This window comes from Primulina tabacum, chromosome 15 (genome assembly GCF_025594145.1).
Source record: "Primulina tabacum isolate GXHZ01 chromosome 15, ASM2559414v2, whole genome shotgun sequence".
Lineage (NCBI taxonomy): Eukaryota > Viridiplantae > Streptophyta > Magnoliopsida > Lamiales > Gesneriaceae > Primulina > Primulina tabacum.
In genome coordinates this window covers 27,587,722-27,703,097 of record NC_134564.1, presented here as the reverse complement: position 1 = coordinate 27,703,097, position 115,376 = coordinate 27,587,722, and the positions used below count along the sequence as shown (strand labels likewise).

The 115,376-nt window shown below is 33.2% G+C and overlaps 3 protein-coding genes, 2 long non-coding RNA genes and 1 pseudogene across 11 annotated transcripts; 2 read left to right on the top strand and 4 right to left on the bottom strand.

Annotated features, from left to right (window-relative positions):
- The first annotated feature begins 9,088 nt into the window (after nucleotides 1-9,088).
- Nucleotides 9,089-21,485, top strand: LOC142526769 (tobamovirus multiplication protein 2A-like). Of its 2 annotated transcripts, none has more exons than XM_075631346.1 (7): nucleotides 9,089-9,175; nucleotides 9,524-9,852; nucleotides 10,164-10,263; nucleotides 10,725-10,805; nucleotides 10,882-10,986; nucleotides 11,392-11,604; nucleotides 21,145-21,485. In XM_075631346.1, the coding sequence occupies exons 2-7, from the start codon at nucleotides 9,614-9,616 to the stop codon at nucleotides 21,250-21,252; spliced, it is 846 nt and encodes a 281-aa protein (XP_075487461.1). In that variant the 5' UTR covers nucleotides 9,089-9,175; nucleotides 9,524-9,613; the 3' UTR covers nucleotides 21,253-21,485. The 2 variants fall into 2 exon arrangements, with proteins under 2 accessions (XP_075487461.1, XP_075487462.1); XM_075631347.1 differs by lacking the exon at nucleotides 21,145-21,485 and adding an exon at nucleotides 11,753-12,148.
- On the bottom strand, nucleotides 20,386-21,137 carry LOC142526770 (uncharacterized). The gene is made up of 2 exons (XR_012815349.1): nucleotides 20,827-21,137; nucleotides 20,386-20,654 (listed from the first exon to the last, which is right to left on the bottom strand). It is a non-coding gene; the product is annotated as an uncharacterized LOC142526770 (long non-coding RNA).
- Nucleotides 21,486-29,057: 7,572 nt separating the features above from the next.
- Nucleotides 29,058-52,664, bottom strand: LOC142526886 (RNA polymerase I-specific transcription initiation factor rrn3-like). Of its 5 annotated transcripts, none has more exons than XM_075631534.1 (16): nucleotides 52,576-52,664; nucleotides 38,579-38,679; nucleotides 38,390-38,473; nucleotides 38,236-38,307; nucleotides 38,077-38,148; nucleotides 37,725-37,982; nucleotides 36,806-36,922; nucleotides 36,609-36,722; nucleotides 35,252-35,374; nucleotides 35,111-35,179; nucleotides 34,881-34,984; nucleotides 31,649-31,732; nucleotides 31,456-31,543; nucleotides 30,266-30,385; nucleotides 29,916-30,100; nucleotides 29,058-29,609 (listed from the first exon to the last, which is right to left on the bottom strand). In XM_075631534.1, the coding sequence occupies exons 2-16, from the start codon at nucleotides 38,663-38,665 to the stop codon at nucleotides 29,303-29,305; spliced, it is 1,884 nt and encodes a 627-aa protein (XP_075487649.1). In that variant the 5' UTR covers nucleotides 38,666-38,679; nucleotides 52,576-52,664; the 3' UTR covers nucleotides 29,058-29,302. The 5 variants fall into 5 exon arrangements, with proteins under 5 accessions (XP_075487649.1, XP_075487650.1, XP_075487648.1 ...); XM_075631535.1 differs by having other exon boundaries at nucleotides 52,571-52,594; XM_075631533.1 differs by lacking the exon at nucleotides 52,576-52,664 and adding an exon at nucleotides 39,348-39,493 and having other exon boundaries at nucleotides 38,579-38,692.
- On the bottom strand, nucleotides 33,357-34,874 carry LOC142526887 (large ribosomal subunit protein uL29-like; annotated as a pseudogene).
- LOC142526888 (uncharacterized) lies at nucleotides 51,246-69,095 on the top strand. 2 transcript variants are annotated; one of them, XR_012815358.1, is made up of 4 exons: nucleotides 51,246-51,569; nucleotides 68,387-68,572; nucleotides 68,684-68,786; nucleotides 69,043-69,095. It is a non-coding gene; the product is annotated as an uncharacterized LOC142526888 (long non-coding RNA). The 2 variants fall into 2 exon arrangements; XR_012815359.1 differs by having other exon boundaries at nucleotides 69,027-69,045.
- A 22,018-nt stretch (nucleotides 69,096-91,113) lies between these two features.
- LOC142526245 (transcription factor MYC2-like) lies at nucleotides 91,114-93,670 on the bottom strand. Its single transcript, XM_075630508.1, has one exon. The coding sequence runs from the start codon at nucleotides 93,428-93,430 to the stop codon at nucleotides 91,472-91,474; it is 1,959 nt and encodes a 652-aa protein (XP_075486623.1). The 5' UTR covers nucleotides 93,431-93,670; the 3' UTR covers nucleotides 91,114-91,471.
- Nucleotides 93,671-115,376: the final 21,706 nt, after the last annotated feature.

Below are 115,376 nucleotides of genomic sequence, written 5' to 3'. Positions count from 1 at the left end.
CGTTTGAGTTGTTGTGCGATTCAAAATATTTAAATTGTACAATTATCATCAGCTATAATTTTTAGTAAAATGACAAGCGTTCAATCCCACAAATAGTATAAAATAATTGTACGTTTCGTTATTTTATTTTATTTTTGAGAAATCTTGCATCATTGTTACATATTTTTATGTGAGCAACAAGAAACTTTTAATTTTTTTATGATTTTTTTCTGACAATAGTAGTCGGCATATCGTGGATTTCAAATATTTATTGAGGCATATTGTGGATTTCAATATTTATTGAGTCGTGTATGCAGAAGATGAGAATTTTAGTAGTACTATTTTATATTTAAATCAATATATTTTTTATTTGTAACATAATAAATCAAATGACATTTCTTTTATTTATACTCAGTTTAAAATAATTACAAAAATTTATGTAAGACAGTCTCACGAGTAAATTTTGCAAGACATATATTTAATTTGGGTTACCTATAAAAAATATATATTACTTTTTATGCTAAAAGTATTATATTTTACTGTAATAATGTGTTGGGTTGGGTTGACCCGTCTCACGAATAAAAATTAATGAGATCGTCTCACAAGAAATTTACTCATGAATAATAATGTATGTGACCCAAATAATGGTGACACTAAATGTATAATATTGAATTGAGAGAAACAGATAATTTAGGAATTGATAATAAATTTTATTTCATTTTTTTTACTTATCCATTGAAAAGATTAGATTGTTTTATTTTTATGTATCAAATAAACAAAATAATTTGTAATTCAGAAATTTTTTTTACCAAAATTAAAAACAAATAACTGTCCAAAAATTGTGCTTTAAAATTATTAATTTTTATAGTAGAATTTAAAAATAAACACTGAATGTGATTTTGTCCATTTTTAAATGCAATGCAAATAATCAAAATATAGTATATTTAATAATTTGTAAAGTCCCATAAATTTAAGCAATTTACTATTATAACTTTTCATTAAATTATTAAACATTTAAAATATGTTTTAATTCGGTCACATCATGCTTATATTTCATTTCTTAAATTACATTATATTGTTTTGGAACCGGAATTATATTTATTTGTAAAGAAATGCTGAAATGTACTCAGGTGTTAATTCTGCAATTAATTTTTTTTCCATCGTTCACATATATTTTAAGGCCAAAAACTGTATATATCAAGGAAATAAGATATATTTTTCCACTATAGATACACACATATAATATCAAAGAATTCGGAGAACAACGCTAGAGTCGTGAGTTCACATCTTAACGTTAAATAAATAAGAAAAAGCGAAAATATATATCATTCGAGAAAGTGAATACATTAATTATATTATATTATAATTACTAAATATCCATACCTATCCAACATTTCTCCGTCTATTCAGAATCTTTCGACCATCGTTCAGACATATCCTGTAAACTAAGCTCGTCGTTTCTTGATCAAGTTATCCTTCGATCTTTTTCATTTTTTTCCTTCTCATGCAACTGTTTATCTGTTTCTGTAGTTCAATTCTTGGCTGAATTTGATTCTATTGAAGTGAAATCTTCATGTGTGGATCACATAAATAAATTTGGCATTATTTTTGTTCTGAAGTTTTCGATTTAAAGTAGAAGATTTTGATTAATACAAAAAATTTGAAAAAATTCACTTCAGCAAGACATGCTCCACCGGAAAAACCCGAAACATGGATGAAGATCCCCGATTTTTTCGGGTTTGGATTCGGGTTCCCGATATAGTTCGGACGGGTATGAGATTACTATCCACATCTCCGAACCCGCCCCGAAATTAAAATCAATAATAAAATAATAGTATTATTAGTATTAATAATATAATAATAATTTTATTTTTTAAAATATTAATAATATTATTATTATTAATATAAATATTATCACAATAATATTAAATAATAATAAGTTTTGGTTTGAGAAAATTTTCGAATTCGTCATCGTTTTGCCATATTAATATTTTTTAAACGGGATAGAGGTGGGGATGAGAAGTTGATTCCCGAATTTCGAGTTTGAGGATTTCCCGAATCCGAAAAAACGAGGATCGGAACGGTTATGAGAGTGAGGATGAAATTATAAGACGGAGATGAGGGTGAGATGACAAACCTCCGTCCCGCCCCATTGTCATCCCTAAACCGAATTATAGTTAAGAGATTTATGTACAAAAAGAATCTTTTTAACAGTCACAAAATTCACTCACACTTTATAAATAAAAACTTTGAATATACACCGAGGACTAAGTAGCACAATTGATTTTTGAAGAGATGATATAATCTTGAAATTATGTATGTTTGATATCTTTCAAAATGGTAGCAACAAGGCTTTCTTAAATACCCAAAAAGAATGATCATTTTATACTTAATCTCTAATGTTGAAATTTGAATGACTATATTCTGATAGTACAGAGAAGCCTGGGCAAAAATTAGTTTGTCCTATTCTTGAAATATTACATAGCAATAAATGTTCTGGTACTGTGACAATTTGAAACTTGTCTTTTTCCTTAAACATTCTTTGAACTTTGAGAACTGCAGAAAGATATAATTTATCTTTTTAAGTGTAATTATGACTCAAGTCTTAGTCCTATTGACAAACAAGATCTGCTGGGGTTCTTTAATATAGAGCAGCCGGATTATTAACGACCAATTTAGTGACTCCCCTTGAATAAAGACTTGCTGAAATTTGTTATCTTTTAACTCTAGTTATTATGTTGCTACTTTGTTAGAATAGATGTTCTACAAGTCTACTGTAGGTTAAGATATTTTATTGGCTATATATAAAAATGATATTTTTTATAATATAATCTACATTCTTTTAGGAAAAAAAATTATCCGCTGACTCATGAAATATTCATAGATAAAAATCTTGAATATACTTAAATTACATAAAAGATGATATCATACATTTGATGTACTGCCATGAAACACGTCTTTAACTACTGTATATTCTAAACATGTTACTAATTTATTAGACAAAAGAGGATAAAGGTCGTGAGAGCACGATACTAACATTTATGATGATGTGTACCACATTCATAGGTGTTGGTTGAATTGTAGGCCAAAAATTATGGAAATTGATGAAAACTAATGAAGATGGAATAAAGAGGTCATGCTAGGGAGATCATTCTCGACCTCTCCAGTGCGCCCGGACAAAGCCCCAGCAGGACTCAGTACGGAAAGAATTATTTGTACGATTTTTTTTCTTTCCATGATTGATTTTTGGAGACAATAAAAGGTTATAACCTTAATATACGGGGAAAAAAATCAATGATGTGTCAGAACTATCCAGAAGTATGATTGATATATTTAGTTGTCTAGAAGAAATCAAAAAGTCATAGACAATCACTATTACTCATCTTGATAGGCAAATTCAAGCCAATAACTTTCAACGTTGTACCAAGATAGAGAACGTTCAAGCTAATTTCAACGAAAATATTGATGGTGTTAGTTCTCGGTTAGCATATATTCTCGCCTTCATGAAGCCACCATCTGGTGTTGACAAAAAATGGTGAAGGGAAGAAGTCAACTAGTTCTAATCAGCCTAGATCATCTACTGAGTCATAGAAGAAATATATCAGTCAGTTTAGAAGATAATCAGTGTCGATTAAGTTAGTCAGCTAGTTTAATTGTACATATTGTTGAAAATCAATTAATTCAATATTATGGCATAATTTTGTTAAAAACCAAAAAAGGAGAAAGTATTGGAACATTTTAGTTTTTGTGATTGGAAAAATAAACATTACCAAACTGAATTCTAGAGGCAAACTGAACTCGGAAATCTGGCTAGTTACAAACACCACCGTTAGAACATTTCATGTCTGCAATCTTGATTTTAATGATAACAAAACTTGTTATTTTGTTTCTAATGATTTACCTAAGCGCGCAGGAAGCTGGAACTGATCAGGCTTCGAACTGATCAGTTAAACGAGCCAAAACTGAAGCTAACAGATGCGAACTGAAATTTTCAGCTGATTGTCCAAACTGAATCAGCTCAATTGATATATCAAATAACAGTTCAACCGATTGTCCAGCTGATAGGCAGTTCAACAGAAGACCTTCAAAAGCCCGACCAGCTGATGAAGTGCCCAATTGATGAAGAGCTCAGCTGACCAGTTCAACTAAAAGAGTGAAATCAGTTCCACTGACGAGTCAACTGATTTCACCAGTCCAACTGAATATCAGTTCAGATGACCAGTTAGGTGCATCAGTTAGGATTCAATCAGTTGCAGATAAAGACAAGCTTACCTAAGTGGATTCCAGCTACGCCCAACGATACAAAAGCTATTGTACGATCAAGGTACAATAATAGACGTTGCAGCAACACTTAAAGACAAAAGTTCCATCATAGATGTCGGAAAAGTCGAGACACGAATATCAAGAAACGCATTCAATTTGCAACAGATACAATTATTGAGTCTCACTGTACGATCACGTTCCCGCCTATAAATAGAAGATCAGTGAAGAACAATATATAACGAGAGATGAAAAACAAGTGTGTGAAGATAGAGAGAAAAAGGTGCACACATATTGCAAATTAGCTTACAAGAAGCAATCAGCTCAGGGGGAACACTTCATCGTGTTATCAGCTTAGATTAGAAGCACAATTCCCTCAGTGTGTGAGAACACTTTCACGTTGTAATCAGATATTAGTTCATACACACACACACACACCATCACTCAAATATAGTCTTGCACAAAGACAATAAACTTGTGTATGTAATTTTTGACACGCAGACGTTAAACAAGTGTTGACTGAAAGGTGTTGCCTTCAGTCTAGTCTAGGAGTTCAGTTATGCAGTTGGGTAAGTTCTAAGATGAGTGGGTTTGTACAAATCAGTTGTATAAATCAAAATCTTCTAGTGGATCCTACACGAGGTGGTAGAAAGGTTGACGTAGGAGCAGTTGAAGTCTCCGAACATCCATAAACATATCTTGTGTATTTAATTGTTTAACTACTTTTTTCAAACTGATTTGATCAGTTAGAGCATCCGTCAATTCAATTTTCATCATAACTAAACTGATATACGTCACAATTGATTCCCTTTATTATCAGTTATTCAGTTACACAAGATATAAAATATATATTTCTTAACGAATGATTACTTCGAGTGTTTTTCATTTGATTTAATATCAAACTCGATCTAATTCATCAGTGTAAATATTCTTAGAACACGAGCTATTGTAGCTCCTGGAGAATATTGTGTTTGAAGTACCTCAAGATGCCCAGCACACGATCCTTCAATAACTGATAAATCAAGTGTGAAAGATAATGTTAGCTAAACTGATTCTGAGTCAATTGATTTAGATCCATTGATAGTTTATCAATCAAAATAAAATATTTTAACTTTCTGGTAAATCAGTCTGATCAATGATTAAAATATTTAAGATTTACTATCGAATATAATAATATTCTAATTGTATTACAAATAGAGTCAACTGATAAAGCTCTCCACATTTACCAATCAAGTGATTAAGGTTCAAAGCTGCAGTCAGAATTTTTCATATATCAGAAAGGACGATGATCTAACAACAAGAACATCTATATTCATCAATAGATATATTTTGAACAGGTTATTGTTGCCAATTGTAGGTAAAATAGATCAGTTCACTTCAATAAAAAATACTTCTGACTTTCGATCATATAAAGAAAATTGATACTCTCTTTATAAAGCTTTCAAAGTCCAACTCAAAAATCAGCACACCCCGATAAATCATTATCATATCAGTTCAATGATCAAATTTTTCCTTCGAAGTTTTCAGTACTATTCGTAATTGAAACTAAGAATATTTCTTCTAGAAAGTCTTTAGATCAGAGTTTTTACTAAGAGTTTCAGTCAGACAATGTTTAAGTCCTGCATAAGTAGGTGATTTAAAACTACTTGTAATTACCAAAGTCTTTTAGTGCAAGCATTCCGCGAGTAAGAAAAGGTGACGTAGGAGTATTGAAATCTTTTAACATCCATAAACAATTTCGCATTCAAATTAATTTGTCTTTTCTTCACTCATTTCTATTGAGTCACTTGTTGAAAAAATTTCAGTAAGCTTACTTCCGCGCATGTCAATTGTTTGACTTACTAAAAACTTTACTAACAATAATCAATTTCAGTATTGCTAACCCAACTAAAATATATATATTTTTGGCTAAATTTATTAACCTCTTTCTAAATTTTGGCTTCAATCCTAACAATTAGTATCAAAGTCAAGGTCATGTGTTCAATTCTCATTGATTAACAATAAGTGCAATTATTGTGAGATACATTGTTGAGGTGAAATAATTGTCACTACTGAGTAGATCGATCGAACCATAGTGCTTAGACTGCTGTGTTGTTTAAAAAATTTAAGTTGTATCATTACCACCAACTATAACTTTTAATAAAGAGACAAACGTTCAATCTCACAAATAATTTAAAATATCTGCACGTTTCATTATCATTTTTTTTTTGAGAAATCTTTCATCATTGTTACATATTCTTTATGCGACCAACATGAAACTTAAAATATTTTTAACTCTTGTTTTCATCTTTCTTTGTCTGTTTCTTTTATTTTTGTGACAACAGTAGTCGGCATATTGTGGATTTCGAATATTTATTTTGAGTCATGTAGGCAGAAGATGAGAATTTTAGTAGTATTATTTTTTATATTTAAATCAATGTATTTTTTCTTTGTAAGGTAATAAATCAAATGACATTTCTTTTACTTATATTCAGCTTAAAATAATTACAAAAATTTATGTGAGACAGTCTCACGAGTAAATTTTATAAGATAGATATTTAATTTGGGTTACATATAAAAATATTATTTTTATGTTAAAAGTATTACACTTTAATAACGGGTTGGGTTGGGTTGATTCGTCTCACGAATAAAAATTAATGAGATCATATCACTAAAGATCTACATATAAATAATAATGTATGGGATCAGGATAATGGTGACACTAAGGGTGTGTTTGGTTGATGTGATTAAATAAGGATAAATGAATAATCACATACTTATCTAATGTTTGGTTAAAATTTTAAGATATATTAATAATCATTTTGACCCGGTTTAAGACCTAATTTTATGATTAATTATTTGATTATTAATCTAACAAATTAAGTGGGATAAGTTATCAACACACCACAAATTACATTTTTATGCTCTTATCTCTTATGAAGATAAATATTTATTAAATTCTAATTTATTGTGTTTAATGATTACCGTAATATTTTCAAATATATTTATATTAAATATATTTAAATTAATTTTAATAAACATAAATTTTAGTTATAAATATTTAATTATCTATTTAATTATTGTAAGAATATTTATAATTATTTAAAAAAACAATAATATTATAATATTACTAAACTTTATTTAACACTAAAATTAATATTCAAAATATTACAACTATTTTAATTATTAATTATAAATATTTAATTATCTATCAAATTATTTTAAAAAAAACAATAATATTGTAATTATTACTAAAATTTTATTTAACATTAACATTCAAAATATTATTGCTATTTTAATTATTAAAGTAAATACATATTTACAAATTTATTTCTAATAAATATATTTAAATTAATTTTAATAAATGTAAATTATAATTATAAATATTTAATTATCTATCCAATTATGTTAAAAATATATATTTAATTAGTATTTGGGGCATTTTGGTCATTACAATAAAATTTACAAAATTAATCCATCATTTTAAAATCATACCAAACACCATGTTATTTATCCCACTATACTATTAATCCATATATCTCATTTTTTAATCACTCTAATTATTAATCATTTACTTATCCTATCACACGTACCAAATGCAGCCTAAATGTATAATATTGAATTGATAGAAACAGATAATTTATGAATTGATTATGTAAGATTTACTGAGCAAATATATAAATTTGAACAATTTACTATCATAACTTTTTATTAAATTATTAAATACTAGAATTGAGAGAATCAAATGATTTAGGAATAGATTATGTAAGATTTATTAAGAAAATAAATACGCTTAATTTATGAACTAAATGAATAATCTTCAAACCATTCTCAATTTTTATAATTGTTATATGCAGAGTTTGAATATTTATTTTTTATATATTCTTTCTAAATCAAACATTTTAGTTGCAAACAAAAGTGCGAAAATTAGATATTTTGAAAACTATTTTATTTTTAAAATATATCAAAATATTTTTAGTTCTCTAATATTACACTTTGTTGTCTATAAAAGAGTGAGATTAAATTTATTAGGTTGAATAATTTATATGACATATAATAATAAATTTCTACACATTATTTCAATTTTTTTTAACTTATCTATTTAAAATGATTAGCTTGTTTTATTTTATGTATCAAATAAACAAAATAGTTTGTAATTCAAAAAAATTTTACCAAAATTAAAAATAAATAACTATGTAAAAATTGTGCTTTAAAATTATTAATTTTTAAGGTGGAATTTAACAAAAACACTGAATGTAATTTTGTCCATTTTAAATGCAAAGAATCAAAATATAGTATATTTAATAATATGTGAAGTCCCATAAATTTAAGCAATTTACTATTATAACATTCATTAAATTATTAAAAGGGCATGAACACAATTAAAATATTTTTAAATTCGGTCACATCATGCTTATATTTCATTTCTTAAATTACATAATATTGTTTTGGAACCGATATTATATTTATTTGTAAAAAAATGCTGAAATGTACTCAAATGTCAATTCCGCTATTAATTTTTTTGCCATCGTTCACATATATTTTAAGGCCAAAAACAGTATATATAAGGGAAATAAGATATATTTTTCCACTGTAGATACACATATAATATCAAAGAATTTGGAGAACAACGCGAGAGTCGTGAGTTCACATCTTAACGTTAAATAAATAAAAAAGTTCGTTCAAGTTTACATGAACTACGGTTACACCGGATTTTATTTAGAACATAAATTCAAGTTTATATAAGCTACGATTGCATCCGGATTTATCTGAAATACGAATTAGGATAATGTCTTCCATTTTTAATATTAATTCAATATTAATATCTGTTTTTTGATGAATATATTAGTTATATTTATATTACATTATAATTATATCATAATTACTAAATATCCATACCTATCCAGCATTTCTCTCGGCCATTCGGAATCTTTCGACCATCATTCAGACATATCCTGTAAGCTAAGCTCGCCGCTCTCGCCTTCGATCTTTTTCATTTTTTTCCTTCTCATGTAACTGTTTATCTGTTTCTGTAGTTCAATTCTTGGCTGAATTTGATTCTATTGAAGTGAAATCCTCATGTGTGGATCACATAAATAAATTTGGCATTATTTTTGTTATGAAACTTTCGATGGATTCCGCTCCACTTTCTTTATTTTAGATATTAAATTCTAATTCGATATCTTGATACTTTTTCTGGTACTGTGTTGAGTGTTCACGGTTTTTCTGGTTGGAGTTTTTTGGGAGTAAATTCTGATTAATTTGTGATATTTCTGAAGAAATGGTTGGTGGATTTTCCTTGCAGGAAGCAGAGAGAGTTGGTTGATGTGTATGAATATACATCTTATAATAAAGGGCATATATATAAAGTTACTTTTTCGAAGTTGCCATAGGAATGGGGTGTAAGACTTTCTGGGAATGCCTGCTGAAGGTTCTAAACTCCTTGTTAATCCTCGTGGGTCTTGGCATGATTGGCTATGGAGTATACCTCTTCGTTGAGTATAAAACTGACGCTTCCACTGTCAATGATTCTACCAATGCGTCTTCTAATATGGAGCTCGTCCAGCTTGGCCGACCCATGCTATTGGTGGTCCCTGTAGCTGATAGCATCTTTGATAAGCTGCCTAAGGCGTGGTATGAAGAACAACTGTTGTTCAAGTTTGTTTTTGTGTTCCGTGCCACCATGCATGTATAAGTTATGTCTTCGTGATTTTCTTTGTATGCATCTAGATGGGCTTTGGAGTATGAAAGTATGTTTTGTGAGAGTGATGGCTAATTTTGTGTTCCATGCTATCATGAGCACAAATGGAGCGGCTAAGTTATGCGTGTTCTATATTATTCATAATGGCTCTCTCAACCCAATATATTACTTTCATCTGTCTCTTTTATCTGGATGCTTGTTCTCATGCAGTGATAGTGCTAATGGTCAAACAATCTGTTGGTAGGTTTATATATCTTTTCATTGGCATTGGTGTCGTACTTGTTGTCATTGCTTGTTGTGGATGCATTGGAACTGCTGCACGGAATGGGTGCTGCCTCATCTGTGTATCCTTCCTAGTGATGTGATCTTTTATATTTAATCGCATATGCTAACTGTATTATCCCCTTTTATTTTTTATATGGCTACAATGATTAATTGTGAGGTTGTGTATCCATATTTGACAATTTTTATCTAGTTGACCTAATCCTGAAGCTTTTGCTTTAGTGGAATTCTGAGGTTGCAAGAATTGAGGATTCAGTCATCATCTTTTACCAAAAATGACATTGATATGTCCTCTATAGCTCTTTGAAAACACATGTTAGAATCTAGTAACACTTTGACCATTGGCAAGAAGAATATTATCGACTATAATCTGTTTGCTCGGGATGAAGATGAATGAAATTGGACAGTAAAATCCTTGTATGTCATGATAGTTTTTACATTTTTTTGTCACATACTTTTATAGATGGGTATTGCATTTTAAATTTTTATCACGAGAATGATAGCTTTCCTTAAGGTAATAAAGTATTCAGTACTTGTGATCCTTTTGATACTGGTAGAGCTTGGGGCTGCTGCTTTTCTGTTTTTTGACAAAAGCTGGAAAGAGGTATGCTTTACCTTGCTTGGCCTCTGTCATTGCAAAACAATAATTTTGTGAGTCTGATAATGATCAAAATCAACAGGATATTCCAGTTGACCGAACAGGAAATTTTGATATGATATATCAATTTGTGGACCAGCACTGGAAAATAATCAGATGGGTCGCTCTGGGGATTGTTATATTCGAGGTAAGGCTAGAGGGGATTTTTTAATGACCGAATGCTTATGCATGTGACTCAGTGTGCTTAAAAGCATCATTGTATGTCCTTGTATATGCATAAAGTTAATATTGCTTGGAAAAATTGTAATCGTAGGATCAATTTCTGCCATTAAGTTTGCTATTATATATTTTATTTCACATCAAGCCCCTCATTTCAGATCAACTTTGGGGTCATGTTCCTCTGTGCCGATGATAATATCCTACTATAATCAGATTTATTTCTGAGGTTACTGTGGTTTTTATCTCCTGAATGTTGGATATTTTCGTTCTAACCCCAATTTTATGAGCATTAATGCTAAGAAGAAAATTCTAGTGAATATTTGTTGTTTGATCCCTTTACTTACCCCATTGTTTTAACTGTATGAAATCGCAGGCCCTTGTATTTTTGTTAGCACTTGTTGTAAGGGCTGCTAATAGACCAGCACAATATGGCAGTGATGATGAGTATGTTGGGGGGCCCAGGCAACAGATCCGTCAACCATTTATAAACAGGAATCCTGCTCCAGCCACGGGAGTCCCTGTTGCCGGTGCTCCTGATCAGCGTCCAAGTAGGAATGATGCTTGGAGTACCCGTATGCGGGAAAAGGTGCAACATTTCTTCTACATCTCTAGTTTTGAGTTTGTCCTTCTCTTCTTTCTTCCAAAGCATTAATATTTTGTTTAATGTGAAATGGTTTACATAAGTGATTGAAAATGACATGTGGTCATACAATATTTTGTTTGTTCACAACCAGTACGGTTTTGGAAGTGAATCATCCTGTTCTTGTGGTGTATGATGTACATTTGGTGATATTAGCTGCAAAAGAGTGGACAAGAAGCGCAATCTGAATGGAATGGAACTTAAGTGCAGCGCTGAGGAGCTGTTGCAAGTTGTTTAAGTTTTCCAACATTTTGCTGTCCTCTACATGCGCTAAGTGTTGAGATTTTAGGAGATGGAGTTTGTTTTACATGTGGAAGTCAGGACCATTGAAAATGGCACCCAAATGCTTGCTTTGAGCATGCATTAGATATAACTGGCCATTTTATGGTTCACAGTTGGTTCAATTATTGGAATTGAAACTGAGGGTGTTAGAACCATTGACCCATAACTGGTGTAAACCCATCTTAAATTTTAAGATATAATGTATACACAGACAACTGAACTTTATAACATAAATTATTTGATTTATATGATTAAACTGTAAGAAAAATAACACATATTAAAAGAAGTAGCGTGTAGGAATTGGCGACGGCCAAGAAGCCTACCATTTTTTACGAACACAGTACATGCAGCCTCAAATTTTTGACAATTGAGACGGCATGCGCCTCTTCTTTTGACATTCAGACTCTCAACTTTTCTCGTTGATGGTATATGAAGCGCCTATAAATAGATGTGACTGAGGTTCCTAAGCACACATCTCATAAGAAATATACACCATCTACAGAGAGCGTGAAGTGCTTAGAGGGCTTCAATCGGAGGAAAATCAGAAGAATTACAAATTATTCAATGGCCGGAGGTTAATGCTCGATCTATTTCCCCATATTGATTATCATGTTTATATATGTACAGAAATATGATTTTGAGAAAAAATATCTAAAATTTGGTATCAGAGCCGTGATACCACTACCTTGAAAATTTGTTTTCATTTTCTGAAAATACGAAATCATAAAAGAATTTTCTGAAGTTTTTGCGTAAGAAACTTGAAATTTGACGACGGACGTAATAATATTAAGAAACTTACTTGAGAATTTTGTTCTCGGTTGCACTTTGAAGTTCTTTCTTGAAGTCTTGAAGATGACAATATTCAGTTTTCTGATTTTTTAAAATAAATTTTGAGAACAAAAATTTTCATTACGAAAGTTTCTTAAAATTTTTATTTTTGCCGGAGGATGAAGAAGAAGAGTTCGAAAGTTTGCAATTTATGATTGCGGCAATTGAATTCAGCAGCTATAATTCAATTATTCAGACAAAGCATTCAGAATATTAAATTGAAAGAAGACCCACACGTCTTCAATTCTCTGCTTTCAGAATATTAAATTGAAAGAAGACCCACACGTCTTCAATTCTCCAATTTTTCAATTGTCGGTAAATGTGTTATTTTATTATTATTATTATTTTTTTTAAAATAATAATAATAATAATTTTAAAAAAAATTAGTGTGGGACTCACCAATTTGACAATTGCAAATCATTGTCGGTAACAATTTAGTTTTTTATTATTTTTTTAAAAATAAAAAAATAATAATAATAAATAAATAAATTATTTTAATGTGCTAACCAAATGCTATATGTATATCGAATTATACATATAGCTTAATAGTTAACCAAATGCTATATGTATACCGAATTATACATATAACTTAATAATTAACCAAATGCTATATGTATACCGAATTATACATATAACTTAATAGTTAACCAAATGCTATATGTATATCGAATTATAGATATAACTTAATGACACATTAAAATAGTTTATTATTTTTTTTATTTTTAAAAAAATAATAAAAAACTAAATTGTTACTGACAATGGCTTACAATTGTCAAATTGGTGTGAGTCACACATTAATTTTTTTATTTATTTTAATTATTATTATTTTTTTAAAAAATAATAATAATAAAATAACACATTTACCGACAATTGAAGAATTGGAGAATTAAAAAATTAAAGAAGTGTGGGTCTTCTTTCAATTTAATATTTTGAACGCTTTGTCTGAATAATTGAATTATAGCTGCTGAATTCAATTGCCACAATCATAAATTGCAAACTTTCGAACTCTTCTTCTTCATCCTCCGGCCAAAATAAAAATTTTCAGAAACTTTGATAATGAAAATTTCTGTTCTCAAAATTTATTTTAAAATTTAGAAAACTGAATATTGTCATCTTCAAGACTTCAAGGAAGAACTTCAAGGATATAGCATTTGGTTAAATAATTTGTACACATTATAATAATTCCAAGTTCTACGTAATTTCTAATACATGTTTAAAAATTAATTTGCATGTTAGATATAATGTCAAATATTATGGATAAGTGTTTGATGTGTACATGCAAATTTAATATTATGTTTGCATTTATTCTTAAAATTTAAAATGCAAATAATAGTAAAATAATAATAATAATTGGTACATCACTATTCACATTATGTTCATATTAAATTATATTAAGTTGTTTATAATCTGAAATGAACATTTCAAGTAAGATGTTAATATAATATTATAAAATAAAATATTTCAGATGTTCACAAATGAACAAATAATCCTTACTTTATCATTACTCTGATAAAAGAAAAACTGATGAGGAGCCCACATTTTCACGTAAATCTGATCCTCACTTTATCACTACTCTGATTGAAGAGAAAAACTGACGGGGAACGTATTTGTTCATATTAAGTGAATATAAAGTTATTTAATGAAAAATTTTGGCTTATAAAGATTAACAAAAATGTTGATAATTAAGTTTAATAATAATTATAAGGTGACATAAGAAAACATGATCTGAGGGAAATCTTCATAGATCAGTTTAAAATGCCTTGACTTGCCACTGGTCTCCCTGAGGAATGTTGCTCTGACTAAGAGTTAGGTATTTAAAAGGTCTTAGCACTACCTATATTGCCTGTGAGTACTCTTGGAAAATGTTGATTATGTTACTAAATAATTATTATATAAAGTATTAAAGTAAAGCCAAAATTTTGTCCCGTGAACCGTATAATTTTAAATAATTGAGGAATAGCCACATCTTCCTTAATTATGAAAAATTATGCATTAAGTGTATTTGGATCACATAATGGACATCAATTGTAATTAATTATATAAACATAATAAATTTTACCCCACAAGGATTTTTATTATATTTATATTAGTAATTAGGTTAAAATATCAAATTATATTTTTCTTAATTTACCACAGGAGTTAAGGAAAATACATTTTGATAGTTTTATCATAAAGTTACAGAAAAAAATCTTATTGAATTAGAATTTTAGCCCACAAGAAAATTTTATGTCACTAGATTTTTAAAACATTAATTACATTGGTAAAACATGATATTGTCTCAAAATTTTAAGCATATGATATTTTGTGCAGTTATGAACCTACGAGTTTTTCTGATATGAAATGTGACATTCCCGAACTAAAGGGCGATAAGTATAAAATATGGAAAGAAAGAATTCTTCTTCAGTTGGGGTGGATGGATATTGATTATGCTATACGGAAAGACGAACCATCTGCTATTACTGAAAACAGCATTCCGGATGATGTTGATCTTTATGAAACATGGGAGCGATCTAATCGACTCTGCGTAATGTTCATAAAGACCAAAATCTCTGCTGGTATGCATGGTTCTGTCGATCAGCATAATAATGTCAGAGAATTACTGAGGACTATTGATGAACAATTTCAGTCTTCAGATAAGGCACTTGCTAACACACTAATTATGGAATTCTCTTCATTAAGGCTCACCAGTGTGAAAGGTGTACGAGAGCACATCATGAAGATGCGGGACAGCGGTTCGGCTCAAGACACTTGAAGTGAAAATGTCTGAGACTTTTCTTGTGCACTACATTTTATGCAATCTTCCACAGCAATATGGACCCTTCAAAATTTCCTACAACACACATAAGGATAAATGGTCAATTAATGAATTAATGACCATGTTTGTTCAAGAGGAAGGAAGACTGTTGATGGAAACAAAGTGATAATGTCTTTATGACTACACAAGAAAAATTTAAGAAACAAGCCAAAGTCAAGGGAAAAGGGAAAGGAATAATTCCACCTCAACCTGACATCAAGAAAGAATCCAAGTGTTTCTTCTGTAAAAAGACGGGACACATGAAGAAGGATTGCAATAACTTTAAGGATTGGCTTGAAAAGAAAGGTATTCCTACTTCATTTGTCTGTAATGAATCTAATATGGTTGATATGATTTATTACATGGTGGATTGATTCTGATTCTACAATCCATGTTACAAATATCTTGCAGGGTATGCAAAACATAAGGAAGCCAATAGAAAATGAGTGGAGCATCTATTCAGGAAACAAGATGTCTTCGCATGTGGAGGCTATTGGGACTTGCTGATTAGTGTTGAATAGTGGTTATATTTTAAAATTGAAAAAGACCTTTTATGTTCCTAGTTTTTCTAGGAATTTAATTTCAGTTTCAAAACTTGTACCTCTTGGTTATTTCTTTCAGTTTTTGAATAAATCAATAAATTTGTTTTATAAATCAAATATTATTAATCAAATCTTATTGGAAATGGTATAATTGTTGATGGTCTTTTCTCTATTTTTTTATAAAATAATAACCACTATGCATGTTCAATGAAGTATTAAAAGATGTGTTATAAATGAAGATTCCTCTATACTATGTCACGGAGATTGGGACACATCTCCATAGAAAGAATTAAAAGATTAGTAAATGATGGAGTACTCAATACTTTAGATTTTACTGATTTTGAGATTTGTGTGTACTGCATTAATGGAAAGCAGACCAATAAGTCTAAAAAAAAGGTGCCAAGAAGAGTACAGAAATATTAGAAATCATACATTCAGATATTTGTTGTCCAGATATGGACATGCAAAGTCCGAATACTTCATCTCATTCGTTGATGATTATTCACGATACATGTATATCTACATGCTTCATAATAAAAACAAAGCACTTGAAGCCTTTAAGGTTTTTAAGGCTGAAGTGGAGAAGCAATGTCATAAACAAATTAAGATCGTGAGAACAGATAGAGGTGGAGAATATTATAGTAAATACACTGAGAATGGACAGGCACCTATTCCGTTTGCGAAGTTTATCCAGAAACATAGGATTGTTGCCCAATACACTATGCCTGGTTCTCCGGACCAAAATGGCATAGCTGAGAGGAGAAATCAAACATTATTTGTTTAGAGGAGCTTGTTTAGTAGCTCCAAACTTCCTAAATCATTGTGGACTGAAGCTCGTAAGACAGCTGTGTAAATATTAAATCGAGTGACAACTAAGACTTTCTCAAAGACGCCGTTTGGATTATTTAAAGGTGGGAAACCGAGTTTGCAACATATACGCATTTGGGGTTGTTCTTCAGAAATAAGAGTTTACAACCCACATGAAAAGAAACTGGACCCAATAACTATAATGGATTTTTCACCGGGTATGCCAAAAAATCCAAATGGTACATATTCCATTGTCCATCTCACAACATTAGAATTGTGGAATCAAGAAATGCAAAATTTCTTGAAAATGACTTGATTAATGGGAGTGATCATGACATAGTTTTTGAGAATGATCACATTAATGCACAACCCTCTTATTCAAATGACAGATTGGTCGTTTTTCACACCCCTCAAGACCAAATGGGTGTTAGACAACCAGTTACTGAAGTTTCACAAATCGCTTATGAAAATCCAGTAGATCAAGTTGTTAACGAAGAACAACAAGAAATTGTTGATCAACCAAACAAACTTAGAAGATCTACTAGAATAAGAAGATCGGCAATATCTAGTGATTATGTTGTGTATTTACGAGAATCGGACTTTAACATCGGAGCCGAAAACGATCCTGAAACGTTTTCACAAGCCTTGAGTTTTAATGAGTCAAAACTGTGGTTTGATGCTATGAAAGAAGAGATGAAATATATGGCAGTTAATGGATTATGGGATCTTGTTCAGTTGCCTAATGGTGTAAAAGCCATTGGATATAAATGAGTCTTCAAAACAAAGAAAGACTCATTAGGCAATATTGAAAGATATAAAGCAAGACTCGTTGCTAAAGGATTCACTTAGCAGGAAGGAATCGATTATAAGGAGACTAATTCCCCTGTATCTAAAAAGATTCTCCTTGTATCATTCTAGCATTGGTTGCTCATTTTGACTTAGATTTGCAACAAATGAATGTGAAAACAGCTTTTCCCAATTGAGAACTAGAGGAAGAGATTTATATGAAACAACCTGAAGGATTTTTCTCTAGTATTGGTGAGCAATTGGTTTGTAAGTTTAAGAAATATATATATGGATTGAAACAAGCTTTCCGTCAATGATATTTAAAATTTCATGATGTTATCTCTTCATTGGGATTCGTTGAGAACCCCATTGATCAATGTATATACCAGAAGATCAATGAGAGCAAGATTTGTTTTCTTATTCTATATGTGGATGATATATTACTTGCAACCAATGATAAGGGTCTGTTATATGAGGTGAAACAATTCCTCTCTAAACACTTTGATATGAAGGATATGGACGATGCATCTTATGTCATTGGCATTAAGATACATAGAGACATAATTCTAGGTATTCTAGGTCTGTCTCAAGAAACCTATATCAACAAAGTTTTAGAGAGATATCGGATGAAAAATTGAGCACGAAGTATAGCTCCCGTTGTGAAAGTGAAAGACGATAAATGCAATTTGAGCCAATGCCCAAAGAATGATTTAGAGCAGGAACAAATGAAAAACATTCCTTATGCTTCTGCTGTCGGAAGCTTAATGTATGCTCAGGTTTGCACTAGACCTGACATTGCATTTATTGTTGGGATGTGAGGAAGATATCAGAGTAATTCAGGTTTAGATCACTGGAAAGCTGCAAAAAAAGTCATGAGATACCTTCAAAGGACCAAAGATTATATGTTGCTTATGTTCAGACGAACTGAGAATTTGGAAGTAGTTGGCTACTCTTATTCAGACTACGCTGGCTGCATTGATTAACGAAAATCCGCTTCAAGATATATTTTCATGCTAGTTGCTGGAGCTGTAACTTGGAGAAGTGCAAAGCAGGCATTGACTGCTACTTCCACTATGGAAGCTGAGTTTGTATCTTGTTTTGAGGCAACCTCACATGGTATGGTCGAAGAGTTTCATTTCGAGGCTTGGAATTATGGATTCTATATCTAGGCCATTAAGAATATATTGTGACAATTCAGCTACTGTTTTTATGGCTAAAAATAACAAAAGTGGTAGTCGAAGCAAGCACATCGACAGTAAGTATTTAGTCATACGAGAACGTGTTAAAGATAATAAGAAGTTACTTATCGAACACATTGGCACTGAATTGATGATTGCAGATCATTTGATTAAAAGCATGTCACCATTGAAATTCAAGGATCATACAGAAAAAATGGGACTTGGTTCCTTTATATAATTTTGTTGTAAGAACAAAGTTAATGAAACTATGATGTGATATTTTCTCATATTTGTTGTTTACACGTTCATTGATTTGAGAAATATCAATAAAGTTGAACCTCGAATAAACATAGGGTTTATTTATTAAGTTATTTGAGAGATATAATACATTGTGATATATGGAAGATAATAATCGTTTTTAGATGACCTATCGCCATGATTCATGTATTTTATTTTCTCCTATGGTAAATAAGATATATGTGTCAAGTGGGAGAATGTAAGAAATATGACACATATTTAAAAAAGTAGCGTGTATGAATTGGCGACGACCAAGAAGCCTACCATTTTTTACGAATGGTACATGCAGCCTCAAATTTTTGACAATCGAGACATCATGCGCCTCTTCTTTTGACATTCAGACTCCCGACTTTTCTCGTTGATGGTATGAGAAACACATATAAATAGAGGTGATTGAGGTCCCTAAGCATACATCTCATAAGAAATATACATCATCTACAGAGGGCGTGAAGTACTTAGAAGGCTTCAATCGGTGGAAAATCAGTTGAGAAATTATTCATTGGTCGGAGGTATTGCTCGATCTATTTCCGCATATTGATTATCATGTTTATATATGTGCAAAAACATGATTTTGAGAAAAATAATATCCAACATAAACTTGAAGTTATATTTCATTTTTTTAATATAAAAAGGAATATTCGTAACATTTTGCACTACCCACAATACCACTTCTTAATAATTAAATTTTCTTGTTTGAATTATTTGTTGATCCTGTGAGCCGCACTGCAATTTTTTTCTTGATCCTTACAATTTAAAGCATTAAAACTTCGATTAAAATACAACCGAAATCAGAAATGATTCTGTTTTGGCTTTGTTCCGTTTCCTTGTTCCATTGGTTTTTTGAGACCTTGGTAAGTGTGTAATTCAGCTAATAACAAGTGTGTAATTCTAACCTCTTTACGCCATACAACCACCACATCATTACTTTTTATCATTGTTTATGTAGGCGGCTACATAGTATGGTAGGGGCAATTGCTACAACTCATTAATCTACATCCCAACAGTTGTCTCAACTTGGAACTCATATGAAGCGAACATTCGACCATAGATGTGATACCACTTAGAATATTGAGTGATATCCATTGCACCTAAAACTATAACTAATGGTGAAGGCATATTGCAGATTTTACCATGCAATTTCCAAAATATTACGTATTTGTCATCGGTCCCGTTTGCAGTCACGTGGAATAGAAGGAACAATTGCCGCTACCTGCCATAAGTTTTTGTTATTGACAATAAATATTATTTTGCATATAAAAATATGGAGCATTGGGATTAAGCAAGAAGATCATCTCTCTTGTGATTACTGGCAGAATTACGAGTAGGTGGTCTTTATGTTCTTACAACTGAAACATCTTTTACTGTTGCCAAGTCTTTTTCTCATTAAACTTCTTTCTTACATCTGATAATTTGCTGCTCTCCTTGTATTTCTCTGGTCTACCTTATAAGATGCACAACCTTATGTATGCTACCGATGAGCCCCTCTGTGAGTGGTGATAAACTTCATCTTATGTTTTGAGGAGAGTTTGAGATTTTTCCTTGGGCGATTTGCAGAACATATATGCCAATCATATGCCATTTTATGAAGGCATTTGCTTAAATGCTTATACCATCCTCAAGAGAGTGTTGATTCTTACAATTTTGCTTGTATAACTTTTGAACATCTCATGATTTTGTTTGAGTCGATTCCAAGGAAGTTTTTCAGTGAGGTTTTTCCAAAACTTAATGGGGCATAAAGGCTCCATTTTTAGTAGTTTCGTAACCATGACCAAATAGTTACCACCTTTGTTGGTGTAGTAATTTCGATATTGTGAGATACCTTGTGACTTTTTATACAACAGGGAAGTGCTATATTGCCACTAATGTTTGCTCTTTGTGGTGTTGCACTGAATATTTTTTTTCTATCGGACATCCATATTCATGGAGAATTATTCCCACATGCATAGTAACAGATTCAGTGCTTGTTTAACAGTATGGTCTCGATACCTCGGAATTTACATACAACCCATCCGAGTCCAACAGGAACCAACAAGCTACCACTCAACCATCTGAGGAAAGGAGACGCTGCATCATAATGTGATTGCTGCATCGCTTTTTGCTCAAAATGTAGTTGGTATTTAGGTGTCCATGTTGAGAAAGTAATTGCGTGGTACATATTCTGTAGCTAGGCCGAGTGTAGACGTCATGTTGTTGACGATAATGCAAACTTCACGATCCTGTTTATTTTGTAAATCTGATAGATACATCATCAGATTTTTATTTATAGCTTCATTGTGTTTTCAAATTGTATAATGTTCAACAGCTTAGTTCGTCCAAATTTTCTACGTTGCAATGGGTTCCAACTCCAGATTGTTTGTCTGAGCACGGACGGATCCAGAAGAGAGATTGGATGAATTTTTAAAAATTACCTATACAGTCTTTCCAAGGATAATAGTCCTTCATTTTTCAAGTGTCTCGAGTTAATCTTTCATTTTATACCAATGTCGTGTGTGGTAAAATAGGCCATTCTCTAGTCCTATGTAGATCTACAAATTAATTTTCCTAATCACTTTTCCAATGTCTAATAACATATCAAAGTATAGAAAGCGAAGCATCAAATGATAATCCATTAGGACAAAAAATTTAACCCCCCAATTTCCTGCTGCCAGCAAGAGCAACCCGTACAGATCTTCTAAAAGGATGGAGATAGTTTGACTAAAAGCCTCATTATAGAATTTATTTCGGTTAAAGAAATCGATAACATAATAATAAGAAGTTAATTAAAGTAAAAAGGAAAAACATAACAAATTTCAGAATAGACAAATAACTGAACTTTCACCAAATTACTTTGTGTCAACCAAAATCAGTGAGTTTTGAGAAGGATAGAGGGCATTTGTACCTGATATTACTGTGTCAACCAAAATTCCATGAAAATTAACACAAACTCAAATTTACCTGAAATATATTGTCAAGATAGGAAACCCATTTCTTAATAATTAAAATAACCACCGAAAAAAAAAATTGAAGTATGATTTTGCCACATGTTCTGCCTCTCATGCGTAGGATGAATACGAAAGAACTGAACAAGGAACCTTAAAACATCGCAATTGAGAAAGTGACAACGGGCAAAACTGGTTTTTTACCAGGAAAAAAAACTGATTAATTGTTGTGAAAAAGAAAAAATTTATGGTAAAAAGTAAAAATCTCAAACTCTCAAAATTTACCAAACAACACACTTTATAATATTTTTCTCTCTACTCAATTGTGAGCCTATTTATAGAATTTCTTTACAAATAATCCAAAAATAAAATACATCATTACCTACATCATCACACACAAATTTCTAATTTTTACAACTCTTATTTTCAACATTCAAATATTCAACATTCAAATATTCAATACACACATTTTAAATATTATTTTTCAACACTCCCCCTTGTGATGATGATTATAATGATTGTCTTCATTACGTGTTTTTATACTGCCTCGTTAAAAACCTTACTAGGAAAAACCCAATGGGATAAAAACCATAGTAAGAGAAAAAGAGTGTAGTCACGTAAACTCCCCCTCATGTTGACACGAACAATTCTTCACAAATTTCGTAGATTGCGCATCTCAATATTATATATGTGCTTTCTGAATATTGACGTAGGAAGTGCCTTTGTGAAGAGATCTGATGAGTTTTCACTTGATTGAATGTGACGAACATCAATACATTTATTCTTCTCAAGCTCATTGGTGAATGCAAAGAACTTAGGAGGAATATGTTTAGTTCTGTCGCTTTTTATGTATCATTCTTTCATTTGAGCAACACATGCAGCATTATCTTCATATAGTATCACAGGCTTCTCGTCGAATGATAATCCGCATGAGATTTGAATATGTTGGGTCATTGATTTTAACCACACACATTCACGACTTGCTTCATGTAGTGCAATAATCTCGGCATGATTTGATGAAGTTGTTACGAGCGTTTGTTTCTGTGAACACCAAGAAATTGCAGTGCATCCACGAGTAAATACATATCCAGTTTGGGAACGTACCTTGTGTGGATCAGATAAGTATACAGCATCGGCATAAGCAATTATACTTGGATTAGCATCTTTTGAATACAAAAGTCCCAAGTCTGTCGTTCCTCGTAGATAACGGAATATATGTTTAATTCCGTTCCAGTGTCTCTTTGTTGGATATGTGCTAAATCTTGCCAACAAATTTACGGCAAAAGATATATCAGGCCTTGTACAATTTGTAAGATACATAAGGGCACCGATAGCACTTAGATATGGTACTTCTGGACCAATAATAGCTTCATCATCTTCACATGGGCGGAATGGATCCTTTTCTATGTTTAATGATCTAACAATCATTGGAGTACTTAAAGGATTTGATTTATCCATATTAAAACGTTTAAGGATCTTTTCTGTATAATTTGTCTGCTGAACAAACATTCCACATTCTTTTTGTTCAATTTATAAACCCAGACAGTACTTGGTTTTTCCAAGATCCTTCATTTCAAATTCTTCCTTCAAGTATGACACAACTTCTTGAATTTCCTTATTCGTTCCAATGATGTTTAAATCATCAACATATACAGCAATAATTATGCATCTGGATGTTGTTTTCTTAATGAAAACACAAGGGCATATTGAATTATTTACATATCCCTTTTTCATCAAGTGATCACTTAATCAATTATGCCACATTCGACCGGATTGCTTTAACCCATATAATGATCTTTGTAATTTCACAGAATAACATTCTCTGGATTTTGAACTTTGTGCTTCAGGCATCTTAAATCCTTCAGGGATTTTCATATATATATTACTATCAAGTGATCCATATAAGTAAGCTGTAACAACATCCATAAGACGCATTTCTAAATTTTCAGATACCGCCAAGCTAATCAAATACCGAACACATAATTGCATCCATCACGGGAGAATACGTTTCTTCATAATCAATTCCAGGCCTTTGAGAAAAACCTTGTGCAACAAGTCGAGCTTTATATCTTACTATTTCATTTTTCTCATTTTGCTTTCGAATAAAAACCCATTTGTATCCAACAGGTTTTACACCTTCAGGTGTAAGGATTATAGGTCCAAAAACATTACGTTTATTTAGCGAATCCAATTCAACCTGGATGGCTTCTTTCCATTTTATCCAATCCAGCCGATTTTTATATTCACCAAAAGATTTTGGTTCATGATCTTCATTATCATTTATGATGTCGATTGCCACATTATAAGAAAATATATCATCAATTTCTTCTATATCTTTTCGGTTCCATATTTTTCCAGTATTAATGTAATTGATAGATATTCACGATTCTCGTCAGTTTGTGTTTCTGACAGAACATTTTCATCATCATGTGTTTCTTCAGGAACATCATTCTCTATTTTGTGATTATCATGTGTTTCTTCAGGAACATCATTTTCTCTTTTGTGATCATCGTGTTTCTCTATGAATTTTCTTTTTCGAGGATTTTTATCCTTGGAACCGACTGGCCTTCCACGCTTCAGGCGTTTAATGACATCATGAGTATCTTCAATTTGTTTCTTCGGAATTTCAATTCGAGCAGGGGCATTTGCAGCATGTATATATGATTTAGTTACCCCTTTTGTGTCAACCTGGATGGCTTCTTTCCATTTTATCAAATCCTGCCGATTTTTATATTCACCAAAAGATTTTGGTTCATGATATTCATTATCATTTATGATGTCGATTGCCACATTATAAGAAAATATATCATCCAATTTCTTCTATATCTTTTCGGTTCCATATTTTTCCAGTATTAATGTAATTGATAGATATTTCACGATTCTCGTCAGTTTGTGTTTCTGACAGAACATTTCATCATCATGTGTTTCTTCAGGAACATCATTCTCTATTTTGTGATTATCATGTGTTTCTTCAGGAACATCATTTTCCCTTTTGTGATCATCGTGTTTCTCTATGAATTTTCTTTTTCGAGGATTTTTATCCTTGGAACCGACTGGCCTTCCACGCTTCAGGCGTTTGATGACATCATGAGTATCTTCAATTTGTTTCTTCGGAATTTCAATTCGAGCATGGGCATTTGCAGCATGTATATGATTTAGTTACCCCTTTTGTGTCTGCAAATGCATCTGGTATTTGATTTGCTATTCTTTGCAAGTGCACAATTTTCTGTACATCTTTTTCACATTGTTTTGTTCTTGGATCCAGATGTAATAATGATGATACATACCATGTAATTTCCTTTTCGGTATGTTTCAGTTCTCCCCCTAACATTGGGAAGATTTCCTCATTAAAATAACAATCAGCAAAACGTGCTGTGAACACGTCGCCTATCTGAGGTTCAAGATATCGAATGATTGATGGGCTATCATAACCGATATAAATTCCAACCTTTCTTTGAGGTCCCATTTTCTTTCGTTGCGGTGGTGCAATAGGCACATACACCATACATCCAAAAATTCTCAGATGAGAAATGTCCGGTTCTTTACCAAATGCAAGCTGCAATGGGGAGTATTTATGATATGCACTTGGTCTGATACGAATTAATGCAGCAGCATGTAAAGTTGCATGTCCCCATATAGAAATAGGGAGCTTTGTTTTTATAATCATTGGTCTAAGCAATCATTTGCAGACGATTAATCAATGATTAAGTCAATCCATTCTGTGTATGTACATGAGCAACATGATGCTCAACAATGATTCCCATAGACATACAATAATCATTGAAAGTCTGGGAAGTAAATTCACCAGCATTATCAATTCTAATTTTCTTGATTGTATAATCGGGAAATTGATTCCTCAATTTTATTATTTGAGCAAGTAATCTTGCAAATGCAACATTTCGAGTTGACAATAAACATACATGTAATCATCTGCTGGAGGCATCAATCAATACCATAAAGTATCTGAATGGTCCACATGGTGGATGGATTGGTCCACAAATATCACCCTGAATACGTTCAAGAAATATTGGTGATTCAGTTTGGATTTTGGCCGGTGATGGTCTTATAATAAGTTTTCCAAGAGAACATGCTTTACATTGAAACTTATTATTCTGAAAGATCTTCTGGTCTTTCAATGGATGACCATGTGTATTTTCTATAATTCTTCGCATCATTGTTGAACCAGGATAGTCCTAATCGATCATGCCAATTGATCAGTATTGAAGAATTATCAACTACCATGTTTGATTCAATTGGACTTATATATGTATAATGCAATCCAGTAGGTAGCATTGGTAGTTTTTCAACTACATATTTCTTTCCTGATTTGTATGTGGTAAGACACATATATTTCTTATTCCCTTCATTCATTGTTTGAGTATCATATTCATGGGAATATATATCATTAAAACTCAACAAATTTCTTTTTGATTGTGGTGAATATAAAGCATCATTGATAAAAAATTTGTACCATTAGGTAACAAAAATTGTGCTTTACCACATCCTTTAATCAAGTCTACAGGACCTGATATTGTATTCATCGTTGTTTTTGTTGGTTTTAGTTCAAAGAAATATCTTTTATCTCGGAGGATAGTGTGCGTTGTACCACTATCGGGTATGCAAACTTCAGCTTTGCTCATAGCATTTCCATATTTGAACTTCAAAAAAATATGCAATAAAATAAAATTACTTGCAATACATATTTAAATATAACACATATCATAATTATACAATAAGACATTATTATATTAATACATGAAAAATAAATTATTGTACATTTATATTCTACCAATATATTGTTCATTTTCAGAGAAATCATTGAGAAAATCTGTAGCATCAATATTTTTCATTTCTATCCCACCAACATATTGATCATTTCCAGAGAAATCATTCAGAAATCATTCAGAAAATCAGCAGCATCAAAATGAGTTGAATCACTCAAACGGTCACTGCGTTCAGTGAAATTGGTCTTTTTTTCTTTCCCCTTTATAGATTCTTTATAGAGCTTGCAAAGGTGCTCAGGGGCTCGACAAATACGAGACCAATGTCCTGGAGTGCCGCATCTGAAACAAGAACTTTCAAATCTTTTCGAGTGATTTTCATTAACACTCATGTTCTCATGATGCCTTTTCTGTGGGTGGTTCGTAACGCCCTTTTGAGATGAGTTATAAAAATAACTATCTCTATTGTTTTCAAAACCACGGTCCTCGACCACGACCACGACCAATTCCACGTCCACGTCCACGACCACGACCTCGACCTCGACCAAAACCTTGTCTTTGAATTTGATTTTGGTTTCCAGGTTTAAATTCATTTTTACTTACAACATTTACTTCTGGAAATGTTGTTGATCCAGTGGGTCGGGACTGATGATTTCTCATTAGCAGCTCATTGTTTTTTTCCGCCACAAGAAGACAAGCGATGAGTTCAGAATATCTCGCAAATCGACGCACTCTATATTGTTGCTGTAAAGTTATATTTGATGCATGAAACGTGGAAAATGTTTTTTCAAGAATTTTCCGATTCTGTAACCTCATGTCCACAAAATTTTAGCTGCGAGATTATTCGATACATCGCGGAATTATAATCACTGACTTTCTTAAAATCTTGGAATCTTAACATATTTCATTCATCACGGGCGGTCGGAAGTATAACTTCCCTTATATGTTCAAATCTTTCTTTCAATCCTTTCCACAGAGCCATGAGATCTTTTTCGATGAGATATTCACATTTTAAACCTTCATCGAGATGTCGACGCAAAAATATTATAGCTTTTGCATTTTCTTGTGATGAAGATATACCATTTTCTTTAATGGTCTCGCTTAGACCCAATGACTCAAGATGCATTTCTACATCGAGAGTCCATGGCATATAATTTTTTCCCGTGATGTCGAGCGCAACAAATTCGAGTTTTGTCAAATTTGACATGGTGGTACTAGAAAAAATTACGATGCATTTTATTAGTTAATGAATATTGCAATACAAAGTAATGGATAAACAACAAGTACAAGCATTTGTAAAAATAAAGAAAACACACGAGGAGGATATTCTCCGATAAATAAAAGACTCGTGAGTATGATAACCAAAATAATTAAAAATAACCTTGAGAAAGTCATCTTCTTTTTTCTTCGAAAATTTGATGAAGAATAATTTTTAGAGAATAGGAGAAAGTTGGAGTGATTGAAAGAGTTTGTGAGATCATATTTATAGGACAAAAACTAGACATTTTGTTACCGTTTATGACCTGTTGGTGTACAAAAAAATTAATGTATGTATTTGTATAATTTTATGGTAATAATATGGTGTATAATATTAGTCATGTTTAAATAATTATGTATATCATATCACATTATTATAATGAAGTGTCATAAGTTATTTTGTTTAAAAACCTTATAGGCTTTTATATTTGTCGTATCCCTTACCGGAAGTGTGGGATGTCGTCTTAACATCCTCCCAGGATTTATAACAAGTTTTTGAAAAATTTATTTTTATTATTTCTAATAATAACATTATATTATATATTAAATATATACACAATAAATAAATAACAGTAAAATAAATAGTATTACTTTTGTTACCTTTTTCTTCTGTTTGGAGCTTGGAAAAGTATGAAGGACTTTTAGAGCTTCGTGCTGATAACGTGTTGTGATAAAGTACAAATTTATGGTAAAAAATAAAAATCTCAAACTCTCAAAATTTACCAAACAACACACTTTATAATATTTTTCACTTTACTCAATTGTGAATTTCTTCACAAATGGTGAGCCTATTTATAGAATTTCTTTACAAATAATCCAAAAATAAAATACATCATTACCTACATCATCACACAACATTCAAATATTCAACATTCAAATATTCAATACACACATTTTAAATATTATTTTTCAACAATTATGAAAGTTAATTTTTATATTTTGAGATATTTCAGTTTCTATGATTAGTGAAGTTGGGGTACACGTGGATATGCATTTGGCTCTCAAGCACGTCATTTTATTAAAACTGCTGTCCACATAGAAAAATAGAGAATTTTTTGGGTTCGATTTGCAATTTGACGGCTTTTATATATCTGTCTTGCTTAATAAATAGAAAGAGATACTGATACAACACTTTAACTCAACAAATATTGTTCAACCAGAACTTGTTTTGCGGGACAAAATCGAGACCACCAACAGACCAACGAGACTGGCTTTTTCCTAAAGATTTGACAAATCACAGGGACTCGGGACTAGTCGACGGTCTGATTTTCGAGGGCATCTGCATAAATCTCTGCACACTACCTCCAAATTTACGGGATGTATCACCGGGCGTAATGGACATTTTGTCTAGTGAGACGTCAAATTCATCAAGTTCAAAAGCATCCTCGTCGGAACTCCTGGCACGGCCAGCGATTGGAATACCTACCCTGTCATAGTCAGCACAAGCCTCTGTGTCTTCTTCTTCGTCTTCATCACTCGTGCCTTCTTCGTCGTAAGTACTTCTCACCATCGACCAGGAAACATAATTTGGCCGAATATATCTTCAAGTAAAAGTGTCGAAGGAAATAAGAACAAACTTTAAAACAGACTCCACAGGGGATCAATAGCGCAGTCGTCCCTCAAAATATGTTTTGTGTAATTTCTAAAAATTTGCAAGTGTCATCAATCTATAGATGAAGGTATCATTCTCATTAAAATCCTCAAATTATTTTTTGTGAGTAATTTCTAAAAATTTGCAAGTGTCATCAATCTAGATGAAGGTATCATTGTCATCAAAATCCTAGATCCGACCCAGATTATAGAAGTAGATATATGGGAGAAATGAGTAACAAAGACAAAAACCAAACCTGTCACATTTCAACAATAAGCATGGATCAAAGGGAAAAAACACATCGAGTCTATCCATCCCACCAAATGCACGTGAATGTTCCGATTCTAGGAGGCCGTGGTCAGCAAAGATTTGAGGCAGTGAAAATATGTGGTTGTCCTTCGCCAACCGAAGAAATTCTTCTACTATTGATGGCAAGCATACCTGGACAGAAACCAAAACATGGAAGACCAGAATCAAGATCAACTAATATGGTTAACTTAATCAGAAATTCAGTCAAGGACAGAAGAAAATGACAAAAACAAAAAAAATGAAATATTACTATTGAGCAACTATCATACATACGACTCATGTGCTCAAATTTTTTACCTGTAATGGTTTCAATGGATGCCCAAGGATATCGTCAATATGCATATGAAGTAGTTGTAATTTCAGACGAGGTATCGCAAGCATTTGTCTCATGCGGAAGCACAGTATATACATAGTGGCCTACATAACAGAACAGTTGAAAATCATTTAGAAACAGATTCCTTGCACGTTCCTTGGAAAAATAAAAGCATAAGTTCACAAAGAACTGGTAACATAAGCTATCACCACAGCTACATTTGTACTGTGACGGTATAGGGGTTACAGGTACCTGTCCCCTTTAAGATCATAGAACCATATTTGAACAACACTCATCACTCTTGTCAATTTCACCACTTATCCGGATTCATACTCGAATAGGTTTCTATATCTCTAGGTTAGAATAGAAATCCAAACACATAGAAGCGAATTCAACAAAATCCTCGGTTTCTCTTTTGACTCGGTTCCCCAAGCCCCCAATTAATGGATGGCAAAGAAACTTAACATCGCCATTAAATATGTCACTGGCTGGTTGTTCCATTAGTTTGAAGAAAACATGTTAACATTATTTCCTTTATGGGGGTAAAAAATATCATCCTCGTCTCTACTTTAAGTTAAGGTTAGTTTTTTCCAACCATTCTCTTTGCCCAGCCTAGTATAATTAAAATAAAAAAATTTGCCTATAAGCGAATCCCTAGTTTTTCATTACTGAAGTTTTTCTCTCTCCATGTATTCTGTCACACTCACAAATCACAACCCATCTCTGAAAACTGGCCTTTCGCATTTATTCCTTCTGATAAATCTATCTCATCCTTACACCACTAAAATCCTTCATCGCCACAATTTTTATGTTCCTTCCAGTCTCATCAGAAAAGAATGTCACAAGATAGCTTTGCACCATCTACTTCAACCATAACCATAACCATAACCATAACAGTGCTAGGTGTAGTTTCAGATCAACAATGGCACAAACGATTTCTTTTCTACCTTATGTCTTTATAGCTCTACCAATGAACAGACCAAACAACAATTACAAGGCAGGTAACCCATCAACAGGACAAGAATATGAAGGAGATCTGCGTTAACAATAACTCGGACCAAGCAAAGCATACAACCTCTAAAATTCACAAAAGGGAAACTAAAAATAAAAGAAAGTAATCGAAACTTAAGCTTGTGATGATTGGGAATAGCTAAATAATCAGGGCATTACACACCTGGCATCCAGCATAAAAGACTTTATGAGCTTTTGGATTAATGTCACCAACCTGCTCCTTGCAGTACACATAACACCAGTTCACCACACTGCAATGTGAGAGAAATGGAGCAGTAAAAAATTTGCATCTTGTCCTTCAATCCTTATAATTCAAGAAGTAAAATGTCAGACGTAATAAGAGGTTGAGTATCAACCTTTCCAGTATCGTTGCAATAAGTGAGATGTCAACAAATTTTGCGCGAGCCAAATAACTAGCAAGATATGAAACAGCACTCATTCTGCATGTAACAATAAGCAGGTTACATATCTTGATAAGTCGAAACATAACAAGCTTAATGATAACACAGAACAATTAGAAAAGGTGAAAAAGATGTGTTATATGAGAAAATAATACACTGAGAAAGATGTAGATAAACCTAAACAAAATTATTTACAAATTGAAAAAAGAGCTAATCTGACTAGTGATAATCGATGCAACAAAATTTACATGGTAAAAAAAATTAGCACGATCCATTAGCAATTGGATCAGAGTAAAACATTAAGGCAATGAATATCTGGAAAAATAACTTATATGGCACCTAACATAGTTATTTGAGGCGCAAGTCTCACTAAACTGCTAGGGTGCCTTGGGGCCTGAGACGCAAGGTGGAAACACACGCTTTATCGAATTAAAACGCATTTAACATACATTTAAAAATTCCACACATTTAGTGCTTTATACTACAATATTATATAAATTAAATATATTTCACAAAGATATTAAATTATATAAATAACAAATCAATTAATAAATAATATTGCGTAGATCATAACCAAATAAAAGCTTCATCACCTCAACATTACCCCAAAAGATGTGCCAAAAAATCAATGTTGTAAGTGGTGTGAGGTGGGAGGCTGTTGCGTAAATCATAACCAAATTAAAACTTTGATCATCTCAACATTACCCCCAAATATGTGCCAAAAAATCAATGTTGTAAATGATGGAAGGCAGTGGTGGGGCAGTCAATGACCGCCTACCACCTCGATACCTTGTTAAAAGATGGAAAAGTATCCAGCAAGCACAATAACAACTATGATGTAGGAGCCCTCTGACCTAATACCTTCTACTAATTATTTCAAACAACACAGCTATAGAATTTCAGATCTACGAATAGCCGCGGACAAGCACCTTTAACAAGCAAGTAGCTAGCTTCCACCTTACTTAATAGTAAGGCGCGAAAGCTTTTGCAAGCAGATTAAATAGGATCTTCTAGGAGAACATTTCTAACAGCAGTTCTTCCTAGAGGCCATTGATCTTTTACCAATCCAATCATACAACTCAGAATGGAAGAGAAAAGATTGGAGGGCTCTCGTTTGCTCCTATTCACAACTTATCTGAAACAAGAGAGACGTTTTTTCCCTCTCCACATGGGTACAAATGGATAGTTCAATGTGCTCATTGGCGCCTAATGTGTTATTTATCTATCTCTTGACTCGAAATGGGAAGTATTCAAATTGGATCAGTGATCGATTTCTATGTTTCATCGTTAACCTAATTGGTTACATGCAATTTGCCCATTTAGAGAAGAGCGGATGAAAAGGAAAGAGAAGAAGTTTGGAACATAGGACAATTCCTTCTGTCGTGTATCCTCGATCACTGCAACCTCAGATGTTATGTTTCAATTTTCGATTATAGTATTGAGCGAAAGATTACATCTAGGTGACCGTCCGACACCGCCTATGCGGTTGAATTTTTCTTTTTAAATTTTTTATAAGCAATTATATATAATCATGCAATGTAATTATAAATAATCATATTTTTATGTAATATACGTAATTAAATAATGTTTATGCATAAAAAAGTTTAATACATATAATACAATCCAAACAACGTGCAAATAAATATATAAATTCAAACTAACAAGATAATTAAGGTGGTGGCAGATGGCGACGGCGGCTGGAGTGGTTTGAAGCAGTTGATGGCTTATGGTAGAGGATCCTTGAAAACAAAAGTAAATATAAAAGAAAGTGAGATGTTTTTATTATATCTAGGGCTTTTATAAATTAATTGATTTTGACTGGTTTTTAAATTATTTGACTTTAACTAGTTAACTAGGATTTTAAAATCACTAATCGCCTCCGCCGCCCGCTTTGCCCGCCAGATAGCCTCGGAACGCCTATAGAGACCGTCTTAGACAAAGGCGGGACAGTCGAGGAACACGAACACTGCAAAAAATACAAAAACACTCTCAAGAAGAAAGCTTCTTGAACTTTAATAGCGTATTTCCTCACACGAAAGTACATCTCTTACTTTTACTGCTTTTCTGTCTGCAAAGAAGCCTGGTGTTTAGTGAGATGGCGGTAAATGGCACGGGTCTTCTTGGGTTGGGATGGAGATCAAGGGGCAAATATTTCTTGTTCTTGTACACTCCCAGTAACAGCCTTCTGCTTCTGAGATACAACGGTCAGCACCTGGGCAATGGAAAATCTTACCACCTTAATCTTGGAAAGCTTGTTCGGAGTGCTGCCGGTGACCTCGCCACTCGCAGCAACCCCAGCTCCGCTTTCAGATCTTTCAACTGCGCCAAAAGAGCCGCCTTGCCTTTCTGCCTCAGCTCGTGCACCTTAGCCCGAGTCATGTCCCGGTTCCTCTTTATCTGGATGATTGTTTCAGTATGCGCAGAAGGGTCCAAATGCACGCAAGGTTTTCAGTTATTAAATTGTTATGGGCTTTACTAATTGGACTTCAAAATTGGTTGGGCTTGGCTTATTAATTGTTCCAAGCCTAGTACATTCATAAGGCGCGCTTTTTTGCGATTCACACAGGCCTTGCGCCAGGGCTAAGGCGCACACTTAAAGCGCGCTTGTCTTAAGCCCTACCCAGGTGGCATGGGCTGCGCCTGCCTTCTAGGTGCATGGGGTGTGCCTGGCTGCGCCTGTCGCCTCCTAGGCACAGCCAGGCGCTCGCTTAACAACTATGCACCTAAGTTACACACTTCTCCAGAACTCACTCCGAGGATCTAAGTCAAGTGTTAAACCCCTTTGGACCCTTCATTTTTTGCTACTAGATTATTTTCTGGTAGGAACTTGTTATATTATATGATGGACCAACACATAAAAATTGGACACATTTACAACAAAATCAAGATAATAAATGAAATTTTGACTTAATTTTGCAATGTTAAAATGAGTATAAAATATAATACGCTTTTTCTCAAAAGTAATAGGTTCTTTGCTATGGTAATTTCAGAAGTATCTACAATGGACTCGTAGCATGCCATTTGCAGATAAAAAAAATATACAAATACATAGGAGTTGAGCAAAGAACGTCAAAATTTCATTGACATGCTTCTCAACAAAAATAATATTTAATTTATACAGTATGAACATTAAAAATAAAGCTTCAAAGAAACATTAACCCCTACCTCAAAGAACCTTAAGCCTTACCTCAGTTCAGGATTGAGACCACTGACAAAGGTATTTACAAGCATGCTGACAAATTTTTTTCCACAACTTTCAGGATCCAGAGAGCAGGCGTAGAACATGACAAACTACAAAAGATACATAGCAAATATAGTCAAAAGTTAATGACAGCTTCCACAAAGTAAAAATGTAAATGAACAAAGAATTGATGATAAATTACAGTATTTTAAATGATCCCAAGAAATGGTAAATACCTGACAAAATTTTGATTTATAGGCAGTCAATATAGTTATCCGAAAAGATTGGAGAAGAGTCTCAAACACCTTAAACATCATTACAAGGTGAACAAGGTAAGAAATCTGCATCATTAAAATGGAAAACAACATAGTTTTTACCTGAACTAGATGATCACTCTCACTACTGGTTTTAAGATGTTCAAATACAAGTACCATTAGATTATCCAGCTTTCTAGCAACATCAACTCCACTAAACCTTTGTATCAGACTTTCCCAATCAAACTGGCATATAAATGAGTTTATATTAAATCAGAAAAAATAGTCCATATAAAATAACGTTATCAGAATTCTGGAACAACAGTTTAACGCGTCTATGTTTTGGTACAATGTTAAAGATTATCCAGAACCAGAAACTTCTTTCGCTTACAGTGACTTTGACCCAACAAGTCAAACTCAAGTTTCCTAAGTTTATTACTTCAAATTAATATAATTGTCTATAAAAATAAATGAAAGAAAAAATATGTTATCAATCAACATCTAGTAGACATTTATTATGAAACATCAAAAGTGTGGATCAAAATGAGGTAGCGTGGGACTAGATAAGCAATATCACCCCCACGATTAGATAAGTAATATCACCCCCACGGAGCCCATTACCAGGCAAATCTGAGCCTGGTGGAGGCCAGGTAATTTTTTTTCTTTGATTGCAGTAGTTTGTACTTTCGAACCAATTTTTTTTTCAACTAAAGTATTCATTGCAAACCCACAATATTCTTATTTTAATCTCAATTTTCGAATAAAACAATATATTTTTTTCAACTAACGTATTAATTACAAACCCACTCTATTGTTATTTTAGTGATCTAATTTATTATAACCATTTTCAATATAAGCTACTTAAAATCAATATTTGACTTGATTCGTTTTTTATTGTTTACTTATAGAAACCATTAATTTTAATATAAATATGTATTATTAATAACATCAAGAGACACGATAAATTTTCTAGTATAAATTTTAGTCATGCAATGCACACGACCAAAAAAAACTGTTGTTACAACTTCCTCAGATAGCCATTTCTGTTTTTACTTAAAACACTTCCTGAACAGAGACGCACCCTTTTATCCTTCAAAAATCAAAAAACAAAAACCAATTTTCTAAAACACAAAATGAAAATAAGAAAAAAAAATTAAAAAAAAAAGACATTACCTAACAAAAGGACTTAATTGAAGCCGAAAATCGTGAATCATCAATAATGTCTAATTGAGTTTATTCTGATAGTTTTTAGATAGAAAAGACATGCTCAAGCCTATAACTGTTACAAATAAAAATAAATGAAGAATAATAAAAAAGAATCTTCTTGTCAGTTCAGCGTAATAAAATCAGAAAAGAATCTGACTAACAAATGTAATGAATAAATGATAACCGGCAAACCAAAAATCATAGCAAAGGAGGTGTATGTAATCAATAAAAATATAAAGTCGTAGAACCAAAAGAAAAGGGAAGGAAAGAGCACCTCATTATAATCTTGTTGAATATGATCTATAGGCACTTCAAAGGTTTCAAGTTCCAAATCCGACTTACCCTTGTGAAAATCATCCCTCAAAATGTCACTCCAATCTATTTCGACCTACATTGAGGACCAGCGAATTACCTACTTCAGATCAGTGAAAAGTCTTCAAGAATTAATTTCATTCCTTTAAACAAACTTACATCCAAATCTCTAAGGCAATCCACAACTGCAAAAAGCAGCATTGAGCTTCCCACAAATTCACTAATCCTACCAGTCAGCAATCTCAACATATTCTCCACGTATGTCTCAATGAAAACCTAAAGGAATGAGATATCAAGTTACAATAACCATACAGTAAATAGAAAAGACAGCCACGCCAAGAAACACATCTGAAAACAGTTTCATGTTTTCATGTCTCCGCTCAATTGTAACGGAAATTAAGGTTGAGTAAACTACTATTCTAATGCACTCAGCTAAATGCTTTTGCAACATAAAGAGATTAAAATAAAGGCATCTGATCTTCTTAGTCAATTCCAATGCCCTAATAAACTATTAAATATCAACGAAATCTCGTGATCATTCTGGGAATTACGAAATGGGAAAAGAATGTCACTCGTCATAGTGCATGTATCAAGCACAAAGCTCAGTCTGAGGCACCTTTATCTCAACACATTCTTCAATTACAGGCCATGACAGGGGACAATAACTCTCACAATAAAAATTTCATACAGTGGCTGAACAACCATAGGCTCTAAAGACTAACACGGGCATACTGACGCACTAATATTGAATTCATCTGTCCGAACTTGACCAAGTGGTCACTCATGAAGCCAATCCTACCGGGCATACTTGCAAATAAAATTATGTTGACTCTACAGTTACTAGTAAGTGAGGCCAATGAAGTGTGAGAGAAGTACTGAAAGCCTGTTTGGGTAGTTACAGCTAAAAACTTTGGCTGATCAACACTGTCGCCTCCGAAATCATGCGACAGATAAATGTTAAGAAAAATAACAATCTTCAGTGAATTCTCAAAGTTATTGTGTTTAAATTTAGCTAGATCGCTAAATTAACGCAATAATAAAAAGTAACAATAGCCAGGAATTGTGTAAATGATCTTACATGTTCCTTCATCTTTATGTTTGGCATCCTATCTATGACTATCTTCTCAAGCTTCCTAGGTGAATGGACAGGACTCATCCTGGCAATATTTAGCAAAGTTGAATGGACACGATCAAGAACTTGGTTCTTCTTAGTAAGCCCACGTGATTGCTTTAATAAATCCACAAAATAAGAAGCAGAAGAGGGAGAAGTTGGTGGCATGAAATTGATGACAAGCATTTCCAAACATAAATCAACATATTCTCCTCTTGATGAAGCCTATTAGAAGGTGGAAAAACAGCCGAATGGTCAATAACAAAATATGTCAATAAAAAATTTCAGTAAATAGATAGGACACATACAACTAGCATACCAAGTGTGCGAGCAGCTCAACCAATGCATCCATAACATCAGTATCATAATCCCACAGGCTCATTCCAGATATCTGAAGTACCAAAAAATATTGAATAAATTACAAAGTAAGTCACAACAAGAGTGAAAAACAAAAGTTAATTCAACTGCATGAACTTACAGCAACAAGAAGAGACCGATGGTGGGTGATGTCTATGTAACGAACAGCTCCAGTCACAGCTTTCAAACATGTCTGCCAGTCGATAGAAAATATTAACTCATAGGATATTCTACGATGGATACCCACAAATTTACTTGGAAAAACAACAGCTTACCACAAGAAGGGCCACCTCCTCAGTAACAAGACGTCCTTTACGGTACATCACTGCAACAAGCTGGTTATAGTAGTCGAAGTCGCCCTAAATTAGGTAAAATTTAGCATCTATTAGTAGGATTTATAGTATAACTCGATAAGATTGATTGAATGATAACAAAAAAAACTCCAACAATCATTCTATGATTACCTCAATTGCAGCTTTAAGAGCACTCCTAATATGTTCATCCAACTCAGAATCTGTGAAACTTGGTTCACACATGACAGGTGCTCCCATTTGTATCTTGTAACCTCGACCGAACCACTGGCAGTCAAATTGATAAACAGAAAAAAAATTCAATAATCTACTCATTAAATCCCTCTTTGCCTTCCTACAAAAATATTGGATGAAAAATTGAAAAGGTCTTGAAATTAAATTTCAGTAAAAAACAGAGAGAAATGCTAATATATTTTAAGTGCCGCTAAAATAAAAGAAAGACGACAAATCAAAAATGATCCCTCTGCAAGTCCATCAATCTTAATGAAATTATGAAACTGATATGCATAGCGTAGGATCATCCAGCTAGAAATTTCATGTAAAAGATTTAGATTCCACAGAGACTAAGATCATTTAATGGCATTATTTAAAACAAGGACAAGCAATAAAGCAAATGATTGAAGCAGAAGCACAAGTTCGGCATTCAAAAAGTTTCCATTCCGATCTCCAACGCACACCAAAGATTACACGAAAATTTTCAATACTTTTTCATTCAATATATGGCTACTGGCCACTTGCTCCCACTGTTCAGTCCCTGCCTCTAGGTAAAATCTATGATTTTTGTAAATCTCAAATCATGCTTGGAAATATCCTGTACAAAAATTTGCATACAGAACACTAAAAAATATCCACCAACTAAGTCGAATCGTAAAATATTTGAGATATTCAAACACGAAAGCTCATGTTAAAAACTCGTACGTACCTCACAGGAAATAGGAGCAGCAAAACTACCAGGACCGTATGTCCATAAGCATCAGCTGGCAAACCCTAACAGCCGTGAAGCACCATCGTGTACGTCGGCGATCGGAGAATTGAAGCAGATTCCACTTGTGGGCTGGATACTCGAAAAACCGTACCCTTTTTATCTTCCAGAAATTCACTTTGGTCCCTTAAATATACAGCATTTACGATTTCCATCCACTGTGTATGTTTAAATAGGTAATTTACACTCACGTTATTATATTTAGTGCATGTATTCAATTCAGAGTTTTGATAACTTTTTCAAATGATAGATTTTCATGTATTTGATATATTTTTATTGATTTTTACAGAATCTCACAGATTTATGTGGATTATATAGATTTTTTTGCAAGATTTTTATAGACTTTTGTGGATTTTTTATATAGAATTTTATAAATTTTGTATTAATTATAATATATTATTTTTTATTAATTTCTTTGAACCAATAATTAATTGACATATATAACATATTCAGTTTGAAATTATGTTCAATATTTATATTAATAAATAAATTTACTTATTTAAAAGTTAAATCATTTAATCTTTACATGTTTATATAGGTGGTTTGTATGAATGTTTGTAAATTTTTTAAAATACATCAATTGATTAACATGTAACCTTGTTTTTAAATTGATAATATACATGTGAAAATAATATTATTTAGTATTGTGTGAATATAATTTTGTATAAAAATATCATAGCTTACATATTAATTGAAAATGCTGAAATGAATTTAAAAAAATCATAGTTGTTACGAGACTATTCAGTTATTAAGAATTAAACAACATTTTTTTGGATCATCTTTTATTATTATTGAATATTACATTAATTTGTATATATCATAAATTAAAAATCACAAAATCAATTCTAGAATTCAAAATTTCATGTGATATTAAAATAAAAAATTATTAAATGAACAATCAGCCAAAAAATAAAAAATTTGAAAAGAAAATATGAAAATATATATAGAGATATACTTCGAAAATTTGAGAGAGTGATAGAAATATATGATAGGAGAGAAGATAAGAAGAGAGGTGATGTGAAGCGACAAAAAGAAAAATAAATAGCTTGTGTATGAGTTAAAAGTTTTAAAAATCCATCCAAATATTTGGTTGAACCAAATACAATTTTTTACAACTTATAGTTGTACCTTAGGCTTTAATGTTTGTATGTTAATGAATTACAAGAAGTTATTAAAAGTCTATGGAAAATTTGAATACCTATAGACTTTTATAGAGTTTTTAAAAGTCAATTTTGAATACCACTTGACTTTTTAAAACTCTATGAAATTCTATTTTAAATACCACTAGACTTCTATAGAGTATGTAAAAGTCTTAATTGAATACATCTAGACTTTAAAATCTACCAAAGTAATTAAAAGTCTGTGGGGACCCGAACTTAATTCAGTTCTTAATCACTTTCTGGGAATAATTAATCAATTAAAATAAACAGGGTCTAAATTTTTTTTTTAAAATACGAGAGTACGCAGCATATGAAATAAGTCCTATCTCATTTGCAAGATCACTATTCAGATCTAAGTACAAGTCCTGTACAATCATAAATCATAATAACTATTGTTTCTTCACTACATCTCAGGTGATATAACAGATATACTCCTGAGTCCGGATCTCCACGCTAACTGTCTTCTCTCATCCTCTTCTTGACCCTGATCCAGCCCCACCTGTTGTCATGCACACATACAAAACAAGACAACAGCCGGATAATTCCGGTGAGAATAAATCCCAGTATAAACAATGTAAACATGCAATCATATAGAAACATATACAAAAGCATATAACAGTTATCATTAACATGTAGCAAATCAACAAACATGAATGATATAAAACTGTAAATCAACTAGTCATCACAGACTCGACTCAAACAACACGTCGTCTCAGACTCGACTCAACTCCAACCTAGGGATCCCAATGTCTCAGTCGATAGGAATGAATCAACCCTAAACGGCATCGATATAATTCATATATCCAGTGTCTAGGCGAAACAGCCGCAGAATTGACGAATCAGCCGGTGACTAGGCGAATCAGCCAATGACTAAACAATCATTAGTCAATACATGCAGTGGCTATAAATCAATAGACTACAAACATCAATCTCATCAATTACAAATATCAATGCAATAAACTAAGTATGTGATTTAGGGAAACTCGAGTCAAACCTCACTCGAGTTGTGCAATCTCAACTCAACATTAATTTATACCTTTCTTTCTGATACTCTGACTCTGTCGAAGTCTCGAACTCAAAGCTTGTCAATATTCAATCTGACAATAACAATATTGAGGGGACGGCATCAATACACCACTCAATCAATACTGGATATAATCAGAATTCAATCAAATTCTGTTTCAACAATATGATGTCATAATTTCAATATATCCAGCACTACCATATCAGTCAGATATCAATTCCAACACCTCACAATCGATAACGATTCAATTCTGATATCAAATCGATTCCAAAACTACTCCGAAAATCATAACAATTTCATATGGTATCTGTTCTCCAGTCCGGTTTCAATTATACGATGTCTAACATGACAAGAACATCATATATGAATCATATCAGATTTTGACAATACCATAATTTCAAATCATATCAAAACGTAGCAAAACTTACGTCCAGTTGTAGCCTACGTCGATAGGAACTCAATACCGAAGTCATATATATATATATATATACACCCACGCACATGCAAACGGATGAGTGGCTCAATGTGCATACTGCACGTCTCGCGCATATGCGCGACATCAACCGGCGCATATGCGCGAGACCCTAAGTCTCGGCGCGTGTCAGCACGGCAGCTCGCGCATATGCGCGCATCTCTTCCGCGCATATGCGCGAGGAATTCTTCACAACTCTCGGGTACCCTCGTGCATATGCGCGAATCCAAGCCGCGCATGTGCGTCCAACTCTCTGGACCTCTCGCGCATGTGCGCGTATACAAGTCGCGCATGTGCGCCCAGTGTTCCGTCCCGCATCATGGGCTTCCGCACTACTCGCGCATATGCGCGAGACCTTCGGCTCTCGCATCAACAATCTTACATGCAAACTTTCAATTCATGTCTCGATTAGCCCTTTTATAATCGTCTCGATTAACATCAATAATCGTAATTTAACACGATATAAAATCTCGGGCATTACAAAGTCAATAAACTTCATATATTGAATACACCCCCCTTAATGTTTTAGCATTCATATCCATTGTATGTAGAGATGGAATGGAACGGGAAAGGTCGGTGTAAGTTTATCGTCCCTATCTCCGTTTTAGAATTCATTCTCGCTCTCATACTCATCATGATCTCCATTTTTCGGGTTCAAATCATAATTTTCGTCCTTATCTCTGTTTCAAAAATATTAATGAAAAGGACACGACAGTTGTAATGCCCAAGATTTTTATCTGTTAATCTGCGAAATGATTTATTATGATTTGATATGATTATGAAGGGCTAACCGAGACACGATTTGAAGTAACGTGAGATATAGAATGTGCGAGGACAGTACACCTCGCGCATATGCGCGATCAGTATGCGCGCATATGCGCGGGATGGGCAGAGGGCCTCGCGCATATGCGCGGAGATGATGGCGTGCATATGCGCGAGCTGCTGAGAAGTGAAACGCGAAGACCAGTAGGTCTCGCCATATGCGTCGGTTGATGTCGCGCATATGCGTGAGACGTGTTAGACAAACATGAAGCCAACCCCGTACATGCATGATATATATATATATATATATATATATCAAGTTTAATTCCTCAGAAACCATCAGAAAAGAATCGAGAAAAGTTTCTGTGAATGTGTTGAAAATCCTTACGCCTTTTTGTGAAAGATTTGTTCGTCAGAATTTGAATCCAACTTCAGTACTTGTGTTCCTATCGACGCAGGCTACAACTGGACGTAAGTTTTGTTACGTTTTGTTAAGATTTGAAATTATTATATTGCTGGAATCGAATATGATTCATATATGGTGTTTCTGATATGTTAGACATCGTATAATCGCAGTCAAATTGAGAAACATATTGATTATGGAATTGTTCAGAATATATCGATTGATATTGGACAGATTTGGATTGTTGATTGACTACCGATTGTATTGGATATTGGTTATGGATTGTAATTAATATCGATTGAGATTGTATTGACGGGAATATCGAGATTATGCCGTTATGCCATTGATTTTGGGTTGAATCCAGATTGATCAGATTGGTATTGATTTGAGCAGTATATTGATATGGTATTATTGATATTGTCATTGCCAGGTTGAGGGTTGACAGACTTTGAATTCCGGACAGGGACGCCGTCATAACTGCAATAAAAGAAAGGTATAAGTCAATGTGGTATTGGGAGATCGACTCGAGTAGGATATACTTGAGTTTCCCTAAATCACATACTTATTATTATTATTTACATTGATTTGAATTGATATGCTTGTTCTATTGATTTATAGAAGCATGTATTAGACGAGTGATCTTGTGACATAAGTGCCGATCGTGATGGAATCGTCACTGGTACATTGCACCTTGTCACAAGATAGTGAATTGGCGACAGTGCCAAAGTCTGTGACGGATAGATCAAGACACCGGATGTTTGGTTATATCGAAGTGGATAGAATTGGAATTTCTTCTATTACTGATGTTCGATATAGGAATGCCAACGTCTGGAAACCGGGATCCCTAGACTAGGATTGAGTCTAGTATGAGACGTGGAGTCACGAGTCTGATTGACAGTCTTATATTGATTATGTTTTCAGATTTTGATACATATTCCTGATATCTGTTTATGCTTTTATATTGATTATATGATTGCATGTTTCGTTGATTTATACTGGGATATATATCTCACCGGAGTTATCCGGTTGTTGTCGTGTTTGTATGTGTGCATGGCAACAGGTGGGATAGGTTCAGGGTCGAGGAGATGAAGAGAGATCGTGATTAGAGTGGAGACTACGGACTTGCTTGAGATAGTGTTTGAACACTTGATTTGTAGTCGTTAAACCTTAGTTTGAATGATTGTATATAGTACAAGACTTGTACTTTAATACTGACATGTATATTATGATGTATTTCATTACGTTCCGCATGTAATACTGTATTTTAAAAAGAAAAAAATTTAGACCATGTTTATTATAATTGATTAAATTATCCCAAATGATGATTAAGAGAATGATTAGCGTCCGGGTCCCCACAACAGTTCCTGAACCAAAACTTATTATTATTTATTATTATTAGTGATAATATTAATAATATTATTTAAGGCGATCTCGGAGATTAGGATAGTATCTCCACATTTGTCCGAACTATTTAGGGAATTTTAAAAAATCATGAACCCGAAAAAATGGGGATTCTCGTCCTTGTTTCGGGTTTCCTCGTGTGTCCCCGAACCTGTGGAGAAAATTTTAATCTCTAATTGTATGTTATAATTTGAACAATTGATAAGGAATGTGGGATCAAATACATAAAATGTAAATTAGTAAAAGATGTATACACGTTGCATGTGTTATTATTATTTTTAATTTGATCAAATAACATTAAACAATTAACATGAAATTATTTCAATTTAGAAGAGTTGTTTGATTTAGAAATGAATTTTTGTTTAAATTTTTTTCTATTTTAATATGGAGTGACTTGATTAGTTTTTAGTAAGGTAAGAAGGATAATTATATAATTAATATTTTGGTGTCCTATACTACAAAAAAACGGATGAATTAGCGACAGTTTTACTAAATCCGACGCTATAATAGCGACGGTTTTTCTTCAACCGTCGCTATATAGCGACGATTTTTAAGAAAACCGTTTATCGTCAACCGTCGCTATTGTAGCGACGATTTTTAATAAATTGTCGCTAATATTGAGACGGTTTAACTAAACCGTCGCCGTTTTGTGCGACGGGTTTTTTAACCGTCGTATTTGGCGACGTATATATTGAAGTTCGTCGTCACTATTAACAACGGTTTTTATCAACCGTCGCTAAAAGCGACGGTTACGCATAAACCATCGCAGATATCGGCGACGGTTTTTTAAAGCCGGTTAAATTTCTTTCTGTCGCGAATAGCGACGATTTTTTCAAAGACCGTCGCTATGATTCTATATATACCGAGGTTCGCGAACATTTTTCTTAAGCGATTTTCGCCTATTTTTGGTTGTAGCGAAACTCTATAAATTTTTCGAAGTTTCGGTTTTTTATTTTGTACTAACATTTTTTCGTATTTATTTCATAGATTTGCTAGTCGGTGCTATCTTCCAGCGTTACGTGGAACTGCATATCTTCGCGCACATCAGGTTTTAAAGCTTTTTTTTTTTACACAAAATTTAATACTTGATTTTAATTTTTACGTAGTAGTTTATTTGTGAATTTTATGGCAGTGTTTATATACAAACCGTCGCTTCTTTAAACGACGGTTTTTTAAAAAAACCGCCGATTAATATAGCCACGGGTTTGTAAAAACCGTCGCTTAATAAAGCGACGGTTATGTAAAAAACATCGGTTAATATAGCGACGGTGTGTATATAACCGTCGCTTACATTAGCGACGGTTGACATATATACCGTCGCTAAATTAGCGACGGTTAAACTTAACCGTAGCTAATTATTCTTCAACAAAACCGTCGCTACGTGCGACGGGAGTTGAGAAACCGTCGTTTGTAGAAGACGACGCTATCTCCAGTTACGGACCGCCAAACCGTCGTTAAAACCGTTGTTTTACCCTTTTCGCGACGGTTTTAGCGACGGTTTGACCGTGGCTAATTTTTTTTTTGGTAGTGCTATAAGGTAGTTACTCTAAGAGTCTCACAATTAATAATATAATAATAATAATATAGATGAGATAAATGCACATAACCCATATTTAAATTTATAGTTCAAGATATTTAGATAATCATTATTAAAAATTATTAAAAAAAATTAGTTGGAACAAAACTTAAATGGTGAATATCAATTTATAGGATACAATTACATAACGCAGATATACAAATATTGAAAAATCTATTTTCTCAATCATCTATATAGGAAAATTCGATATTGCCCGTGCAAACAAACACATGTCAAAATCTTGCTCGGATAAATACTTGTACATATAGGACCAAACAAACCATATATAACAATCATACTTGTCATAACAATGATTATGTAATATGTGTATATATATCATCAATTGCTATCTAATAAACGAACAGGTGTTGAAAAATCGAATTTGGTATATTTTATTGATATTCCAAAATTAACACCAAGATAAAATAATAAGAGCAGGTCTCTTGTGAGACGGTCTCATGAATCTTTATATGTGAGACGGGTCAATCATACCGATATTCACAATAAAAAATAATATTTTTAGCATAAAAAGTAATACATTTTTATTAATGACCCAAATAATCTGTGGGACCGTCTCACAATGAGACTGTCTCACAAAATGCGATTCATGACATCGTGACACATATTTTTGTTAAATAATAATAATAGTAAAATAGTAATAAAATAAATTATATTACAATAGTCTACATTTTTTAAAACTTCACACGATTTCTCATAACTTCCATCTTATATCTTAAATCTTGCCAAAATTGTATGATAGAAACTTATTTTATATTTAAACACCAAAAATACAATGCATGTCCACTTCCGTTGATGTGTAATTGATTATATTTTTAGGTTGTACTTCGATTTGAAATGATGGTGATTTGTTAAGTTTGAACGAATTTTTTCCTCAAAGATACCTCATTAAATTCATTGCCAAAACAATTTTTTTTTTAAAAAAAGTAATCAAAACAAATAAATTTATAAGAAAATATTAAACTATTCATATAAATTAAATACATATTAATGTCTTTTGTCACTCGATACATGCATACATATTAAAACTAATGTCCCTTGGGATCGAGTGCAAGTGAATTTGATACGATTTATTGAATTTTAAAAAAAAATTGGACAAAATTGATATTTTATGAGAATATTATTGGATTTACCGTGGAATAAATTTTTAATAAAATTATAGATTTTTTCATAAAATAAATAATGAACAATTAGATTATTAATTATTTACGGTAAAATGGTTAATTAATAATGAATTAATTAAAATTAAATAAAAAATTTTATTTAACTTGTTAATTTATTTTTAATTATGACGATTACTAATAAATTTTAAAGATACATGATTCGTCGATAATATTTAATATTATGATTTTAATATATTATATGATATTATATGTAAAAAAGATTATCGAGAATCGTGTCCAAAGTGCTAGATATATATTATGATATTTTGCATTGTTGTTTTTATTACTTGATAATTATTTAAAGTGAGCCTCATTTATAGCTCATTATCATCTCTAAAATTTGTATCTTAGTGTGCTGTGAAAATTTGATGTAAATATTAGATTTAGTAGGAGATCAAGATTTGAAGATGGTGGAGCCCAGATAATCAAGAGATTTGATGAGTTCACAACTATTTATTTAGTAAATTTAGAATATACTGTTGAACATTTCATATTCGCAATCTTCCTTGATTTTGACGTTAACAAAAATTGTTATTTTGTTACTAATAAACTTACCTAAGTGTACAGTTAGCTTAACGTAACTGAAGCTATCGAAGAATGTAAACTGAAAGTACCAACTGATTAATCGAACCGAACCAGTTCAACTGATGAATCGTGAACCAGTTCGACTGATTGTCCGACTGATAGGTGGTTCAGCAGAAGAGCTTCAAAAGCATGGCCAGTTGATGAAGAGTTCAACTGATGAAGAGCACAACTGACCAGTTCAACTGAAAGAATGAAATCAGTTCAAGTGACGAGTCAACTGATTTCACCAGCCCAACTGAAGATCAGTTCAGATGACCAGTTCAGAGCATCATTTAGAACCAATCAGTTGCAGAACACGACAAGCTTATTCAATGGAATCCAGCTGTACACAAAGGTACAAAAGCAATTGTCAAGTCAAAGACAATAATACATGTTGCATCAATGCTTAAAGCCTATACGTTCCAGAATGGCTGTCGGAAAGTACATACATATTTCGAGGAACAGATTCAAAATGCAACATATACAATAATTGAGTCTCACTGTACGATCAAACTTCGCGCATATAAATAGAAGATGAAGATCAGTAAAGAACAACAACAAGAGTGTGTGAAGAAGAAGGCCACACTAAAAGCCTTATCAGCTTACAAGAAGTAATCATCCTAGTTGTGAATGAACACTTCAACGTGTTATCAGCTTAGTATAGAAGCTCTTTTCCCTCAGTGTGTGAGAACACTTTTCCTGTGTATTCATTGTTCAGTTCTCACACACACTCACACAATATCACTCACATATATCAGATAGTGGAGCTTAAAAGATCAATTGAATGAGTCTTGCACAAAGACGTAAAACTTTTGTATATAATATTTGACCCACATACGTTAAACAAGTGTTGGCTGGAAGTTGTTGCCTTCAGTCTAGACTAGGAGTTCAGTTAGGCAGTAGAGTAAGTCTTAATTAGCTGATTCTAGTGTATCCTACCTGATGAGGTAGAAGGGGTGACGTATGAGCAGTTGAAGTTTCCGAACATCCATAAACATATCTTAGGTGCTTAACTGTTTAACTATCGTTTTCAAACTGATTTGATCAGTTCGAGCTGTTATCAGTTCAGTTTCACCATAACTGAACTTGTATATGCAAGAACTGATCCTTCTTATACAAGTTAAAAGCTTTAAAACTGATTAGCTTCCTTAACAAATGATTATTTCGAGTATTTTTCGCTTGGTTTAAAACCAAACTTGATCTAATTTATCGGTGTATACATTATTAGAACACGAGCTATTGTAGCTCATTGAGAATATTGTGTTTGAAGCACCTTCAAATGTGTCCGAACCGATCCATCATATACTAATTAAATAGCAAATTAGTAGCAGTGACTATAAAATGCAAAATTCTAATAAAATATTCTATAAGAGTCTAGAATAGATTAATTAATTAACAATTAAATGAGTAATTGAATAAAAATTATTTAATTTAAAGCATAAATAAATATATATATGTGTGTGTCTGTGTGTGTAATGTATTATCAAAAGCTAGCTGATAATAATTTAATGATACATGCTATGTTCAAGATTGGAAAATACCTACATGAGAGTTTTTGAATAACGAAAATATTGTATATTGATTCAAGAAGAGTCATGATTAGATCAATAATTAAAATTTATTAATAATTCATTAAGGGTTATATGAAATAACATATTTATACACATAAATTTTGTCCACAAAAAATTCTCTCCCTTTCTCTTCTCACATGACCGAACCCCTTCATCCACAAGCACCCCCGTGACGCTGTACCACTGCTGAAACTTTTGAAATTTCAGTGATCAACTCTCGACACAAATTTCGTTAAGATTTCTATTGCGATATATACGAGAAATTCAGTTTCTGATCATGGACCTGATTCAGGATATTGAAGAAAGTGGTTGATTTCAGTAGGTCGTTCATAGATATTTACAAGAAGAACTAACTCCAGTAATCTCGGATTGGTTTGGTGTTCAGCATTCTTAAATGCAAAGGTAAATCAAATCTGAACTTCCTATGAATTGTTTAAATCATACAACGTCCAAGAAAATTTTGATCGTCAAAACACAAAATTTCTAAACTTTCGCTACTCATTGGGTACGAAAAAACAATACACCAACAATTGAAGAGTATAACATTGTTATTGAATTACATAAAGAGTAAAAATGTTATTTCTTATGTAACTGAACAAACATGAATCAACACTTCGTCATACGGAAAAAATAATTAGCCAAGAGATCAACAAACGCATAGTAGAAACTAGTGCACGAACTCACGTGTTGTATGCTTGTACAATATTTTTTATAATTAATTTAGTTTATATTTAAATTAGGATCAAAATATAATTATAAGAATTAGTGAGAGACTACAATATAATTTTGATATATGAAATTTACAAATAAACATAAAAAATAAAGGAATAAAAAAATACCTAAATTGAAATTGAACCTATAACTTGATGACTAAAAAACAAAGACTCTATTCGCTGAACTACATTTGGCTTGCATTAAAGTTTTAACACTTTATTGATATATATATATAATTATTAAAACAAATAATGACACCAAAAATTAATCACTCTAAGTATCTCAAACTTAATAAGATAATAATCGATGATAAAGAAGAAGGAAGAAGAAAAGGCATACAAGTATTTGGCTCAATTGAGAGGATATGAGATTGAAACGAGTCATTGGGAAAGAAAACTAGAGGAGACAGATAAGGAATCAAAGAAATTCAATTGATAATTCATTTTGCCTCAGATATAACCCACATTACATTCGTACATCGAGTGCAGAGTGAAAGCCTTAAAATCTTTATATACACTACGAGAGATTGAGAAATCATGAAGAAGAAGAGTTGATATGGTTGTTGCTAATATTGATAGGGTTTCGGTCATCTGGAGGGGTTCGGTTTTATAATATTATGCGTTGGATTTTTCTGTTTTGATAATTTAAATCGATTTTTCTAAGACTTTCATCTAATTTTTCGATATTAGAATTATATAATTTGATAACTGGGTCAGTTTAATTTTTTAGTAGAGTTGATTTATTCAAAATTTGTTTTTATAACTTTTCTAATTATTTGAGTTGTAAATTAAATTATTTAAAGTATATTCAATTTTTTTAAATCAACTATTTACTAAAATATATACAATTTTGATGAATAAAATATCTATTTTATAAAAATACGTTTTAAACGATCCGTTCAGTTTTAAATAATATAAAAAATAATCAAACTATAATAATTTTAAGTTAATTTGGTTTTCAATTTTTCTTCAAATTTTTTTGTATAGAGCATGAAAAGAAAAGACTTTTTTGTCGAAAAAATTAAATACCAAGCAAAACCCTCGCTCAATTGAACAAACCACCGCCGCATTCAACACTCTTCTTCGTGTACCAATCCAAATTCAGCGCCAAATCCCAAAACCACCTCAACTCCAGTTCCATCCACCCATCTCAGGCCGGCAGCTGGCCATCTACGCGGCGGAGCTGCTGCGTAAAGCGAGAGGAAACAACAACAGCCTGCGCAGAAAGAAAACCTAGAGGAAGGGGGCTGTTCAGTTTTCCTTCAGACCAACACACCGTGAAGACATCGTCGGACTTTTATAGGCTGTTTTCGATCAATCTCACGCATCGGGAGGGTATGAATTTTGGCCTAGTTTATCTTTTTTTTGTCCATTGTCTAGTTTGACAGATTTTGATAGTTCTTGTTTAAAAAATTATTCCATCCCTTTTGATCCATTTTATGGTGTATTGAATGCATGTATGGATGTTTTATGGTTGTATTATAATGTGCGAGTTTGGAAAGGGACGAGTTGGTCTGATTTTCATCCAATTATGCTACTGGGTTCGAAGGAACAACATGAAACAATTATGTGCAGCAAATAAGCTGCTGTCAAAACAGGTCTTTAGGTCCCCTAAAATTCACTTTTCTTAATGTTGTAAGAATCCCCAAAGCACTATCCGAGAGTCCGTGTGGAATCTTGGGTTTTCTATTCCGGAAGGAAAGGGGGATTTTTTCCCTCTTTGCAAGTTCACTTGTAGGGTTTGTATAGTGCTCCTTAATTATTGCAGCATTCTCTTTCGTTAATTTTTTTTTTCATTTTTGATTTGTCGTCTTTCTTTTATTTTAGCGGCACTTAAAATATATTAGCATTTCTCTCTGTTTTTTACTGAAATTTAATTTCAAGACCTTTCCAATTTTTCATCCAATATTTTTTTAGGAAGGCAAAGAGGGATTTAATGAGTAGATTATTAAATATCAATGAAATCTCGTGATCATTCTGGGAATTACGAAATGGGAAAAGAATGTCACTCGTCATAGTGCATGTATCAAGCACAAAGCTCAGTCTGAGGCACCTTTATCTCAACACATTCTTCAATTACAGGACATGATAGGGGACAATAACTCTCACAATAAAAATTTCATACAGTGGCTGAACAACCATAGGCTCTAAAGACTAACACGGGCATACTGACGCACTGATTTTGAATTCATCTGCCCGAACTTGACCAAGTGGTCACTCATGAAGCCAATCCTACCGGGCATACTTGCAATTAAAATTATGTTGACTCTACAGTTACTAGTAAGTGAGGCCAATGAAGTGTGAGAGAAGTACTGAAAGCCTGTTTGGGTAGTTACTATACCCTACAAGTGAACTTGCAAAGAGGGAAAAAATTATCGCTGTGCAAGTTGAGAAAGGTAGCTCTCTGTGTTTAGAGTTTTGTAGAAATAACCTCTCAAAAATATCTCATAACATAAATAGTGGGTTTAACTTTGTTCAGTCTGAAATAATAGGATGGGCCTGTGTTATCTAATGTGGGAAAAAAATAAATTGGCCCACAAAATTAACATAAACACGCTTTTTCTCGCCTCAACCAAACCTTCCCGGATACCTGATACCCGATCGGTGCCTAAAAAATATCCGACACCAACCCGATTTAAATTGTAAGGTTAAGGTAAAAATCTGAACCCGACATTTTCGAAAAACCGACCCAATCTGGTCTTTGGGTGCTGGAACTTTGTAAGATATTTTATTTTTTGGGAGCTTCAGAAAAATCAATAGGTTTTCGTTGTGTGAAAAAATCCCATTTTTCTTCCGGAATAGAAAACCCAAGATTCCACACGGACTCTCGAATAGTGCTTTGGGGATTCTTACTAAAATATATACGAATTCATCAAATTCGTATATATTTTAGTAAATAGTTGATTAAAAAAATTTCTATTTATATATTTTTTAATTCATCTAATTCGTATATATTTTAGTAAATAGTTGATTTAAAAAATTTGTATATACTTTAAAATAATTTAATTTACAACTCAAATAATTAGCAAAGTTATAAAAACAAATTTTAAATAAATCAACTCTACTAACAAATTTAACTGACCCAATTATCAAATTATATAATTCTAAACTCGGAAAATTAGACGAAAGTCATAGAAAACTCAATTTAAATTATTAGAAGAGAAAAATCCAACGCATAATATTATAAAACTGAACCATATCTTAATATAATGATTTGGTTATTTCATTGGCCATCTCTAAAATCGTAAACCAACAAACATAACTGTAATTTCATAAACTGAACTAGATCGACCATCACCCGCCAATAGACTTGATTATTAAAGCTTGCAATTTTTATTGCCAAATAATATTTGATCTCAAACTATAAAATATAAAAATAAAATAGTCTTCCAATTCTTATAATAGTAAACTGAGGTGAAAATTGCAAAACCTCTATACCCACATTCGACCTCCCTCCGTGCAGGTTATATCGGTTCAATGAAAGCTCAAGATAAAACCAAAGGGCCACATCCGGCGTCTTCTACCATGAGCATGATCACATGAAGACTATAAACAAGACCTTATCTTGTTTCCCAAAATATAGTTTGATTCTAATTTAAATATAAATCAAATGAATTATAAAAAATATTGTACAAACACGCAACACGTGCGTTCGTGCACTAGTTTCTACTATGCGTTTGTGGGTCTCTTGGCTAATTATTTTTTCCATATGACGAAGTGTTTATTAATGTTTGTTCAGCTACGTAAGAAATCACATTTTTCTTCTTCATGTAAATTCAATAACAGTGTTATACTCTTCAATTGTTGGTGTACTATTTTCTCGCACCCAAAGAGTAACGAAAGTTTAGAAATTTTGTGTTTTGACAATCAAAACTTTCTTGGACGTTGTATGATTTAAACAATTAATAGGACGTTCAGATTTGATTTACCTTTGCGTTTAAGTTATTCCAATTTTGAATTATTTATAAATTTTAATTATTGATCTATTCAGGACTATTCTTGAATCAGTATACAGTATTTTCATTATTCAAAAACTCTCATGTAGGTATTTCTGAATCTTGAATATAGCATGCATCAATAAATTATTATCAGCTTTTGATAATACAATACACACACATATATATGCTTTAAATTAAATAATTTTTATTTAATTACTCAATTATTTACTAGTTAATTAATTTATTATAGACTTGTATAGAATATTTTATGAGAATTTTGCATTTTTTAGTCACTGCTACTAATTTGCTATTTAATTAGTATATTCTAAATTTACTAAATAAATCATTGTGAACTTATTATAATCTTGATCGATCATCAGACAACGTCGACACATCGAGGGTACAAATCTCGTTCACATAATGAAAAATTAAAATTTCGAAAAATTAATTTTCCACTCATTCATTTTTGCAGCTGCAAGTTTTGATAACTTCTTTACTAAAACTAGCAGTTAAGTTGACTTCCACAACTTTCATTATATTAAATCAACTTATAAACTAAATAATCTGTTTGACCTCCAACAAACTACAATCATCAAATTCAACTATTTGAATTTGACTATCTCAACGGAAACATAGAATCCAATACTTGTGTGACCCTTAGTGGTTCAAGTATACAACTAGCCATGAGTTCACAACTTCATGTGATTCGGAACAACATTTGTTCATATTCGGTCTTACCCTAATTAGATTTATTCCTTTTTCATCAACCCCTTGATCAAGAACGTCATAACTCAAATCTGATTGCACCCATCGGATCATGATAAGAGCATCTAGTAATATCGTCTCATGATCTCTCAGATATCACTGATAGTGCTTACAAAAACCTTAAGTTGTGGTTATCATATAATATGGTCTCTTCAACTCATATATCCCTATCAAATCTGCAACCATATTGATATATCAAGAGTTGCAAGTGAATTATATAATGATGTGATGTATATTTGAGTAATAATACTGACATGATATGTGCAATCAAAGAAAGGTCTTCCCAAAACGCACATGTCTTACTCTGACCAGAGATTCGTTACACTATTACCTCATGAGATCACATAAGATATCTTTACTCATAGGTGAGCGGTGAATCACACGACTACAAGCATTGAATCATACATATTTTGAAACTATACCCAACCTCGCCACGTGATAACTCTCAACAGAGTCGGTAAAATGATCAAAGTGTATGCTAGTACATGGAGCCTCCACGTTGTCTCAGGTCAAAGGACTAATGATATACAAACATAACACAAACTTCTTCCACACGATAAATGATAACTACTTGGAAAATCAGAGGAAGGGTTGTTCGGTACATCATCAAATGATCACCCGGCTGTATGAATGAACATCTACATGCCTTATTAATGAAAGATGACATTTACATCACAGATGCCAGTCTCAAGCTCGAAATACCTTTATCCTTATTTTAGACGGCTGAATCGACTAGGAACTAGTTTATAATATACAACACACTTCTTAATGGGTTTCATGATTTTATGTTAAGAGGCAGACCTTATGATACCTATTGTATATTCAAAAAATTTATATGTGCAGCTGCATGAATATACAAATAAATCAAATACCATAACTAGATAAATCGTAAAATATTATTAAAATAAAAATTATTTTTACATAAGAGTCAATAAAGCTCAAGCAAGAAGTTGGATTGCTGATCACCTAATCTAACAATCTCACACTTGCCATATAACCAACTATCTATAGATCTCCAGCACATTGCTTCATGATCCGTGTCAAACAATGGTCCTGACAGGGGCTCATGGAGCGAGGGCCCTTCTTGCGAGCAGGATGTCACAAGCTCTTTGACAGTAGAATGTCTTAATGGATGTGTTTGTGCACCATACAACTCTTGCAAGAGATCGTAAATGTTAGCAATGTTTACAGCTTCATCAAACCGTCTCAACAATTCGTTTGAAATATAAGCTAGCATATAGCTCCTAGATTGCAAGACATGATCCCAAAATTTGTCAAGCTTATCTGATTTCTCAGTAAGGGCATTTGCAGCAGCCTCTTTTGGAGGCATCTTGTTGAGCACATATGTTATTTTCTCATAAATTGTTTTTTAAATTCCTCAACCAGTCTTGGTAATTCGGTCGAGTGAGCTTATTTTGATTGATTATACTAGATAGAGTATTTTGCGACGGCATCGTAAATATATTGAAATGGAAACAAAATAACCGTTACCAACTATTTTAAAATATTTTATAAGACATAAAATTTGGTATTTTGTTTTATTAATCGTCTCCCACTATTTTGATATTTTCACCACACTCTGATGAAAACGAAAAATCCGATTTTCTTAGTGAGCACGCAAGGCCCAATTGCAAAATTATAATCTCGAATAATATCACGTTTGATGATGGCCTATTAATATGATATCATTTCTCTGCACGCGTCGAGCCGGACACATCAATGTTGAAAGTATAGTTTTCCAGCGTCCATGCCTCCCTAATAATACGAGTCACACACTAATAGCAGATAGCGTATTCATTATGCAACCACTGTTGATAGAAGACAAGGAAATATTGAACTTTCTTTTAATTTTTATTTTAATAAGCTTGATATAAATTTTGGATCTTATCCAAAATCAAGAATTTTAATTTTGAAAATCGGTCTCATCATTAATTTTAAAATCTCATGCCATGTTTGTTTGTATGTTTTTCGGATCATGACTCTTGTTATTATATTAATAATAATGCATATACTTATTAGTTAGAATATATCATGCATTATAAATAATAAAAGATGATCGATAACCGAGAGCTAATTGATCCATATGAGCCAAATATAGACTCGAGCCAAAACCTAAGTAAATGCATGGATGTTAATACAATATACATTAGCTTCCAATATTTTACATGTCTTCGATCTTCAAAACTCTTGATGACATGGGTCTACCATTTTCAAATCTTGATCTTCAACTAAATCTAATAGTTACATTAAATTTTCACAGTACATTGAAATACAAATTTAGGAGATGAGAATGAGTCATAAATGAGGCCTATTTTAAATAATTATCAAATAATAAAAAAACAACAATGTAAAATATCATAACATATATCTAGCACTTTGGACATGACACTTGATAATCTTTTTTATCATATAATATCATATATTATATTAAAATCACAATATTAAATATTATCAACGAATCATGCATCTTTAAAATTTATTAGTAACCATCATAATTAAAAATAAATTAACAAGTTCAATAAATATTTTTATTTAATTTTAATTAATTCATTAATAATTAAATTTCTTGTAAAACAATTTTACCGTAAATAATTAATAATCTAATTGTTCATTATTTATTTTATAAAAAAATCTATAATTTTCCCAAAAATTTATTCCATAATAAATCTGATAATATTTTCATGAAATATCAATTTTTACCAATTTTTGAAAATTCAAAAAATCGTCTCAGGCCCACTTGCACTCGAGCCCAAGGGACATTAGTTTTAATATGTTGGATCTCGTTTTCTCGTGTCCAAAACGCAACGGAAGTTTAAAATTTTTTTATTAGATCTTGACATTCAAGATGTATTTGGACACTCGTATGATTTTATGATCAATCATTCATAGAGTGTTAGAATTATACACTTAGTGAATTAAATCACTTGGCTCCAACTAATCCGGTATACGCGGATATAGCTCTTGATGAATCCCTACGAACGATCTTGAAAAAACTCCTTCCTTCAATCTTCAAATCAGGTCCACGACTAGAAGATTTATTCCTCTTCTAAATTACACTAGAAATTTAGAAGATGTTTTCGTTGGATATTAAAATTAAAGGCGACACAAAAACTCCTAAAATCCTAGGAGTGGTGGCCGAAATTTTGAGAGGAGAAGAGTTGTGATTTTCGAAAAATCACAAAGGAGGAGGATGCTAGGTTTTTCAAAAATTATGAATGAATTATTTTTAACCCTAACCCTAATACTCATATTTATAAGCTTAGTGTCCATTAATTAAATTAAATGTTTAATGTGACATAATCAATTAATTATTCTAGTCCAACTAGTTTAATTAATTAATTCATCTTTTAAAGTCCAATTAAGAACCTAAATAATATGTATGTTGGTCTTGTACTCCTACAAGTCCATTATACATATACCCATTACATTTAATTTAAATCTCTTATAAATTAAACATTTAAATAAATTCAACTCCTTGAATTTATCACCTCCAAAATTTAATATTAAATAAACTCAACTTTTGATTTTAATAAATTAAATCCTCAAATTTTATAAATTCAATTACTTGAATTTATTCTCTTAAAATTTCATAAATTCAACTTCTTGAATTTACTATATCATAAATTCAACTCATTGAATTTAATTTCTCAAAACTTAATTATCATAAATTCAACTCCTTGAATTTAATTTCTCAAAACTTAATTATCATAAATTCAACTCTTTGGATTTACTATATCATAATATAAATTCAACTTCTTGAATTTATTCTCTCAAAGGGAACAAATGATTCAGTGCTTGTGTGACCCTCAATGGTTCAGGGATACAGCTAGCCGTTGGTTCACAACTCCTTGTGATTCAGAACATAATCCTTTATTCGGGCTTACCCTAATTTGTCTCATTCTATGTATCAACAATTGATCATGAGAATGTCATAAATCATATTCTGATTAAACCCATCGAATCATGGTAAGAGCGTCTAGTAGTATCGCCCCATGATTTCCTACGTATCATGGATAGTGCCTGTAAGAACCAGTCTATTATGATTAACGTACAGTACGGTCCTTTCATCTCATATATCCCGATCGAATCTGCAACCATTGGTTCATCGAGAGTTGCATAATAATTCGATAACTATGTGATACATATAATAGTGGCATCACATATACCATTGGAGAACTCATTCTCCAACATACATCTCATACTTGGACAGAGATTCAACGCACTATTATTTCATCAGATCACATAGGATATTCACACTCGTAGGTGAGCGGTGAATCCCTGACTACAATACACTGGCTCCTATATGTGTCGCAACTGTACCCAACCTCGCCATCTGATGACTCTCCTGGAGTCAGTAAACGAGTCAAAGTATAGCCCTAACATATAGAGCCTCAGTGTTGTCCCGGGTCGTAAGGACTAATGGTGTACAATCATAACCACAGATTTATCATCTCGATGAATGATAATCACTTGGAAAGTCCGAGGGAGGGTAGTTCGATACAATCATCATATGACTACTCATCTGCATGTTTGGACATCCTATGCCCTTACCAAGAAACGCGGTACACAATATCACAAATGCTAGTCTCGAGCTCAAGCGACCTTTATCCATGTTTTAGGCGGCTGAATCGACTAGGAACGAATTTAGATTATACAGTGTTTACAAATGAGTTTCAACATCGAATTACGATTCATTTGTATTAAAGTATAATCAATAACTTTATCTATGCTGATTGCATAGGTATACAGATAAAGTAAAACAAGATCATAAAAAGTTAAATTATATTAAAATAAAGATTGTTTATTACACTTGAGTCAATAAATTCCCTAGCCAACCGTTGGCTTGCAGGGCATCTACTCTAACAATTTCCCACTTGCCCTAGAGCCAACTACCCATAACTTTAATCCCATTGCTTCGCGATGATTCTCAAACAATGGTCCTGGCAAGGGCTTTGTAAGTGGATCAGCAATATTATCTACAGAGGTGACTCTTTCGACCGATATGTCTCCTCTTCCCACAATCTCCCGAATGATGTGGAACTTCCTCAGTATATGTTTGGATCGCTGATGAGACCTTGGTTCCTTTGCTTGCGCAATGACACCAGTGTTGTCGCAGTACACCGGGACTGGATCAACTCCATTAGGAATAATGCCCAACTCTTGGACAAAATTCCTCATCCAAACTGCCTCTTTTGCTGTAGTAGATGCAGCAATGTATTCAGCTTCAGTGGTGGAATCTGCAATGGTGTCTTGCTTGGAACTTTTCCAAGAGACAGCCGCACCATTTAGCATGAATACAAAACCAGAGGTCGATTTCGAATCATCTACGTCACATTGGAAGCTAGAATCAGTGAAGCCTTCCATTTTTAGTTCTCCACCCCCATAGACCATGAACAAGTTCTTAGTCCTTCTTAAGTACTTAAGAATATCTTTCACGGCCTTCCAATGCATTGGACCAGGGTTCGCCTGATATCTGTTTGTAACACTCAGAGCGTAAGCAACATCAGGACGTGTTGATATCATACCATATATGATACTACCAATGGCTGACGCATATGGAATACGTGTCATCATCTCTATCTCTTCATCAGTTTTGGGACACATAGCTTTAGATAGAGCAACACCATGACACATTGGTAAGTATCCTCTCTTGGACTCTTCCATAGAGAATTGCTTCAAAATGGTATCGATATAAGTGGCTTGGGTGAGCTCCATCATTCTCTTTAATCTATCTCTATAGATTTGTATTCCCAATACATAGGATGTTTCACCCATGTCTTTCATGGAGAATTTACTTGATAACCATACTTTAGTTGATTGCACTAATCCTACATCATTCTCAATTAGTAGGATGTCATCAACGTAAAGTACTAGGAATGTCACTGCACTCCCACTAACTTTCTTGTACATGCATGGTTCCTCAGGATTCTTAGCAAAACCAAACTCTTTAATACTGCTATCAAATCTGAGGTTCCAACTCCTTGCGCCTGCTTGAGACCATATATTGATCTCTGAAGTTTGCATACCTTATGCTCACTTCCTACTGATGTGTATCCCCCAGGTTGAGACATATAAATTTCTTTTTGATGTTTCCATTGAGGAATGCAGTCTTTATATCCATTTGCCATATCTCATAGTCATACCATGCTGCTATGGATAATATTATTCTAATGGACTTAAACATAGCAACTGGTGAAAAAGTTTCCTCATAGTCAATTCATTGTCTTTGAGTATAACCTTTTGCAACCAGTCTTGCTTTGAAGGTCACTACCTTCCCATCCGCCCCAAGTTTTCTTTTGTAGATTCATTTGTATTCTATGGGCACGATTCCCTCAGGTGGATCCACTAATGTCCAGACTTGGTTTGAATACATAGAGTCCATTTCTAACTGCATGGCTTCAAGCCATTTGGTTGAATTAGTGTCAGATATTGCTTCTTTGAAATTCATTGGATCACATCCAACACAAGGCTCATCATGGCCTTGTACATGAAGAAGCGTATATCTTGCAGGTGGTCTAATAACCCTATCAGACCTTCTAGGAGCTTGTACTTCAACTACTGGTTTTTGGGGATTAGATTCAACTTCTACAGTTGAGGGAGTATCTTGAATTTCTTCAAGTTTTATCATCTTGCCTTTTCTATCTAATAGAAATTCCTTTTCAAAAAGGTGGCATTTCTTGAAACAAACACTTTTGCTTCATTGGGATGATAGAAATAATATCCAACAGAATTTTTTGGATATCCTACAAAATAGCACAAAATGGATCTACTATCCAATTTATCTCTCATTGTCTGCTTCACGTAAGCAGGACATCCTCATATTCTCAAGTAAGAATATTTGAGAGTTTTTCCCATCCATATCTCATGTGGTGTTTTATCCACTGCTTTAGTATAGACATTATTCAACAACATTGCCGCAGTTTCAAGCGCAAAGCCCCAAAACGATGTAGGCAATTCAGTTAATCACATCATGGATCGAACCATGTCCATCAAGGTTCGATTACGACGTTCAGAACACCATTCAATTGTGGTGTTGCTGGTGGAGTTCACTGTGAGAGGATCTCATTCTCTTTTCGATAACCCAAAAATTCTGCACTTAAGCATTCTCCACCTCAATCAGATCGAAGTGCCTTAATACTTCTTTCTAGCTGGTTTTCTACTTCAGATCTGAATTCTTTGAACTTTTCAAATGCTTCAAATTTGTGTTTCATTAAATAAACGTACCTATACCTCGAATGGTCATCAGTAAAGGTAATGAAGTAGGAATGCCCAAATTTTGTGCTAATACTTAGCGGGCCACAAATGTCTGTGTGGATCAAATCCAGTAGACCGTGCGCACGTTCCACGTTTCCATTAAATAAGTCTTAGTCATTTTTCCTTTTAGACATGACTCACAAGTAGGTAGAGAATTTATGCCTGACAAGTCAAACATGCCTTCTCCCACTAGCTTGTGCATCATTCTTTGGGAAATATGACATAGTCTAGAGTGTCATATTTGTGCGGGATTTGGATCATCTAACTTTCTTTTGTTTGTTATTGAAATTCTGTTTACTTGGACATTCACTTATCATTTCCAGAATATTTCTAGCGTATATAATTTTTATGTCCGGACTTCTTACAGTGAAATAAATATATTTTGATTTAGCGGGCTTTGTAGGCCCTTTAAGTGTCCTTCAGAGTTTGCCTCTTATTGGGATTGCTTTTCTTGTGAGGGGCAGAACATATCTTTCCCTTACTTTGTGGTCTATTTTTCATCTGACAAGAGGCTCATTAGAAAAACAACAATTTCCTGTTATATAGTGATCTTATAAGTTATAAGCGTATTGACTAGCTCTTCAAGGCTATCATCTATCTTATTCAAATTGAAGTTCACCATAACGCCGTCAAATGAGGAAGAGAAAGACAACAATTTGATGTCATCAAGTAACTCGTTAGAAATTACATATTCCAGGCCCACCACATTCTCAATAAATCCAGTCATACGTACACCACGCTCATGGGCCAAAGGCCCATCTTGCATACGTGTAGTCATGAGCTCCTTGAAAGTAATGTGCGTCATTGTATGAGTTTCATGCACCATGCAACTATTGCACGTGCATTCGAATGTTAGCAGCATTCTACATTTCCTCAAACTGTTCCTACAGTTCATTTGACATAGAAGCGAACATGTTACACTTTAGCTTGCATACTATGGTCCTACCATCTTGCATGATTTGTCAGTTCAGCAGGACTGACAATAGTGTGTATGTCATTTTCTCCGAATTCAGAACAATTTTTCCAACCAGTCTTGAAAGTTAGGATCAGTTAGCTTGTTAATAGAGATGGATTACGTGACGAAATCGAAAATATACTGATATGGAAACATAATAATGGTTGCTGATTATTTTAGAATAATTTTAAGATATAAAATATGGATTTTATTTTATAAATCTCCCTCCCAATACTTTGACATTTCCATCACCCTCTGATGAAAAAGGGAAATCGTATTTCCTTAGTGGGCACGTAGAGTCTAATTAAACAATTATAATCTCGAATAATATCAGCCAATTATAATTTCTAAAAGGTAGAATTCAATTGCATCTCTATGCAACCTCCGCGTGCTTTGCTTCACGTTTAATAAGGACCCAATAATATGACGCCGTCTATTTTCACGTGTCAAACCGACCCATCAATATTGAACTGTAGTGGACAGTCGCCATGAGTTCCCCCAATAATATGAGCCGAAGTCATGGGAGTTCCACTCAATTCACATCATATGTCGGTGGAAGTCACAGCTTTCCAGCGTCCAGGCCTCCCCAATAATATGAGCTAGACACTGTCTGCGGGTAGCGAACAACATGCAACCACGGTTGATGGAAGGCAAGGAAAAATTAAACTCTTTTATTTTTTACTTTTGCTGTTTGATATAAATTTTGAATCTTATTCAAAATGAGGAATTTTAATTTTAAAATTGCCTCATTATTTTAATTTAAAATCGTGTGCCACGAGTTTGTATGTTTGCCGGATTCATGCAACTATATTATTTAATAATATATATACATGCATACTATTATATATCGCATATATCATAATATGACTTTCAACAATAAATAAGGATGATCGATCGCCAACACTATTAGATTCATGTGAGCCAGACATGGATCAAGGTCCAAAACCTAGGTGAATGCATGGATGCAAATGCAACTATTACAAGAGCTTCCAATATTTTACATGTCTTCATCTTGTGCATCGGGTCCACCATCTTCCAATCTTGATCTCCCACTATTTCTAATAATTACATTTAAATAGCCATGACACATAAGGGATACATTCACGGGGTGAGAACGAGCCATAAACCAGGCCCACTTTAATAATATCAAATATTAACAAAATGAATAATAACAGTAAAATATCCTAACATACATCTAACACATTGGTCAAGGCTCTCGATCATCCTTCATGCTTTTAATATCAAATATTAACATCAATTTAATTAAACAAATTTAATTAATTGATGAATTATGTATCTAATAATTTTATTACTAACCACCACAATTATTAAAGAATTTAATAAATTAAATAAACACATTTATTAATTTACAATTAAATCAATAATAATTGATTTCTTGTAAAACTCATTTTTACCATAAATCATTAAATCATATTATAATTATTTATTTTACAAGAAAAATTTTATTTTATTATTATTACAATGAGAGTCGAGTTTTCATCGTGTGTTTACTTGCTTTATCCTTAGCATGTTTAAGGGTTCTTCGGTTGCAGTCTAATTTCAATCGATTCATGTTTTCCAAAAATTAATTTTTCAAAAGATAAATTGAACTAATTTAGAAATAAATTTAATCAATATGATTTAAAACCATACGATATAGAGAAACCTGGCTCTGATATCACTGTTGGATCTTGGTTTTCTCGTGCCCAACGCAGCGGAAATTTAAAATTTTTTATTAGATCTTGACATTCAAGATGTATTTGGACACTCGTATGGTTTTATGATCAATCATTCATAGGGTGTTAGAATTATACCTTTAGTGAATTAAATCACTTGGTTCCAACTAATCCGGTATAGGCGGATATAGCTCTTGATGAATGCCTACGAACGATCTTCAAAAACCTCCTTCCTTCATCTTCATATCAGGTCCACGAATAGAAGATTTATTCCTCTTCTAAATTGCACTAAAAATTTAGAAAATATTTTTTGTTGGATATTAAAATTAAAGGCGACACAAAACTCCTAAAATCCTAGGAGTGGTGGCCGAAATTTTGAGAGGAGAAGAGTTGTGATTTTCGAAAAATCACAAAGGAGGAGGAGGCTAGGTTTTTCAAACATTATGAATGAATTATTTTTAACCCTAACCCTAATACACATATTTATAAGCTTAGTGTCCATTAATTAAATTAAATGTTTAATGGGCTTAATCAATTAATTATTCTAGTCCAACTAGTTTAATTAATTAATTCCTCAAATTTTATAAATTCAACTCCTTGAATTTATTCTCTCCAAATTTCATAAATTCAACTTCTTGAATTTACTATCTCATAAATTCAACTCCTTGAATTTAATTTCTCAAAATTTAATTATCATAAATTCAACTCCTTTGATTTACTATATCATAATATAAATTCAACTTCTTGAATTTATTCTCTCAAAGGGAACAAATGATACAGTGCTTGTGTGACCCTCAATGGTTCATGGATACAGCTAGCTGTGGGTTCACAACTCCTTGTGATTCAGGACATAATCTTTTATTCGGGCTTACCCTAATTTGCCTCATTCTATGTATCAACAATTGATCATGAGAATATCATAAATCATATTTCTTATTAAACCCATCGAATCATGGTAAGAGCGTCTAGTAGCATCGCCCCATGATTCCCTAGGTATCACTGATAGTGCCTGCAAGAACCAGTCGATTATGATTAACGTACAGTACGGTCCTTTCATCTCATATATCCCGATCGAATATGCAACAATTGGTTCATCGAAGGTTGCATAATAATTCGATAATTATGTAATACATATAATAGTGACATCGTATGTACCATTGGAGAACTCTTTTTCCAAAGTACATCTCATACTCTGGCCATAGATTCAACGCACTATTATTTCATCAGATCACATACAGATAAAGTAAAACAAGACCATAAAAAGTTAAATCATATTAAAATAAAGATTGTTTATTACATTTGAGTCAATAAATTCTCTAGCCAACCATTGGATTGTAGGATATCTACATTAGCATAATATGTATGCATGTATCGAGTGACAAAAGATATTAATATGTATTTAATTTATATGAATAGTTTAATATTGTCTTATAAATTTATTCGTTTTGATTTTATTTTTTTTAAAAAAATTGTTTTGGCAATGAGTTTAATGAGGTATCTTTGAGGAAAAAATTCGTTCAAACTTAACAAATCACCATAATTTCAAATCGAACTACAACCTAAAAATCTAATCAATTATACATCAACGGAAGTGTACATGCATTGTATTTTTGGTGTTCAAATATAAAATAAATTTCTATCATACAATTTTGGTAAGATTTATGATATCTTGATGGCAATTAAAACCGCTATCCAAAAGAGATATAAAATGGAAGTTATGAGAAATCGTGTGAAGTTTTTAAAAATGTAGACTATTGTAATATAATTTATTTTATTACTATTTTATTATTATTATTATTATTATTTGACAAAAACTTGTGTGATACGGTCTTACGAATCGCATTTTTTGAGACGGTGTCACAGATTATTTGGGTCATCCATAAAAAATATTACTTTTTATGCTAAAATTATTATTTTTTTATTGTGAATATAGGTAAGGTTGATCCGTCTAACAGATAAAGATTCGTGAGACCGTCTTAGAAGAGACCTACTCTTATTATTTAATCTTGGTGTTAATTTTGGAATATCAAGTATTTATCCGATCAAGATTTTGACATGTGTTTTGTTTGCATGGGTAATATCGAATTTTCCTATATAGATGATTGAGAAAATAGAATATTCACCATTTAAGTATTGTTCCAACTATTTTTTTTATAATTTATAATAATTATTATCTAAATATCTTGAACTATAATTTTAAATACGGGTTATTTGCATTTATCTCATCTATATCTATACTTCTATACTAGATTATTAAGTGTGAGATCCTTAGAGTAACTACCTTAGATGACACCAAAATATTTAAATATATAATTAACCTTCTTATCTTACTAAAAATCTCCTCAAGTCGATCCATATTTTACATAGAAAAAATATAAACAAAAATTTCTTTTTAAATCGAACAACTCTCCTAAAATGAAAATAATTTCGTGTTAATTTTTTAGTATTATTTGATCAAATTAAAAAAATAATAATACATACAACGCGTGTGCGTCTTTTATTGGTATATATTAAAAATCTTCCAGTAATCTCTTCTGAAGTTGACTTTAATTTTTTTACTTATCCTAATCTTCTGGGAATCTCTTCGGAACCTTTTACTTATCCTAATCTTCCGAGAATCTCTCCCGGAAGTTGAATTTAATACACTAACACCACATAATCTCGTATTAATTGTTTAATATTATTTGATCAAATTAAAAATAATAATAGCACATGCAACACATGTGATCTTTTACTAGTTATATTATTAATTGTGAGATTTTTGGAACAACTACTTTAGAGAACACCAAAATATTTAATTCCATAATTATCCTTCTTTTCTTACTAAAAACTAATCAAGTCACTCCATATTTTACATAGAAAAAAATTTAAACAAAAAATCTCAAACAACTCCTCTAAATTGAAAATAATTTCATGTTAATTGTTTAATGTTATTTGATCAAATTAATAATAATAATAATAACACATGCAACGTGCATACATCTTTTACTAATTTACATTTTATGTATTTGATACCCACATTCCTTATCAAGTGTTCAAATTATAGCATACAATTAGAGATTAAAATTTTATCCACAGGTTCGGGGCCCCACGAGGAAACCTGAAACAGGGACGCGAATCCCCATTTTTTCAGGTTCGTGATTTTTTTAAATTCCCAAAATAGTTAGGACAAATATGGAGATACTATCCTAATCTCCGAGATCGGCTTAAATAATATTATTAATATTATCATTAATAATAATAAATAATAATAAGTTTTGGTTTGGGGACTGCCGCGTCCTGTTTCATTAATATTTTTGAAACAGAGATAAGGACGAAGATTATGATTTGAACCCCAAAAACGGAGATCATAATGAGTATGGGAGCAAGGATGAAATTCTAAAATGAAGATAGGGACGACAAACTTACACCGACCGTTCCCGTTCTATTTCCATCTCTACATACAATGGATATGAATGCTAAGACATTAAGTATAGGAATGTGAATGTGAATGTGAATGTGAATGTGAATTACCTATTTAAACATACACAGTGGATGTAAATCGCAAATGATGTATATTTAAAGGACCAAACTGAATTTCTGGAAGATAAAAAGGGTACGGTTTTTTCGAGTACCCAGCCCACAAGTGGAATCTGCTTCAATTCTCCGATCGCCGACGTACACGATGGTGCTTCACGGCTGTTAGGGTTTGCCAGCTGATGCTTATGGACATACGGTCCTGGTAGTTTTGCTGCTCCTATTTCCTGTGAGGTACGTACGAGTTTTTAACATGAGCTTTCGTGTTTGAATATCTCAAATATCTTACGATTCGACTTAGTTGGTGGATATTTTTTAGTTTTCTGTATGCAAATTTTTGTACAGGTTATTTCCAAGCATGATTTGAGATTTACAAAAATCGTAGATTTTACCTAGAGGCAGGGACTGAACAGTGGGAGCAAGTGGCCAGTGGCCATTGAATGAAAAAGTATTGAAAATTTTCGTGTAATCTTTGGTGTGCGTTGGGGATCGGAATGGAAACTTTTTGAATGCCGAACTTTTGTGCTTCTGCTTCAATCATTTGCTTTATTGCTTGTCCTTGTTTTAAATAATGCCATTAAATGATCGTAGGACTCCAATCTTGTCTCTGTGGAATCTAAATCTTTTACATGAAATTTCTAGCTGGATGATCCCACGCTATACATATCAGTTTCATAATTTCATTAAGATTGATGGACTTGCAGAGGGAAGATTCAATTTTTCTGGATTTGGGAAAGATTTTCAGTGCCCAAGTGGTGACATATATTTGGAAAAATGCAAAATGACCAGTATACTGATACCATTGGAATGGATAAATCTATTGTGTTGTATGTTGACAAGAAAGAATCAGCTGATGATGATTTGGCTCGAAGGCTAAAGAATCGAGAAAGGCAACGAAGATATAGAGAAAGGAAGCGTCATGAAGCCAATCTCAAGAAGGCATCGACTTTTGATCAAACAACTTCCCTTCATAACATGCAGGCGCCCACTGATTTGCAATCTGTGCCTGTTCAAGTCAATGTTTTGGTAAATTTAAATTCCCCTGCCCGTGTTCGTTGTCGACGAGATTGGAAGAAAGATGCTAGGAGTGCTTATATACAAAAGAAACTAGAAGCTGGATCACTTGTCCCTGATAACTCGGAGACTACGACTCTGGACGGAACTCCAGCTCCCATTTCTCAATCTGATTTTAGCGCCCAACACAATAATCCAAGTCATAGTTCGAGATCGAGCAAGAGAAATTGGAAAGTCGAAGCAAGAAACAAGAAAACATTAGAATGAAAGAAACCAAATGATTACAGGGTGTGTGTACACACGCCTCTAACTTATTATTTGTATGTGAGTTATCTTTTACAATGTTGGTGTTCATTTTTATCTGGTAATGGTAATGGCTATTACTCTTTTATTTCAATTAATGTTATTCAGTCGTTTGCCTTTGCAGGTGGGTCTGTAATTTAGTCGATGAACAAAATACCGAAAACGAGGAATCGCTAATGTTGTAACGGTCATGCGTGAAGGGTGTAACAGGTTTTATCTAATAAATGATTTATCTTTAATATTTGTATTCAACATGCATAGCCTGTTTTCACTTCCAAAGGCTGTATTTTAATGGGATTTTATCTAATGTGCCTTAAGTGGACTGATTCAGTTGGTTCCATGTTTATGATGATGTTTCAAAAGTGCCTTTCGTAGCGGTTTACCAATTTTTTAAACGAAAACATGCAAATGAAAATAAATTCAATAAATCTGTCATGCAGATCTAGACTAAAAATAATGGCCACGTGAAGAAAATTACCTCTAGCATTACTAAGACAAAAAGATAGGTCACAAAGCTATTTTAACCAAAATCATCCAAGAAACTTTCTTGATCAAACCAACTCAACGGATTACGAAGTTATTTATGAAGAACTGCATTTAAGTATGATTCCATGTGCATTTGTTAAGCCTGTAGGTGCATTTGTTAATCCTCTACTATGCTCGTGCAGAGTTTCTGCTGATGTTATGTCTTTTACACTATTGTTAGACAATGTTGTAAATGGCGGGAGTGACCGCCTTACGCCTCAGACGCTTAGGTGGTGGAAATTTTTTTTATTCATGGGTAATTATATATAATCATGAAATGTAATTACAAATAATCATAATTTTTTTATGTATTATATATTATTTAAATAATGTTTATGCATAAAAAAAGCTTCATACAATATAATTAAAGTTAGACAAAGTGCAAATAAATATATAAATTCAAACTAACAAGATAATTAATGTGGTGGCTGATGGCGGCGGCGGCTGGAAACAGTTTGATGCAGGTGGTCGCTGATGGTGGAGGATACTTGAAACCAAATTAAATACAAAAGAGAGTGATATATATATTTATTATATTTAGGGTTTTTAAATTGATTGACTTTGACTGATTTTTAAAATTATTTGACTTTAACAGTTGATTAGGATTATAAAATCATTGACCATCTCGGCCGCCTCAGCCGCCGCCGCCTCGGACCGCCTATAGAGACCGCATAGACCGTCGTCTAGACACTGTTATTAGATTATATTAGATTATATAAGTCTCACATATCTTTTATGTTTATCTCTGTGTATTTATGGATCCACCGCCATTTAGAACACTGTTATTAGATCATATGAGTCTCACATATCTTCTATGTTTATCTATGTGAACCTCTGTGTATTTATGGATCTTATAAGGACAAACTAGTAGCAAGTGTATCATGCAATTAGTTGAAGTTCATACTAAATTAATGGTGTATTCGATGCGCTTGTGACTGTTGGGAAGACAGTTTACTACTCTCGGAACAAAACTTAGTAGAAGTCAAAAGTACTAGCCTACTAGAGGTGTTGAGTGCAGTTTCGTTTGGTTTCAGATAAAAAATCAAACCGAATCAAATTTATCAGTTTTACAAAATTTCAAACTAAACAAATCTATGAGTTATTAATAACAAACCAATAAGTCTAATTTGGTTTGGTTTGCTTTGGATAATAATTTTCAGTTTTTGTTTCATAGTGAATTATTAGTGACACAAGGTTTTATTAACTAGGGAAATAGCAATTGACATTAGATTCAAGGGAAGTAAATGTTTTACTTGATCACATATTACCAGTAAAGTACCATAAATTAGAGTAGTTATGCAGGTTATAAACTTGTGTACTTACAAAGCAAGTTGTTGTCCCACCTAAATTATTTTTTTTTGTGTATACTTGGTGTTAAGTCTCATATCTTCAGTCGATCCCTCCCATTATAATTCTAGTTTTCTGGTTCCATGACTGACAAAATAGTCAATGAATTCACATTTCAGAATAACAAATGGATTAATCTTGCTTTGAACTGGACTAGAACTTCTTGTGGTTTGGCTCCATAACCATTTTCTGCATCATCCTGAAAGAAATGAAAATTACTTACTTGCATAGGTAAAAACATCAGCACAGTTTTAGTTTTAGTTTTTTTTTTTTTTTTTTTTTTTTTTTTTAAAACGAACATCAGCACAATCAAGTCTCCTGTAAATGTACGGTATACACGCGCTATCAAGTGCATGACTTACACTTCAAATCGAGGAGACATTCTCTTCTATACTCATTTAATTTCGATCATTGATAATAACGTACAGATTAATCATATTCAATATTTTTGCACAAAATAATAAAAAAAGTAGTGAGAATGGCATAGAAGTAGAAAAGGTTTTCTATAAATTTGATAACAAGTACACAGTTCACCTTGCTCAGGTTTTTCAACCTCATTTGGTGCCTCGCGAAGATTGATTGATGTCAGCGAAGATCATAATCAATTTTATGTACATCTGAGACCCTCAATTGTTTTGGGGTTCAATGAAGTATGAAAAGGATCAAGAACATACAACCATCATTACTGAATGTAGATTTAGATGCTATTGTTGAGCCATTGAGGTAGGAATTGCAAACATATCTTTTGCTATCAATCCTAGAGTATGAAAGTTTGTAGAATATAATGTAGCTTCCATTAATCCAAAACATAGATTAATTCATTCAAAATCTCATAATTTTCTGCCAAATTCTTATCCATTTTGGATTTACTTTCTATATCATCTCCATGATGCAATTGCTCACTAAATGATGAAGCAAGATCGAGAACCTTTTTTCATTTTATGAGAAAATTTGAAATTTTAACATTGCAAAATAACCAGTGATACGCCACTCGAAATAATTGTCAAACTATGTACTCGAAGTCTTATTCGCCAATGTTTTTTTTTTCTTGAACCAATTTCTCTTGTTTCATGTCATTCTACTGAAAAAAGAGATCTTTCTCCATAGTATATATTTCGAGTAATGTTATATGTACAATCAAATTCATACTAACAATTCTTACTACACAAAAAATTCAATATAAAAATTTCATTTTTCAAAATCTCACAATAAATTCAATACAAAATCTTACGATATAATAACAAAATATCACGTATTATTGTTGTAAATATCGTACGATGATATCTAAGTTGTACCTATAGCATTATTCATATATTTCAATCGTATTCTTGATCAAACTAAGTTCATGAAAATATTCATTTGATGTGATTAATAAAGGCCAGGAAATCATATATATTTTTCTTTTATATAAAAAAAAATTAATTGAAGCTTTATTTCCTAAAGTATTCGAAAATTACATATATAGATAGATAGGAGCTATAAACTAGGATCTAAATTGTCAATCAACCTTAAAATAAAATCTAAAATGATCGACTCGACAAATTAGTGGAGAAAATCCTACATTTACTATGGTAAAAAAGAAATTAAAAGCAATAAAGAATTTTTTTTTCCAGTAATAGTAGATTTCTTAACTGCACAACATACTAAATATAAAATCTCAATAATCTAGATAAATAAAATAAAAGGCAGAAATCTACTAATAACGAAAGATTTGCTTACTGCATGCTAAAAATATACACTTTGCCACAAGATAGCAGTAGTATTGTGTATGATATATTTTGGCGCAGCTAAATAACAGTAGTTGTAACGTACCATACTTTTAAACTACTTGAAATTTGCAGAAAAATAAACATTTTCTTAAATATAAAATAAACTTTTAAATTGATCATAAATAAACCGTCCAACAAGAGTATTTGCAATAAAATAGATCACAATAAATTTTGCTAAAGAAAATGCTTGTTTAAAGATAAAAAACCAAAACGTAAAAATCAGAGTATTTAAAATATTTCGTAAAAACTTCAAAACATGGGCGGTCCTCGGGTTTAGCCTCCCGTTCAGTCAAGCCAGTTCACTGTTCCCCACCCCTCGCCTCTTCAAACTCATCATCACCTGCATCGATCAAGCCTAGTGAGTCTAAAGACTCAACATGAATAAACTTGGGAGTAACAAGTAATACGTAATAAAAATCACAAGCAACTTTAAAATAGAACGTACATATTGAAACTTGAACATACGTGCATACATACGTAGACGTGCCATCAACATAAAACCTTTCTTAAACATGCTTGCATACTTGTACATATTTGAACATACATAAACTTCATCATTTTGCATAGATGCATGTTTCAAAGCAAGTGACCCATACATAAATACGCCTGATCAGACTAAACCACAGTACTGGGCTGATAGGGAAAATCCATTGCTACATATATGAGATCCCCGTTCATGCTTTAACGAGTGGATTGGTCCCTGGTCATGATTTACCGCTTTCCAATCCTGATCTAAACCCGTTCATGATTTAACGGGGTGGATTGGTCCCTGGTCATACTTTACCGCTTTCCAATCTCATACATAACTTTGGTTACAAGACATTTAGCATACATCAAAAACATGAAAATATTTTCTTTTGCACGTCAAACATACTTACTTGGTGTTGAGGGATTCGTTGGACCTCACTTGGGGCCACTGATGCACATACTAACACATTATCAAGTGCTTAGCTTTCATACTTAGACGTACTACTCGTACTCAACCCCGAAGTAAATAAGTGGCTTATGACGTTCTAGAACATTCGGGACTTGACCTCGTTTAATCATACTAACCATGACATCAAACCCCGAAATAAGCTCTAAAATGATATGTGAACATTTCCTAAAAATAAAAGACATGAACTCACTATTGAACTTGAAAAGAAAAAAGAACACAAACACTCTCACAGATGGAGCCGCGCTCGGGCGATAAAACTTTACCGCTCGAGCACCAGGTCTTCTGGGAAAATCACTCGGACAGAAGGAGTGGCGCTCGGGCGGTAAGAAACTACCGCTCGGACGCCGAGTGTACTGGACTCTGCGATTTGTATCTTAATACTCCTAACGAAATAATACGATTCGTGAACCAATCCATCGAGACTCGTCCTAGGACACTATGACACTGACCCGACTCCATAAAAATGCCCCAAACGTTCCCAAAGAAACGACGCACCACATGCAACGCAATAAAACCCATAAACTAAAATTTTGATACCAATTGTTTCCTACGATTTCTAATGCAACCAACGACTATCGACACGAAACGAAGCATCAAAACTCATCCCAAACTCATACTCCATATACCTAAACACAGCATCGATCATCCGAAGGTTCCCAACGAAGCCTGCAACAATTAAACTTCAAGAACACGTCAAGAAAATAATTTTTAGAAAACACAATTTGAGCAGTCATACGAAAACGGTCATAACTCACTCAATTTTTCTCCAAATATTTCGAATTTTATATCAAATCGAAGGTATCGAAAAGTACATTTCATATTTTGAAAGTTTTCCCAAAATCGCGACCGAAAAATCGCAGTAATTCAAAATACTGTGAAAAATGAAATTCCAGATCTAAAAATTGTTTCAAAACCGATCCAACGAATTTTCCGCTCAAACTTGCACATCATACATGGATTTTATGCATAATAAACAACACAACGCATATTATGACGAGATCGATGCATAAACGAAAGAATATACATGCCTTTTGATAATAAAATTACCGAACCAACGATACCGAAGCGGAACAAGTGCGAGGGTTGATCCGGGACGAACGTGGCGCGATTTTCTTGCAATAAAAATCAACGAAAACTTGCTGGAAATTCAAAGGAAAGGGGCGGCTGCTGTTCTCTCAAGAACCCTAAGTTTCTCTCTTTCAAAATCTGAAAATAAGAATGTGTATGTGTGTGTTGTGTTTGGACGAGTAAGTGTGTGTGTGTCATTGTGTGCGTGCGTGTGATTAGTAGATAATTAGGGCCAAATTTGCTAAATTATTAATTAGCAAGCTAATTAAAATAATTTCCCATCTTAATCTTATAAAATCCCATAATTAAAAATAAAGTGTACAAGTGCTAATTCTTTAAAAACTTTAAAATTATAAAATCACCTAATAGTTACATTAGGCTTTTAAAATTGGTGAAACTAAATAAATCTTTTAAAATGTCCCAATCCTCACTTAAAAATAAAATACCACATTTTAAAATTGCCAAAATCGTCACCGATCTTTTTTCCTCGATCCCGCATCGAATAATCGTCTGAAACATGAAACTCGAGAAAACATTTTAACGTGCATCACACGAACATACATAATAATGCAATTTAAATATGTCATGCATCATTAAAAATAATTTTAAATTTAAATAAATGATTTAACAATTAAATAAATGCATGGATTTTACGTGTACTGATTCTTGACTCTACAGTAGTATTGTGATATAATATATTTTTGCATAGCTTAACTATTTCAATAATAGTTTTTTGTAATAATATTAAAGTAGTAAATAAATATACTGTTCTAAAATTAAGGGGGTGTATTCAATCTATACTTTTAAAGACTTTTATGGAATTTTAAAATCTAGAGGTATTCTATTTAAACTTTTATATACTATATATACGTTTAGTGGTATTCAACATGGATTTTGATAGAGTTTTAAAAAATCATGTGGTATTCAAACTTGACTTTTTAAAACTCTCCATACGTCAAGAGGTATCCAAAAAATCCATAGATTTTCAAGGATTCTTATTTTATTATTTATGTACAAACCTTGAAGCCTTATGTACAATTACAGAAAATCTAAAATATTCTTCCACCTATACCAAAGATTTTGATGGACTTTGTTTTTTGAAAAATACACTATCTCTCTTATATCTCAAGCTGTCTCTAGGGTTCTTCACTCTCTCAAAAAAATTTCTTCTATTCAAAGGTATGATTGGTCATTTTTGAATATATTATATTGCCAATATTTATGTGTAAATAGATGAATTGTTGTTTTTTCTTGAATCATTATGATTATTGTATTTCATGAATTTTCTTTCATCTCATAAAAACGATGAATGATCCGATGTATGTGTGTGTATATGTGTAAAAAGGATTGTGGTAATAGTTTGGTGGTCCTTATTCACCACATATTATATAGGGAATAAAAATTAAAATATTACTTATTATTTGTAAAAAATTCTTTTGAAAATAATAGTTTGATTAGAATCATTCATACGTACATACTAAAATTGATTGTTCTTGTATTGAAGTTTAATTTTTGACTTATTTAATCGATTATTTTATACTTTTAAAAATTCGTGATTTTTTAATAGGCCTTTCATCTAAATTTTTTTATTATTATTCACCACATATTATACAGTTTTTCTTTGTTTGCTTTAATGAGTGTGGGAAGATAACACCATTTTTCAACTGTTAGGAGTAGAAGAGTTATGAGCATAGTAATTTTTCCTTCTCGACTGTGAACCCTTTTATTTCTTGCAAGTATTCATTTTTGTTTCAATATATATACTATGAAGGTATGATGCATTTTTACACGCGTAGGCTGATGCATTTTTAGTGTTCTAACATGTTTGACAAAATTTAAGAACTCAATGTTTATATTTTAATATAATTATTGAGATATTTAACTTCTACCTTTTCTTAAGAAATGATAAATGGGCTATTCACAAACAAAATATAATTTGTGGACGACTGAGGATAGCAATGAATTATTAAAACTCATGGTCGATGCTGCCATAAGAGGATGACGTGATAAGAATGAGATGCTAAAGAGTTGTTCAATCTTCGTCATGCTTCTTTGAGGAATGTTATAGAGCGAACATTTGGTATATTTAAATCACGGTTCAAAATATTCAAGATGGCTCCTCCATTTCCATATACGACCCAAACAGAGCTTGTATTGGCTTGTGCTGGATTACACAATTTTCTTCGAAAGGAGTGTCGATGTGATGAATTTCAAATTGAACCAGATAATGAAGCTCAATTGTCTTCATCGACATAAGTTTATGAAGATGACAACTTTGATCAGTTATTTGATACTCAAGAACAACAACGAGCAAAAGCTAATGCATGGAGGGATACCATAGCCAATGGAATGTGTAGCGATGTTGATCAAATTGTCAATAATGATTATAATTTTTTTTATATATAAAAGTCTACTTATTATTTTGATCGTTCATTTAATAAAATTTTATTATGAACTTATAAAAATATTGTTCATTAATATGTCGAATTGACATAAAGAATTGAAATTTTGATTTCAATAAATTGGATAGTTCATTTGTCGTTTTTCACAAATTAAATTTATTTAACCTTTAAGTAAGTAAAATTCATTTACATTTTCATAAATAAATAAAAATTTAAAATTGAAGAGGTTATACATGTCCAATAATTATTTAAAAGAAATTAATAAAAAAATAAATCACAATTATAAATTACAAAATTCATATAATTTTATCGAAAGTTTTACAAAAGTCTACAAAAATCTTGAAAAAAAATCTATAAGAGTCTATGAAATATGTTTTACAATTCTATGAGATTCTATAAAAGTCAATCAAAATCCATCAACTCTAAAAAAAGTTATTAAAAGTCTTTAAAAACATAGAATGAATATACCCCCTTAATAGTACGCCTTGTTTCAATAAGGTGCGCTTCGCCTTACGATTCATGCTCCATGACCCTTTTGCACCTGAACAATTATGCCAGAAATACATGATGAAAATATTGATTTGGTTTTATGTGATAAATAATGATTCTTTTTTTAACAATGATAAATAATGATTCTGCAGTGACATACTTGTGTAAGAAATCTGAACATTGGCGCAAAGAGATTTAATGGTGATTTTTTTATATGTTAGGTGTTGTGGTCAATTCCTAAATGTGATTGTATGTGATACTCTTAAAAATTTGCATGACTCCATTATTAAAATCTGCAACTGCTTTGAGATATGTTATATCCTTCCCTGGTAACTTGTGTGCAAGATGGAAAATTTTATTGTAAGGGTATGGATCCAAGAGAACACAAATGACTCATATAAGATGGAGAATGATCCCTTTTTTAGTAGAATGACAAATTTGATAAAAATATATGATAAAAAAATATCAAAACTTGTCCTTGATCCTTTTCGTTGTTCATTGAACCCAAATATAGTTAGTCTCATTTCTACATAGAACTGGGCTTCAATCTTTGCTTATAATGATCGATACCGAGGATCACTTCACTCCAAGCCCTTAACTCTTTCCATGAGCCTTTTCCTAGCTCAGATGAACCCCCACCCCATCCCCTACCCTATCGCCTTTTTAGGGCTTATGCGGTAGTTCTTCGCAGTCTAAGGAAGGCTCATAAGAAAGAGAAGAGATTCGTGTCTGCCTTCCCACTAGGAAGTCAGTCCCTGCTTCTCATGATCAGGATCCTTTTCTATTCTTTTAGGCTCTTTAAAAACAAGAAATTCTCGTTTCGTACCCAGTTTTACACCCTTCTCATACTCTTTTTATGCCTAGTTCTTCATACTTCTCAAACTATTTTATTATATTGTGCAGAAACACAAAAATGTACATGAATTTATTGTCATCGAGGATAGAAGTTAGAATAGTAGATGAATGCCTCTTATTTTGAAGTGTAAATGGTTGATTAGATAGCACATATTCATTAAAATTCTGTAGGAGAGACTTTGCTGTGCTTATCTCAGCAAGTGAGTGGTTTCTTTTTCACTCCCAGGATGGTTTAAAAAATGGTCATGGAGCAAAAGCATGGGACATTCTTATCCAGTTCAAAAGAAGATGCATTTATTTGTGATTTTAAAATGAGAAACAATTAACTGTCTTGCTATTCATTAAAAAAAAAAAAGAAGCAAAGAATGGGAGGGATTGTTCGGATTTGTGATATTGAGACACTTATTGGATACATAAAAATTGTTAATTTATTGTTTTTATTTTCCATGTATTTGTAATTGATACTCTTTAGCACAATCAGGAACACATGGTCATTGGCGTATTGCTACTCAATTTTTCAACAGCATTTTAGAAGCCAAACAGCAGGCAAATCTGCTAACACCCCTAGTGATGTAAACACAAACTTCTACATGTTGAATCCATATTAAAAGCAAAACCCCCACACTTCTTTGAAAATTTTCTTTTTCAAAAAGCAAAGTCAAATCTTTATTAGTTTTATTCAACCCCAGAAAACACAATGACAATCAAAATTAAGAAAATCATCCTTTCAAGAAAGTAATAGTTTTATTATTTCATGCACCAATAAAATTAGAAATCCTTAATATATCAACAATAATTTTTACACAATCACACACCATCAGAGGTAATTTATTTGGCCATCCATCAATCTCATCCCCTAAGCATGGGCCTGAGATCCTCAAAGCTCCAATCTCTTCTCATGCCGCTGCTCCGGTCCAATCTTGGGGTTTCCGGGCTGGGCTGGAAAGAACAATTTGGTGGAGAAGGTGTTTTGGGTGTGCTTTTCGGCCTAAGATTGGAGCAGCTTCTCATTTCCTGATAGTTGGGCTTGAGCCTAGTCTGTTTCAAGTTTCCTGACCAGCTTCTGAAAGGTGGGCCGAAACCGGGCTTCTTGTCTTCCACCTCCTTATTCAATACATTTTCTCCCAAATCTTTTTCTGAATCTACCCTTTTCAGGAAACTCGTGTCCATTGTAGTAAATTCTATAAATACAAATCAAATTTTGAAGGAAAAAAGATGATATATTTACATTAGTTTGGGTTGAGAAATGAGGGTGTGCATTCCGAACACGGGCGAGGGAGACCGAAGAAGAGAAAATGATCGAAAGACATCGTGCATAATGAAACACAAGTACTAGGTTAAAGGATGTCCATAGGAATTCTTGTGTTTATCTTCGAATGGTTGGCTTTCAAATATATTGTGGTACCTTTGATTTCTAGTCAATGTAAAATAATTTTGGTGGACATCCGATAAAAGGGCTTTGCTATTCAATTTTAAAGTCCGGATGGATAAGTATTTGAGTAGGTCTCTCGTGAGACGTTCTCACGAATCTTTATCTGTGAGACGGATTAATCATATCGATATTCACAATAAAAGTAATATTTTTAGCATAAAAAATAATATTTTTTCATAAATGACCCAAACAAGAGATCCGTCTCACAAAATACGACCTGTGAAATCGCCTTATACAAGTTTTTGCCTAAGTTTTTTCAACCTTATAATTATAAAATTCGAATTCGGTTCGAATTAAGTAGGTTCAAGTTCAAACTCGATTAGAAGTTCAAATTTTTTTAATTTTCTAGCTCGAGTTCGGCTCGAAATCTTCGAATCTATTCGAACTATTGTTCGGACAGTAATGTTTGAGAATAAAATTTCGAAAGCGCGAAACGTTCGAAATATATATTTAATAGATAATTATATTATATTAAAAAAATATTAAGGTTCACAAACGGTTCGCCAACTATTGAACAAAAAAATTTGTGCTCGAGTTCGGCTCGAAAAAAGTTCGAATATGTTCGAGTTTGGCTCGAGTTCAATAAATTCAAATACAGATTAAATATTTATCGAGTCGGCTTGAAAAGTTCGTGAACCGACTAAATTCGTTTACAACTCTAGGCGAACCATAAGCCAAGGCTAGCCTCACCTCCCTTATGAGTTATATAATGGGCCATATATTGGGATGATAATTTTCTCAGAACTCGATAAATAATCCAATATTTGACCTGAATGGAGGAGAGTATTAATGTGATTTTTTACCCGATTAAATATATGGATAATAGGATATGGAGATTTTCGGGTACGAGGATAGAGACGATTCTTTATTCTTAAATAATCTTAACCATACCCGATCCGAAATAATATATTTGTTATGTATTTATTGGTACGTGATTTTAGTATTATACTAATGGGCTCTATATTTATCTTTTATTTGAGCTTAAGCATGTTGGCATACATTAATGGACTTTAGGAGAATTGAATAGGAGCGGAAGATATTCAAAGCTAAGCTATGTGGTTTGATGGATAAAAATTTATAAGACTAATTAATTGTTCTAATTTTAAATTAATTATTTTCTTGTGATATAAATTTATCGGTTTCTTCAATCTATAAAGTGAACAAACATCCATATAAATGGCATTTCAATTAAGTCTCAGCATTTACAACTTTAGGCAGGGGTGTGCAAATTTTGGGTTAAATAAAAAAAAACCGACTAAACCGATTAAAAACAGAATTTCATTTTGGTCGATTTGGTCAATCGTTTTTTTTATAAAAATATATATCGGTCAAATCAGTTTAATTGGTTCAGTTTCGATTTGAACATAAAAAAATCGGTTATATATATAATTATTATTGGGCCGGATTTTTTACAATTTTTTTTCTTTATTGAGCTCTAAACATATCTAAAAAAGAGCTTTAAACAGAAGTTCAATTTTATTATTATAAGAATCATTATAATTATCAACAACTCATTATTTTATTTTATTGAGTTCTTAAAAAATAAAAAAATATCCGTTATTTCAATGATCTACCTAAATAGCCAATATTTTATCGGTTCAGTTTAATCGACTTTAATGTTTAAAATTGCAACCGAAATTTATCGGTTAAGTTTAATCGGTTTTAGTGGCTAAAATGGGTCGTTTCGGTTGGTCGAAAAAATAAATAGATTTGTTCGGCTTAGGTGTTTTCGGTTCGGACCGATTGCACACCTCAAACTTTAGGAATGGATCAATGCTTTAATTTTTATAACATAGAATGACATTAAGTTTCTGGTTTCGTTCCTGGTCATGAGATTTATTTCTAAAAACTTCTTCATTCATCAAAATAAAAATAATTGATGAATCATATAATAAAAAATTTGATGAAACCTCATAGCACGTCACACTTCAGAAATAGTATAAATAAAAATGGTAAACATCATTCTAAAATATCAAATGCTTATGCTAATATTTAGAATTTCATAATATATATATATATATATATATATATATATATATATAAAGAAGCCCAATTATTGAGTGGAAGTAGCCAAATCACACACTACTTTTGAGGAAAAAATGTGAAGCATGTGGTGATTGGGAGAGACAAGAAAAAATTGCACACATTCAATGTGCACTCTGAATCAATTATTTGTGCCCTTCAAATTTTGTCCTGCAAAAATGTGGACAGCAATAAAGTGTTTCAAGGACCACTGGATGGGTAGGACCTGCTGCTTTTTCACTCAAACAATCTCTCCTGTATCGACTTAAAACATATGCCAAACTTGTCATTTTACCAAAAACTATAATTAATTTAACGATGCACCATATTTAGATAATTCTCACTATTATTATGTTCTAACGTGGTCCGACCTGACCCGAACTGGGATTAATCATTGCTTAATTATGTGGCTAATTAAAAAAATTTAGAGATTTAGGAGGAATAAATCTCATAATTTTTGAAATATTTTCTTTACAAAAGTTGAAAGAAAGCACTAAAATGGTTGCATGTGCAGTGACATTATGTTGAAAAGGACTTTGCAATGGCAAATTAAAATTGTAAAGGTAAATGAAAAATGCAGTGTACGTATGACCTAACATGTTTCACTCTATGTGAGCAACTCTTTGTTATTCAAGTTTTGTACATGCTAGATCCATAAAGAGTGAAACATGTCTAATCTTTTTTGGCTCTCATTTAATTTAGTTCTAAGAAAAAAAATTGGTTTCTTAGGCACCAACATGTTCAATTATTTTAAATTAGCTGTATTTATGTATATTTTGAAGCATAAAATTATAATTTTTTTAAAAAAATTGTGCTTCAAAACATACCAATAAACATTTCTTGTTTGAAATTAAAGCATGATGCCTTTATGTGCATTTTCATGTTTTTAGTCTCCATGATCTTATAAGTCTTATGTAAATATGTTCTATTAGTTGTTCGTTGCATATGTTAGATTTTATAGTAGGTCTCTTGTGAGACAGATCAATTCTCCACATGTTTACAATAATAAATAATACTTTTGACATAAAAATTAATACTTTTTCGTGAGTGACCCAAATAGGATATCCGTCTCACAAAATTTTTTGTGTTACATGTTTGTATGGCATGACATTGTTTGTATTATGATTTGTTAGGATAGTGATGCAGGGCTTGGGGGTTGGGGTCAAAGGCTGGAGAGTCGAAATGACAGTCAAAGATGAGGGAATTGGGATCGAAGGCTGAGGAATTATAAGGTCACAGAGAAAGTTGTGCCTCACGTGTGGAAAAACTAAAGCATTTTTATTATTGCATTTATGTATTTAGTTCTGATTTAGTTTATAAATAGTTTTGTGTTAAGGAGTTGAAGATTCAACCAGATATATGAATTCTTGATTGATAATAATATTGAGAATAAAGTTGTCAATTTTCTTATGTGTTCCCATCTTGTGAAGTCGAATTAGTATATCTGGAAAGTATCTTCTTTTTTCTTTGTTTGCCCAACGGCCCACCAGTTAATCTTGTTGATTTATCTTTTTGTCGCGTCTAAGACGCAACGAAAGTTTTAAAATTTTAATTTTAATACTCAAAATTAACTTTGGGCACTCGCATACTTGATCACAATAATAGGATGTTTATTATAAATTTACCTCCAAACATAAATGTTTGGGAATGACTCCAACTATTCTGAAATTAGCGGATATAGCTCTTGGCGATCTCTTGATATTGGTGAACGATAATATGCATAAGCTTTCAAGTATGCAGTGAACAAGAAGAAAAGATGCAACAAAATGTCTAATCTCGATTAATGCAGATAGAAGGATTATTTGTAGCGGATTCATCGGTTCGGAAGAAGGAACACAGCCTTCTGGATACAAACGCAACCCTTCTGTGAGAAGCTAAGAGACGTAATGTTTGGTCCGAAAGCAACCTTTTGTTGATAGGTCAAGGGACGCCTTGCGTTTGGTCCGAATGGGTGCAACATTTCAGACATAATTTTCGAAAATAATAAATATTATTTTTCAAATAAATTTTGTCCAAAAAGATAATACAATCAAGAGACCTCATCTTACTGTGTCGGCCGGCCGCAAACGTCTGTTTATTTCGAGACCTAGCCTATTTTTGGCCAAATGAACTCCTAAATCTATAGGTGTTCTAGCTGGAGGATTGTTTATTGCATTTAAACCTTTCAAGAAGCTTTTCAATATAATGAGCTCGTGATAATACAATTCTATCAAATATTCTAGATATTTTAATATTTAATATAATATCATATAACCCCCAATCTTTAATGTCAAAATGTTTTTTCAACATTTTCTCATTATTCACAATCAACTCATGATAATTCTTTATAATTAACATGTCTACGTAAAGGCATACGATTACATACGCGTTTGTAGTACCTTTAATGTAGACACGCTTGGCACATTCGTTGATTTTAAAACAATTTGACATCATTGTAATGTCAAATTTTTCATGTCATTGTTTAGTTCTTTGTTTTAGTCTATACAGTGACTTGATAAATTTACACACAATTTTCTCTTGTTGGGGTATGACAAACCCCTCGGGTTGTTTCATATATATTTCTTCTTCCAATTTTACATTCAAGAATGTTGTTTTTACTTCCATATGATGAAATCTCAAGGTTATGCAAAGCAGCAATAGCTATGAGGACACAAATGGATGTAATCCTAGAAACTGGATAGTATGTGTCAAAAAAATCATGTAATTCCTTTTGTTTAAAACCTTTAACTACCTATATCATGGAGCAATCCAACCTATGAGCACTAATTTGATGGTTTATAAAAATTTTGTCATGATGTCCCTATATTTCGGACTATCCAATAATCCAAGCAATAATTAAAATCGTATAACATAAATTCCACAACTTACTTATATAAACATAAACACATCTACATCAACATGATCACAAGACAAATATTTTGTCCATAGTTTTTCTCAATCCATTCTGTATACGAACACATACGTTCACCGTTACATATAGAGGCATAGACAACGTAAAGCTTATTTCAAAGCCTAACTTAAAATCAACTATAATACATATATGCGGAAGCCATGACAATATCATGTCCAGGTTCTTGTCGAGGTAGGACACTTCACAAGCATCCATTGGTGAACTGACATCCTACTCACCTTCATTACCTGATCCTGTTATACATGAGCTACGTGAGTTTATAAAACTCAGCAAGTTGGCACTTATATAAATATGCATAGACGGAACAAGCATATCAAAGTCGTGATCAATAATGAATTCTTAAATCATTTCATATCATAATTTCATTCATGACATGTAAACATGTTCCTTTTTGTACTTGAGCCCCATTAGTTGACCTTTACTACCGTGCTTGTTTATTATATAGCTACTACTTTGATGACCGTCCGGGTGCCCTGTGACAACCCCACGATCCATGAACATATATTGACCAATAGGGTTGGTGGACTTAAAACCACCCATGATGTCAACGAGCTCGTATATCATATGATAACCTGTTGCATTCATTTCATAACATTTTTTTGTTCATGACATAGCACATCTCTTGAACATTCATGATCTTTAATCTATAATACACAACAATGGTATATGTGATATGTTTTCATCAATCAACGTAGTAACAAAGCACATATAACATTAATTGGTAATAAAAAATTAAAACTTATAATATTACTCATGTATTACTTCAAGAACATGCCAACTTACTTTCCAAGCGTAAGGACACTGGTAAAAATAAAGTTCATTGGTCCTACGCTATAAAATACATGAATAATTGCATCACTACCATTATACTAAAGCATATGGTTGAAAGTTACTCTATATGGTCTTCTACATATGAAAACCAACATTCAATAGGTGAATACTTATAACCCTAAAATGCTCTTGTGGTGGAGAGTTTAATTCTAGCTTCGATTTGAGGAAGAAGAAAAGATGGAGGATCACTTGAGGGAAGAACTTGATAAACCTTTGTTTTCTCCTTATTTTTTATGGTGAAATGGTACAAATAACTGAAACCATTTATCCTTATCCATTTAAATCACAAAAATCATGTTTCTAACTCAAACTTTTGTCCAGCGGCGCTAGGGTGGTTGAAAATGGCCGCCCCAGCATGGGCCTTTATGTTAAATTACATAAAATTTGGTACAGGGGCGCTAGGACGGTTAAATTTGACCACTGGGGCGCCCCTGCACACAGCCTCATCAGTGTTTGCTAAAAATGAACATTTTCCCTTCATAATTTGAAAAAGTGTCAACATGAGGCTTTTATCTCCAGTTGGCATCATGTCATTTGATTGAATATCCGAGTAAAGAGTTATGCTCATTCTCCAAACATGTGTCAGTGCAAGAACGACAATACACACGACACACTTCGTGGCACTTTTGGCTTGTCTTCCACAATGATTTGAACAAAACCCAAAACATAAAAGTTGTAGCTCTATGTCTTGGATTTCTAATGAACTTGGCCTCCTATCATTGTGATTCATATTCAGATAATTATACAAAAAACCGTAAGAATTGCCATATTTTTCATCTCATTTCTTGCATTTCAATACCAACTTCCATTACACTACTTTATCTACACATCTTATTATCACTATTTAGACACATACTCATTCTCAATATACCATGGACAATATATAAATCATATTCAATCTCAATATCAATATATCAATTGATGTCAATAAGTCCATATGCATAATACAAAGAGTAGTAGCGGCATCATTCATGTAAATCATAATGAATCCGGTAAGCACATAACAAACGACATAAACACATTAATCATTTGTACGAGTAACCGGGCATTACAATATGCATATCCAATAAAAGTGCAGTAAATTGTTTTAGGTCAAATTTTAATTTGTTTTGGCTTAAGTACTTCTACTTTAACCAAATACCCCCACAATTTGAGTTATTTGTAAGATGTTTTACGACATTTCTATAGTTCATATATACTTTCATCTTTCTCTTTTCACTGGTATCTTTATTAAGAATCTGATTTGCAGATATAATCGGTTATCACCACAGGTTTTGAGGTAAGCCAGAATTTATTAACAACACGTTCATAATTTCCTTAAGAATTTGATTTCGCGTAATAAACTTTATGAATTATTTTTTACCACCTCGAGTTTGCACAAGTTTTAAATCACATACATCAGTGTGGATTAACTCAAGTGGCGTAATATTTCTTGTCACATAATGGAATTGAGCTTTGACCATCTTTGCTTCAACACATATCTCTCACTTATCTTGTGGATTTCTTTTAAATGTATGTATTATTTTTAAGATTTGCAAGTATTTGCAAGATGTTGAAGTTAACATGTCTTAATCTTTCATATAATAAATTAGAAATTTCGATCAAATAAGCAAAACTAATCATTTTATTCTTCGTCTCTTGACGGATAACATTCATTACATTCATCTTAAAAAGACCATTGTCTTTGTACCTTTTACCTATAAGTACACAACTTTTGGTTAAGACAAACTTTTCTTATATCTCCAACCCCAACATCAAAATAGCATTGAGGTTTCCTCCAACGGAGCTGCGTTATTTTGCAAAATAGCACAGCTCCATTTCCTTCTGCGCCAAATTTGGCGCAGAGGAATGGTTCGTCCCACTCTTCTTAAAATAAAAATGAGTGGGTCGAGCTCTTCACTCACTTTAAAATTTAAAATAAAATAAATAAAATAAAGAGTGGGTCGAGGTTCGCAATTATTAATAAAATATAATATTAATTATATCAAATATAAAATATAATTATAATTATATCACTAAATTTAAAAAATATACATTTGATAACTAATAAGAAAAAAAATTAAATAAGTCAAATAAAAAAATATTCTGAGAATATTTCTTTTAGAGTAAGATTTAAAGTAGATGGTTTGGAGATGAATATTTTATTTGGTGCAGAAACTGCACTATTTTAAAATAGAGTTTTGGGTTGGAGATGACCTTAAAACACAAGCCTAAAATCAGCTTCACTTAATAGGTATCCAGAAACTAAGTTCTTACAAATGTCAGGCACATGCAATACATTCATGAGAATTATTTCTGTAAGACCCAAAAACTAGTACATGTAAAACTCATGCATGATTGCATTATTTTAATAATTTAATTAATATTTAGGTGATACATGGTATGTGTTAAATTATTTTAAATGTATATATATTTATTTTATTTATGCAGTTTAAGATGTTTTAATGAGTTTTAGTTTTCCAGACGAATGTTCGATATCGAACCGAGAATGGAGATTGAAGACGATTAAGATGTTAAAAATTTAAGTTATATTTTTATTTAAGCCAAGAAATTAAGTATTTTAAAATATTTATAAATTTTAGCATTTAAGGGCAAAAATTTAATTATCGGGTGAAAAAGAGACTTTAAAGATTTTATTTAGCAAAATCCGAAAATCAAGAATTTAAATACATTCACTTGAAATAAAATATTTTAATATTTATTTTTATGACTTAATTAATTAATTAATTTAGGTAGTATTTAATAATGGGTAGAATTTCAAAAATTTGTATGACTGGAGGACTTAATTAGTAATTTAAATTGTAAGGGTTTATAATTAGTAAATTTAATAAGCGTTTTAATTAAACTAAAACACATAATAAACATCCTAAGGAATCTATAAAGAGTCCTAACACTACCACACAACACAACTCACGCGCACACACAATACACACCAAAACACCAAGAACACACACTATATACACACACTTGGTCGAAAGTTTGCATCACCTAAGGTTCGTTTTTTTCAACTTCCTCCCATCAGCAAGCTTAAACCAACCACCACACTACAATCCTTGGTTAAGTAAGTCACTTTTCAAGCCATTAGACAACAATTCATCTCCGTTCGGCCTCCGTTTTCCCACGCGTTCGATCATGCGTTTTAATGCAAAGGCATGTCTATACCTTTATTTTATGCATCGATCATGTTATATACTATATTTTATATAAAATATGCATGAAAAATCATTGGTTTAATTATATGTATGCTAGAACTTGATTAAAACTTGTTTCGATATATATATATATATATATATATATATATATATATATATGGCATGAACTTCAATGTTTTCTTCGAGTTTTGATTGCCGCCTTCGTTAGGCAGTACCTATGGCTTGATGACATCTATGATTATGTTTTAGGATGTGATTAGATGTCATTATGTGGTCCGGGATGAGCCGATAGGCCGTTGGTGAGACAGAAGATGGAACAAGCGTAGCCACACGCATAAGGTGATGGCCGCGGGTTTGGCGTCGGGTTGGTGGTTAGGCTGGACCAGGGTGCATATCCAGGGTCTAGGCAGGGCCTTAGGGTCCCGAGGTACGTCTGTTAATGGTAGGTTAGTATCCAGTTGGGTGGAGATAGCTGCTGGAGTCGAGAACATCAGCTTGCACGCATATGGAGAGGCGCGACTAGGGTGCATGATTTAGTGGGGATTCAAGGGGCTGTGGTGCGTGTTAGGGACTGGAACGGGCTGGACCAGAGGCTTAAGATATGTCTAAGGGTCGAGTCTAGGGCTTGGTTCATGTTTGGTTTGAGTTAAAATCGACAGGAAGTCGTACGCAGCGCATAAGTGCCATAGCGTCACTCTTTGGGCAGCTCGTGTATAGATTGTTTGTTGTGCATGGTACGAGGTCTGGTGCTGGTCTAGGGCCTTGGACAGTAGGTTAGGATGTATTTTATGTATGGTTCGAGCCTCGAGTCGATTGGTACGTCCTAAGTGGTTCTATTCAATTTGGCAGTCATACGTGTCTGAATGCACCTCGGGGGTTGTTTTGGGTATAAATTTTAATATGTTAGGGTAGCAAGCCCAAGGATGATCCACGAGGATTCACGATGTTCGTAAGTATGTATGAAGTGCAAAATTTTTTTTCTTGAGGTATGCGAATCGTCTTGTGGCCAAATTATATTACCGATTTGGAAGCCGGAGAACGTGTCCGAGGACTCCAACCTCTTCGGAGGAATTATGTTATGTTAGAGAGTGAACATCCAGTCTAAGGGCTATGGCAATCCCTGTCGGCCCAGTACTGTGGTTTAGTTTGATCAAACAATTTATGTTATGTGCCACTTGCATTGAACATAACTATACGCAAAATGATTTACGATTACGATTATTATGACGAGTATGAAAATATGATTTTATGAAAATGTTTATGCAGAAAGATCGCATTATAAATATTTATGTTTATATTATTCTATATACGATCTATGTTAAAATTGCATGGATTTTTATTACGTATTATTTGTTATTCATGGTTTATATATATTGAATCATTAAGCTCACTAGACTTGATCGATACATATTATGTAGTTGAAGAGACAAGAGGCGGTGACCAGTGAGCAGGCTCGGATTAGCGATAGTGCAAATCCGAAGACTTTGTAGTTCCCGAGTTTTTTTATGAACATTTTTAAAACTATTTAATGTTCTTTTATGACATTGATTTTGATGACTAGTATGATTTTGATGACTAGTATGTTGAACCTTTATATTATGTTAGACTTTTTCAAATTATGATATATGTTTTAAACTAGTGATTTGATGGTTGTGTCATTTCAAATGATGAAATTTTAAATATTAATTTTATTTTAGTATGAATGGTGACCATTAATCTATCGTCAAAGAAGCAACAACACACATATATTACATTAAAGTCATATAATCACATAGACAACCCCTACATTTGTCGGACTTCATAGCTATGTACATTGAGGCTACACTCTAAACCATAAGACCATTAGAAGAACTACATGTAAGAAATTAACTCAAACTAAGTTCCTCATAGCCTAAGAACTGCTTACACATAGTTCCTAAAGATACAAGAAGTATCATACGCTCAAAATTGAACTCCCGAGCACGAGCTTAACTCTAGCCCCGTATATCAAGAAACGAGCCTTTTTTCATGGGAGGAGGGGAATCGATGAGGTAGTTAATTGCAAACTGATCCAAGAACGAGCTTTTCTCAGAAACTCTACCGAGTTTCGGAAATTTTTGATGTCAAAGCAGCCCTAAGTTGATCTTGAGAAAAAAAATAACCCTCCATCTTCACTGTTGCCTGTTGGATCATCAAATCGTTCACCACCGATACGCTGGCATGATGAACATCTAGATTCAGCTCTTTAAGAGCTACCATCAATCTTGCTGCAGGATGATTTTTTTTACTACATTGGACTCGTATCATCACATCCCAACCGATGATCTTAACATCAATGTCCATATCAATGGCCGTGATCCCACCACTGCTTGACTTCTTTTGGTCGTTGCTCATTGGAGATGTAACCGATCCTTTGGCAACCAATTCCTTCTTCATCGATTCGAGTTGAGACCTCAAATCATCTTTATCCGATTCAACATTTTGAAGCTTCACCTTCAAATCATTAATATATGAAATGGCGTCACCGAGAAGTGAAGCCTTGTCCATTTTCGACACATTTGGTACGACAGCTCGAAGAGCATAGAACCTTTGATTCAACTTTTCCCTCCTCTGCCTTTCCGCCTCAACATGATTCAAAGGCTCTTCTCTGCCATTTGCTGGTTTTCTCCCTCGCTTTCTTGGTCGTTTTTCGGGGTCAACGACCCTATTACTCTCCGCCTCCTTCACCACCGATACCTCAAGATCTGAATGATCCGACTCGATCCCACCATTAGTATCGGTTTTCACCATACTTGAAGTTTGCAAAATCGCACCCGAAGTGAATGATAGCATGCCCTCTTCATGACTACCCCTCGGAACCGGAGACCTCTTCTTGTTTTTAGAAGTACTACTGTTATTGTTCTCTTCCTGAGCACCAAACAAGTTCACATTTCCACCACAAATACTCCTTGTAGAACTCTCACCAAAACTAAGAATCTCCCCATTCCTGACATTGCTCGTCCCGTTGGGCCCGAATTTTGAAAATTTCAAATCTTTTGCAAGAAATCCCTGATTTTGCTGCTGTGGGTTCTCAGTTACAGTACTGGAACTTGGATTTTCATTACCAAACACAATTTGATTGCTAGTAATACTAGAAGGAATTGAACTCACTTGAACATTAGTGTTGTTGTTATTTAATGAATCTTTGGTATCCACAGCAGAAGAAGAAGGCTCGGTCAACCATAAGGCTGAAGGATCGTTCTCAGCCAAGGCCCAAGATCCCGATCCTGAGCCCGAACCCATTTCCATTCCACTGAAGTTGAACAAGAATCTGACCTTGTTCATGAGATCCGAGCTCTGGAAAATGGGTTCAGTGGAGCCAAGCTCCACGACTCCATTTGGAGATGGTATGCACACCAGAGTTTGAAGCCCGAAACCCTGTGCCTGTTGGGCCCGCTCACAGTGGGACGCCAAAAGCCTCTCAGTTCCAGTCACCCACACCGGGCTAGAGCTGTACATAGCCTGACCCGGAAGCCCAAACCCGTTGGCAAAGGACTGAGTCATAGAAATCAGGAAAAACCACTCAGTATCAGTAACCTCTTCATCCACGGCGTCATCGGGCGAAGCCTGAGAGCCCGAAATCAAAGAATTCAGCTCCTTTATTACCTTCTTCCTGTGCTCCTGCTCCGCGGGGGAAGACAGAGTATTCCTCTTGACCTTGTTCTCCTCCCCTTTGTAGTATCCATCTCCCCAACCCAGAACAGATGGACCGCCATATTCAATAACGGAAGACTGCCAGAAAATGGCGTAGGTCCAGCTCTCTCGGGCCCCCTCAATCAGGGCCAGCAGACGCTGCTGCAGCGTTTCTTGGTTGAAAATCTGGGCCGAGGAGGTGGTCTTGGAGTGGTCGGTGGACGGCGGAGGAGGGTTTGGCGTGGCGGCGTAACAGGGTTGTTGCGAAGGCCAAAAACAAGACAGATCGGAGGAGGAGGACATGAAAGCATCCATTATCGAAGCCTCCCCGTCACCCGCCGCCGCTAGCGTAGCAGTATTACCGGTAGCTATCCAAGGATTCATGGTGGCTAAAAATGAAAAGAGTGTCCGCAAGAGATATCAATCAATCACTCACTCACTCACTCACTCCATAAATGCAATCAATGAACAGAAAATAAGAGCTTTTTTCCGAATGGGGGCGGAGGAGACGATAAAGAAAAGAGCGGAGAGAGGAAGAAAATGGTGGAATTTGAGGGGCGTTAGTTGTGAATTTGAGTGAGTAGGGATTCGAGTGTGGAGTCCACAGATAGAAAGGGAAAGCGAGTGGCAGCTGCCGATTCAATCGCCACCACTCAATAACTCTATTGGTACACGATGTTATTATACAAGATTACAAAACATATCTCATCTCCATTTAATTAAAAATATTTCATATACAAACAGTATTTAACATATCAGCAAAGACGCGTGTCAAAAAACGCTACTATATATATATATATATGATATTTACTTGTTTTTGTATATATGTGAATAAATATTTTATGAGATAATATTACATATTTTTATGAGTAGGTCTCTTGTAAGACGGTCTCACGAATCTTTATCTGTGAGACGGGTCAACCCTATCGATATTCACAATAAAAAATAATACTCTTAGCATAAAAAGTAATATTTTCCCATGGATGACCCAAATAAGAGATCTGTATCATAAAATACGATCTGTGAGACATTCTCACACAAGTTTTTGCCTATTTTTATTCGTGGGACTAGTTAATTATATTTATATTTACAATGAAAATTAACATTGTTAGTATAAAAAGTAATAATTTTTTATGACTGACCCAAATAAAATATTTGTTTCATAAAATCGACTTATTAGACCATCTCAATTTTTTTTATTGTTGTATAGTCGGGTTTTTTTTTTAAAATAATACAATTTTAAAAAGTGTATATTAAAATATTGCAAATTTAAAAAAGTTGTAAAAATATTGCATTCCGGAATTCAAAACTCCGGATTCATAATTTTTTTTAAAAAAAATAGAAAAGTTATGTCACGGATTCAGTGTGCCACAGATTCATTGAATCCGTGGGTCACAGATTCTAAGAATCTATGACCAGCTTCTGCCTATAAATTGCACCGAGTATTGGGCATTACTCACTCCTTAGTCCTCCATCAATCCTTCAGCGCAAATCTTCGGTATTCTTCCTGCGCAACAATTTTTTTTCATTCGCTGCGTGGTATTTTTTGTTAGCTATAATTATTAGAATCTGCGACTGTACTCCCCTTATAAATTGCGTCGATCGTCTAATTATCAGAATTTGTAATTTGATTTGAGAGAATTCTGTTGAATATCAGAATTTGAGAGAATTGCGCCGAGTCTCAGTAATTCAGAATTTGATTTGGGAGAATTGTGCTCAGTATCAGAATTTGGAGAATTGCGCCGAGTCTCAGTCGAATCTCTTTTTTTCTTTCTATTTTGAAATTTTTTTGTATAATCTTTCTGATAATGTTTGTAATTTATTGCGCCGAGTCTCAGTCGAATCTCTTTTTTTCTTTCTATTTTGAAATTTTTTTGTATAATCTTTCTGATAATGTTTGTAATTTATTGCAAATATTAAACATCGTTCGCTGATTCAATTACAAATTTCGTACAACCACATTTGAAAAAATAATTTCAATAATTTCTTATATTTTAATTGTATTATTTAGGTTGTATTAATATAATTATATTTTTGTTCGGGTTCCATTATACTGTTATGTATTATGTTGGTTATATTTTATATTTTTAATATTAATTATATTATAAAATTACTAATAGGAATGTTAATAAGAGAGTAATAATAAATATAAATAGTTGATCTTTGAAAATAGATTTCAACGTTCTTATTATAAATGTAATTATATTATATTATTTAAAAATGAAAATGAGTTAATATTAGGGATTTTTTCACTGTTTAGTGTATTAATTATAATAATATAATATAATAAAGTAAGGAAAAAAATAATTGTAAAATTAATGTATCACGCCTATTTGGTAGGTGTTACATGTATTTACCTTTTAAAATAAAATAATAATAATATAAATCACTCTTTATAATTATTTGAATGTTGCATGCCTCGACAGTACATATATTAAAATAATAATAATAATAATATATTTTTATTCAATGATATAATTTAAATTAATTTACTTAAAACTTTTATTTTAGTAATTAAAATAAGTTTTTAGGTAAAAATTTTTTATCACGTGCTTGTGTAGGAAAACAATTTTGAAAAATATAGCTTTATCTTGTAAATTTTTCATTTGTTTATGTTTTTTATGTTTTTTTTAATTTTAACAATTATTGATACTCTTAATTTTTAAAATTATTAATATAAAAAATTGATATCTTTAAAAATTATAATTACACATTTTAAAATTTTAAATTTTTAATAGAAATCATATCAATTTTTTTGTTATTATAAAAACAAATATTGATATTATTAAACATAAATTTTAATTAAATTGATTTGAAAATATATACTTTAATAATAATAATAATAATAATAATAATAATAATATTATTATTATATTATTATTATTATTGTAAGTGATTCATGAAATTTAATTCAATATAAAATATATATTTTATAATATATGTAAGTAACTCATAATTAAATTTTGTTATGATTGTATACATTATGTCATATTTTTCGGTGCATACATGGATACTGCGAGGGCCTTACTTTACGTAGGTGGCTATGTCATTATTGAAGATGGTAGGGTTGGATATAATATCCCCGCGACCAGGCCCATTAAAATCTCTTGGTCTACTACATTTTGCCAACTGGTGAATTATGTGCATCGCAAGGTGGAGATCGATCTATCAAAATTATGCATCAAATTGTCAACGAAATATTATTATAGCTCGTTGTCTCGTTACATTGAAGAGCATGTCTATATCACAGATGATGATAGTCTACAATTTATGTTTCAGTTGCCGACACTGGATTGCATGTACTCGTATGTTGACTTATCGCCAGTGTTACAGAACGTAAGTGATTACAATTTTGATGCAGTCATGCCAGTAATAACGCAAGGTTTGGGTACAGTAGGTTTAAATGAAGCGGGACCTTCTATGTATCACGTCGATGAACAGTCAGCTCAGACATACTCTGGGATCGACACTGGTCCTTGGGATCACCATATCACGGCTCACACCGAAGAAGACTATGCATGAGGATGAATAGAACACGAGAATAGGATTTTACTTCAGAGGGTTGGGATCATCATATCACGGTTCCATCAGGTGTTGATGTTGCATGGGTTCTAGTAGAACATGCCAATTGAATTTAAATTCATGAGATGATGACGAAAATACCACAAATGTTAGATATTTTGATAGTTCTCCTGGGGCTGCAAATATTCTCACCCCAATTACAGAACACATGTCTGACCAAGATGATTTATTTGGGGACAGTTCGCTTCATGTCATGAATACCGATGATGATTTGTATACTACATCAATCGACATAGAAGATGATGATCATGTTGACAATGCAAATGAAAGGACATCGTCGCATGTGTTAATGTCTGGAGCAACAATGACAGAGAACATTCCTATTGTACCGGATCAATATTTACGTGAAATTCCTCAATTTTTCAATGAAGTCTATGACGAAAAAATGCCAGATTCATTTGGTATTCCTTTTGCATCACGAAAAAACTTTTACAATCCTGATAGGCCAGAGCTCGGTGTAAAAATGGTTTTTAAGAATAAAAATGATTAATAGCTTCAGTGAAGGATTTTTCTATTCGAGTTTTGAGACGTGAATTTATCGTTGTCCAAAGTTCTCCGATAATTTGGAAGGTCAAGTGCAAGAACTGGTCCAAAATGACAATCGTGGGTGGGGACTTCGAGCATCATTGAAAAAAAATTTAGGGTACTTCATGATATGGTGATTATCACACATGCATGTCTACCCAAGTCGGTATAGAACACCACAACCTTGACGTAAACATGATAGCCAGTACACTTTTGGGAATCGTGCGTTGTGATCCTGCATACAAGATCAAATATGTGCAAGAAAGTATTAAAGGAAAATATGGGTATGATATATCGTATGCTAAGGCATGACAGAGTTTGAAACGCGCGATGGAGTTAATCTATGGCACATGGGAAAGCTCTGTAACTTTGCTTCCTAAATATATGAGAACTTTGTCGAAGTACAATCCAGGAACTATTGTAGAATGGAAGGATCTTCGACCTTATGACCATCCGCATAAAATTTTGAACTTTGTATTTTGGGCCTTCAAACCATGAATAGATGGTTTTCGACATTGTCGCAACATAATCAGCGTAGATGGCACCCATATGTACACCAAATATAAGCACAAACTACTCATAGCAGTAACTTTGGATGCTAATAACCAGGTTTTGCCGCTAGCATTTGCGCTTGTTGATGAAGAAAATTATGAGTCTTGGCATTGGTTCCTAAGTAATGTTGCACGACATGTTATCAGAGGGTGTAGTGGTGTGTGCCTTATATCTGATGGACATGCGGGTATAACAAGTGTAGTACAAGATCTCCCTGACTTCAAGCCTCTTCGTGGTGTTCATCGTTTTTGTCTGAGGCATGTTTGCTCTAATTTCAACAGTAAGTTCAAAAACATTCATTTGAAAAACTTAGCAAAGTTTAATGCAACAATGGAGGCAATTAGAACAAATAATGCAGCATCATTCACGTATTTGTCAAACATTCCAAAGGAAAAATGGTCATTGCCTCATGATGGTGGATGGAGACGAGGGATAATGACGACGAACATGTCTGAGTGTATTAATGGTGTGTTGATAGGGGTTCGACGTCTTCCAATAACTGCAATAGTGGAGCTGACCTTACATCGATGCGTGCATTATTTCATTCAACGGGGAGCTCTGAGTGATAAGTTGATGGAAAAAAATCAACCATGGATCGATTATGCATACTCTAAATTTGATATGTGGTCAAAAAAATCAATCGAACATCGAGTAGTAAAATTTGACCAAAGAGATAAAACAGCATCCGTCGTGACAGGAGGAAGACCAGGTCGTCAACATCACATACAAGCTGTTAAAATTTCTACGCGTGATTGCACATGTGGTAAATTCACAATATTTGGAATTCCTTGTTCACATGTTATATGTGAAGCAAAATGGTTTGGTTTAAACCCCGCACAACTTGTACAACCATGGTTTACACTGAGCGAATACGTGAACACATACGATAGAAGATTCTACCCTATTCATGATGAACAATATTGGGATGAACCTACATTCTAATTACAACACAATACTGTTCGTCGACAAAGGAGACAGGCTGGTAGAGATCGCAGGACACGCATAAGAAATGAGATGGATCAACCATCATCGAGGGAGAGACAACGTGGGAGGTAAAAGATCTACAATAACGTATTCTACATTATTTTTACTTGATAACATATGATGTGATTAATGTAATTACAAAATTGTGTATTAAAATTTTATATTTATTAATAAATCTTGGTCATTGCATGTAGGTGCACGTGAGAAGATCGAGTTATAGTGCCAAATACATATGTTTGTGACGCAGATTTTACATTTTAATAGAAGTTGAAAATAAATTGTATTCAGTGTTGTATTGTTTTAAATATGTTTGAATATCAAATGTGTTGACTTTTTTGACTTGATTTATTAATTGTACTTAGGTTTTTCATTACTATAACTTTATCCGTAAATTTATTAATAAACGACTAATAATTCACATACACTAGATTGGGTTTTTTTTTTAAATGAATAATAAATTATATACACTATTGTAATACAAAGTTACAGTATCATTATAAAAATTACAGACATTTAATTTCCATTATTACCACGAGTAGGAAAACAACTAACGATACAAGCAATAACTAATGAAATGTTGCAGCAACAACTTCAAATTAAAATAAAAAAAATAGAAAAATATACAATAATATAACGTAAGTAAATGTTCATCTCGAAACAAAGAGTTAATGATGATGGTAACGTTGCCCCCCAGTGCCACACGGAGGTCTTCTAACGACTATACGTCCACCACCTAACATCTCTTCAGCATCTCCATGCGTACGTGTTTGGGCTGCAGATGTACTGGTATCAGCAATGTTTTCACCAACCTCATACCCTTCTGTATCTGAATATTCTTGAAATGTTATGGGCGACGTGTTTAATGTAGGGCGACTCTCATTTATAAACGGTCGAAAGTTGCTTCGTAAAAATTGTGTAAAACTACCGGTAAATGGAGTGTGGTAACCATACTCATACGATGGAAAGCTTGAACCCACTCACGGAGTAGTGTATGCAATATTTGAAGTTGATGGTCCAGGTTCAAACTCATTTCGTGTCCACGTCGATGGAGTTTGCACTTGAGCTGGCCGTGTCTGTGACATAGATGCATATATTATGTAACCGATATTTAATACAATAAATTAAATATACGTAGATATATAGATATATTGAACATGTCTTACGATAAATTGTCGGTAGTTTGCATCTACAGGATGGTAGCCAACGATGTTAGAAGGTACCACTGTCGGAGAGAAAAATATTTGTGAAATGCGATGAAACCAACAAATATAGTCAACTGTGATGACGAGTGTATCAGGTATGACATAATCCTCAACAATCACAAAATTATATATGTCATTCCACATATCTACAAAATCTTTGTGATACGTCGCCCAATCACAGTTGTTCCACTCTTGTAGCGTCAATTTATGGAAATTATCGAAGTTAGTAGCAAGTGGCGGGATACACTTACGCATTCCAAATTGTCGAAGACACCGCTCTGGTCTATGCATCTCAACTATATGAAAATTTATCAATGCACATGCCGACTGACATAGATGAATTCTATTTTCATTAAGAATTCTAGCAACCTCGAGGAACTCCATATCATAAACTATCCATAGAAACTGAAGCAAAAAAAATTTTAAAAAAAAGATTATCAAGATGATAATATAACATTCAGATTGAATTTTTTTAAAAAACATTATTTTAAATAACTAATTTATGTATCTACCTGCTTTTCTACCATCATGTCAAGCATATATCTCATTATACGGACCGAATGATGGGTCGTGTGTGTCCAAGAGAATCCACGTCTCTACCTGCAATTTATAAAAGTACAAAATACAGTGATTAAAAGTACATAACAGTATAATAATAAAAGTTAATTAATTCTGATTAGTACCGTGCGCCATATGGAGGGAATGGTAGACCCTAAAGCACATCTGCAGCCTGCTCCTCTGAAATAGATGCTTGTTGTGCTCTATCAGGGCAAAGAAGATTAATTCTAGACCATACCCACAAATCATAAGAAAAATTAAGTACAACAAATATAATGACCGTAGAAGTGTAAAAATACCTGCAATATGGTCCACACAAATCGACCTTTAATCTCATTGATATGTCGCACAGCTCTCTGTAAAGATATGTCAACACAGTAGAACCTCAGCTAAACGTATTCACCATTTCTATGTCCTCAAAAAACTGCAAATACTTAAGTTTCACAGCAGCACCTTCCGAGTCCGGAAACATACAGCCACCAATGATCATTAATGAAACACAACGGGAATATCGTGCCACGCCCTCTTCAGTGCTTTGATCATTAATCATATTATTTAGGCAATTGTCTCGCAAAGCGGTCAGATAAAGATGTGCACCCTTAATATGAGAAGATGTAGACGTACAACCCAACCAAGTTGCGCAGCGCTGTTGCAAAGTATGTTTTTCGTACGCGGTATCTAGACCAGTGATGGGCATGCCATCAATATTCAACCCCCAAAAGGACAACGTCCTGTAGGGTGATTGTTGCCTCGCCGACTGTAAGGTGAAATGTGTGTGTCTCACGACGCCATCTCTCAACGATGACTGTAAGCAAATGATTATCATAATTTTTAATAGGAACACATTGAATGACACCATAGAACTCATGCGTGCTAGACATATGCGGACACGGAGGTGAATCCCAACATTTAAGCAATCTCCAAAGACATGTCAGACCGGCGTGGCGGAATTAATGCATCCATGTTTTCAGCGTTGATATTATTTGATATGTGTCTACCCCACAAATACAACACATTATCCGTATTTTCAGCCATCTTGCAAACAAAAAATCATTAGTTAACAAATATTATATTTTTTATCAACAAAATGTAACTACATATTTTATAGTAAACAAAATTTATTTGCAATTTTCGGCTGTAAAAAATAAAACGTATATGCTGATGATGAATTGATAATAAAACTAATTACTATAAATAAATTAATTTCTTTTAAAAGTAAATAGTACTTCATAATACGTAAATAAACTAATTACTATAAATAATTATATTATCTTTAATTATATTAGTAACATATAATTATAATAAAAACAATAGTAATAAGAATAACTATAAATATTTTAATTTCAATAATACAATTAATATTACTATTATTGTAATATCTGATCATTTAAATATTGCTAGTTTGTAGTATAGAATGTAAATATTTATTCAGTTCAAATAGTAATATATTCAGTTCCTTTTAAACGAAAATTTGGGTTTGAAATTCCGTGAATGAGGAAAGTAGGTAATCAAAAATCTTCTCCGGATTAGGTTCGATGGTTCGATTTTTTGGGTTTGGATATTTTCTTAGTCCGAATAATTGTAATTATGTCATTATGATAGTCAAGTGTTATAATAATGTAGTTAACAGTTGAGATCTATTTAGTTAAAAGGTATTTGAAACTAGGTATAATAAATTTAAAAATTAATTGTTTTATTTATTTAAATATTTTATTGGACGATTAAAATCATTTGATATTTAAAAATATCATAATCAAATAAAGTATGTGGTTCTGGTTAATTTTTTTTTGTTTAAAATAGTTTTTAGCCTTTTGAGTAAGAAAATTACTAATTGATTAGGTTAGAAGTCACGCGAAATCCATTTTCATTTATTGTCGGTGGCAAATTCTTGTCTTTTTTTCCTAATTGAAAATAAAGAAAAAAAATCAATTCCATTTGATTACTTAAATCATATGGGGTTTTGGGGTTTTATAATACGTTTTTCGAGTGTTTGACAATCATTTGATTACTTCTTTTGTTGAACGGAGATGTGAGACAACACTTTTCATTTAAGATGTGGTGAAGCGACTGTGATGTTACAAGATGTTTCAATAATTTGGGGTCTAACAATTAATGGTGACCCGATGAGTAAAATAGATGTTTCACATACAATTGACAATATATATGTCTTGACTTGTTGGGATTTGCGCCATCATCATCGCATTCTAAAAGTGGTCATTTGTCATGACTATATTACACGATCACTGCATTTGTCACGCCTCGAGACCGAGGCGTCGGTGACATCCAGCATTGTCAATCAATTAATTTGAAAACAATAAGCGTTGTAACAAATAACCAAAACCAGAAATTCAGTGTCTTTACATATAAAAATGCAAATAATGCGGAAGCTGTTTCTTACAAAAGAAAGTGCAAAAATGAGGAAACTAGTGCGAATAACTAGTAATCTTGGACTCAAGGACTTGGTCTTCTTGTCTAGGTAGTTCTTCACCAATCCCAGGATTGGTCATGTTCCATTTCTTCCACATGTTCCTCATTATTATATGGGGATGGACGTAAAGGGGATGCGTGTTCTGGAAAATACTCAGCAAGTGGAAACAGAATGACGAACTAATTGAACCAGACACAGAGCATGTCAAAAATCTTATTAGATCAAAATGTATCAGAATGAAAACTTATTAGATCTTATAAGACAGAATACATTATAATGATCATGGGCTATCCTTGATCTTGGGCGCCTTTTAGTGTCTTCTCCTATAAATGGGTTCCTTCTGAGGCATTTTTCCATATCCGGCTCCTTTTGGGGCATTCTCCCATAGAGAAGCTCCCTCTGGGGCCTTTTTCTTTACAGGGTTTCTCGATGCACCATTATTTGAATCATAACTTATCATTTGGGACGAAGCAAAAAGATCGAATAGTGCGAATTGGAACAAAAATGACAGAATGAATCGTAACAAAATGCATAACAGACCGCATAGCAATATATACAGAAGCAAACATATAGCACTCGATCGAAATTTAAAACATACATAAATGTTTAAAACGTATATATAAGCCCACTTACTGTAGTTCAATAGGTGATTCGAAACTCGCTTGAACTTGGACGAATCTTCACAGAACACGAATCGTATTTCGAATAAGCCTTGGACGGCACTTGGTCGAGCTTTGGGAAAAACAATTTTGAGCCTTTGGACAACACCTTGATTCGGTTTAGCAGCACTTGGACATGTCTAGATTCTGAACACAATAGCCGCAACTTGCCTTCCTTTTCTTCCTTGATATGGACGAAACTTGGAGTGGGTTTGGAAGAATTTTTTTGGTACATTTCTTTAGCATGTATGATGATATTTATAGGCTGAAAATGGCTGTTGAACTTCCCTCCATTCAGCCAAAAATGTGACTTTTCAAGTGCCCAAGATTGATGGTCCAAGTAACCTCTAAGTGGTCAAAGTTTATTCACAACCAAGGGTCACCTTGGTTTGATGCACTCAAGGGCCATTCCTTACATCTTAATTATATCCAACTTCTATCTCCTCCCATGTCTGAATTTTTGGCTCCTTTAGGACATGAATCAATGAGCTTCCTTAAGCTAAAATATTGAGTTCATGAGCTAGGTTTTTTCCTTTCGGGTGATGACGCTTCGATTATTGTGGTTTCTCAATACATAGATATCTTTTAAGATAATCCCTCGAGCTTTTAAAGATGAAAGTTTAATTTCATAGTTGAGTTTCTTTAATTAATAATTTTGAGATTAAATATCGAGTTTTATTGCTTACGTGATTTGCTTCGAAAATCCAAGTCCTCACATCATTTCTACCCTTATTGATGATAATAGTTCGGAAGCAGATGTCGTGAAATATACTCGCTGTGTAATGTTGATGCTTATTGGAGGAATATTGTTCACGGATTATCAAGGAGGGTCGGCTAGACTTATGTTTTTGCAACTTGATGGATCAGTTTTGATGCCTGCGAGGGTGTTTCAAACACAATATTCTCAATGAGCTGCAATAGCTTGTGTTCTAAGAATGTAAACACCGATGAATTAAATCGAGTTTGGTTATAAACCAAGCGAAAAATACTCGAAGAATCCTTCGTTAAGAAAGCTAACTAGTGTGAAAGCCTTTTAACTTGTGTAAACTGAACAACTGAAATAAGGTATATCGGTTCTTGCATATATCAGTTCAGTTATGGTGAGAACTGAACTGATAACAGCTCGAACGGATCAAATCAGTTTGAAAACAATAATTAAACAGTTAAATACACAAGATATGTTTATGGATGTTCGGAGACTTCAACTGCTCCTACGCCACCCTTTCTACTACCTCGGGTAGGATTCACTAGAAGACTTTGATTTATATAACGCCTTGTACAGATCTATTTAGCTTAGGACTTACACTAATGCCTAATTGAACTCCTAGCCTAGACTGAAGGCAACACCTTCTAGCCAACCCTTGTTTAACGTCTATGTGTCAAGGCTACATACACAAGTTTAACGTCTTTGTGCAAGGCTCACTCAACTTATCAATAAGCTCTACTCTCTGTATATGTGAGTGAGTGTGTGAGAACTGATCTATGAATAAAACACGACAGTGTTTTCACACACTGAGGGAATTGTGATTCTAATCTAAGCTGATAACACTTTGAAGTGTTCCCTCAAATCTGGGCTGATTGCTTCTTGTAAGCTGATGTGCATTATGCGTGCCCTTCTTCTTTTACACAATCATGTATGTTTTTCCACACTTTTATATTGATGATCTTGATCTGGTATTTATAGAGGCAATGAGATCGTACACCAAGACTCATCAAATATATTCGTTGAAATTTGAATATGTTCCTCGAAATATGTCTGTACTTTCCGATAGCCATTCTGGAACATTTTGGCTTTAAGCTCTGCTGCAACGTCCATTATTGTCCTTTGACTGGACAAAAGCTTTTCCTCAGTGCACACAACTGGATTCCATTTGAATAAGTTTTTCTTATTCTGCAAACTGATTGATTCATAATTGATGTTCTGAATTGGTCAGTTGAACTGACCTTGAATTGGTTTGGTGAAATCAGTTGGCTTGTCAGCTGAACTGATTTCACTGCTTCAGTTGAACTAGTCAGCTGGGCTCTTCATCAGTTGAGCTCTTGATCAGCTGGCCTGACTTCTGAAGATCTTCTGTTGAACCATCTATCAGTTGGACAATCAGTTGAGCTGATCTTTGATATATCATTTGAACTGATTCAGTTTGGGAAATCAGTTAGCGCTTTCAGTGTTGTGTCTCATAGCTTCAGTTTTGGCTCTATAACTGATCAGTTCGAATTATGCTCAGGTTCAGCTTATGCGCACTTAGGTAAATTCATTATAAACAAAATAACAAGTTTTGTTAAGATCAAAATCAAGATTACGAATATGAAATGTTCCAACACAACTACTGCATGATATTGATCGTGTGAAATATTATTGTTGGGGAAGTGCAGTTTTAGCATTCCTATACCACGAGCTGTGCAATGCAACACGTATAGAAAAATCTACAATAGCTGGACCTTTATATATCATGCATGTATAAATATTGTATCTTCATTATTTAATACAACATATGTATTTTTAACTGTTTTATTATTATTAGTTGATATGTGCATAGAGCAGGATTAAATTAGTTAACTCCGACCGAGATGGGTTAACAGTTGTTGCGTCAACAAGTCAACCCAATGATATTTTTCTTAATGCTCCATATGGTGAACAATAATATTTTAATTTGTTGTCCAAATATAATCTATAATTATTTTTAAAATTTCAATATGAAATTATATATGTTAAAGTATAGGTGGAAAAATGTGTTTAGTTACACACATTCACCGACTCATGCTGTAAGAATTATAAGAGACTGTCTTGACCGTATGAACAATAATGAGTTATTTTTGGATCATTTAAATTATGTAATAATTATATGAATTTTAAAACTTTAACTTTTTTTTTTTTGAAGTTTAACTAGAACATTTATAAGAAAAATGAAATTTATTGATTCATACGACAACAAAGTATGGTGATGTGTTTGCTTTCTCATTTGCTTTGAAATCGTGGAGATACATCGCCCAATCGGGTGACGAGATAGTTCAAAATATGACAATCTATTCCATTGTTTACTCTCGATAACGATGAACGTATAATATCAAGAGAATTGGTCATCACAATACAGACTGGAAAGGAATAACTGGTGATGACTACTTTCAATGAATAGAAAGTTGAGATATGTTTTCTAAGGAGAACGACACGGGAGATCGAGGCACACTGGTGATGACTACTTTCAATGATACCGAATAACTGTCTGTCTTTTATCTCCTACAATGCATGGGGTTGGTTTTCAACCATATTCATATCATAATGTTGCCGAACAACATAATTTCCAACAAAATTTCAGTACACCTTCTCCTTGTTCGCATCATTCATCAATAGGTTGGGGGAGTAACTTGGTTATCAAGTAGATTTACCACTATTGGTCCATCAACTGAGTTTAATACTATACGACCCTTTGTTGGATGAGACTACAGTTTCATTTGGACCATCAAATGTTTTCGGTAATACAGTGTCATCTGTTCCCTCAGGTATTTTCAATAATATATGCTCATTTGGTCCCTCGGGTTCTTTCGATAACATAGGATCATCTGGTCCATCTGGTTTTTTGGTAAAACATGGTCATCTGATCCATCAGGATTGTTTGATAATTCAGAAACATATGGACCAACGAGTTTTTTCGATAATACAGAGTCATTTGATCCATCAGGTGCTGGCCAACATTTTTTTTCTTACCATGATTATCAAACTCCAATTTGGTCAAATATCCAAAGTTTTAGAAATCTTATTAATGTTGGTCGACAACTTCTTGTTCATGCTATTCGACCAGAGAGAAATGTTATTTCACCTATCATTTTTCTGGGTTATTCAGATGAGAAAAATGTAATTAATCCAGATATTAGATTGCATAGAGGGACAATCCACCTGAGTGTGGAACCGGAAGCCATCTGTATCATTGTAATTTTGATATTGATTTTTCTGATTGATAATTTATAATTGAGATTTTTCTAATTGGAACAAGAAGATATTTGTATCATTGTATCAATTAGATTATTATATTATTGCGCTAAAATTTGATAATTAAAATTTATATATTTTGAATTATATAAAATATTGATTTAATTTTTAAAAAGACAAATACAAGAATTTTTTATATCAACAAGGGCATGAAAATTATCATAATGTCATTTAAGTGTTGAAGGACCAAGGAAAAGCTTTCAGGCCAAAGCAGGTGTGCCTGAGCGGCGCCTAGCCGAGACAAGCATGCCCTAGCAGGCCGTTCCGCCCGCCTTCCCGCCCGCCTTCCCGCCCCAAAGCACAAGAGTGCAACACGCTATTTAGCAAGAGCAGTGCGCCCGGCCCGCCCCAGCACGCAGACACTCAACGCCCTTGAGCGAGAGCAGTGCGCCCCAGCGGGCTTTTCCTCCCGCCCCAGCGTATAGGCGCACACCAGCACCCAAAAACACCCGAATTTTAATATTCGTTATAATTAATTTTCAATCAACATAAATACAAAATACATCTTCATTTATAAGAATTTAAATTTTAAAAACATTTTTACATATGCATAGTTCGTTGTTGTCTTTCTCTAAGTACTGGCATATCCATCTCATTTCGTAATCGAGTTGTTATGTCCCTACCAACTCTTCTTATTTCACGTCTAACCAGGTTGTGGTGCAACTCAAACGTGGGTGGATCTCAGTATCATTCATCTGCAAGAGGTTGAAATCTTCCCTCATATGTTGCTAGGTACTCGACATGTTGTACCACAGCTGCACAAGTGTTGTGGGATCTAACGAGTACCATTTATTGGTGCAAATTGCATGGAACATGGGATGACAAAAATCGTCCATTTATTACATGAACAACCGCTGGTTGATAATTTCAAAACCTGCATATGTTGGCCATGACTTGGCCTTCCTCTAGTCGTGAACGAAGAAGTTCGCTCTCGTACATCGTATTTGGCAACACGAAGTTCACTAGATTTTCTCGCCCATTCCTCATACTTCCGAGATGCATATTCTGACCATAGTTGATTTTTCTGAATCATACGACTACCTCTTGTCACACGTTCAGTGAAGTACTTTACGCACCTCAAAAGGGTCAAGTGTACTATTGCAGATATAGGAAGTATACGAGCTCCTTTTAACAAACTGTTTAAACACTCCGACATATTGGTTGTCATCACCCCCACGATGTAAACTATACTGCATTTCTCTAGCACAATTCTATCCAAATATCTATGCGCAAAATTTTTTTTGTACTTGATTGCCTCCATTGTTGCTTCAAATTTACAAATTTGATGTAGTGTGTCTGCCTCCCATCATAAATCTTTCAAATGCATATATTTGAATTTAGAATTAAAATTTGAGCAGACATGTCTCAAACAAAAATGATGCACACCATGAGGAAGTCGAAAATAGGATAGATTCTCAGCTGCTCGCACAATTCCCTTATGTCTGTGAGAAATTAGGCACACACCATTTGCACTACAAACAATATGTCGATGAAGATTCTCCAAGAACCATTTCCAAGAATCAGGCGTTTCTTCATCCACAATGGCGAATGCTAGCGGTATAATCTGATTGTTCGCATCCAGAGTGACAACGATCAACATCTTATGCTTGTATTTTGTATGCCCAGAACATCGCTTCGATGTTTGATCTAAGATGCTTCTACTCCACAATTGTTCCCTGATTATATTTGGACATGACACACATATATTTTGTAAGTAGTTGCACTGAGCTCTCCCATGTACCATAAGAAATTTCAACTGCGTGTTTCAAACTTCGTCATGTTTTTGTATACGAGATTTGATATCCATATTTACCTTTTACATTTTCCATGATATACTTAATCTCGTATGAAGGATAACATCATACAACTCTCAATAGCGTTTGTGCCACCATATCGCTATTCAAGCTGTGATGATCTATATCAACATTGGTAGATATACAAGTGTGAGGCCCGCCATATTTTGTTATTTTCCAATAACCTTTTTTCGACTTGAAAGAAGCTCGAAGACCCCATCGACATATGACCGTAGAAGAATCATTTTTCCACCTTAAATTCCACAAAATGCATGTACTATCCACGACACGATAAGTTAACGGTTTGGAATTTTTTTTACTTTTCCATAGGTCGGCCAAATATTTTGATAAATAAAGTAATTTTCATCCGTCATTCGTTGTTTAAATTTTGTTTGGCTTGCTGTTTTTTTACAGAGGATATGACTTGCTGATTTTTTTTATAGTCGAAGGAGTAACTTTGTGCTTAACATGGAGTACTTGAGAGCAGATCAAATTCTCATTATTTTGTCAAGGGAAAGTCCTAAAGTCACCTCTTGAGTGGTGAGGTCTACGAGACTTATTTTTGTCGTTGACCACTTATAGAGTCTATGCTTAGACAATCCCATAGAACTGGTCAAGCATTTTATGGATGGGTAGCCTTTAACAACTGCATGGTTCAATGATGTTTTAGTTAAACATTTGATAATGGAGGTGTGTTTTTATCTGCATAACTAAATCATTTTTTTTGCATTATAATTGTGGAGTTTCTTCATATTGACAATTTTCGTGTATTGTTCCCACTTCCAGGTATTGGAGGCGAAAAATTTGTGAAAGATGTAAGGTCTAGGAAATTCGAATTACGTAACCTGACTGCATGCAATCTAGAGTTTATTTTAAAATAGGTGTTTAATGATTTTTATGCACTTCATGCATGATTATTGCATGAGAGGGTTTTTTTCATTATTATTTATAAGTTTCATGCATTAGAGTTTTAGGTTACATTTCGCGCTCAAACGAGTAACAGAGACTGGGGATAAACATGAAAATATTTTTATTGAATAATTATTTTAATTATTGAATATATGGTGTATTAAAGCATGATTTTTGAAAATGGGCATTGGTTGAGTATTTTTACTCTTCGGATTATATATTTTACCGGTACACAAATTTTATCGTTTCAGAGGACTTTTTGAGGGTTCAGGCAATATTTTTCAAATCGTACCTAAACGAAATATTTTACGGGAGTGTTTTTGGGCTTGTTGGATTTATTTTAGTGATTAATGTGCTCAAAACCCTTTAACCTTTATTTTAATTAAGGACCAATTAGTGTAATATATTATGACTTAAACATAAAAGATAAACCCTAAACCTAATCCCTTCTAGGTGGCCTCCCCTCTCCCTCATTCAGCAGCTCTCTTTGCTCGAAAAACCAGCACCCATCTCAAAGTTTCTCCAAAGATTTCAAGAAAAATCCCTCCCCGTCTCTCCGGTGTGCGTTCTACGCAAGGGTCTTCAAGTTTTCGAGCGTTTATACGCAAAGGCAGGCCTTGTATCTCTTTTTCTCATCATTCACACCATTTATATGCTGATATATATGTATTTGCATGAGAACTCCTTTGATTTATCATGTGGTGCCATTTTTGCAAAGGTTTGACATGAAATATGAAATTTCTTGACTCATAACTCACGCTTTCTTGTGTTTGTGTAAAGGGCTGCCGATTTTGAGACGCTAGGGGGCTGCATAGGTCGAGAGTGAAGGTGACAAGGGCTGGATTCGAGACATGGTCGGCTTGAGGGAAGGCCTATTGGTTTTGGGTGAAGGACCTAGGGTTTTCGTGGCTAGATCGAGGGAAAGGGTTGGTGCAGCCATGCATGGCTTGATTCCAGCCGTGTATCAGACCTTATTGGGTCCGCGACTAGGCTGGGAAATGGCCGTGTGCAGCTGGACGTGAAGGTAAAAGGAATGGATAAGGTTAAGGGCTAGTTGTGTCACTCATTGGCAAGATAGGACAAGGCACGTGTGTGGGGCTGTAGCTGAGGTTAAGGTCAGTTCAGTAGGGTTTCCTTGGCTTGATCTTTGTCCTAGGTAGCAATGGTTCGAGGCTGGCTCGGGTTAGTTAGGAGTAGGGTAGAAGGTGGCATAGAAGGGCTTGGATTTTTTTTTCTGTCGCAGGGTTAGCACCGGGACGCTGCCCTTTAGGCGCCACAACGCTTGGTCTTCAAACATGAAGCGCTACAGCGCTGATGCCGTGGCGCTAATCAAGTTCCGCAGTGCCACAGTGTCAGCGCCTAGGCGCTGGTCCATGGTTTTAGGAACTCTTAGTTTAAGTGCTATTGTCTCGTTTGAGTATTAATACGTCGTTATGATCGAGCTTATTAAGGGTTAGATTAGGTCATGTGAAGCTTGATTAGGAATATTTGAATCATAGTTTAAGCGTGGTCATCTTCGAGTCAAGTTACTAGTCATGGCAGCACCCCGAACACGAGTGTTCATGTTTTAAACGTTTATGATATCATGGATATGACTTTTTATGTAAATATGAAAAATACACTGCATGTTTGATTTTATGAAAAATTTACGTATAAGCATTATTTTATTAAGTGATGAATATGATGACATGTTTTGAAAGATGTGAGTTGGTTGTGAATATTACGATGACATGTAAGGCTAGGGCTCAGTGGACGGGTAATACTGTAGCTGATGTCCCTGCCGCCGGGTACCGAGTTACACGTAGATGGATCCATCGACTGACATGATGATGCGAAAGTCACAACTAATGAACGAAATTCAAATTAAGAAAACGAACACGTATAGGTGATAGGTTATGAAAATATTTATACTTCAACATGTTATGATTGTGCATACGATTTTTACGATCATGAAATGTATTTTCACTGTTACTTGTTATGTATATGTACTTGCTATAACGTTACAGGTGTGTTGAGTCTTTAGACTCACTAGGTGTGAATGATGTAGGTGAGCATGTCGATGAGGAGGCTGGAGGTGCCGAAGTCCGAGTAGGCGGGGCTGGATATGCGGACGTGAACCCGAGGACCGTATGTTTTTCGTACATCACGATTTGATATAGGAGTGAATATGATTATTTTATACGCTATGTTTTGACATGTTGATCGATGATTTTTACTTGTTTCATATTTGTATTATTTTAAAACGTCATGCAATATCATTGAAAATTTCACATTTTAAAATAATAGCAATCAGTTAACCGATAGCTTGTAAAAAAAAAAATTCTAGTATTATATTTTAAATAGAAGACGTTTCAAAAGAGTTCTCAATGTAGAGTGTGAGGCTGACGTTCCTTGTTTGTATTTTGATTTTGTGTAATCATTGTCTATATTATTAATTAAAATTAAGACAAAAACTTGTGTAAGACGGTCTCACGAGTCGTATTTTGTGAGACGTATATCTTATTTGGGTCATCCATGAAAAAATATTATTTTGTATGCTAAGAGTATTATTTTTTTATTCTGAATATCGGTAGGGTTGACTCGTCTCACAGATAAAGATATCCATCTCATATCTTATTTTTAAAGGCAAGAAGAAATAGCCGCCACTATTCATTTATTTCTCAGCTTTGGCTTTGGTCAACTTCTCCAAATGCCCATTTATGTAAAAAAAAAAACTGTAACAAGAAGAAATAGCCGTCACTATTTATTTATTTCTCAGCTTTGGCTTTGGTCAACTTCTCCAAATGCCAATTTACGTAACTAATAAATCGAGTTTATATTCTTTAATTTATTAATTTAACATATGAGTTTAGTAATTACTAATTCTTTGTAATATAATAAAGTTTAAAAATTTCATAACTTGTGTAAAAAACAATCTCTATGAACATATAAGAAATAAAGCACTACATTAAATATAATATTACTGCGTAAAAGTCAAATCCAACAGTAATGGGAACCCGACTTTAGCATCGGCGATTGGATATTTATTCAATATATTTATTTCTAATTAATAAATAAAATATTAAAATATTGAAGCACGTTTTGCTCATTGCATGCAATGAAAACGACATAATAAATTTATTCAAATAAACATTTATAATTTGTGTAGTGCCATTGTTCCTTTTGGATTTTTTTTAAAGATTTGAATCTTTCGTTTAATCATAAGTCCTTAGTGTATGGTCCACTAATAAATTTTATGGGTCCATCATGCGTCACGCGAATTATTGGGGATAGAGAATTCATTATTTTTTATTTATTAATTATATATTTGATTAAATAAAAAGTATGGAGTCAAAATATATTATTTTTAGGATTATATATACAAGTTTATTGTATCTTCGCACACTTAATATGATAATAAACCTGTTGTCATATTAGGCGTGCAAAGATCACGCTTTCCACGCCTAATATGCGTGTGGAGATTGTTATTTATGTTAGAGTAGGTGTCCAACAAGTTAACTTGTGGATTGAGTTTTATTAACTTTAGTGTAAAACAATTTATATATATATATATATATATATATATATATTTGCGTGTGGAGATTGTTATTTATGTTAGAGTAGATGTCCAACAAGTTAACTTATGGATTGAGTTTTATTAACTTTAGTGTAAAACAATTTTTATTTTAATAATTTTACGGTTTTGTCCAATTATGACATTTACTTTATCTGTATACTAATGCAAACTGCATAGATAAAGACGTTGAATATATCTTATACTATGAGGTCAATTTCGCAAGGTTGATCATGAAATTCGTAAGTGTGTACTGTATATTCTAAATATGTTCCTAGTTGATTTAATCGCTTAAAATAAGGATAAAAGTCACTCGAGTTCGAGACTAGTATATGTGATGTAAACGTCAGGTTTCACTGGTAAGAGCATGTAGATGTCAATTCATATAGATGGATGATCATAGGATGAATCAATGAACAACCCTCTCTCGGACTTTTCAAGTGGTTATCACTTCTCAAGTGGAAGGTGATTATCTAGTTGCACATTTGATAATATTATTACTCCAAGATATATCTCATCATTATCGAATTCATTTGCAAATTTTGATATATCAATAGTCTTATATTCAATCGAGATGTATGAGTGAAGAGAACGTACCGTAAGCTAACTATAATCTTTTGATTCTTATAGGCGCTATCAATGATACCTAATATATAATGAGTTGATGATACTAGATGCTCTTACAAAGTTGACAAATACTACATAGTTATATAATAACACATAGTTGTTTCTCTGACGGAGAAAAACTTAATAAGAGTTTTATGAAAGAACAGTCCTGGTTAGACTATGATAAACATTGTCAATTGTTGAATTCATACCATACAACACAAGTTACATATCAAATATTAAAAACTCTCTCTATCTCACCCCACAAAATTCGATCACCACCTCTACATGGAGTAGTCACGACCGAACACCACCACCGTATGCTGGCCCCGCACTGTCCATCGGACCATTGTCTTCCGTCAGTTACTCCCAATTTGAAAATTTTGCATATATCTCTAGTTCGATCTATACGAGCAATACAATTTACGATCGTAGACTTAATTAGGCTATTGAAGAAAGGAGAGAACTAGTTGATCGTTCGTAAGGATATACAAGAAGAATTATATCCGCTAATTCCGGACTAATTTGGTATAAGCTTTTAGAATGCAAAGGTAAACATCTAAATATTCTATGAATCATATGACTCCTCAGGAAGTTTTGATCGTCAAAACGCAAAATTTTAAACTTCTATTTCTCATTGGATGCAAAAAAACAGTACTCATATAGATGTATCAGAGCCTAAGTTTTCTATAAAGTATGATTCTTATTGTTTATTTTTAAATAATGTTGATTTATTTATTTCTAACTACTTAAAAATAACTTCAGAAATTGCATCGCCTAATTGGATTTTAGAAAATAAAACAAAAGAAAAATATTTTTCTTTGCTTCCCGAAATATTTCTGGGTAGCGCTGCCTAGCGCGGGACTTAAAAAAAAACAATTTATGTTCTTCACCAGGGCAGTGTACTGCCCCGCACGAGGGGGAAGGATGGCTGCCCGAGCTCTTTTGGCAGTGGGAAGCGGGCGAGGTTTCCGAGAATCTCGGGCAACCCTTT

Excerpts from the sequence above, each read along its gene's own strand:
- LOC142526769 (XM_075631346.1), top strand. The coding sequence starts at position 9,614 with ATGGGGTGTAAGACTTTCTGGGAATGCCTGCTGAAGGTTCTAAACTCC. Across the intron at positions 10,264-10,724 it reads ATGGGTGCTGCCTCATCTGT|TATTCAGTACTTGTGATCCT; the intron begins GTATCCTTCCTA and ends AAGGTAATAAAG. Across the intron at positions 10,806-10,881 it reads TTGACAAAAGCTGGAAAGAG|GATATTCCAGTTGACCGAAC; the intron begins GTATGCTTTACC and ends CAAAATCAACAG.
- LOC142526886 (XM_075631534.1), bottom strand. The coding sequence starts at position 38,665 with ATGGGAGCACCTGTCATGTGTGAACCAAGTTTCACAGATTCTGAGTTG. Across the intron at positions 38,474-38,578 it reads CTCTTAAAGCTGCAATTGAG|GGCGACTTCGACTACTATAA; the intron begins GTAATCATAGAA and ends TACCTAATTTAG. Across the intron at positions 38,149-38,235 it reads ATCGGTCTCTTCTTGTTGCT|ATATCTGGAATGAGCCTGTG; the intron begins GTAAGTTCATGC and ends TTGGTACTTCAG.
- LOC142526245 (XM_075630508.1), bottom strand. The coding sequence starts at position 93,430 with ATGAATCCTTGGATAGCTACCGGTAATACTGCTACGCTAGCGGCGGCG.